The sequence below is a fragment of the Gopherus evgoodei genome, unplaced genomic scaffold, assembly GCF_007399415.2.
Source record: "Gopherus evgoodei ecotype Sinaloan lineage unplaced genomic scaffold, rGopEvg1_v1.p scaffold_31_arrow_ctg1, whole genome shotgun sequence".
NCBI classification, from domain to species: Eukaryota; Metazoa; Chordata; order Testudines; family Testudinidae; genus Gopherus; species Gopherus evgoodei.
Genome location: NW_022059983.1, coordinates 6,586,370 through 6,709,094, shown reverse-complemented (window position 1 = coordinate 6,709,094; position 122,725 = coordinate 6,586,370). Strand labels below are relative to the sequence as shown.

Sequence of the window (122,725 nt, the reverse complement as noted above, 5' to 3'; positions counted from 1 at the left end):
TCTGGGTAATGGGCCAACTGGCCAGCGAGGGTCTGAGGGCCTGGGTGTGGCTGAGAATAAATTTCCCTTTGCAGAGCTGAGATAGAACCCAGGAGTCCTGGCTCCCAGCCCTCAGTTCTACCCCAAACACCAGGCTCTCTCTCTGAACAGTCGATCAGTCTAGCCTGGTCTCCCCCACATGATCTCAGACACCTTCGCAGCCTGCCCAGTTGTTGAGCTTTTCAACCAGCAGTGAAATGCAGCCTGCTCTGGGGTTGGGCACAGCAGCTGTTTAACAGCGAAGGGCAATGTTGCCCTGCCGTGTTCAGTCCCCATATCTTACACCGTGAGTTCGTTGGGCAGAGACTGGCTCTCATGCCGGGTTTGGGGAGCCCCCAGGGTATTTTCAATGCTACCCCCAATTACAATGTGACAGTGTGGCCCAGTGGCTAAAGCACAGCAGTGGGACACAGAGCCCTGGGTCCTGCTCCTAGATCTGTCATGGACCCACCACACAACAGCAGGCCAGTCACTGCTCCTTTCTGTGCCTCAGTTTTCTCTCCCACCTATTGGCTATTTTAATTGTAATTTCTTTGGGGCAGGGACTGTCTCTGGCTGTGTCAGGGCAGCATCTGGCACAACAGGACCCTGATCTCAGTTGGGGCCCCTCCCATAAGAAACTGTCACCGATTAATTTCCTTTCAGCCATTTAGAGATGTGAAGAATCCATGGGGATTAGTCCTGCTTTGAACAGGGGGTTGGACTAGGTACCTCCTGAGGTCCCTCCCAACCCTGATTATGATTCTTCCCAACTCTGGTTTTTTGCCCCAAAACAAGGGAAAGTGGCTTTTACCTGCCCTGGGCCTGGGTTAGCAGCTGGGACTCTGGTCTGATCCCACTGCTGACACTAACGGGAGAGCAGGGAGGTTGGGGGCAGGTAATGAGGAATCAGGTTCATCTGTGGCAATAAGTCCAGGCGCCGTGAGTGGCTGGTGGCTCAGGGGAGGAAAGGGAACCGTGACAGTTTGTTCCTGCCTTTAAAGGCAACGTACTTCCTGGTTTGGTAGCAATGAGGTCTAGTGGTTACAGTGACCAAGAATCAGGACTTCTGGTTTTTATCCCCAGCTGGGGGAGGGGCATGGGATCTAGCGATTAGAGCAGGGGGCTGAGAGTCAGAACTCGGGGGTTCTGGCTCCACGCACCATTTTTCCTGTGGGAACCTGTCACTTTCTTGTCTGGCTGCAGCAGAGACACTTCCCCTTTCTTTGGAAATTGTGAAAGCTCAGCCCCAGCGCTGGTTACATGGGGTATGTGTGTGGTGGTGCCCCTTCCTTTTAACCCCATCCAGCCCCAGAGACTCCCCAGCCACGGGCCTTGTGGGCCTGCTGGGTCAGAGTTCGAAGGACCAAGATCCCTGTGCTCTGAGAGACCTTGGGGAAGGGATGAGGCTTGGTCCTGTTCTAGCACTGGCCAGCTGGGATCTCAAAGCATCTGATGAGCCGCTCAGCCCTCGGAGCGAGAGGAGGGTCCCCATCCCCCAAGGACAAAGGGGCATAACCAAGAATAGAACCCAGGAGTCCTGACTCCCAGCCCCACTGCTGCAACCCACCAGACCCCACTTCTCTCCCGTAGCTGGGGATAGAACCCAGGAGTCCTGACTCCCACCCACTGTGATGGGTTCCCTGGGGTGCAACGTGGAACTGGGGTACTGCTGAGCCCTCTGGCTTCCCAACCTGGGCTCCCTCTCACACTGTGATGCTGTAACAAGCTACAAACCTCGGGGTTCTGCCCCACCCATCCCAGGAAAGAAGCAGTGGAGAGGTCCTCCAAGCAAGCTAGAGAGGCTGCAGGGGAAGCAGCCAATCAGGGCCCAGGAGGGCCATATAAAAGAAGCTGCAGCCCAGAGCAGTAGTTAGTTTCTGTATCGAGCAGAGAAGAACGGGCTGCAGGCCTGGCTGCCTGGAAGAGCAGCAGGACTACGGGCAGCCAAGTCTGCTGGCAGGGACCAGGGGAGCGAGAGGCACAGGAGTGGTGGGGGAGGATCTGACTCTGGGACGTGTTGTCCAAGCACACAAGCTTGAGGCCGATAGTTTCCTTGGACTGGTTTTGAGCAGGGGACACTGTGATTACTGACTTCAATGGAATTGTAAAAACATCGGGAGATTGGACAAGCCGGGTGGAGTTCACTGACTCGCAGGATAGATGGAGCGTCGATTTGCATTCGGAACAGTCAATTAAAAGATACAGGAATATACCCGGGGACTTGGTCTAGAGCCCCAAGTATCAGTAAATGCATCTACCATGTACGGGCACGTGAGGACGCCTCCCAGACAACAGCACCGGCTTCTCCTTCACTCTTCCGCATCCGACATTACCCCAAGGAGGGAGTGTCCCACTGTAGAACCAGGAATGTTCCTACACCCCCCTGCAGAGTGTATGGTAGAGCAGGGGGCAGCAACGTATGGCACGCATGCCAAAGGCAGCACGCAAAATGATTTTCAGTGGCACTCACGCTGCCCGGATCCTGGCCACCAGTCCCGGGGGCTCAGCTGCCATCCTGGGGTCCTACTGCTGGCCCTCTGCCACCCGGCGTCCCATCCACCTGCCCCGCTCAGCCCACTGCTGAACCCGGGCCCCGGCCACCAGTCCCGGGGGCTCTGCTGCCATCCTGGGGTCCTACTGCTGGCCCCCTGCCACCCAGGGTCCCATCCATCTGTCCCGCTCAGCCCACTGCTGAACCCGGGCCCCGGCCACCAGTCCCAGGGACTCTGCTGCCATCCTGGCATCCTACTGCCGGCCTCCTGCCAGCCGGGGTCCCATCCGCCAGCCCCCCTCAGCCCGCTGCTGGTCAGACAGTTTCAAGCACTGCTAGAAGAGATGGACAGTGCTTATAATGACATCCCACTTCACAACAACATTCGGTGGCTACGTCATGGCAAGGTTTTGGTGCACTTTGTGAACTGCTTTGATGCAATCAAGGCCTTTTTGTCAGAAAAAGGACAAAACTACCAAGAACTGGATGATGACAAATGGCTGTATAAGCTCATGTTTCTAACTGACATCACCGCTCACCTAAACGAACTCAACCTCCATCTCCAGGGTGCAGGGCAAATGGTTCTGGATCTTTATGAAGCCTGGAAGGAATTCGTTGTAAAACAAGCAGTGTTTTCTTGGGATATTCAAACTTTGACTTTCTGCTACTTCCAACACATAAAAGAGCTATTGACACATTGCTCTGTCAGTGTCGATGAGACTGGAATGTACATGCAAGAACTGGAATCCGAATTTTCTGACAGATGTCAAGATTTCAGATTTCATTAGAAAAGAAAGCCTTGGACCAAATCGCTGGGAAAGTTCAACGAAAGTGACTTGGATTTGTGTGTATTTCAGTGGCTGGGTGTTGAAGATTTTGAAATGCAGCTGATTCAGTTAAAAAGCTCAGAATTGCGGGCATCAAAGTTGGAGCTCTGCGGAGTGCACTTAAAGCTACCGAGAGAGATTCTGGGGCCTCTCTTCTGACGTGCTGGACGTCCCTGCCAGTGAAATGTAACTGTTTGAAGAAAATTGCGTTTGCAATGCTCTCAGCATTTGCATCCACATACCTGTGTGAACAGGTATTTTCACACATGAAATTGGTCCTTCTTGGAGCCGGTTAACAACTGATCACTCAGAAGCCGGTGTGCAGCTTAAAGTATCCAAATACTTGCCAGACATTGGAAAACTCAGCAAGGAAAAGCAAGGGCGCGGGTCACACTAAACTGATAAGATCTGCATTTTAATTTAATGTTAAATGAAGCTTCTTAAACATTTTAAAAACCTTATTTACTTTACATCCACCAATAGTTTAGTTCTATATTATAGACTTCTAGAAAGAGACCTCTGCGCGTGGCGTGTGGAAAGAGACCTCTGGCGCGCCCTCTGCGCGTTTCGTCTTGCCTGTTGTCTGCTCCGCTGCTTTGGGAACCGCACTGCTTCCCGCTTGGCGGTGTCCGCTTCAGGACACTGCCCTCTGGCAGTGCCACTACTCCAGTCTCACCCCCTTCTGGGGAGGGCGGTTAACAGCAGTTGTTCAGCTTGCCCCTGCCTCAGTGGCCAACTGCCCCACCACCCATGTCCATATGGAACTCTGCAGATACTGAAAATCTTAATTTAAAGATAAACACCATTGTGACTGGAATAGGCCAAACAGTTAAAACAGGGGAGGTATTAGCACTTTATTACTGGAGCAGCATGCGATCACTATTGATAATATGCATTTGATTGCTCAAGGGTTTATCCACCTGAATACCACTGTTCTGTCCCTCGTCAACAGCATGCAAAATCCTGATGTTTCTTTGGCAGTTGCTTGCACAGCCTGTGGCAGTGGTTCCCAAACTTTAACAACCTGTGAACCCCTTTCACTAAAATCTCAGGTCTTGTGAACTCCCTCGTAAAAATGAATATTTTCAGGGATTTTCTCCTTTACCTGCGTATAAATTATAAGAGCCGTGATCTTGGAAATATAAAATTTGTTTTTGTGACATTTATTATTAATTATTATTTATCATTACAGTATTTTATTACATTATGAAAATGGCAACACTCTTCCAAGATCTCACTTTCGTAGCTTGTATCACGTTGAAGCAGCCTGTTATAAGACAAGGCTCCTATGGTTCATCAAGGAGTATCAGATGTCAAACAGCAGGAAGATATTTAAGAAGCCAACTCAAAGAGTTCCTCCTACACAAGCATTCAGGTCTTGAGCAGTCCAGGCAAACAACGCACGTTACAACAAAGCTTAACCTTGTTCTTCATAATAATTTTAAAAATAACACTAGCTGCGTATTTAATTTTAAACAGCAAAAAATATCAACCTTCAAGACTCCTTACAAGTGGAAAGGGAGGTGAAGTCTCCTCAGTGTGGTAGACATGCTGGCTTTGATCTGCTTAGCTCTCGGAAGCCCAGGGGCTCCGGGCTGCTGGCCCCGTGCTGCCCAGGGTCCCTAGAGACAGCTCTGTCCGCCATTAGGGAATTTTTCCCTGAGAACCCCCATAACATTTCACGAACCTCCAGGGGTTCACGAACCCCAGTTTGGGAACCATTGGCCTATGGCAATAGTGTAATCAAAATAGTACAGCAAAGTTTGTGGCACTTGCAACTTCAGAATTGGCCATGGATATTAAACCCCGCAGCCATCTTAAAACCAATATAGCAACGAGGCATAAACCACACTGCACCTGTCTTTCTACAATGTGCTAAATTTGATTGGGTTCCAAGATTGGAGCAGGAGGACGGCAAAAGTGTCTCTCTCATGCTGGCAGTGAGAGAGACAGTATTGCCGTCCTCCTGCTGGCAGTCCCTGGATGGTTGCAGGAGCCAGTTAAGGTACATTACGCAAATAGCATGGGGACGCTTGTAAACAAGGCGTACGTCCAGCATTACCCCACCGAGCGCCTCGTAACTGAAACGGGCTCGGAAATTAGTCAAGCTTGTTGAGTAAAACATAATGGCTGGTGGCTGTGTGAGTGCTACGCCACAATTGATATTAACGCCACCAGCAGAGGCTGGGTCTGACTGGTACAAAAGGACCTGGTTAATGAGGCAGGACGAATTCAGGACGTGATCTGTGCTACAGGTTAGCATCAGTTTTCCATCGCTGGCCACGGTTGCCCTACGAGTGATGCTGGATTTTGCGTACCTGTTACCAGCATCATCCAAATAGGAGCCCAGGCCTTCTGGCCAACACGCAAAGGCAGCGCGATCACTGAAACGATCCTCCCACGGGAATGCTTACAAGACTTATTGATTGAACCGTTTCCCTCCGTGGAACACTTGCAGTTGGACATCCAGGATTTGATGGCGAGAACCAAAGAATCCCTAATCCAACAGCGAGTGAATGAAATCGGAAGTACAAAGGGACGTGGGAACACCCTGGTGAGCAATTCCCGAGGATGTGACTCTACATCCGGTGCTCCGAACCCTTGGTGTGATCCCAGTGGGTATGCAGGCCCTACGAGTGGTTGTTCTCGGGTGCATGTGCTGTCACATGCTACGTCAAACCGGACAAGCCAAGCTACAGCGCGGAGTGAAGAGGGGATGGAAATGCCGATCAGCGCTGCTGTGGCAATGAATAATCATTTTAAGGAGGGAGGTGTTAAAGCACATGGTTAAGCCCCTTCACAGGTCACATGTAGTAATCAGTTCTCATCCCCATAGTAATCAGACCATATATCCACTTGTTCAGATATTCATCTTGCAATGTCGTTTAGAGATCCGCTTTGTCTCAACGAAGCCCCGAGCGGGAGGTAACAAATGCTGGTGAAGGCCGTCTCATGCCGTTCTGTAAAGTTAATAATACGCAGGCACCTCACTCAAGGTCCCAGGCCCACCCTAAGGGACTAAAAGCACTGGAAAATAAAATCTGTCTCCCAGCCGGACGAGGGAATATGCCGACGAAGGGACTGATGAGGCATGAGTGTCTGGACGGTAAAATACGGTAACTACATAACAGTGTTTAGCCCACTGGGTTGTCTTCGGTCCAGCATTGTGCTTTTCTGGGATGATGGGTGAACATCCTCCCCATAAAAAGACAAAACGTGGGGGGATGTGGTAAGATGAGACCCTGAGCCATAAACCCTTGTACCAGAGGCCCGGTCTGAGGCCTGAACTGAAGCAATGGTCGAGCTTTGCTAACACAGCAAAGTGAAGCTGCGAGCCAGAGGCAGGCCCGGCTCCCAGGAGCTGGCAAGAGGAAGGCTGATGTTGCAATACACGTACCTGACAGATACTAATCACCAGTAAGCAAAACATGTGCCAGGATGGTCCCGGAACCCCCTGGCAGCGCCTTCCACACAGATAACAAGGAACAGGCTGATCTATTTTAACAACAGGGTCCAAAGGATCACTGCTCCGCCCTCACTCCCACCCCATTCCACCCCCTTCCCCCAAGTCCCCACCCCTTCTCCGCCTCCTCCCCCGAGCACGCAGTGTCCCCACTCCTCCTCCTCCCTCTGGGAAAGTCCTAAGCACCGCCAAACAGCTGATAGGCGGGGGGGGGGGAGTACTGAGATGGAAGGGGAGGAGCGGAAATATGGCGCTCTGGGGGGGGAGGAGGCGAGGTGGGGGGAGCGTGGCTGTTGATGGGTGCCGAGCACCCACTTATTTTTCCCCAGAGCACCCATGGAGTCGGCTCCTGTGCTCTAAGGAACCAGTTCCTGACCCAGCTGGGGCTGCAAGAGAGGCTGGGAGCAGCCGGCTGTCCCGGAGTCCCATGTCCCCACCCAACAGGGGGTCTCCACTGGGTTCCCCGTCAGTGGATCTGAGACGGATGGAAGTGGAGCTGAGATCGAAGGAGGCGGAGGCCCATGAGAGACAGGGCAGGCACGAAGCAGAACAGCAGGCGAGACAGAGGCAGCAGGAACTGGTGATGGCTGAGCTGAGAGGCAGAGGGACCTGCTCAGGGGCGAGTGGTGATGGACCCCAGGGTGCCAATTCCGCAGGGAACCTCGACCCCAAATTGCTGCCCTAGGTTAAGGGCGGGGGAGAGATAGATGTTCGTCTCGCGGCCTTTGGGAAGACTGGCAATTGGAACCAGGCTGGCCCTGCGGAAAGGCTCTGGTGTCTAGCCCCCTTCCTGGGTCCCGAGGCCATAGAGCTGTTTAGCCAGATGGGTGGGGTGGTAGATGGGCTCCCACTCCTGGCCCTGGCCTACATGGCTGTGTGGAGTCTCCTGGCTCAGGCCCCTCGGACCCCCAGTGGGAGCGCAAGGTGGGGTCAATGAGGGGACATGCCTGGGGTGGCGAGACCCTGGGATAGAGAGAACTGTTGTCAGGCCCCGGCTGGTGCAGCCACAGATGCTGAGGGGCTGTGGGACCTGGGTGAAGGTCCTTGGGGTGAAGCCCCTGGCCCTGCCTCTGGCCCGGATCCCTGTGCAGACGTGAGAGGGGTCGGGCTGGCTGGTCGTTGGGATTCTCCAGGATATCGGCTGTGAGGTCCTGGGGGCGAGGGGTGGGGTGGACTGTGTCTCTTTGGGAAAGGATCCAGGCCCTGCTCCTGTAACAGCCGAGGATTCGAATTTGAACCCAGGGCACCAACTGGCTGAGACTGAAGTGGTCAGTGAAAATGCAAACGACCTGGCTGACGGGGGGAGGCGCTGCAGGGCTCAGGACACTGCCTGTCTGTAACTGCAGCTAGTCCACCCATGTGGGGCTCCGGGAGAGCCAGAGGGCCCTGCACCCCAACTCTGCAGTCAGACGTGACTCTAGGCCAGCGTAGAGCAGGAGGTTCTTAGCCAACAGGATCACGGCGTAGGGCAGAACTCAGGCTCCGGTAAGGAACGAAGGCCCCCGGCCGGTTCACGGTCACACGGAGCACAGTAAGAGTTCCCTTCCCTGCAGAGAGTCGGTGCCCCCGGCAATGGGCCGGCTCAGTCCGGGGGGGCTCTCCACTGCCCCAGCCAGGCGGGGTGACTCTTCGGGGGGGCTCTCCACTGCCCCAGCCAGGCGGGGTGACTCTTCGGGGGGGCTCTCCACTGCCCCAGCCAGGCGGCGGTGACTCTTCGGGGGGGCTCTCCACTGCCCCAGCCAGGCGGGGTGACTCTTCGGGGGGCACGTCTGTGCACAGGTGCCAGGTGTGGCGGTGCGAGCCCCCTGCCCGTCTTGCACCGCGCTGCGGGGAGGCGGGGCTCCGACAGCACAGACCGGGGGGGCTGCACGGGACCCCCCAGCACAGACCGGCAGGGCTGCACGGGACCCCCCAGCACAGACCGGGGGGGCTGCACGGGACCCCCCCCCCCCGCTCAAAGCAGCAGGACCAACCCCCAGACTTGTACCCCCCTGGCCCCCCCCAAGATCGAACTCACAACCCCGGGTTCAGCGGGCCACTGAGCTACCCCGCCCCCTGCACCACGTCATCCGCCCTGACCCGACTTCACCTCTGCGCCACCAGGGGGAGACACAGAGGCGAGAGGGGATACCAGGGAAAGACGCATGCGCACTAGCTGGAGCCGCAGGCGTCAGCTGGGGCGCATGCGCCGCGATGGAGCGGAGCCCGGGCGAAAGAGGCGCGAAGGAAGCACGCACGCGCGCCGCGTCTCGGGCTGGATCGGGCGCTGCGCACGCGCACAATCGCTCGCCGGGCAACGGCGCCTGCGCAGAGCGTCTCGGAGGACCGAGCGAGCATAGAGTGGGCGGCGCAGAGCGGTTCCACTTCCGGGGGCGCCAGAGTTTTGTTTCCGGGCGCAGGCAGCGGTGGCGCCCGGCGGCGGAGCGCGGGGATGCCGGAGATCGGGATCCGCCATGTGGTGTCCGCGAGCAGCGCTGACCCGGTGAGGGGCAGACCATTCCTGGGGGGGACTGGCGGGAGAGACCATTCCTGGGGGGGCTGGGACAAACCATTCCTGGGGGGGACGGGCTGGAGAGACCATTCCTGGGGGGGAAGGGCGGGAGACACCATTCCTGGGGGGGCTGGGACAAACCATTCCTGGGGGGACTGGCGGGAGAGACCATTCCCGGGGGGGGGGGCTGGGAGAGACCATTCCCGGGGGGGACGGGCGGGAGAGACCATTCCTGGGGGGGGCTGGGACAAACCATTCCTGGGGGGACGGGCGGGAGAGACCATTCCCGGGGGGCTGGGACAAACCATTCCTGGGGGGACTGGCGGGAGAGACCATTCCGGGGGGGCTGGGAGAGACCATTCCCGGGGGGGACGGGCAGGAGAGCCCATTCCGGGGGGACTGGGACAAACCATTCCCGGGGGGGGACGGGCTGGAGACACTATTCCCGGGGGGGGCTGGGAGAGACCATTCCCGGGGGGGGCGGGCGGGAGAGACCATTCCTGGGGGGACTGGGACAAACCATTCCCGGGGGGGACGGGCTGGAGACACTATTCCGGGGGGGGGCTGGGAGAGACCATTCGGGGCGGCTGTGGGCGGGCGGGAGAGACCATTCCCCATGGGGGTGCGGAAGAGCTGACTGGGGGAGACCATTCCCTGCGGGGGGGACGGGAGAGCCCATCCCGGGGGTGACGCTCTCTCCCCCCCCCCCAGACTCACTGCGCCGAGAACCTGCTCAAGGCCGACACCTACCGGAAGTGGAAGGCGGCGCAGGCGGGCGAGAAGCAGCTGTCGGTCATCCTGCAGGTGAGACCCCCCGACCCCGGGGGGCAGGACTCCTGGGGTCTGTCCCGGGGGGGGCACGGGGGAGCCCGGACTCCTGGGGTCTGTCCCGGGGGGGTAAGGGGGAGCCCGGACTCCTGGGGTCTGTCCCGGGGGGGTAAGGGGGAGCCCGGACTCCTGGGGTCTGTCCCGGGGGGGTAAGGGGGAGCCCGGACTCCTGGGGTCTCTCCGTGGGAGGGGGGGTAAGGGGGAGCCAGGACTCCTGGGTTCTCTCCGTGGGAGGGGGGGTAAGGGGGAGCCCGGACTCCTGGGGTCTCTCCGTGGGAGGGGGGTTAAGGAGGAGCCCGGACTCCTGGGGTCTCTCCGTGGGAGGGGGAGTAAGGGGGAGCCCAGACTCCTAGGGTCTCTCCGTGGGAGGGGGGTTAAGGGGGAGCCCGGACTCCTGGGGTCTGTCCCGGGGGGGGTAAGGGGGAGCCCGGACTCCTGGGGTCTCTCCGTGGGAGGGGGGGTAAGGGGGAGCCCGGACTCCTGGGGTCTCTCCGTGGGAGGGGGGGGTAAGGGGGAGCCCGGACTCCTAGGGTCTCTCCATGGGAGGGGGTTTAAGGAGGAGCCCGGACTCCTGGGGTCTGTCCCAGGGGGGTAAGGGGGAGCCCGGACTCCTGGGGTCTCTCTGTGGGAGGGGGAGCTCGGACTCCTGGGGTCTCTCTGTGGGAGGGGGGGTAAGGGGGAGCCCGGACTCCGGAGTTCTCTCCTTGGCTTTGGGAGGGGAGGGGGGCGTAGTGGTTAGAGCGGGAGGGGGAAGGGGGAAGCCTGGACTCCTGGGTTCCCGGAGTGGGTGGGAAGTGGACCCTGGGTGGGCGCCACATCTCCAACCCCTGACTCTCCCCCCTTGGTCCCGCGGCAGTTCGAGAAGGAGGAGCGGATCCACAGCATCGACGTGGGCAACGAGGGCTCGGCCTTTGTGGAGGTGCTGGCCGGCAGCTCCGCCTCGCCCAGCGAGCAGGACTACGAGGTGAGGGGGAGGAAGCTGCACGTGCCGGGCTTTGGGGAGCTGCCAGGTCTAAGGTCGGGGGCAGAGGGATGGACCTGGTTCAGTGAATCGTGTGGGGTGGGGCCCAGTTGAGCAACCCCAGGGGGCTTAATCTCTTAGGACTGAGGCAGCGACAGGATTTGGGGTTGGGGGGATGTCAGGGGTTTACGGAGGCTTCTCTAAGCCCAGTTGGTCCCCTCCCAAGGTGCTGCTGGTCACCTCATCCTTCATGTCGCCCTCGGAGAGCAAGGCTGGTACCAACCTCAACCGGGTCCGGATGTTTGGCCCGGACAAGCTGGTGAAAGCAGCAGCCGAGAAGAAATGGGACCGGGTGAAAATTGTCTGCACCCAGCCCTACACCAAGGTGGGACCCCTCCCGACCCTGGGACCCTGCTCCGCAGTACAGCCTGGTCGGGGGACCCCGGCATACTGGCCGGGCAGGGTGGAAGGGATTACACGTGGAGGAGTGCAAGTGGGCAGTCCAGAATAGCAGGGAGTGCGTGATCCGCTGTCAGGGCCCCCTGCTCAAGCCGGGCGGGTGTGACGTTCCCCGGGATACAGTCTGGACTGGGGAATAGCTGTGTCCCCTTGGTTCTCTTTGACGTTGCTTTGCCTGCAGTCCTGGCCGACTCTCACAGCCCACAGCTTGTAAAGTCGCCCCGAGCTGAGCGACAGGAGTGTTCTCCTAGCCGCTCGTGAGTTACACACATACGGCACCCGCAAATCCTTAGTCCCGGCCTTGTCGCTCAGAAATGTGTGTCTCGTACTGCTCAGCACCCTCCTGGCCAGCACGGGCTCCTAGAAATCCCAGCAAAGGAAATGGAGTGTGCACCTGCCGAGGGGAGGTTCCCAAACACTTCCGTCCAAACACACTGCTTTGGGCTGAACAGTCAGAGAAATTTGTTAACATAATAGAAGATAAACACGGAAGTGAATACCTAATTTACCCAGCTAAGTGACATTAAAAGCAAAAGCTGGATTTCCTGTCAGCCTGGGACCACCCCCACCCACCCCTTTGGTTCAGTGTCCTTCCATATAAAACTGGTGAACATGGGGTGCAGAGTGTCACAGTGGGGGGAGAGTGGAGGGGGGGAGGGGCTTGGAGCCAGGACTCCTGGGTTCTCTCCCCAGCACTGCCAATGGGTCACTTTCTTTCTGGCTGATCTCCCCATAGACCCTGGCATATGGGCTGTCCTTTGTGAAGTTCCATTCGCCGCCCGAAAACAACGAAACCCAGTCAAAATCTGCCTCCCCGGTGAGTAACAGCTTCGCCGGGACCCCTCAATCCTGACCCTCAGCCCCTGCTAACCCAGCCACGGACTCCCTCCTCCCCTCCCCCAGTTCTGCCAGTGCCCCTCAATCCTGACCCATAGTCCCTGTTAGCCCAGCCATGGGCTCCCCTTTTCCCCGCCTCAGCTCTGCTGGTGCCCCTCACTCCTGACCCTCAACCCCCTGCTAGCCCAGCCACGGGCTCCCCCCTCCCCCAAGCTCTGCCGGTGCCCCTCACTCCTGAACCGCAGCCCCAGCTAGCCCAGCCCTGTGCATCTCTCTCCATACAGAAGGTGACCAAGCTGGGCCACTTTAAGGTGAAGGACGAGGACAGCAGTTCTGCCTCAATGAGGCCCGGGGCCCTGTTCTTCAGCCGAGCTAGCAAACCACTTCTCACACCGCCCAGAGGTACCACGAACCCCGGAGAGGTGGGGGTGGAGGGGGAGGGAGTGTTGTCTATTGGGTTAGAATGGGATGGGGGCTGGGAGCCCGCACTCCTGGGTTCTCTACCCGGCTCTGGGAGGGCAGTGGGGGCTGGTGGTTAGAGTGGGGGGGGGCTGGGTGCCAGGGCTCCTGGGTTCTCTGCCTGGTCTGGGAGGGGAGTGGGGGCTGGTGGTTACCCAGAGATGCTGGTTTCCAGGGGCTGTCCCCTGCCAGTTAGCTCTGGCTCCACATGCTTTGGCTGCGACGTCTCTTGTCTGCTCTCCCGTGCAGCCCCGCAGACGGAGGAATCGTCCCCCAGTTACGCTGTGGCCACCCTCCAGGCCAGCACACCCAGCGCCTCCTCCCCCTCTGTTGCAGAGAAACCCTCCGCCAGGACCTCCCCCAGCCACGCCGCAACCTCCCCCAAGGTACAGTCCTCGGCCGGGCGCGGCTGCTCCCTCGCAGGGGCGGGGGGCTGCTGGAACCCGGGGGCCAGTTCCAGTGGTAAATCCCCATCTGTCTATTCACCCTGGGAATAAGGCCCCAGTGCTCACCAGGGAGGGGAATGAGCCACTGCGACACGTCCCCGAGGGGCACGGGGGATTCTCCGTCCTAGGCAGTTTCTCAGTCGAGACGGGGGGTTCCTTAGTAAGATCGGCCCTAGGAGTGATTCGGGAGCCAGTCTGTGGCCTGGGCTCTCAGGAGCAGGCTGACGGGCACAGCTGGCCCTGCTGGCCTGGGAATGTCGTTGTCTATATGAACCCTGGTATCCGGGCCGGATCCCTTCAGTGGGGACTGCATTTGGGTACCCACAATCCGCTGCGTTGCAGGTTTGCTTGGGTACGGGGTTCTCCTTCACTTTTTATCTTAAAGCAACCGCACCTCAACCCCCGGTGAAGGATCCCTATGTAAATAGGCACCAGGCCCCACCCCAGAGGTGGCTGCATCTTAGCACCCAGTGAGGGATCCCGGATAAACAGCCCCCCCCCCAGAGGTGGTTGCATTCAGGAATCCAGTGCAGATCATACCAGATATTTACCTTTCATTTCTGACCCACTTTTCTTCCCGCTCAGGATCCAGCTCCCACCAAGAGGAAGTTTGAGTTCAGCAAGGAGAACTCATCCCCCCTCTCTGCTCAGAAACCTGACGCCGAGGCCCCTCACCCCACGCAGCCAGCCCCCAAGAAGCCCAAAGGTGAGAGGGGACTCCTGGGTTCTCTCCCTGGCGCTGTGCATCTTACACAGTGTGACCGATCGAGGTCTGCTGCTACTATGGAGAGGGTTAGGGGGGTACAGTGTAGGGAGGGGAGGATGGATCTGTCACTTATTCGGCAGGGCATTCCAGTTGGCTTAGGTGTCCCATTAGGCGGGTATTATTGCTACCCCCTCGTTGTCCTCCCCTAGCCCCAGAGCCGCCCCCCCGCAAGCCGCCAGTTCCCAAGAAGCAGCCGAAGGAGCCATCGCCGGAGGGGGCGGGGGAGGATTTTCATCGCCTCCTGCAGGGAACGGTCTTCGTGCTGAGCGGCTTCCAGAACCCCTTCCGCTCCGAGCTGCGGGACAAGGCGCTGGAGATGGGCGCCAAGTACCGGCCCGACTGGACCCCCGACAGCACCCACCTCATGTAGGTACCGCTGGCTCCCTGCCCCTGCCTGGCCGGTATCCCCTGGCTAGCCCGACTGGACTCCCGACAGCACCCGCCTCATGTAGGTACCGCTGGCTCCCTGCCCCTGCCTGGCCGGTACCCCCTGGCTAGCCCGACTGGACTCCCGACAGCACCCGCCTCATGTAGGTACCGCTGGCTCCCTGCCCCTGCCCGGCCGGTACCCCCTGGCCAGCCCGACTAGACCCCCAACAGCACTTGCCTCATGTAGATACTGTCAGCTCCCCACCCCCGCCCGGCCGGTACCCCCGGCCAGCCCGACTGGACCCCCGACAACACCCGCCTCATGTGGGTACCACCGGCTCCCCGCCCGGCCGGTACCCCCCGGCCAGCCCGACTGGACCCCCGACAGCACCTGCCTCGTGGGTACCGCTAGCTTCCCGCCCCCACCTGGTCGGTGCAGCCCGACTGGACCCCTGAGAGCACCCACCTCAGGTAGGTATCGCCGGCTCACCGCCCCTGCCCGGCCAGCCCGACTGGACCCCCGACAACACCCACCTCACATTGGTACCACTGGCTCCCCGCCCACGTCTGGCCAGTGCCCCCAGTCAGCCCGACTGGACCCCCGACAGCGCCTGCTTCACGTAGGTACCTCTGGCTACCTCTCCCCTTCCGTCTGGCACCGCCTGACCAGCCCGACTGGACCCCCAACAACACCCACCCTAATGTGGGCCCCAACCTTCTGCCATGCAGCCGGTACTGTCCAGCCTGATTAACCCTGCCTAGTCCTGACCCAGTGCATCCTGGGAAACCCGGGGCGCAGTCAGACACCAGGAGCAGAGCATCATGGGTGGACCTTCCCAACTGTGTGCTGTGCAAGGAACCCAGGAGTCCTGGCTCCCAGCCCTCCCCCACCCCCGTCTAACTATTAGACCCCACTCCACTCCCAGAGCTGGGGAAAGAACCCAGGAGTCCTCATGCCTTGGTCTATGCCTCCTGCCTCCAAACGGCTGTGTGTGGGGGGTGCTCGGTCCCTTACCCCTGCCCCTCTCTGATCTCCCTTCTGCTTCCCTCCCCCCAGCTGTGCCTTCGCCAACACGCCCAAGTACAGCCAGGTGAAGGGGCGCGGGGGCACCATCGTGCGCAAGGAGTGGGTGCTGGACTGCCACCGGGCCCGGCGGCGCCTGCCCTGCAAACGGTGAGGCTGGGGGCACCCCATGGCCAGTGGGGCTGTGAGGGGCCATCCAGGAGCTATCAGCAATGGCTGAGGCTCAGGGTTATATGCTATCAGGGGTCAGATGGGGAGCTAGACCGGTGCTGGGGGTCACTCATGGGGGCAATCAGTGATGGCTGGATCCCAGGGGCTCAGTCCTGGTGGGGGAGACTGCCTGGGGATGAGGGGGTTCCTGGGGGTTCACTTGGTTTGGGGGTAACCGAGTGGTGTACCCTGGCAGATACCTAATGGGCGGGCCGCCCGCCTCAGGCAGCGAGGAAGAAGAGGAGAGTGAGGAGGAGTCGCCCGCCCGGCCCTGCAAGACCCCCTCCCCCCGACAGGTAGGGGGCGTCAGGTGGGCCAGGGCCTGGCTCTGGGAGGGGAGTGGGGTGGGGCTGGGAGCCAGGACTCCTGGGTTCTGTCCTAGCTCTGGGAGAGGAGTGGGGTCCAGTGGTTAGAGCAGGGGGGGCTGGGAGCCAGGACTCCTGGGTTCTGTCCTAGCTCTGGGAGGGGAGTGGGGTCCAGTGGTTAGAGCAGGGGGGGCTGGGAGCCAGGACTCCTGGGTTCTCTCCCCAGCTCTGGGGGTGGGGTGGGATCTAGCTCCCCAAGCCCCTGCCCCCTGTGACACCTCCTCGCGCAGACACCCCCCTCCCTTGGACCTTTCTCTTGCAGAGAGCCGGGCTGCCCAGCTCCAACCACCAGGGCAAGGCGCCTGCCAGGGCCCAGCCGCCTCAGGGTGAGTCCTCGGGGGAGGAGACAGAGCCCGGCACCTCCTGGGCCCACGCCGGCAACTCACAGGCCGGGGAGGAGAGCTCCCTGGCCTCCACAGACAGCGGAGAGCCCGCAGGTAAGGAGAGAACCCAGGAGTCCTGGCTCCCTGCCCTGGGAGGTATCCCCCAGTGCTGTGGGGTGGCTGGGACTGATTTCCCGTCCTGTTCTCCAGGGGCGAGAGACAGTGGGGAGGGCGACTCCGGCGACACGGACGACGAGCTGAGGAGGTGGGTACAGCAGAGCGTGGCCACCTGTGAGTTGGGGGCCATGGGGGCTGATCTAGTGAGGGGGTGGGGACAGGAGGGATGGAAAAAGGGCCCTAGGGGGGAGATCGCCCCCCCCCTGCTCATTCTGGGGAGGGACTCCTGGGTTCTCTCTCTAGCTCAGGGGAGTGGGGTGTAGTGGTTAGAGCAGGGGGGCTGGGAGCCAGCACTCCTGGGTTCTATCACTGGCTTGGGGAGGGGTGAAGTGGGGCAGAGGAGGGGGAGCTGACCCATGCTCCCTGATGCAGGGTGGAGGAGGAGCACCGCAAGAAGCAGCAAGCAGGTCGGGAGGCGACGCCGGACCCCGACGATGACCCCTACGGCGGCTCCACGGAGGAGAACACGGATGTGGAAGAGGAGCCGGATCAGCCCATCCCGGAGCTGCCTGGTATGTGGGGTGGGACATGGGGACTCTGGCTTCCGTCCAGCCCCATGGTGGGAACCGGCTTTCTCTGGGGGCGAGGAGTGGGGCCCGGGGCCCATCTCCTCTGGTGGGTGTGAGTCTGAGTTGAACACATGGAGATTTTAACACCCTGCAGCAGTGAGTCCCATGGGTGAACACGGCACAAATCTGACAGGGAGACGCCCACACGGCTTTGTAGCGTCCAGCTCCTTACGTTAACCCCTTTTCTCCTCTCCAGATTTCTTTGTGGGCAAACGCTTTTTCCTGTATGGAGATTTCCCGTCCCAGGAACGACGCCTCCTGAATCGCTACATCACGGCGTTCAACGGGTGAGGGGCCGGCCACAGGGGCCTCAGGCCGTCAGGGCAGCTGGTCCCTCCACCCAGATGCGAACCCAGGAGTCCGGGTGAAATTCCATAGGGTGTGGGTTTAGCTCCCGAAGTCCCCTTCGTAGTTATGAAATTACCCTCACTGCTGTCCTAAGCGTGATCTGTTGCTAGGAGGTGGTTAAACAGCCTCCGTGCTGTGTCCCACCCCAGAGACAGCTGCATCTCTGTGCCAGACACATGGCTGTGTTCAGCGAGCAATTCTTTCATAACCAATGGAAGTATGGGCTGGGGTCGGGAGTGAGGGGTGCGGTCAGAGCTGGGGGGGCTGCGGGTTGGGAGTGGGGGGGTGGGCAGAGCTCAAGGGGGCTGCGGGTCAGGAGTGGGGGGCGGGCGGAGCTGAGGGTCAGGAGTGAGAGGCGCAGGCAGAGCTGGGGGGGCTGCAGGTCGGGAGTGAGGGGTGCGGTCAGAGCTGGGGGGGCTGCGGGTTGGGAGTGAGGGGGGTGGGCAGAGCTCGAGGGGGCTGCGGGTCAGGAGTGGGGGCGGGCGGAGCTGAGGGTCAGGAGTGAGAGGCGCAGGCAGAGCTGGGGGGGCTGGGGGTTGGGAGTGGGGGGGTGGGCAGAGCTCGAGGGGGCTGCGGGTCAGGAGTGGGGGGCAGGCAGAGCTGAGGGTCAGGAGTGAGAGGCGCAGGCAGAGCTGGGGGGGCTGCAGGTCGGGAGTGAGGGGGGCTGGGGGTCGGGAATGAGGGGTTTTCACTCCCATTCTGCTCCCAGGGAGGTGGAGGGCTACATGAACGAGCGGGTGAACTACGTCATCACGGCCCAGGAGTGGGATGACACCTTCGAGGAGGTGAGAGGGGCCCCCCCTGCTCTTCGCCTGCCCCCCAGCACCGAATAGCGCCCCCAGTGGGTGAGGTACACGGGTCCTCCCCTGGAGCAGGCAGGGGGCTGGCTGGCTCCGAGGGGACAGGGAGCCTTTAACCTGTTTATGGCAGTTGGCTGTTTAATGCAGGGTGTAGACTAGAGTCTTTGGAGCCAGGACTCCTGGGCTCTGTCCCTGACTGGGAGGGGAGTGGGGTCTAATGGTCGGGGGGTGGGGAGCAGAGTGGGGAGCTAGGGGCTCAGAGCAGGGGGGCTGGGAGCCAGGACTGCTGGGTTCTGTCCCTGACTGGGAGGAGAGTGGGGGCTGGTGGGTGAGAGCAAGGGGGCTGGGAGCCAGGACTCCTGGGTTCTCTCCCCAGCTCTGGGAGGGGAGTGGGGGCTAGGAGCTCAGAGCGGGGGGGCTGGGAGCCAGGACTCCTGGGTTCTCTCCCCAGCTCTGGGAGGGGAGTGGGGGCTAGAGGCTCGGAGCGGGGGGGGCTGGTCCAACACTCCTGCTGCTCTGCTCTCACGGCCCTGCCTTCACCCCGCGCAGGCCCTGAATGACAACGCCAGCCTCTCCTTCGTCCGCCCTCGCTGGATCTACACCTGCGGCGAGCGCCAGCGGCTCATCCCGCACCAGCCGTACGTGGTGGTGCCGCGAGCGTAGGGTGGCGCTCGGGGAGCCCGCTGGCGCAGGGTGGTGTGGACTCGGGGGGGCTGGGCACTCTCCTGTGTACAGACGCCACGCCGGGCGGGGGTGGTTTTCACTGTTCTTGGTCCCTGCCTCAGCCTCCTGTTTGCAGCAATGGCAATGGCAGGGCCCCCCCCGAATGTATCCACCTCCCCCGGCCAGACTCCCTGTTCCCCTCAAAATACCCCCTCATCTCCAAGGCACTCTCCGCCCCCGCCTCCACCCCCTTTTCCGCCAGCGCTGTCATTTCCACCCCTCGGGTTAAGCCTGAATTGATCGTGTGCGCGGACGCCCCTACAGGGATTTGAACCCGGCTTCTTGCTGCTCACCTGCCATATGCTCACATCCCTTCGAACCGGTGTCCGCAGCCATGTGGGCTCCCCGCCCGTCCCCTTCACCCGTGTGAGTTCCCTTTTCAGTTAAATCCATGTGGCTTCAGCTGGCCAGAATCTGTGCCTGGGGGTGGGGAACCCGAGGGGCTGGGTTAGATGCTAAACTCCAGAGAATTTACCAACCCAAAGGAAATGCAGGAAACCTTCCCTCCCTGCCTTACTGCCCTGATCCCAGGGCATCTGGGGGCTCCCCTGGGATTGGTGCAGCTGGGGGCTGCCCTGGGATCGATGTGGCTGGGGGCTGCCCTGGGATCGGTGCGGCCGGGGGCTGCTTCGCACCGTGAATTTCCACCGAGCCGTGGAGGAGTGAGTTCAGGTCTTAGCATTTGCTCTGGCAAGGAAATCAGGCTGGTGAGTTTCCTTCCCTCTCTCCCTGGTCAGTTTCAGGCTGGTGGGAGGGGCCGCAGGTGGGTGTGTCTGGTCAGTTTCACTCCCGCTCCCTGGTCAGTTTCCCAGTTGCTGTGGGTCTGTCTGGATGGTTTCCCCTCCCTCCCTTTCTCTTGCCCCAGAGCCTGGGGCACTGTTCATATTTGGGGGGCACGGCGGGGGGAAGCTCTTTTATACAGAATTTTCTTCGAGCAAAATAAACTGTTTTTCAGGAGAAGCTTGGTTTAAAAACCCACTTTAGTGGGGGTGGGTCTGGTCTCCCTGCGCCCCTGGCCTGGGCCCCACATGGAATTCAGGCTACAAGTCCTGGGCCCCCTACCTCACGCCGCAGCTGAGGCGTGGCCCTGGGGCACGCTAGGGGCCCTGCTCTGCCCCCCAGGTTTCTTTGAAAGGAGACCTGCTGCGGCTCAGCCCCCCAGCTCTGTGCCCCCATGAACCCACCTCCCCCAGAGCTGCTTGGGAAAGGTTAGTGTCCCTGCTGCCATGAAAGCTGAACACTCCACCCCTCACTGTATTGAAACTCATGCACGCTCCATCCCCTCGGCTGCCCCATTTCTGCATGACCCCCATCTCCAGCTGTGGAGCCATAACTCCTCCGTCCCCCTCTGAGCTCTAGCGAGGGGTGTGGGGGGGGTCTCCGCATGTTCAGATCTGGCCTGGGCAGGGGAATCCAGCCGAGTGCCCTATGGTGCTTTCCTGACTCAGCCCAGCCATGGGGAGAAGAGATGTGTATGGGGGTCCTGAGCCAGAGCCCAGCTCAGCTGCTCCCCACACCACCTGGGGGTCTGGGGGGGGGGGTGGGGCTGTCCTTTGCTGCAGGGACAGTGTCTCTCTTTCCTAACTAAACCCGTTAACAAGCCCAGGTGTGGCCCCCGAGTGGCAGAAATGACGCAGTGGGGCTGAGAGAGACCGAGAGGTGGGTCCAGGGACAGAGGCAGGAGGGGAACTGGAAGAGCTTGGGGAAGGGAGCCCAGGGCTGGGATAACGGGGCTGTGGGTCGGACCTTGATGAAGGGCTGTGGAGCTGGAGTCAGGAACCTCGAGGAGGGGTTCTGGAGAAGTTTGTGCTTTGGGGAGTTCAAGACTCCCTGAGTGGTGGTGTGTGTATTTGGGGGGCAGGAGGGTCAGCCCCTCCAACAGAGGACAGATGGACAGAGAGTTATTACTGATTTTTAGATTTAGATTGCCAGGGTACCATTTGTACTAAGAAAACGAGTGAATTCCTCCTCCCCCCCCCCCCGTCCTCATGGGGTGTATGTGGGGAGGGTTCCACACACAATACACTGGAAGAAGCTTCTATAAATGGGTCAACCCTGGCTGCCCCCTGGCGGGGGGGGGGTCCCTCAGAACAAAGGGCACCTGAACTTTGCATCCCCAGCCCCACGGGGATGGAAATCTAGGCATGGGGGCTGGTGGGGGCTGATGCTTAGGTGGTGAGCGCTGGAGGGCCAGGAGTGTCTCCGTGTTCGGTGTTTGTGCAGCGCCTGGCGCGGTGGGGTCCTCAGTCCTACCCTGATACACTTAATAAGGTCCAGTCATGGACTGGGGTGAGCGCAATGGGGTCCTGGACTGGGGCCATAGAAATAAGAGGTGAGAAGTGCTGCCCAGGACTCCTTGGTCCCGCATCCCCCCACAAATCTGCTGCTTTCACCACAAGATGGGGGGGGGGGATACACCTTGATCCAAAGAAGCGTCCAGGTCTGGGATTGGGGCGCTGGCCCGAGGGTGTGGAATTGGCTGGCTCGGGGGGGGGGAGGGGGAACGGGGCCTTTCCCTTCTAGCGGTGCCAGCTCCCCTACAGCACCAGGGTTTGGGCTGGATCACAGCCCTGTCCCAGTGATTTATCCCCCTCAAGGGGGATTTATTTTTTACTCTGTTGTTTAGTATTTTCTCTCAATTCTTTTAGCAAATTAGTTAAATTTCACCTACAACATTTTTAAAATTAAAATCTGGGTAAAGTTATTTTTGTTACTTAACTTTTTTTTGTAACCTGCTACAGAAATTTCCCAGTTCACAATTTATCTTTATTTTTTTTATTTCTTTTCCGTCACATTCTTTCATCTGATTGATTTTACTGAGCAACTATCGTTTTGTACCCAACGCATTGTCACCTGCTTATAATAATTGGTAACTGATCACTGATAATCTATCATCCAAGATCTGTTGAGAATATATAGCGATAATTAATGGTTAATTTATAATTAGGCTTGACAATTTGAGTTTTATAATTTTTGACATCTCAGTTTTTTATTTAAAGCATTTTACAGTTTTCTCCTGATTTGAACGTTCACTGCTGCGAGAGGTTACGGGGCAGTCACGCAACAGGGCGGCTCGGACAATAATTATTTGATTTCAAAAAGTGAAAGCTTTCTGCCCGTTAAAACGCACCTGGTCGACGTGGACAAAGCAAATACCTTGAACTCCAGCTCCGCTCTGTTCCCCAGCAGTGCTGGTCTCACGTCGCCCGTCTGGACATTTCGATGCTCATTGACAGAAAGATTTTTCTATCGATTTGCATGGGTGAAATTGACTTGTATCGATGTTTACTGATCAAAACTGACCCAAGGCTAGGTGTAATGTGTCACCGTTCGTTAAACGTGCAATCTGGGCTTTACAACAATATTAATAATTAACACAACTAATCAGTCATTTATCATGTCTCTGGCAAAGTCTTACAGCCAGTGGCGGCCAGGCTGGCGCCAGGCCCTGCAGCAGGAAAATGGGGAACTCAGCAGGGATCTTAGCAGCAGAGCAGGAAAGGGGCAGAGTACGTAAGGAAAAGTGAGGCGTGATCTGCGGGAGGAGGCTGGTTCGCACAGTGACAAGTCGGAACTAGGAGTCGGTAATCGGGTCTGCAGCGTGTAGAGCTCCCAATGCTGGGGATGGAGGACGCGACGGGCAGATTGTGCAGAGAATGGGAATAAACCCATTCAACTGGGGAAACAAGGCCGAACCGTGCTCGGAACGACCGACTTAGGGGAAGGGTGAAGCTGGCACCAATTCTAGAACCGCGGAGGGGATCCAGCTTGGGCGGTTTGGCCAGGTGGGAAGAAGATGGGTTCGTGTTAGGCACGGCAGGTGAAAGCTGGGTTGGAAGAGACCCAGCACTAGCTGGGGTCGGGTGAACAGCAATGTCTCTGAGGAACTGTTCCAAGACAGACGGGAACGGAGACCAGCCAGCCCCGGAGAGATGGGCCTAAGGCGTGGAGAATCGAGCCTGTCTCATCTGTCATAGAAAGTGTGGTGGTTTAACACAGTGTGAGTACAACGAACTACCGAGAATTACTAAGGATTCAGTCTACTTTAGTCAGGGAATCGGTGACTTCCAGCCACCGCCATGACTTCAGCCTGCCGTGGTCAGAAGCTGCGGGGTACCCGCTGCCCGTGGGGACAGGGAGCTGTGGGACCTCCACCGCCTCTGGCAGCCCCTGCAGCTCCGGCTGCTGTGGGGAAACCCCTGGGCTGCCAGCAGCAGGGTTCCCCCACAACCCCAGTGCCGCTGCCCTGCCTCAGGCGGTGTGGGGCCCCACCGATCCCCATTTCATCCAGGATATTGTTAGTAAAAGTCAGGGCCAGGTCACGGGCAAAAAAGAAAAATTCACAGAAGCCAGGACCTGGCCCTGACTTTTACTAACAGTGTCTGTGACAAACACTTTGCCTTACTAATAACGTACGGTTTAGAACAAAGGATTTTAATATGTAACGTATAGTCCCTAATTTATAATGACTAACTTCTCATTTATAATATAGTGTTCATACATAGTCCCTAATTTATACTAAATAATTACTAATTTATCATTTATGATATGAAGTGTTATAAATGATAAATAATAGTTGAGTTACAATTATTTAATTATAAAAATTTCTATTGTTTATCATATATAATATACAGTATTTAATTTATAATAAATTACTAATGTATTTGAATCATATTATAATCTCTCCTTTAAAATATATCATTGATAAGTATTATATTGTTGGTTAAGATATTATAAGTTAGAGATTGTATAACAATAAACACAAACCCCAACTGAGATCAGGGCCCCTTCACGCCGGGCGCTGCATAGACCCTGACTGAGATTGGGGCCTCATGGCGCCGGGCGCTGCCCAGATCCCAACTGAGATCGGGGCCCCGTCGTGCCGGGCGCTGCACAGACCCACAGTGATACCTGGGCCCTGCAGTGAATTATGGCGTTTGATGATTATCAATGGTCACCTGTTCCCCCGGGTCCGCCTGGTGCTGGGGCTCGGGCTTCTCGCTGGTGTCACTTTGCTATCACGCACCTGTGACCCAGCCTGTCCTGCATCTCACCGGCAGCAGCTGGAATTTCATCCTCTGGGCAGGATTTGGGTGGGCCCAGCAAGCGGGAATCCAGTCTCGGGGGCCGGATTCAGGCCAAGATCGGGGTGAGCAAAACCGGGCTGAGATTTACACAGGGGAAAGGCCCCGGTGTGAATGAGATGGGGAACGTCCACAGAGCTAAGGCCAGTTCCCGCCCACTGGCGCTCTGGCCCCATTGATACCCTGCCCAAAATACAAATGACCTTTGTGTTACACTCGGCCATCGTCCCTCTGGGACCAGCCCCCACGCTTCTATACCTCCAGCCATCCCCCTATAACCCATACCCTGTGCTCACCTGTCCCCATTTCCCACCCACCTGTTTCCCAACCCCCCGCTCACCTGTCTCCATTTCCCGCTCACCTGTTCCCCCTCCCCCGTCCCTGGCCTGCCCCAGATGCTGGTCTCTGCCCTTCTCCAGCTGGTCCCTGGGCCTTGCCTCAACCCCCCCCCCCGGCCCAGGGTGATGGGCGCAGCACAGGCAGCTGCAGGGTGCGGGGCAGTGTCAGGGCTGTGCATGGGGCCAGAGTCCTTCAGGGGGACCCAGCTAGAGACCCCCCCTGGGTGCCTGGGGGAGCCCCCATCCCCACAGAACTCCCATAGATCCAGCCCCACGTACTGACCCCATATACCAGGGACCCTGATCTCGGTTGGGGTCTGGGCAGCGCCTGGCGCGACGGGGCCCTGATCTTGGTTGGGGTCTGGGCAGCACCTGGCGTGGTGGGAGCCTTGTTCTCATTCACTGTCTTGATCAGCACCTTTAGGTGCTATTGTCAAACACCTAATAGCTGCCCCTCCCAATTCAGGACCCTACCTTCGCTCTTCAACAGCATGGCCTGGCCAATGGAATATTTGCTGCTTCCTTCTGGAGACCTGGTACCTGAATTTTCTCTCACCCAGAGAGGCTGGAAAAGAAAACTGAGGCAGACAGGAGGAGAGGGAGAGAAACCAGCCCACTGCCCGGAGATGGGAGGTATTAACCCGACATATGTAGATGGGCAGCTTTCTCCGTGGGGATCCCAATCTAAAGGGCGCAGGACTGGCAGGCCAAGAGCCCTGGCTTTGGTTGGTTTGGGATGTGCAGAGGGGAGAAGGGAAAATCCCATGTCTGAGGCTTTCAGGGCAGAGCTGGTGGGAGAAGTGGGATAAGCTGAGGGGCATTGAATCACCCACCCCTGTAACAAAGTCTTTTGCATTTAATTTCCCCAGGGTTTTCTGTTTGTCAGCCTGGGCGTGCAGGCTCCCAGCGCCACAAGGTGGCTGAGCCCTGTTTCATAAGAGGGGAGGTTCACACTCAGATGAGGCCCGTGTGCCCCCTAGGGCTCCTGGGTTCTATTTCCAGCAGCAGAAGGGGAGGGTGGCCTGTGAGTAGTTGCCAAGGAGTCAGGACATCCGGGTTCCATTCCTGCTTCTGGGACTTGATTCCCAGCCCCCCGCTGGCTCTAACCATTAGAGCCCACTCCCCTCCTGGTGCCAGGGAGAGAACCCAGGAGTCCTGGCACCCAGCCCCCCCTGCTCTAACCACACGACCCCACTCCCTTCCCAAAGCCAGGGAGAGAACCCAGGAGTCCTGGCTCCCTGCTCTAACCACTAGACTCCACTCCCCTCCTGGTGCCAGGGAGAGAACCCAGGAGTCCTGGCTCCCAGCTCCCCCTGCTCTAACCACTCGACCCCACTCCTTTCCCAGAGCCGGGGAGAGAACCCAGGAGTCCTGGCTCCCAGCTCTAACCACTAGACTCCCCTCCCCTCCTCTCCTGGTGCCAGGGAGAGAACCCAGGAGTCCTGGCTCCTAGCCCCTCCCACCCCCCTAGTTCCCACTCCCCAGGGAACAGGGGGCGGACGCAGCAGAATCCACCAAGAAGGGAGGGGGAAGAGGGAGGAACCGTCGCCGGACGCGGCCGAATCAACCTAGCCGCTGGGAGGGGCCAGGAGCGGAGAGCGAGCGCTGGGGCTGTACCAAGTGCTCTCACGGGGGAGCGCCGGGACTCCCCTTCGCGCGCCCAGTTGGTTTCTCTCAGCAGCTCGGGCTGATATCTATGGCGAGGTGTGAGGAACAAAATTCATCGTGGCAACGCGCTGTGGCTGTTCTTTCTATGCGTCCTCCCCCCCCCGCAGCTCTCCGCAGCAGGCTGTTCCAGGCTGGGCCTACCCTCCCAGGCACACGGGGTCTCTGGGTTGTTTATTGCAGAGTATCTAGACACCCTGGTTTGTTTACTGTAGGGTCTCTCGTGTGCACTGGGACTACAGACATTAGTGTATTGTTGGGTCTCTCCAGAGTTCTGAGGCTACACACCCGTTTGTTTATTGTAGGGTCTCTGGGAGAGCTTGGACTGCATAGCCCAGGGTTATTGCTGTCGGGTTGCTCATGAGCTCTGCACGCCTGTGCATGCTGTTCCTTACAGGGTCTGCCCTGAGTCCTGGCACTGCACACGCTGGCTTATTATTGTAGGACGCTGGCTTATTATTGTAGGGTCTCCTTGAGCTCAGTGGCTTTGGTTCTACATTTTATTTTGATTTCTGTAGAAAAAAAATCATTGATGGAGCAGATAAATACAGAAAACATCCTGTGGCAAGGGGAGGAGAGAAGGGTTAACTCCCTGCACCCCTGCTCAAACCCATTAGATCCTGCTCCCCTCCCAGAACCAGGGAGAGAACCCAGGAGTCCTGCCCCCCCCGCCCCCGCTCTAACGCACTAGAGCTACCCAGCCACTCAACAAACCACTTAGCTGCTTCCTGAAAAGCAAAAAACCGCAGGATTGGAAACGGGAGCAATTAGGTGAAATCCTAGGGATCAGGCTGAGGCTGGAGGCGCCTAGTTGGCCAGTGACCAGGGCTTCCTTAGTAAGATGGGGGGACTCCATTGGGGGGAGGGGGTCCCTGAGAGGGCAGGGGAGTGATAATTCTGCCTGCAGCGACTATGACCACCCAAAACGGCTGAAAGGAGGGCAGAGATCAGCGCTGCCGTAACTACACTGTGAGGGCAAAGGAGGGGGATTGGGAGCCAGGACTCCTGGGTTCTCTCCCTGGCTCTGGGAGGGGAGGATGGTCTAGTGGTTAGAACAGATGTAGCTTGGAGCCAGGACTCCTTGGCTCTGTTCCTTTCCCTCCCCCTCTCCATCATGGCATCAGCTGTGATTGGTAAATCTCTCCCTCCCAGATATAATCACCCCCGACAGCCCAGCAGGAGTTACCATCTCTTCACACCCAGCGGCTCCCCAGCCCTGCACCGAGGCCTGTTATTGGCACGGCACATTCCCAGCCTGCTCTCGGGGGCCTAAAATCATACCCGACCCCCCCCCCCCCCGGAGCCCACACAGGCCGGGTAACCACGGTACAGCCAGGAGGGAATGATAGCCCAGGACCCCACAGACAATGGGACTGCTCAGGATCATAGAATTATAGAATATCAGGGTTGGACGGGACCTCAGGAGGTTCTAGTCCAACCCCCAACTAAATCATCCCAGCCAGGGCTTTGTCAAGCGGGGCCTTAAAAACCTCTAAGGAAGGAGATTCCACCTCCTCCCTAGGGAACCCATTCCAGTGCTTCACCACCCTCCTAGTGAAATAGTGTTTCCTAATATCCAACCTAGACCTCCCCCATTGCAACTTGAGACCATTGCTCCTTGTTCTGTCATCTGCCACCACTGAGAACAGCCGAGCTCCATCCTCTCTGGAACCCCCTTCAGGTAGTTGAAAGCAGCTATCAAATCCCCCCTCATTCTTCTCTTCTGCAGACTAAACAATCCCAGTTCCCTCAGCCTCTCCTCATAAGTCATGTGCTCCAGTATATGCTCATCTCTAGAGAACCCAGGAGTCCTGGCTCCCAGCCCCCCCCTCACTCTGACCACTAGACCCCACTCCCCTCCCAGAGCTGGGGAGAGAACCCAGGAGTCCTGGCCTCCCAGCCCTGCCACACCCCTTTAACTACTGGAGCTCACACCCGTACTTTGACCCAGGGGCCGGGCTAGGAGTCCTGACTTGTGCCCTGGCAACGAAATTCATATGGCCAAGACTATAATCAGTCACATCACTTCTTCCCACCCACCCCATCTTTAACCCCTTGTATCCACATCCCGGGCGCTGAGCTGCTCCCTGCGTTTCTAACCAGGGCCGGCTTTAGGAAGTGCAGGGCCTAATTCCAACAGTTTCGACGGGGCCCCGGCAGGAATGACTATTAAAAAAAAATAATAATGTAAAAAACCACATGGGGCTTGTACTCACCCGGCGGTGCTCCGAGTCTTGGGCAGCACTTCAGTGGCGGGTCCTTCACTCAATCCAGGTGTGTTCGGTGGCACTGAGGGACCTGCCACCAAAGACCCAGAGCAAGCGAAGGACCCACTGCCAAAGTGCCGCCAAAAACCCAGAGCGCTGCCAGGTGAGTAAAAATTAAAAAGATGCCTTTAGCCAGGGAAGAGATTCTTACTGGGTGCGGGGCCCTCTTAGCCGCGGGGCCCGATTCGGGGGAATTGGTGGAATTAGCCTAAAGCCGGCCCTGTTTCTAACCTTCTCCCAGCTGGGCTGCCCGGCGGGGGCGCCCATCCCGAGGAAAGGGCTGGCAGATGAAGGGTTAATCTCAGCTGCTTCTTTGGCAAAGGGCAGAAACCAGCCTGACAAGAATCTTCAAGGAGAGTCAAAGTCCCCTGGTCCTTGTGGACTGCGCCCGCCCTGCTCTAACCACTAGATATCACTCCCTTCCCAGAGCCAGGGAGAAAACCCAGGAGTCCTGGATCCCAGCCCCTACTCCCCTCCCAGAGCCAGGGAGAGAACCCAGGAGTCCTGGCTCCAACACCCCCCCCCCCGCCCTCTTTCCAGTAGGCGATGCGGCCTCCCCTGTATCTGGTATTTGTAGGGTTAATAAGATGAACAGGAAATGAAAGTACCAGCCCAGGAGCTGTCCTGCAGAATGGACCAATCAGGATAGGATGTGTTTGGGGGATTGCGACCTTCATTTGCATATTTAAAGGGGACTTGATCTGTAGCTGTGGGCCCAGTGTTAGATTCTCTTCTATGTGTTTGCTGATGTCCTTGGAAGACCCTACAATAACAAAGCAGTGCAACTAACAGTTGCAGGGGGTAAGTCTTTACTGCGTGGGAGTGTGTGCATCCAAAGAGGCTGGCCTGTGAGTGCTTGTCTCTTGTTCTCAGTGCACCTGGGCTATGCCAGGGTGCCTGTAGCCCAGAGTGGCTGTGTGTGTAAGTGTAACCCTGTGGGCATTGTGAGACAGAGAGGGGGACTCCAGGTATGTGTGTAGCCCAGTGTGTGTTGAATTGTATCTCTATCTGTGTGCGTGTGCATGTGCCAGGTCTGCTGTGTGTATAATTGTATTCCAGGGAGTGTGTGCGTCTGTGAGAGGACTTGTGTGTGTATCTGGAACCCTGCGTGTAATTATATCGCTGTGTGTACATGTGTGGCACGCCATATCTCTATGCACGTGTCTCTCTGTGTGGGTGTTACCCTTCCCTAGTGTGTGTATCTGTTTGTGTTACCCTTCTCTAGTGTGTGTGTATTTGTGTGTTACCCTTCCCTAGTATCAGAGGGGGAGCCGTGTTAGTCTGGATCTGTAAAAGCAGCAAAGAATCCTGTGGCACCTTATAGACTAACAGACGTTTTGGAGCATGAGCTTTCGTGGGTGGGCACATGCATCTGATGAAGTGGGTATTCACCCACGAAAGCTCATGCTCCAAAACGTCTGTTAGTCTATAAGGTGCCACAGGATTCTTTGCTGCCTTCCCTAGTGTGTATTTGTGTGTATCTGTTTGTGTTACCCTTCCCTAGTGTGTGTCTATTTGTGTGTATCTATTTGTGTTAATCTTCCCTAGTGTGTGTGTATCTGTTTGTTACCCTTCCCTAGTGTGTGTATCTGTTGTGTTACCCTTCCCTAGTGTGTGTGTATTTGTGTGTATCTGTTTGTGTTAATCTTCCCTAGTGTGTGTGTATCTGTTTGTTACCCTTCCCTAGTGTGTGTGTATTTGTGTGTATCTGTTTGTGTTAATCTTCCCTAGTGTGTGTGTATCTGTTTGTTACCCTTCCCTAGTGTGTGTTTATTTGTGTGTATCTGTTTGTGTTACCCTTCCCGTGTGTGTTGTGTCTGTGTGGGTGTTACCCTTCTCTAGTATGTCAGAGGCATCTCCATGTCCCCGGACCAAGCTCCCCACCCCGCGGCCAATGTGCAGCTGTCCCTTTAAGGGCTCCAGGCTCCCTGTCGCCGCCCCCTCCCGACCTCCCCAGCCTCTGGCATTTAAAGGGCCCGTCCCCGCAGCTGGCACCCACCGCCCCGGCAATGTGGCTGTCCCGGTTCTGCTCTGCAGGGGCCGCTGCCCGGCGGGCACTGGCCCCAGCCCTGTCCCTGAGACCCTACTGCACCCGCCGCGCCCAGCGCCAGGGGCTGCTCTTCCGGCAGGTGAGCCCGGCGGGCCTGGGGCTCCGAGCCAGGACGCCTGGGTTCTCTCCCCGGCTCCGGGGGGAGTGGGGTCTGGTGGTCAGAGCAGAGGGGACCGGGACCCAGGACTCCTGGGTTCTCTCCCCGGCTCTGGGAGGGGAGTGGGGGCTGGGAGCCAGGACGCCTGGGTTCTCTCCCCGGTTCCGGGGGGAGTGGGGGCTGGAGCCAGGACGCCTGGGTTCTCTCCCCGGCTCTGGGAGGGGAGTGAGGTCTGGTGGTTAGAGCAGGTGGGGCTGGAGCCAGGACTCCTGGGTTCCCTCCCCGGTTCCGGGGGGAGTGGGGTCTGGTGGTCAGAGCAGAGGGGACCGGGACCCAGGACTCCTGGGTTCTCTCCCTGGCTCTGGGAGGGGAGTGGGGTCTGGTGGTTAGAGCAGGGGGGGCGGGGCTGGAGCCAGGACTCCTGGGTTCGCTCCGCAGAAGGACGTGCTCTGGCAGTCAGGAAAGCTCAGCCCACCTTATTGCTGGTCTGATCTGATCCGATCCGCGGTGCTGTAACTTCCCCGCCCTGCCTGCACGGCTCCTGGCTTCCTGTCCCGCTCCCAGGGCAGCGGATCTGCTGGTTTCCCATCCCTTTCCTGGGCAAAGGGCCAGGCAGGCAGCAGGCCAGTCACCTGGCTGCCTTGGCATCGAGCCCTCGAACAGCAGCCCCTGGCAGGGAGCCTGGAGCTGGGAATGGCGGAGGGGCAGGAGGGATAGCACCAGAACCATGGGTAGAACCCAGGAGTCCTGGCTCTGTCCCGCCTGCCGGCGCTCTAACCACTAGACCCCACTCCCCTGCCGGTGCTAACTGCACCTCCCCTCCACAGCTCTTTGAGCCCGTGAGCTGCACCTACACCTACCTGCTCGCGGACCTGAAGACCAAGGAGGCGGTTCTGATCGACCCGGTTCTGGAGACAGCCAAGCGGGACGCGGAGCTGGTGAAGGAGCTGGGCCTCAGCTTACTGTATGCAGGTGAGAGCAGCTCCCCGGGGGTTGGGATGGGGACTCTCTCGTTGTGGAAGGGAATGGGGTCAGGGCCTGTCCTCTCTAGGGGGTGCTGGCTCAGACCCAGCCCCAGGGCAGGGACTGGCTGGCTCAGGGGGTGGAGAACGGGGAATGGGGCCTTTCCTTTCTAGGGGGCACTGGCCCTAATCCAGCCCCAGGGCAGGGACCGGCTGGCTCGGTGGGGGGATGGGTCGGGTTCCCGTCTGTAAATCCCTGGTTCTGCTCCGCACAGCCAACACCCACTGCCACGCTGACCACGTCACGGGCACCGGGCTGCTGAAGAAGATGCTGCCAGGCTGCCGCAGCGTGATCTCCCAGGACAGCGGGGCCTTGGCCGACATCCTCATCCGCGAGGGCCACGCCCTGGAATTCGGGGCCTTCGTATGTCACCTGGGCACTGCGGCTGGGAGCCCGGACTCCTGGGGTCTCTCCATGGCTCTGGGAGGGGAGTGGGGGCTAGTGGTTAGAAAGGGGGTGGCTGGGAGCCCGGACTCCTGGGGTCTCTCCATGGCTCTGGGAGGGGAGTGGGGGCTAGTGGTTAGAAAGGGGGTGGCTGGGAGCCCGGACTCCTGGGTTCTCTCCTTGGTGCTGGGAGGGGAGTGAGGTCTAGTGGGTTAGAGCGGGGGCGGGGAGGCGGGGGGGCTGGGAGCCCAAACTCCTGGGTTCTCTCCCTGGCGCTGAGAGGGCAGGATGGGTCTAGTGGTTAGAGTATGTGTGTGGAGGGAGGAAGGATTGGGGGCTCAGACTCCTGGGTTCTCTCTCCAGCTCTGGGAGGGGAGTGGGGCCTAGTGGTTAGAATGGGGGGGCTGGGAGCCAGGACTCCTGGGTCCCATGGAGGGTCATGTCACTGGCTCCCCTGTCTGCAGGCCCTGGAAGCCCGCTCCACCCCCGGACACACGGACGGCTGCCTGACCTACGTGCTCAGTGACAGGACCATGGCCTTCACCGGGGACGCCCTGCTGATCCGGGGCTGCGGCCGCACCGACTTCCAGCAGGGTGAGGGCGAGCTGACGGGATGGGTGGGGGGAATGCATTACTGGTGGGGAGGGGTTTCTAGGAGAGGTAGTGAATGGTTACCGTGGGGACAGGAAGGTGCATCCCTTGGTATGACTGTGGCTGCCATGGTGATGGTGACAACCACTGGGCATGACCTGAAGTGCCATGGTGAGGGGTATGTGTGTGTTATCTGTAGGACATGATTGGTGGTTGCCATGGGGATGGTGGGAGCATCTCTGGGTTCACCTCCTAGTCACCATAGCCCTGGGGAACATGGCTTCTGGTTGCCAAGCTGATGGCAGTGGGTGCTGGGGCGATGATAGGGCTGCCATGCCAGGGAGTTTTGGCCAGGCAGTGCTGTGGGGGTGGTGGGGGTGCCCTGCCAGGGGGTTCAGCCAGAGGGTGTTGGGGGTGCTGTGCCAGGGGCTTCAGAGAAGGGGCACTGGGGGGATGGGCAGGTGCTGTGCTGGGGGGTATGGCAAGAGGGAACTGGGGCTCCCATGGGGCACTGGGGGGGATGTTGGGGAGCCATGCCAGGGTATTGGCTGTGACCCCACCCCCACCCTGTGGTAACCAGGACACACTTCTCTCCACGCCCCCAGGCTCCCCGGAGACCCTGTACCGCTCCGTGCACGAGAAAATCTTCACACTCCCTGGAGACTGTCTGATCTACCCCGCCCACGACTACACGGGTGAGTCCGAGCGCGGCACTAGGGGGTGCTGTGCTGCGGGGGGTGGGGCTCAGTAGGGGCAGGCAGGGCTGGCCCCGATGCCCCAGTCCGGCACTAGGGGGCGCTGTGCTCCAGGGAGCCGGGTGGGGGCTCCCCCTGCTGGTGCTGTATCTCACCCGCCCCCTGGCGCCCCCTGCAGGCCAGACGGTGTCCACTGTGGAGGAAGAGAGGACCCTGAACCCCCGACTGACCCAGAGCCGCGAGGCCTTTGTCCAGCTGATGAACAGTTTGAACCTTCCTGAACCCCAGCAAATTGGTGAGACTGGGAGCCAGGACACCTGGGTTCTCTTCTGGGGGTGAGAGGGGAGTGGGGGTCTAGTGGTTAGAGTGGGGTAGGTTCTATCCCAGCTGAGAGCCAGTGGGGGGTATGGACGAGGCCAGGGCCTCTATCACTGTCTAACATGTCTGTGTTGTGTTTTTTGTTTGTTGTTTTTTTTTTCATCCTCTGCAGATTTTGCCGTCCCAGCAAACCTCAAGTGTGGGATACAGGATGCAGCAACTTAGCCCCGCCCTCTTTCTCCAATGCCACGCCCCTTGTATTAAGCCCCACCCATCTCATCATAGGCCATACCCTCTCGTTGACCCTCATGATGATGGAAGGTCCTTTGGCCTGGGGCTGGCTGTCCCTGACTCTCACTCGGGTCCCTGCCCTTAAGCAAAATCTAGGGGCTCCCTCTTTGGGGTCCTGAGGGGGGGGGGGAGGCGCATTCCTTAAGTGGGCAGAGGGTTAGTGATCTTTAACCATGGAAGCTTCCCTTCCCCTGCTGCAACGTCCCCACCAATTCCTCTAACACCACCGGTTGGGCATTAGGGAGTTTGCACCTTCCTCTGCATTTTCTGTGGGGTGGGAGGATCCCCCTAGCCTCCATGGGGGAGCAAAGCCCCCCCATTCCCTGAGCCTGATGTGCAGACAGTGGGGAACCCCGGCAGCCGGTGTTGGGGTCTGAGAGAGGCCCCAGGCCCCCATAGTCTCTATTTGAATGACAGGGTGCCCGGGTGGCCCCTGCTTGGTTCTGTTAGGCCCTGCTTCCAACCCACTCTGCAGGGCTCCCTCTGCTTGCTGTTTGCACTAGCTGGACTGTCTCTGCTCCGTGGGGTGTCGGCACCTCCGGGCCGGGAGTGGGGCTCCCCCACTCTGGACTGGGAGTGGGGGCTCCTGTCTGTGACTGTGGCTCAGTCTTGAGGGGGACAGGAGGGGGTTGGAAATGAGCCACTGCTGAGATAATAAAGTTGTGTTGGACGCACTGGACTTGAGTTTGCTTCACTAGGCAGAAGGCCGGGTGCGATGGGCCCATGGAACCACCGTGTTACTGCAGTTACCCACCCGAGGGTGCTGTCCCCTCCCTTTTCCCAGCCTGGTCCCTGGATTTGCTCTTTCCCCATATACCCCAGGGGCCCCAGTCCCCCTTGCTTCCCGCCCCAGGAACAGCAGCAGGAGCCTGCACATGGTCTTGGCAAGAGAGGAGGCAGAGGTGGTTTCCATCCCTTTCCCCCACTCCCGAGATCTGAACTCGCCCCCTGCCCTTCCTCTCATCATGATAGGTTTTTCCTTTTCCCTTCCTTCCTTTCCAGGGAGGGGTAAGCCCTGGCCACAGCCCCCACATCTTAAAAAAGGGAACCCCCACCACCCCTTGATCTGTTCCCACCCACCCTGACCCCTGCAAACAGGTCCAGCCAGCTGGACACCACCCCAGAGCCAGGCGCAATGCTGGTAGGTCTTTGACCCAGTGGGAGTGGGAAAGGTCTTTCTGCCTGGTGAACTCCATGGGCCTGGGATAGAGCCATCCCCAGACACCCCCTCCAAGAAGTGGGGGGCTGCCCTTGTAAGGCTGCAGCCCTGGCAGAAAGGAATTGTGGGAGATGTAGTCCCCAGGGTTGATGGGTGTTGTAAGCTGGCAGCGAGGCATGCTGGGAAGGGACCAGTGCTATAAAAGGGCTCCCTTCTTGGCTACCAAGAGGAGGGTCTGGGTGAGTAAATAAGGGAGGTTGGACACCTTAGCCAGCCAGCAGCTGTGAGATGCTCCTGGGGGCAATTGTGCACCACTGCACATGTGTAGAATTTGGGTCCCCCCCCGATTTTTTTTGTTTCCCTGCAGAATACAAGATTCTGCTGGGGAAAGAATGTGAGGGGCCATGTACACTTCCCTGGCAGCAGGCATGCTGGGAGCAGCTGGGGGGATGTAAATTACCACCCCCAACCTCTGTGCAGCCAGGGGCCTGCGCTCCCCACTGGGAGGCATCCCCCATGTGCGCCTCTTGTCCATGTCACTGTGCCTGACCTGCAGAGGCGTGGGGCTGACCCAAGCAGCTGTGGAGAAGCCATGGGGGGTGGGTTGGCCAAGGGGGCCATTTCAGGAGAGTGGGGGGCACCTATTCCCCCCTCCCAAGTTTCATGCTGCGCAGGCAGGTCCTCTTCTCCAGGAGCAGGGTTCTCCGGCTCCCTGTGCTAGGGACGTGGGGGTGGGCCAGGCAAGTAAGGGGTCAGTTGGGGTGTAAGGGGGAAGCAGAGGGCCCCCAGTGGAGTGGGGGAGGAGAGGTTCCCCAGTGGTAGAGTGGGGGTTGTTGGAGCCTGGGGGGGAGCAGTGGGATGGGGAAGGGAGAGATGAGGGCACAGGGCTGTACCCTGGGGGGGGGCAGCCGAGGGGGAATGGTCCAGGGGACAAGGATCCTGATGAGGGAGGGGAAGCTGAGGAAGGGTCTGCAGGCGAGGAGTAGTTACATGGGTCCTGGGGTGTATTTGCCCACTGAGAACCAGGGACCCCCCTCATCTCCGCCTGGGAAAGAACTGGGACAGACCCCACTGTGCTAATGTGTTCTCTCTGCCTCCTCCCCCAGGCTCGTGCTTCTGGGTAACCTACCTCATGAGCCTGCAGCAAGGATCCACGTGGGCGCAGGGGGTTCTGTCCCTCTCTGCTCCTGGGACATCGTCTGTGTCGTGACAGACAGACTCGCTGACAGGGCTTTTGCAATAAATTACCAGAATAGCTGAAAGTGAGGGGCTGACGTGGCATTATTCTGACACGGTGCATAGTGGGTTACAATGTTGTGTGTAGAACTTTTCGGGTTTTTTGCACAGAATCCCTCCCTCCCCCGAGTAGGGAGCCTGGCACCCAAGCTGCTCTGGCAGCATTTTCTGCGGTTGCTTCCAGGACTGGATCTCAGAGCAATTAACACAGGTGAGTTAGTGGACCCTGACAAACCTTTCCATCCCTGGGGAAACTGAGTCAGGCGCCTCAACCCTATTATACAGTGAGGGAAACTGAGACAGAAAGAGGGGAAAGCTGTGCAGGACAGCTGGGGATAGAACCAAGTAGCCCTGGGTCCTAGAGCCCACTTGGTCTAACCACTAGAGTCCTTTCCCCTCCCCAAACCAGGATAGAATGCAGGAGTCCAGGCTCCCAGATGCCCCTGCTCTAACCATTAGACACCACTCCCCTCCCAGAGCTGGGAGAGAACCCAGGAGTCCTGGCTCCCAGATGCCCCTGCTCTGACCCACCAGACCCCACTCCCCTCCCAGAGCCGGGGAGAGAACCCAGGAGTTCTGGCTCCTGGGCCCCCCTGCTCTCACCCAATTGACCTGTGAAATCCAGGATGTGGCCAATTCTCCAGTTCCCACCCCCCTGCCCCATGTTTATAGCAGGCCCACAGGTGTGTTGGGCTGAGGGTATGTGATGTCAGCCAAGGTGGGTGGGGGGAACGTGGCAGAACCCCATATCCCATGGAAGGACACTGAGCAGGGGTCAGCACCACCTACCAAGGAAGGGGATGGGGCTCTTTGGGTGCAGGGTGGCTGACCTAGTGAAATGGGCTTTAAACAATGTTCAGTGCCCAGGGGTGACGCCTCACTACAGAGACTGGGCGAAGGGTTGGAATCTGAGGTGCATGTGGGCAGAGGAGACACTAGAGGGCAAATCTAGTGAACGTGCAAGATGCCTGTGTGCTAATGCACGGCGAATGGGGAATAAACAGGAAGGGCTGGAGATCCCAGTGAATGACCCCGATTACGACAGGAGATGCATCACAGTGACTTGACAGGTTAAGTCCCGTGACTGCAATATCGGTGCAGAAGGGCACAGTTTACTCAGGCAGGCAGGGATAGCCAAGGTGTCTGCACCTGCTCTGAGCCTGAGATGGGAATAGGAGACGGCCTTTTTGAAAGTCTCCGGGTAGGGATAAAGGGGGTAAAACCTGGCGGGGGGAGCGCGGGGGGGTGCCATGGAAGGGTTGGCTCTAGACCTGCTAACCAGGAAGAAGAGATGAATGAGGCTTTTCTTAAACAACTCACAAAATCATGCAAAGCCCAGGACGTGGTGGTGCCGGGGGATTTCAACCACCCAGAGATCAGTTGGGAAAATAACACAGCCAGGCACAGATCTTGGAATACACTGGAGACAGCTTTGGTGAAAGCCGCGAGGCGGCGGGGCGGTTCTGGATTTGGTTCTGACCCGAAGGGAGGAACTGGTTGAGAACGTGAAGGTGGAAGGCAGCTTGGGCGAAAGGGATCAGGAAATGAGAGCTCATGCTGCAGAGGAAACAGCAGAGATCAGCCAACGGATGGGACAGGCCCGTTACTCAGTGAGGAGGGAAAGCCAGTAACAAAAAACGAAGCGACTGCCCTTTTGGTGTCACCAGTCGACTACCACAGTGAACGTCAGCAGACATGGGGCAGGAGCTGAGGCTACAATAGGAAAAGAGCGAGTTAAGAAGTACTTAGCTAAGTTCCATGTCTTCAAGTCGGCAGGGCCTGACAAAATCTGTCCTTGGGTACGTAAGGAACCGGTTGAAGAGACCTCTGAGCCACTAGCGATTCTCTGTGAGAACTCCTGGAGGACTGACGGAGAGATCCCAGAGGACTGGAAAAGGGCAAATATTTTACCTCGCTATGAAAAGGGGAATAAACACAACCCAGCGAATTACAAACAAGTCAGCTTCACTTTCATACCCAGAAAGATAACGGAGCAAATAATCACACAACCCATTTGTGTGCACCTAGACAATACGAAGGTGATAAGTAACACTCAGCACGGATTTGTCAGGAACAAATCATGTCAAGCCAACCTCAGATCCTTCTTTGACAGGGTAACAAGCCTGGTGGATGTGGCAGAAGCGGTAGACGTGGTATATCTTGACTTGAGTAAGGCTTTTGATGCAGTCTCACATGACCTTCTCATAAACAAACCAGAGAAATCCAACATAGACAAACCTGCTCTAAGCTGGGTGCACAACTGGTTGGAAAACCGCTCCCAGAGAGTAATCAGTGGGTCGCAGTCAAGTTGGAAAGACCCCTCGAGTGGGGTCCTGGAGGGATCTGTCCTGGGTCTGGTTCTGTTCAGTGATTTGGATAATGGCCTGGAGAACACACTTATAAAGTCTGAGGACAACACCAAGCTGGGAGGGGTTGCAAGCTGTCACGGACTCCCAGGCCCTGGGTTCTCTCGGCTTCGTACAGCCCCTGGGATGAACTCCCCAGTGTGACAGCCCTTCTTGGGGGTCACGATCTCTCATGGGGGTTAAGCCCTGAGCTCCAGCACCTCCTGAAACCACACCTCTCTGAGCCCCCAGCCTTCTGGCTCTGCTGTGGGCCCCCCAGGAGTCCCCTTGCTCTGGGCCCCCACCCCCGGGGGAGCAACACCCCTGATCTCTAGCTGCAGTGACTCCGCCAGCATCACACAGGAGGTTTATTGAACGTCTGGACCCAGCCCAGGCAGTTCTCAGGGCCCTCGGGCTTGGCCAGTCTCAGCCCCGGCCAGCTGGGTCTGTCCCCATCCTCATGGGTCCGGCTGCTCCTTGTCCCCTGCCCAGACCCCTCCTTCCAGCCAAGTCCCCTAAATCCCCTCCCCCACCAGCCCCTCCTCTGCCCTTGGTCTTCAGTCCCAGGTGAACAGGCCACCAGGGCCCTTCTCTTCTGTCCTTTGTTCGCCCTGGCTGGTCAGGTCCCCCGACTCCCTCTCTCCTCAGCCCATTGTCCCCCCACTGGCCATAACCCGCTGGCTTCCAATTTCCAGGCTGGTGTTTGGGGTCCCGTCTGCTAGACAAGGTCACACCTGGTCCCCTGCAACCACAAACCCCCTCCCACCCCCTTGTTACATATGCAGCACGCAGGGAAACTGAGGCACACACAGTGTTCATGCAAAACACTAAGAAAATCCCCCATTTTGTCACACTAGTGCGTTGGAGGACAGGATTAAGATTCAAAATGATCTGGACAAACTGGAGAAATGGTCTGAAATAAATAAGATGAAATTCAATCAGGACAAATGCCAAGTGCTTCACTTCGGAAGGAACAATCAGTTGCACACACAGAATGGGAAGTGGCTGCCTAGGAAGGAGAACTGCGGGAAGGGATCTGGGGGTCAGACTGGATCACAAGCGAAATGTGAGTCACCAGTGCCATGATGTGACAAAACCAGAGGCCGTTCTTCTGGGATGTCTCATCAGGAGTGTTGTAAGCAAGACACGAGAAGTGATTCTTCAGCTCTGAGCCGCGCTGATACGGCCTCAGCTGGAGTCTTGCGTCCAGTTCTGGGCATCGCATGCGAGGAAAAATGTGGGCAAATCAGAGAGAGTCCAGGGGAGAGCAACAAAAACGATGAACGGTCTAGAAAATGTGGCCTTCGAGGGCAGATTGAAATCAGTCGAGAGAAGAGAAGACGGAGGCAGGGGGACGACATAATGATCTTTAAGTACATAAAAGGTTAAGAGGAGGGTGACAGATTGTTCTTGTGCACTGAGGACAGGACAAGGAGCAATGGGCTTAAACTGCAGCAAGGGAGGTTTACGCTGGGCATTAGGAAAATCTTCGTACCTGTCAGGGTGGTTAAGCACCGGGGTAAATTGCCCAGGGAGGTTGTGGAATCTCCATCCCTGAAGGTTTTGAAGAACAGGTGGGACAATCCCTGCCGGTGCAGGGGACTGGGCTGGATGGCTGAGCGAGGTCCCTTCCAGGCTGACATGTCTTCGAGTGTCTGATTTCGCACCCCCCGACCTAGCCAGTCGCCCACCTGGTGGGGAATCGGAGTCGGCACCCTCGAGAGAAGGACCCTGTGCCCAGGAGGACAGGTGCCCGGAGTGGGTGGCAGGGGTGGCTTGGGGGCCGGGGGGGGTGTTGTTTGTGGCTCTGTGTGGATCCCCCACCCTGCTGCGTGTCTCCCTGAACATCCAACTCCATTGAAATTAACTAGGGTGACCAGATGTCCCAATTTTATAGGGACAGTCCTGATTTTGGGGTCTTTTTCTTATATAGGCTCCTATTACCCCCCACCCCCATCTCGATTTTTCACACTTGCTGTTTGGTCACCCTAAAATTAACTGTCCCATCCCCAGGGGGTTGGAGCCAACCCACTGGCTTGGAATGATCAGCCTGCTGCAAGGCAGGGAAACTGAGACTCAAAGAGGGGGAAGGACCTGCCGGAACTGGAGATAGAACCCAGGAATCCTGGCTCCGCCCCTCCCTTTCCCCTTCCCCTTCCCCTTCCCCTTCCCTTCCCAGAGCCAGGGAGAGAACCCAGGAGTCCGGGCTCCCCCATCCCCAACCCATTAGCTCTCCCCAGCCACTCTGCAAAGAGCTCAGCTGCTTCCTGAAAAGAAAAAAACACAGATTTGGAAGCAGGGCAGCCTAGAGATCTGGCCGAGGCCAGAGGGTGCCCCTCGCCAGCCAGTGACCAGGGCTTCCTTAGCGAGACAGGGAGACTCTGTTGGGGGGGCAGGGGTCCCCAAGAGGGCAGGTGAGAGAATCCTGCCTGCCACGACTGTCACCGTCCCAAACGGCTGAAAGGGCCGAGTTCAGTGCTACTACACTGCGAGGGAAAAGGAGGGGAGTTAGACTGGTTGGGAGCCAGGATGCCTGGGTTCACTTTCTGGCTCTGGGAGGAGAGAGGGGTCAGAGCAGGGGTCTGGGAGCCAGGACTCCTGGGTTCTCTAGAGATGAGCAAATACTGTGCAGTCCTGTTGTCTGTGGATCCCCGGGGGCCAGTCCCTGGGGCGTGACGTGATCATTCCCTCCTGGCTGCACCAGGGTTACCTGGTCTGTGTGGACTTGGAGGGGGGTGATTTTGGGCCCCCAGGAGCAGGCTGGGAACGTGCTGTGGCAATAACAGGCCTGAGTGCAGGGCTGGGGAGACGGAGCTGCTGGGTGTGAAGAGACGGTAACTCCTGCTAGGCTGTCGGGGGTGGTTATATCTGGGAGGGAGAGATTTACCAACACAATTGATGCCATGATGGAGAGGGGGAGGGAAAGGAACAGAGCCAAGGAGTCCTGGCTCCAAGCTACATCTGTTCTAACCACTAGACATCACTCCCCTCACAGAGCCAGGGAGAGAAGCCAGGAGTCCTGGCTCCCAGCCCCACCCCACAGCTCCAACCACTTTAAGATCTGTAACCTGCCCTGTCCTCCCTGCCCGCCCGGCCCCACCATCTGGCATTTAAAGACCCCCCCCCCGCGAGCCTGGCACCAGCGCATCACCCAAGGCTCCAGCCACCAGCCTGCCCTGGCCATGACCCTGAGACCGCACTGCACCTGCCGTGGCCAGGGCCAGGAGCTGCTCTTCTGACAGGTGAGCTCCAGGCATGGGGTCTGGGAGCCAGGACTCCTGGGTTCTCTCCCCAGCTCTGAGAAGGGAGTGGGGTCTTTGGGTTAGAGCGAGGGGGTGGGAGCCAGGACTCCTGGGTTCTCTCCCTGGCTCTGGGAGGGGAGTGAGGGCTGATGGTTAGAGTAGGGGGGCTGGGAGCCAGGACTCCTGCATTTTCTTCCCATCTCTGGGCGGGGAGTGGGGTCTATGGGTTAGAGTGGGGTGGGCTGGGATCCAGGACTCCTGGGTTCTATTCCAAGCTCTGAGAGGGGAACAGAATCTAGTGGTTAGAGCAGGGTGGCTGAGAGCCAGGACTCCTGGGTTCTAGCCCCTGCTCTGGGAGGAGAGTGGGGTCTGGTGGTGGAAAATGGGAGCCTGGACTCCTGGGTTTTCTCTGTGGGGCTTTGAGAGGGGAGTGGGGTCTAGTGATGAGAGCAGGACTCCTGGGTTCTCTAGAGATGAGCGAATACTGTGCAGTCCTGTTGCCTGTGGATCCCCGGGGGTGTGATGTGAACATTCCCTCGTGGCTGCGCTGTGGTTACCCGGCCTGTGTGGGCTCAGGGGGGTTGGAGGGGGAGGGGGATGATTTCGGACCCCCCAGAGCAGGCTGGGAACGTGCCGTGGCAATAACAGGCCTGAGTGCAGGGCTGGGGAGAAGGAGCTGCTGGGTGTGAAGAGACGGTAACTCCTGCTGGGCTGTCGGGGGTGGTTATATCTGGGAGGGAGAGATTTACCAACCAAAACTGATGCCATGATGGAGACGGGGAGGGAAAGGAACTGAGCCAAGGAGTCCTGGATCCCAGCCTCCTGCTCTAACCACCAGACCCCACTCCCCTCCGAGAGCCAGGGAGAGAACCCAGGAGTCCTGGCTCCCAGCCCCCCTGCTCTAACCATCAGCCCCCACTCCCTTCCCAGAGTCAGGGAGAGAACCCAGGAGTCCTGGCTCCCAGCCCCCTGCTCTAACCACTAGACCTCACTTAACTCCAAGAACTGGGGATAGAACCCAGGAGTCCTGGCTCTGTCCTTCCTGCCGGCGCTCTAACCACTAGACCCCACTCCCCTGCCGGTGCTAACTGCACCTCCCCTCCACAGCTCTTTGAGCCCGTGAGCTGCACCTACATCTACCTGCTCGCGGAGCTGAAGACCAAGGAGGCAGTTCTGATCGACCCAGTTCTGGAGACGGCCAAGCGGGACGCGGAGCTGGTGAAAGAGCTGGGCCTCAACTTACTGTATGCAGGTGAGAGCAGCTCCCAGGGGGTTGGGATGGGGACTTTCTCGTTGTGGAAGGGAATGGGGTCAGGGCCTGTTCTCTCTAGGGGGTTGTCATAAACAGATAGCTAAGGGTTAATGTCTCTTTCACCTGGAAAGAAGTAACCTGAAACACCTGACCAGAGGACCAATCAGGAAACAAGACTTTTTAAAATCTGGGTGGAGGGAAGTTTGTGTCTGAGTTCTTTGTCTTCTGCCTGCCTCTCTCTCGGCTATGAGAGGATTTCTGTCTCCTGCTTTCTAATCTTCTGTTTCCAAGTTGTGAGTACAGAGATCATAAAACAATAGGGGTTATTGCTTTTTTTTTTTTTTGTATTTACATGATATAGTTGCTGGAATGTTTTGAATTGTATTCTTTTTGGATAAGGCTGTTTATTCATATTTCTTTTAAGCAAATAACCCTGTATTTGTCACCTTAATACAGAGAGACCATTTTTATGTATTTTTATTTCATTTTACATAAAGCTTTCTTTTAAGACCTGTTGGAGTTTTCTTTAGTGGGGACTCCAGGGAATTAAGTCTGTGCTCACCAGGGAATTGGTGGGAGGAAGAAGTCAGGGGGAAATCTGTGTGTGTTAGATTTACTAGCCTGACTTTGCATACCCTCTGGGTGAAGAGGGAAGTACTTCTGTTTTCAGGACTGGAAATAGAGAGGGTGGAATCCCTCTGTTTAGATTCACGGAGTTTGCTTCTGTGTATCTCTCCAGGAACACCTGGAGGGGGGAAGAGAAAAGGTTTATTTCCCTTTGTTGTAAGACTCAAGGGATTTGGGTCTTGGGGTTCCCAGGGAAGGTTTTTGGGGGGACCAGAGTGCCCCAAAACACTCTAATTTTTTGGGTGGTGGCAGCTTTACCAGGTCCAAGCTGGTAACTAAGCTTGGAGATTTTCATGCTAACCCCCATATTTTGGACGCTAAGGTCCAAATCTGGGAATAGGTTATGACAGGGGTGCTGGCTCAGACCCAGCCCCAGGGCAGGGACTGGCTGACTCAGGGGGTGGAGAACGGGGAATGGGGCCTTTCCTTTCTAGGGGGCACTGGCCCTAATCCAGCCCCAGGGCAGGGACCGGCTGGCTCAGGGGGTGGGGAACGGGGCCTTTCGTCTCTAGGGAGCACTGGCCCCAATCCCAGGGCAGGGACCAGCTGGCTCAGGGGGTGGAGAACGGGGAATGGGGCCTTTCCTTTCTAGGGGGCACTGGCCCTAATCCAGCCAGGGCAGGGACCGGCTGGCTCGGTGGGGGGGATGGGTCGGGTTCCCGTCTGTAAATCCCTGGTTCTGCTCCGCACAGCCAACACCCACTGCCACGCTGACCACGTCACGGGCACCGGGCTGCTGAAGAAGATGCTGCCAGGCTGCCGCAGCGTGATCTCCCAGGACAGCGGGGCCTTGGCCGACATCCTCATCCGCGAGGGCCACGCCCTGGAATTCGGGGCCTTCGTATGTCACCTGGGCACTGCGGCTGGGAGCCCGGACTCCTGGGGTCTCTCCATGGCTCTGGGAGGGGAGTGGGGGCTAGTGGTTAGAAAGGGGGTGGCTGGGAGCCCGGACTCCTGGGGTCTCTCCTTGGTGCTGGGAGGGGAGTGGGGGCTAGTGGTTAGAAAGGGGGTGGCTGGGAGCCCGGACTCCTGGGTTCTCTCCTTGGTGCTGGGAGGGGAGTGAGGTCTAGTGGGTTAGAGCGGGGGTGGGCGGGGGGGCTGGGAGCCCAAACTCCTGGGTTCTCTCCCTGGCGCTGAGAGGGCAGGATGGGTCTAGTGGTTAGAGTATGTGTGTGGAGGGAGGGAAGGATTGGGAGCTCAGCCTCCTGGGTTCTCTCTCCAGCTCTGGGAGGGGAGTAGGGCCTAGTGGTTAGAATGGGGGGGCTGGGAGCCAGGACTCCTGGGTCCCATGGAGGGTCATGTCACTGGCTCCCCTGTCTGCAGGCCCTGGAAGCCCGCTCCACCCCCGGACACACGGACGGCTGCCTGACCTACGTGCTCAGTGACAGGACCATGGCCTTCACCGGGGACGCCCTGCTGATCCGGGGCTGCGGCCGCACCGACTTCCAGCAGGGTGAGGGCGAGCTGGGGGGGCCAGGGGGGTTTCTTGGAAGGCTGGTGCATGGTTACCATGGGGACAAGAGGATACCTCCCTGGGATATGATGGTGGCCGCCATGACGATGGGGGACATCTCCAGGTGGTGCCCAGCAGTTGCCATAGCGATGAGGAACATGGCTGCTGGTTGCCAAGGGGATGACAGGGTGTGTCTCTGGGGTTCAGCCAGTGGGTGCTGTGGGGGTGGTGGGGGTTCCCTGCCAGGGGGTTCAGCCAGAGGGCATTGGGGGTGCTGTGCTGGGGGCTTCAGAGAAGGGGCACTGGAGGGATGGGCAGGTGCTGTGCTGGGAGGTATGGCAAGAGGGAACTGGGGTTCCCATGGGGCACTGGAGGGGATGTTGGGGAGCCATGCCAGGCGATGGGCTGTGACCCCCCCCCCGTGGTAACCAGGACCCACTTCTCTCCACGCCCCCAGGCTCCCCGGAGACCCTGTACCGCTCCGTGCACGAGAAAATCTTCACGCTCCCGGAGACTGTCTGATCTACCCCGCCCACGACTACACGGGTGAGTCCGAGCGCGGCGCTAGGGGGCGCTGTGCTGCGGGGGGTGGGGCTCAGTAGGGGCAGGCAGGGCTGGCCCCGATGCCCCAGTCCGGCACTAGGGGGCGCTGTGCTCCAGGGAGCCGGGTGGGGGCTCCCCCTGCTGGTGCTGTATCTCACCCACCCCCTGGCGCCCCCTGCAGGCCAGACGGTGTCCACTGTGGAGGAAGAGAGGACCCTGAACCCCCGACTGACCCAGAGCCGCGAGGCCTTTGTCCAACTGATGAACAACTTGAATCTGCCTCAGCCCAAGAAAACTGGTGAGGCTGGTAGCCCGGATGCCTGGGTTCTCTCCCGGGGCTGGAAGGGAGGAGGGTTGGTGGGTTCGAGCAGCGAGGGGCTGGGAGCCAGGATGCCTGAGTTCTCTCCCAGGGAGGGTGGTGGGGTCTGGTGGGTTAGAGGAGGGGGTGGGGAGCCAGGACTCCTGGGTTCTCTCCCAGGGTAGGGAGAGAGGAGGGTTGGTGGGTTAGAGCAGCGGGGGGCTGGGAGCCAGGACGCCTGGGTTCTGTTCCCAGCTGTGGGCCGTGGATGGCGTAGAGGAGGCCAGGACCCCTATCGCGTCTGTCTAACGCTTGTCTCTTCTTCTGTCCTTTGCAGATATCGCTGTCCCGGCAAACCTGAAGTGCGGGATCCAGGATGTGGAGACTTAGCCCCACCCTCTTTACTCCAAGGCCACACCCCTCACAACAAGCCCCTCCCACCTCCACATAGGCCATGGCCTTTCATTGCCCCTTACTAGGATGGAAGGTCCTTTGGCCTCGGGGGAGGCTGTCCCTGACTCTCACTCCGGCCCCACCTGTAAGTGAAAGCTGGGAGCTGCCTCCTCTGGGTCCTCAGTGGGACTGTGCATCCATTAATGGGGGCAGGTTCCCTTCCCCCTTCACCAGCCCCCCCATTCCTCTGATACCCCCAGTCTGGCATTAGTCTGCATTGTCTGTCATGTGGGGGTGTCCTGCTGGCCTCCTCTGGGAAGCAAAGACACCACCCCCTTCCCTGAGCTTGGAGTGCGGATAGCAGGGGACCCCAATGCAGACCTGAGAGACCCCCCTCATTCCCAGTGTTTGAATAGCGGGGTGCCCTGTGGGAGCCCCACTTGGTTTGGTTAGGTCCTTCCCCCACCCTGCAGCTGAATGCAGGGGAGGGACCCCTACTCCCAGGGGCTCTGGGTTAGTGCTGTTTGCACTAGCTGGACTTTCCCCATCTCTGCCCCATGGTCTCTGGCAATCCTGGCCCTGGACTTCCTGCTCCATGGGGGTCGAGGGGAGGGGAAGGGGGCCCTGACCCTCAGCGGGGTTTGGAAACAAGCAGCTGCTGCCTCCGCCAAGAGAATAAAATTCTGTTGGACCCATTTGGACTTGACTTTGCTTTGCGAGGCGGGATGCCAGGGTGGACGGGCCCGAGTGGCTCGGGCAGGGCAGGATGCCGGGGTGGACGGGCCCGAGTGGCTCGGGCAGGGCAGGAAGTCGGAGTGGACGGGCCCGTGTGGCTTGGGCAGGGCGGGATGCCGGGGTGGACGGGCCTGAGTGGCTCGGGCAGGGTGGGATGCCGGGGTGGACAGGCCCGTGTGGCTCGGGCAGGGCGGGAAGCCGGGGTGGACGGGCCCGTGTGGCTCGGGCAGGGCGGGAAGCCGGGGTGGACGGGCCCGTGTGGCTCGGGCAGGGCGGGTAGCCGGGGTGGACGGGCCCGTGTGGCTCGGGCAGGGCGGGTAGCCGGGGTGAACGGGCCTGAGTGGCTCGGGCAGGGCGGGATGCCGGGGTGGACGGGCCCGTGTGGCTCGGGCAGGGCGGGATGCCGGGGTGGACGGGCCCGTGTGGCTCGGGCAGGGCGGGTAGCCGGGGTGGACAGGCCTGAGTGGCTAGGGCAGAGCGGTATACTGGGTGAGTGGGCTCTTGGTGCTGAAGTTTTGGGGCAGGACCCCAGGCTGGCTGGGCCCATGGGGCCACCCTGTTACTGCAGTTTCCCACCAGGGGGCGCTGCTCCCTCACTCTTGTCCCTGCCTGTTCTCCGGCTTTGCAGCTGGGGGGTTGGGGGTGCTCTCGTCCCCCATGCCCTCAGGCCCCCTCGATTCCCCCCTAGGAACAGCCACAGGAGCCTACACGTGGCCCTGGCCCAAAGAACAGTGAGAGGGAAGGAAAATTGGCTTCCGTCCCTCCCCGCACCCCACAGAGCCAAACTGGTCCCCCATCTTTCCTTCATCCAGTCCTGCTAGTTCTTCCCTTCCCTTTTCTCCAGGGAGGGGTGAGCCACAGCATCCTCCCACCCTGCTTAAAAAAGGGACTCCCACCCCTCGGCCTCTCCCCACCCACCCTGACCACTGCAAACAGGCCCAGCCAGCTGCACACCACCCCAGAGCCAGGTGCAATGCTGGTGGGGCTCTGTCCTAACTGCGGGGGGGGGGGGAATCTTTCTCCCTGTGATAGAGCCATCCCCAGACACCCCCTCCAATAAGGGGTGCTGCCCTTTTAGGGCTGCAGCCCTGGAAGAAAGGAATTGTGGGAGCTATAGTCCCTGGGGTTGTGGGCTGGGCAGTGAGGCATGCTGGGAAGGGGACAGGGCTATAAAAGAAATCACTCTGGTCCCTGCTAAGGGGGAGGGTTGATGTCGAGATTGAGGGAGTTTTTTGGGTGGCCCTGCTTGCTCTGTGGGGTTCCTCAGGCAGCCAGGGGATAAGAACTTAGCACAAGTGACCCCAGGTATCAGAGGGGGAGCCGTGTTAGTCTGGATCTGTAAAAGCAGCGAAGAATCCTGTGGCACCTTATAGACTAACAGACGTTTTGGAGCATGAGCTTGACATGCATCTGAGGAAGTGGGTATTCACCCACGAAAGCTCATGCTCCAAAACGTCTGTTAGTCTATAAGGTGCCACAGGATTCTTTGCTGCTTTTAGTGACCCCAATGGCTCTGGCTGGGGGGGGAGACAGCTGATTGCAGGACTCTCTGCTGGTGTTTTCAGCCCTGGATCTCAAAGCAATTAATGGGGGTTAATTAGCTGAGCCTTGTAAACTCTTTTGCCCTGGTGAGTGGAGTCAGGATTCTCATTCCTGTTATACAGTGAGGGAAACTGAAACACAGAGGTGGGAAATCTGTGCAGAACAGCTGTTCCCAGCCCCCCTGCTTAAACCCACTCCTCTCCCGGAGATAAAGAGAGAACTCAGGAGTCCTGGCATCCAGCCTGCTGCTGGCCTAGGTTTACTGTTCCCACATGAACGCTAGACTCCCACAGGCCGTTGATGGGTTTGAACAAGCCCCTGGTGCACCCCATGTGGACCTGTCAGCTGGGGGAGGGGGAAGACAGAAATCTGGGACCAATTAACCCTTCAATTGCTGCCTGCTCTGCTCCCCTGTGCTGACCTCCAAGGAGCAGCTCTCCTTATCAGGGCCTGTGAACTTTGCACCCAGCTCTGGGGTGTGTTGAGGCCATTAGGTCCAGTCCCTCTTCTACAAACTGCCTGAGGGCCTTGGGCCCCACTGGTGACAGAGTGGCTGGGGGATGTATGGAGAGAAGGGATAGCCCTGAACAAGGTGGGCGGGCTGGCTGGCTCCCTGGGGGTAGAGAGAGAGGGGTCATGGGCCTTTCAAATTAGCCTTATTTTTGTTTTTTTAAAACTGTTTCTGGTTTTCAAACCCAACCTGCTGCAGCGCCCTGCCTGGCTCTCATGGGAACGAAGTTCCCAAGGGAAACTCCCGCCAGGTAAATTTGGGTGTCAGCTGGCAGGACTCAGCCTGTCTTGATCTGCCAGGCCTGAGGGAGACAAACTGGTTTCTCTCACGGATGTCGGACTCCTCCCTGGGAGCCTTGTCCCAGAGTCAAGGATGAAGCCCAGGAGTCCGGGTGCTGAGCCCCCTCTGCTCTAACCACTAGCCCCAACTCCCCTCCCAGAACTGGGGATAGAACCCAGAAGTCCTGACTCCCAGTGCCCCCTCTGCTCTAACCACTAGCCCCCACTCCCCTCCCAGAATTGGGGATAGAACCCAGGAGTCCTGGCTCTCAGACCCCCTGCTCTAACCACCAGCCCCCACTCCCCTCCCTGAGCTGGGGAGAGAACCCAGGAGTCCTGGCTCCCAGCAAGCTCTGAAATCCCTGGTGTAGCAGATTGCCCAGCTCCCATGCTGATACAGGCCAGAGGGTTGGGGTTGTATAATCCCTTACGTTGTGTGAAACCAGGCAAGGCCTGGGGAGGGAGAGCCCATGTTCTGTCCCATGCCCCCCAGAGCCAGTCAGACCCCCACCATGGGGCCCTATGGCAGCCACAGCCCCCTAGAGGGGAAAGGCCCCTGAGCCAGCAGAGAAGGCCCCTGGAGAAAGGCACCCACAGGGCCAGGTGCACATACTGAGGTGCAGGGGAGGAGCGGGAAGGGTGGGGTTCTTTGTGGATCCTCCCAACCCCTGCCAGCTGTCTCATCCACTTTGCTGGTAACTAACTCCTGCCCAGAAGACAGGGGCCCAGCAGGGGAGGAGTCACCTCCCTGCTTCTAGGCAGGGAAACTGAGGCACAGATCCGTGTAAGAACCTGCCCATACTGTGCCCTGGCTCCCAGCCCCCTCTGCTCTAACCCACCAGCCGCCACTCCCCGCCCAGAGCCAGGGAGAGAACCCAGGAGTCCTGGCTCCCAGCCCCCCTGCTCTAACCACCAGCCGCCACTCCACTCCCAGAGCCAGGGAGAGAACCCAGGAGTCCTGGCTCCCAGCCCCCTGCTCTAACCACTAGACCCTACTCCCCTCTCAGAGCTGAGAAGAGAACCCAGGCGTCCTGGCTCCCAGCCTCCTCTGCTCTAACCACTAGCCCCCACTCCCCGCCCAGAGCCAGGGAGACGGATCTGAGTTCTTGGCCCGGGGCGGTTACACAAGGGCAGAAAGTCCCAGCCCAGACCTCGTGCAGGGCTCAGGCTCTCGGTTTAACTGCTCAACTTCCCCTGATTTGTGACCCACACCCGGCCTGCCTGGGAAGAGGGGCTGGGAGCCCGGACTCCTGGGTTCTCTCCCCGGCTCTGGGAGGGGAGTGGGGTCTAGTGGTTAGAGCAGGAGGGGCTGGGAGCCAGGACTCCTGGGTTCTCTCCCCGGCTCTGGGAGGGGAGTGGGGGCTGGTGGTTAGAGCAGGAGGGGCTGGGAGCAGGACTCCTGGGTTCTTTCCCAGCTCTGGGAGGGGAGTGGGGGCTGCTGGTTAGAGCAGGGGGGCTGGGAGCCAGGACTCCTGGGTTCTGTCCCTGGCTCTGAGAGGGGAGTTGGGGCTGGTGGTTAGAGCAGGGGGGCTGGGAGCCAGGACTCCTGGGTTCTTTCCCGGCTCTGGGAGGGGAGTGGGGGCTGGTGGGTTAGAGCAGGGGGGCTGGGAGCCAGGACTCCTGGGTTCTGTCCCTGGCTCTGAGAGGGGAGTTGGGGCTGGTGGTTAGAGCAGGGGGGCTGGGAGCCAGGACTCCTGGGTTCTTTCCCGGCTCTGGGAGGGGACTGGGGTCTAGTGGTTAGAGCAGGGGGGGGCTGGGAGCCAGGACTCCTGGGTTCTCTCCCCGGCTCTGGAAGGGGAGTGGGGGCTGGGAGCCAGGACTCCTGGGTTCTCTCCCCGGCTCTGGAAGGGGAGTGGGGGGTTGGTTCTTAGAGCAGGGGGGCTGGGAGCCAGGACGCCTGGGTTCTCGGGCTGTGACTGGCCCTGACGTGCCCTCCCCTCCCGGGCGCTGATGTCACAGGTGTTGTGTTTCCAACCTCCGGCTGGAAAACGAGTTTGAGCAGCCGCTGCCCCCCAGCCGGGACCAGAGCCGGACGCGCGGGCAGGGTTCCCCGGGGCGGCTGGTGAGCGGGGCTGGGGCGGGGGTCCCGGAGCGCAGCGGCCGTCACCTGGCCATGGGGGGCGGGCGGGGGGAGAGAAAGAGAAACAGAAAGAGGCGGGCGGGGAAGTTGGGAGGAGGGTTGGCTCGTGACCTTCCCCCCATGGCTCGCCTGACCCTGCTTCTCTTCCCCAGTTCCCACAGCAACTCCCGGACACCTGGGTCCTCCTGCGTCCTTGGAGCAGAGGGAGGAGATCGTTCCCCCCCCGCACAGATTGAGGGGTGAGTGGTGCCGGGCCCGGGGCTGTGGCCCTCATTATGGGGGGGTTCGTGAAGGGAGAGCCCCTTGATTAATTGCTGGGCTGAAAGAATGGGGGGCCCTGGAGCCAGGACTCCTGGGTTCTCTCCCGGGATCCGGAAGCGGATTGGGGTCTAGTGGTTAGAGTGCGAGGGTGGAGCGGGGGCGCGGCTGGGAGCCAGGACTCTTGAGTTATCTCCCCGGCTCTGGGAGGGGTGTGGGGTCCAGTGGATAGAGCAGAGTGGGTGGGAGCCAAGACTTGTTTCTAGGAAACAGAAAAAATGATCCCCTGGGGGCGAGGGACTGTGAGAACAGATCAATCAATCAATATTGAAGTGCTTTGAGATCCTCAGACAGACTGGCTGGAGCATCCTCCTACCCCCCGACATGAATCTGAAATACAAACATCCCCGGGGTCTGTCCCCCCCCCCGGCCACGTGGGGCCAGGATCGTCCCAACCCACTATCAGCAGTTTGCCTCCGCCCAAGGAAAATTCTGACTCCCTTTGCTCTTCCCAGCACCTGGCCTGGCAGTGCCAGCCCCTGGCACTGGTTTAGGTGGGGACAATCTGGCGCCAGAGATAAAGCGGAAGGTGCCAAGGCTGGGGTGAACCAGGGTCAAGGTGATTTTTCCCTGCTAAAGAGTCTGTCCAATGCACACAGCATGGAGATGCGGCCAGCTCTGGGGTGGGGCACAGGAGCTGGTTATACAGGGACCCCTCGCACAGCCCTGAGATGTGGCCACTTTTGGGGAGAAACATGGCATCTGGTGAATAGCCCTGCAACGGGTTTTGGGACAGGAAGCGAAGGAGAATTTCGGTGTCCTGTTTGACAGCAGAGGGAATAATTTTGGAGCGTAGTGGTTGCTAATTTGGAGCTGCTGGGTAAGTGACTTCTTTATTAACAGCCCCCACACTCCGCCCCAGAGGTGGCTGCATCCCAAGGTTGGCAAGGGGCTGAGAGCCCTGTGGGGGTCCATGAGGAAGTGGGGAGAGCTGGCAGGTGGGGGGCTGCAGGTGGAGATTGATCATTTTCTTTTGTCCTGTTGGAGCAAACAAATCCCTCTTCTCAACTGCCCAGTAGAAAATTCCCCTCCCTCTTCCGGGCTTGGCCCACCCTTGGGACTCCCCCAGGCTGGTCATCTCTTCCCTGGGCCCCCGCCCCAGAGATCCAGGGAGGTGCCACCTCTGGGGCAGGAATGGCGCATTGAGGATGGGGCCACCTGCCTGGTGCAGGGTGGCCCCCACCCATGGGGACAATTCGGCCTTTTATCAGCAGGGCTGTTCCAAGTGCCAGAGGTTCGCTTTCGGGCTGAGTTCAGCTTCGTCACAGGGGTGTTTCTGCCCCAGGGACAGGACTTGGGGAAATGATAAAGGACCTCTGTGAAGGACACTCTCTGAGAAATCCAGTGGCAGGGAGTCCCTGGGTTTAACGCTAATAATGGGGGCTGTTTATGCAGGGATCCTTCATCCAGCGCTGAGATGTGGCCACCTCTGGAGTGGGGTGTGGGGCTATTGATACAGGGACCCCTCACCCAGCGCTGAGATGTGGCAACCTCAGGCTTGGGGTGTGGGGCTATTGATAGAGGGACCCCTGACCCGGCGCTGAGATGCGGCCATCTCTGGAGTGGGGTGTGGGGGCTGGTTATATGGGGAGATTTAGGGAACCAGAAAGGAGTGACTTGAGCTGAGGCACCGGGGCCAGTGCAAAGCCCCCCCACCCGGCCCCTGCAGCCCAGAGCCCCCTAGCGCCTCCTCTCCCTTGTGATTGCAGGTCTCTGGCCATGGTTCTCCAGGAGAATGAGCCCCTGGTGGGGCTGAGCCAGACCTCGCGATGCCCTGTCTTGGCCCCCGCAGGGCAGGACAGGTGGAGGGGGCCGTTTCCAGCCCAGGGCCCCGGGGTGGCCCAGGCCCAGCTGGTGGGCAAGGCCGACTGTCTCTCCTCCAGCTCCAGGGGTGCCACGAGCGACAGCCCTGAGGAGGACGAGGCCAGCAGCACGGAGAGTGCCCAGAACGGGGTGAGTGGCGTGGGGCCTGTCCCCGCGAGGCCCCAGGGCGGAAACCCGCTGGCTCAGGGGAGCAGGGAATGGCCCATGGGGTCTGTCCCCTGGAGGGGGCGCCGGTTCCCATCCAGCCCCAGGGCAGGGGACTGGCTGGCTCAGGGGGGCAGGGAATGGCCCATGGGGTCTGTCCCCTGGAGGGGGCGCCGGTTCCCATCCGGCCCCAGGGTGGGGGACTGGCTGGCTCAGGGGGGCAGGGAATGGCCCATGGGGTCTGTCCCCTGGAGGGGGCGCCGGTTCCCATCCGGCCCCAGGGCAGGGGACTGGCTGGCTCAGGGGGGCAGGGAATGGCCCATGGGGTCTGTCCCCTCAAGGGGGCACCGGTTCCCATCCGGCCCCAGGGCAGGGGACTGGCTGGCTCAGGGGTGCAGGGAATGGCCCATGGGGTCTGTCCCCTCGAGTGGGCGCTGGCTCCCATCCGGCCCCAGGGCAGGGGACTGCCTGGCTCAGGGGGGCAGGGAATGGGGCAGGGGTCTATCCCCTGGAGGGGGCGCCGGTTCCCATCCGGCCCCAGGGCAAGGGACTGGCTGGCTCAGGGGGGCAGGGAATGGGCCATGGGGTCTTTCCCCTGGAGGGGGTGCCGGTTCCCATCCGGCCCCAGGGCAGGGGACTGGCTAGCTCAGGGGGGCAGGGAATGGGCCATGGGGTCTATCCCCTGGAGGGGGTGCCGGTTCCCATCCGGCCCCAGGGCAGGGGACTGGCTGGCTCAGGGGGGCAGGGAATGGCCCATGGGGTCTGTCCCCTGGAGGAGGCGCCGGTTCCCATCCGGCCCCAGGGTGGGGGACTGGCTGGCTCAGGGGGGCAGGGAATGGGCCATGGGGTCTGTCCCCTGGAGGAGGCGCCGGTTCCCATCCGGCCCCAGGGCAGGGGACTGGCTGGCTCAGGGGGGCAGGGAATGGCCCATGGGGTCTATCCCCTGGAGTGGGCGCCGGTTCCCATCCGGCCCCAGGGCAGGGGACTGGCTGGCTCAGGGGGGCAGGGAATGGGCAGGGGTCTATCCCCTGGTGGGGGCGCCGGTTCCCATCCGGCCCCAGGGCAAGGGACTGCCTGGCTCAGGGGGGCAGGGAATGGGGCAGGGGTCTATCCCCTGGAGGGGGCGCCGGTTCCCATCCGGCCCCAGGGCAGGGGCCTGGCTGGCTCAGCGGGGCAGGGAATGGCCCATGGGGTCTATCCCCTGGAGAGGGCGCCGGTTCCCATCCGGCCCCAGGGCAGGTGACTGGCTGGCTCAGCGGGGCAGGGAATGGCCCATGGGGTCTATCCCCTGGAGAGGGCGCCGGTTCCCATCCGGCCCCAGGGCAGGGGACTAGCTGGCTCAGGGCGGAGAAAGGGGTCCCCTTGTCGACAGGGCTGGTTCACTCCCGCTCTCCCCTGCCCAGGACGAGAGCCCCCAGGCAGGCGCAGAGGGGTCCCGGCTGCGGGGGGAGCAGGACGAGGCGCTGGGCCGGGTAGCGGAGTTGGAGAGTCACATCAAGGAGCTGCAGCACCAGCAGAAGGAGATGAACATTGAGGTGCATCCGTCCCCAGGCTCCCCTCCCTGAGTCACGGGGATGTCTGGGGGGTGGGGGTGGGGGCCGCTCCCAGCTGCCAGCACCTGGCAAACCTGTCTCACCGGGGCACCGCGCCCAGCCAGGTGGGGAGGGGCTGGGTGGGTCCCAGCTACAATCACAGCAGAAGCAGCTGGGTTTGGGGAGAGGGAAAACACTGAGCTGCACAGACAGGACGCCTGGGTTCTCTCCAGCTTTAGGAGGGGAGTGGGGTCTTGTGGGTCAGAGCGGGAGGGGCTGGAAGCCAGGACGCCTGGGTTCCATTCCTGGCCGTGGGAGAGGAGTGGGGTCTGGTGGGCTATCGTGGGCAGGAGCTGCCCGTTGTCGGCTCTGTGCCGTGGGCCCCGATCCCTGTGGTGCCGGGTCTAACCCCCCCTGCTCCTGGCAGATGAAGCTGGAGGGGGCGCTGCTGGAGGGGGAGCTGGCGGCCGAGTGGCGGGAGGTTCAACGTGAGGAACAGCTGGTCCTGCAGCTGCAGAGGAGGTTCGCGGAGATGGTGCACCGGTGCCACACCGAGAAAGAGAAGGTCAGGCCCCTGCCCAGCCTCAATGTCTCCCAGCGGCCTTTGCGGGGCTCCTCTTTCCCCAGAATCCTTTGTGCTCCCTCCTCATTGCCCGCTTTTCCCCAGAATCCTTTGTGTTCTCTCCCTCCTTGGCCCATTTCCCCCAGAACCCTTTGCTACTCTCCCTGTTGCCCACTGGATCCCAGAGTCCTTTGCTCCCATCCAGACGTGCCCACCTCTCCCAGCACCCTTTGCTGTGGGTTGGCCCTGTCCCCAGCATTCTTTGCTTCCTCTCCCCCCAGGCTGGCCCCATTCCCCAGCCTGTCGGGGATGGTGTCTGGCCAGGGGAGTCTGTCCGTGGAACCCAGGTGTCCTGGCTCCTGACCCTGCCCCTCTCCGGCAGGAGAAGGCTCGGCTGGGAAAGGAGCGGCGCAAGGTGGAGGAGCTCCAGAGGCAACATGCCGAGTCCCAGACCCACCTGGAGACCCAGCCCGAGAGCATGCGGGAGCGGATGCAGAGCCAGCTGCAGCAGGTAGGGGCCGGGGACAGCCCAGCAGGTCCTGCGCCCTGTGTAGCGCTGGGCTGGCTGATACGGCCCAGAGGAGGAGACCCCGGGGTGGCCCATGTACACTGGTATGGCCCAGAGGACACGTAGAGGGGAATAAGGTCTGTGGCTCTGGACACACACAGGGGTGGGCCGGGTTCTTGGAGGGGTCAGCAAACCTGCCCAAGGGGGATCCAGTGAATATGGTGCACTTAGATTTCCAGAAAGCCTTTGACAGGGTCGTCCCCCCCCCCAAAGGCCCTTAAGCAAAGGGAGCTGTGTGGGATAAGAGGGAAGGTAAAAGATAGGAAACAAAGGGGAGGAATTAATGGCCAGTTTTCACAGGGGAGAGGGGTAAATAGTGGTGTCCCCCCAAGGTCTGTACTGGGCCCAGTGCTGTTCAGCATAGTCATAAAAAATCTGGAAAAAGGGGTAAACAGGGAGGTGGCAAAATGTGCAGATGATACAAAATGACTCGAGAGTGAAGTCCCAGCAGACTGCGAAGAGCTACCAAGGGATCTCACAAAACTAGGTGACTGGGCGACAAAATGGCAGATGAAATTCAGTGTTGATAAATGCAAAGTAATGCACATTGGAAACCACAATCCCGACTCTACATATAAAATGATGGGGTCTGAATTAGCTGTTACCCCTCCAGAAAGATCTGGGAGTCACTGTGGATGGTTCTCTGAAAACGTCCACTCCATGGGCAGCGCAGTCAAAAAAGTGACCAGGATGTTGGGAATCATTAGGAAAGGGAGAGATAATGTGACAGAAAATAGTATCTTGCCTCTGTATCAAACCATGGCACACCCACACCTTGACCACTGCCTGCAGGTGTGCTCGCCCCAGCTCAAAAAAGGTCTGTTAGAATTGGAAAATGTGCAGAGAAGAGCAACAAAAATGATTTGGGGGATGGAACAGCTGCGATATGAGGAGAGAGTAATAAAACGGACAGTTCAGCTTAGAAAAGAGACGACTAAGGGGGGATATGATAGAGGGCTAGAAAATCATGACGGGTGTGGAGATAGTGAATAAGGAAGTGTTATTTGCTCCTTCTCGTAACACAAGAACCAGGCATCACCCAATGAAATTAACAGGCAGCAGGTTTAAAACAAACAAAAGGAAATGTTTCTTCACACAACACACAGTCTACCCTGTGGAACTCCTTGCCAGGGGATGTCGTGAAACCCAAAACTATAACTGGGTTAAAAAAAGAATGAAATAAGTACCTGGTGATAGGTCCATCAGTGGCTATTGGTCAGGGCCATGACCCCCTGCTCTGGATGTCCCTAAACCTCCGACTGTCAGGATCTGGGAGTGGATGACGGGATGGATCACTCGATAACTGCCCTCTGGAGCACCGGGCATCGGCCCCTGTTGGGAGACAGGGCACTGGGCTAGAAGGACCATTGGGCTGGCCCAGTATGGCCGTTCTTATATATAGCCCAGATGTACCAGCCTCCCCCCTCCTCCCCCATAACCCACTAGACCCCCCTCCCCTTCCAGAGCTAGGATAGAACCCAGGAGTCCTGACGACGTCTCCCTCCCTGCAGACGTCGGAGATGCTGGAGGGGGCGCTGAGGAGCTACGAGGACCTGGAGTTCCAGCAGCTGGAGCGTGAGAGCCGCTTGGAGGAGGAGAAGGAGGCGGCCTGCCAGGCCTTGGCCCACCAGATAGCCCAGGTCCAGGAGAGCCTCAAGAAGAGAAAGGTGAGTGGGGCCCATCCTCAGGGATCCGCTCCAGGTCTTACCCTCCTCCTGTGACTCCATTCCATGGGTACGGGACCTAGTTCCATGTCAAACCTGCGACTCCATTCCAGGGGCATTGGGATCTGGCTCCAGGTTGTGACCGGAGAGTCCTGTTCCAGGTCTTCCGGCAACCGAGTGCGATCCAGAGGGGGAGGGGACCCAGAGACAGGGATCCAGGTCTTACCTTCCTCCAGGACAGTGACACCCGGAATCCATTCCAGGGGGTGCCAGGATCCGGGTCCTGAGCAGCGAGTCCGTTCCAGAGGGACGGGGGATCCTGCTCCAGGTCTTGGCTACACCCACAGCCCATTCCAGGGGGGCAGGATGATCCAGCACCGGGTCTTACCCTTCTCCTGGATGGCACCTGTGGGGCGGGGGGATTGGGTGCCAGGTCTTACCCACCTCCTGGGTGGGGGGCTGTCCCCACAGTTCAATACGGGGCCCCCCAGGGGTGGGGTTCCCCCTGGTTAGGGACACCTGGGTTCTTGGGGTGAGGGGATGTCCCCTCCCCTGCAGGACTCTCACCCTCCCCCGTTCCCCCCCAGAGGAAGGTGCGCAGGCTGGAGGCCCAGGTGTGCTCGGCGCAGGAGCACATGGCGGGCGAGTGCCGCAGGCTGGTGCAGGAGAAGGGAGAGGCCGTCCAGAGCCTCAACTTGGTGAGGAACCTGCCCCCCCGGAGAGAACCCAGGAGTCCTGGTTCCCAGCCCCCATCTAACCCCATTCTCCCCAACCTGGGAGAGAACCCAGGAGTCCTGGCTCCCAGCCCCCATCTAACCCCATTCTCCCCAACCTGGGAGAGAACCCAGGAGTCCTGGCTCCCAGCCCCCATCTAACCCCATTCTCCCAAACCTGGGAGAGAACCCAGGAGTCCTGGCTCCCAGCCCCCATCTAACCCCATTCTCCCAAACCTGGGAGAGAATCCAGGAGTCCTGGCTCCCAGCCTCCATCTAACACCATTCTCCCAAACCTGGGAGAGAACCCAGGAGTCCTGGCTCCCAGCCCCCATCTAACCCCATTCTCCCAAACCTGGGAGAGAATCCAGGAGTCCTGGCTCCCAGGCTCCATCTAACCCCATTCTCCCAAACCTGGGAGAGAACCCAGGAGTCCTGGCTCCCAACCTCCATCTAACCCCATTCTCCCCAACCTGGGAGAGAACCCAGGAGTCCTGGCTCCCAGCCCCCATCTAACCCCATTCTCCCCAACCTGGGAGAGAACCCAGGAGTCCTGGCTCCCAGCCTCCATCTAACCCCATTCTCCCAAACCTGGGAGAGAACCCAGGAGTCCTGGCTCCCAGCCTCCATCTAACCCCATTCTCCCAAACCTGGGAGAGAACCCAGGAGTCCTGGCTCCCAGCCTCCATCTAACCCCATTCTCCCAAACCTGGGAGAGAACCCAGGAGTCCTGGCTCCCAGCCTCTTACTCTTACCATGGGTCCCCACTGCCCTCCCAGAGTGGGGAGAGGAGGTCACCGGGCCGGCTGGGCCCATGGGTCTAAGTAGGGGGCAGGACAGGACCCTATGAGGTGGAGCAGGGGGCGGGACAGGACCCAGTGGGCAGAGTGGGGGGTGAGGCAGGACCCAGTCGGTGAGAGCAGGGGGCGGGACAGGACCCAGTGGGCAGAGTGGGGGGGCGAGGCAAGACCCAGTCGGTGAGAGCAGGGGGCGGGACAGGACCCAGTGGGGCAAAGGGCGGGGCGGGGCAGGACCCAGTGGGTGAGAAAGGGGGACAGTGCAGGACCTCGTGGATCTGAGTGGGGGGCGGGGCAGGACCCCACGAGGTGACCCCTGCCCCGGCCTGTGTCCCCAGGAGAGACGTCGGCTGGAGGAGCTGGGCAAAGCCTGTGAGGACCAGAGCGGAGATGACTCGCCCGTCAGTAACCAGGAGCTCACCAAGGTAACCCTCACCTGTGCCCCCTCACCTGCAGGAGTCCCCCCGGCACACCCATCCTGTGCCCCCACCTACCTGTCTCCCACCTGCCAGGGTCCCACACATCCTGTGCCCCCATTTCACCCTTCCCCACTCACTGGGGTCCCCCCCAGCCTCCCCACCGTGTCACCCACCTCTCCCTCCCCCACCGGCGCTGGAGTCCTCCTACCCCCGGCCCTGCCTGCTCCAGTTCAGATCAAAGCTTCTCTGCTGTGTCCCAAGGCTGTGACCACCCCCTTGCCTTCCCCACCGCCCTGGATGCCTGGGACCCTCCAGCTGTGGGCCGGGAGCCCCTGGTTAAGACACAGGTTTCCCTGGTGTCCCGGAGACCCAGGCCAGCAGCGACTCCCAGGCAGCGTGACACAGACGGGAGCCCGGTGTAGCACAGAGCTTGGGAGCGCAGGGAGAAGGGACCTGCAGCAGAGTCCATGGTGGGGGCCCGGAGCCTGGGACTCCCCCCTGTGAGTCCCAGGCAGGACCCTGACCCGGTTCCAGTTGCCTGGCCCCAGACCTGCCTGTTCCCCTCCTTGTTCCTCTGTCTCTGACTCGGGCCAGCACCGACACTACCAGCTGATTCTGGTGGGGGGGCCTGGCCATCAGGCGCCAAGGTACAGTGTCCAGCCAGTTCTCTGTCCCAGGCAGCCAGGCATCATCACACCTGCCCTCGTTCACACACTCTCCTCCCACCACCAGATACTTGAGTAACACACAGGGGAAACTGAGGCACACAGAGTCTTCAGAGAAGACAGGCAGAACATTCCCACTTCCTCACACCTGGGCAGGTGGGGTCATGTTGCCACCTGCTGGTGAGTTCCAGGCATTGCAGACAGGTGGCTCCAAGGAGACCTGGGAGCCAGGACTCCTGGGTTCTCTCCTTGGATCTGGGGAGGGGGGAATGGAGCCTAGTGGTCAAAGCATGGGAGCTGGGAGCCAGGACACCTGGACTCTTTTGCTGGTTCTGGGAGGGGAGTGGGGGCTAGTGGTTAGAGCAGGGAGGGCTGGGAGCCCCACCCCTGCCATGTCTGTGTGTCTGTCCGTACGTCGATGTCTCCGTATCTCTGCAGCTCATGTTCACCCAAAAGACGGATCGGAAGGTCGTGGTGCTGGGCTGCGACCAGCGCGACCCGGCCTGCGTGTTCTCCGTCCGCAGCTCTGTCCAGGTGTGTGTGTCCATCTGTCTGTGCCTGTCCCCCGCCGTCTCTGCTCTGGCTGTCTGTGCTCGCCTGTGTCTGTGCCCCTTCCTGTCCCCCACCTCGACGGCTAGAAGGGGGCAGAGCCCAGGGCTCGGGGTGGGGGGCAGAGCCCAGGGGGTGAGCAGTGTCAGGGTACCTGGGGTGGGGGTGGGGTGAACCCCGCTCGTCGACCCCCTTGCTTTCTGTCTCCAGAGTTCCTTCGGACTGCAGAGATCGAGGAGCCTGCCCCGAAGACGGGGGGACCGGCCGCCCCCCCGCCCCACTCAGCGCCCCCTCTCGCTCGAAGCCAACGGTAGGAGGGAGGGGACAGGAAGGATCTCTGTGTGTGTGTGGGGGGGGTATATTTAGGGGGGCTCCTAGGAGATCTCCCAGGGCACGGTGTGGGGCCAGGTGGGACCAGTGTGGGGAGGGTTGCGGGGGTGGTTCTCTGTGCCTACGAGGTGCTGATCCCCCCCCCCATCTCTGTCTCTCTCGGGGCTAGACTCAGATGTCCTGGCGTTGCAGCTTTCGGCCGGGGGCGACCGGCGCTGCGTGCCACTCAGACATCTCAACGCCCCCTTGCACCCGCTGGGGGGCCCATACAGGTGAGATTTCCCCAATGGTCCCCCTCCCTCCTCCTTCGCCCCCCATCGTCCCCTTCATGCCCCCGATAGCCCCCATCCCGCCCTCTTCTCCCCCTCTCAGGCACCCCCCACTTTACACTGCCCTGTCCTTGGGTCTCCCAGACACAGGCCCCTCCAAACTGGGTCACTCCAGGCTCCTCACGCCCCAGCGACTCAATGTCCCGCTCCCTCCACAGCAGCGTGAGCTCCTGTGTCACCAAACTGGCCGAAATGGAGCGGATGGTGCGGGAGGCCATGGCAGAGAGAGAGCGGCTGCTGCAGGCGCGGGTAAGAACCCAGGAGTCCTGGCCCACCTCCCGCCGACCCCCAGCTCTGACTCACCAGAGCCAGGGAGCGAACCCAGGAGTCCTGGCTCCCAGCCCCGTCTCTGAGCCAGGGAGCGAACCCAGGAGTCCTGGCTCCCAGCCCCGTCTCTGAGCCAGGGAGAGAACCCAGGAGTCCTGGCTCCCAGCCCTCCCCGGCTCTAACCACAGGACCCCACGTCCCCCCAGGTGTCTGTCCCATGGTCTCCAGGCTGGGAATAGGGAAGTTAGGGTTTCGCTGCATCAGCTGCTGCCTTCCTCTCCCTGCCCCCCTGCACCAGACACCAAAGTGGGGGACACAGACTGGCTGGGGGTGGGGCCAGAGAGAGGACCCGGGGGGGGCAGGATAGAGGTGGGGGAAGGGGCTTGCTATGAAGGGGGGGTTGAGGTGGAGGTGGGGGCGAGGCCAGGATGATGGGGGGGTAGGGGTGGAGCAGGATGGTGAGGGAGGGAAGCTGTCTCTGGGGCTCCCCTGGAAGCCAGGGGTGGGGGCTGGGAGTCACTAGATTGGGGTTTTTTGGGGGTGGAGGGGCCAGGTCCCCCCTGTGGTGGCCGCTCGGCCCTGACCCCCACATCTATTCCCGCAGGAGGTGAAACGAGTGGCCCAGGGGGAGACACAACACACAGAGCTGCTACCCCCTGCCCAGGTGAGACCCCGCATGCTGAATTGGGGCCGGGATTCCCGGTGTCCCCCCCCCCCCCAATTTACCCCCCGTCTTGCCCATGCAGGACCGGAGCCTGGGGCCGGCGCGGGAGCCCCCTGCCACCGCCCCCCTGGACCTGCGTGCCCACCTGGAGGCTTCGGGGCACAGCCTGGAGACCTGCCCCGAGGTGCGGGTGACGGGCAGGGCCTGCCGCGGCTTCCTGGTGAAGATGGGCGGGCGCATCAAAACCTGGAAGAAACGTTGGTTCTGCTTCGACCGCCAGCGGCGTCTGCTGGCCTACTACGTGGGTGAGCGAGAGTCCCCCCCAGACACTGCCCCATGGGGCCCCCAGGTACCCCCTGCCCCAGGCCCCGGGTAGCTCCCTCCCCCAGCGTCCCCATCCTCTGGTCACCCGCCCCCCCGGCATCCACCTGAGTGACGCCTGCTGGCCTGCTACATGGGTGAGCGAGAGTCCCCCCCAGACACTGCCCCATGGGGCCCCCAGGTACCTCCTGCCCCGGGCAGCTCCCTCCCCCAGCGTCCCCATCCTCTGGTCACCCGCCCCCCCGGCATCCACCTGAGTGACGCCTGCTACGTGGGTGAGCGACAGTCCCCCCCAGACACCTCCCCCCATGGGGCCCCCGGGTACAACCTGCCCTAGGCCCTGGGCACCTCCCTCCCCCAGTGTCCCCATCCTCTGGTTACCCGCCCCCCTGGCATCCACCTGAGTGATACCTGCTGGCCTGCTACGTGAGTGAGCGAGAGTTCCCCCCAGACACCCCGCTATGGGGCCCCTGGGTACCCCCTGCCCCGGGCACCTTCCTCCCCCAGCGTCCCCGTCCTCTGGTCACCCGCCCCCCCAGAACCCACCCCAGTGACGCCTGCTGGCCTACTACGTGGGTGAGCGAGAGTACCCCCCAGACACCCCCCCCATGGGGCCCCCGGGTACAACCTGCCCTAGGCCCCGGGCACCTCCCTCCCCCAGTGTCCCCATCCTCTGGTTACCCGCCCCCCTGGCATCTACCTGAGTGATGCCTGCTACGTGGGTGAGCGAGAGTTCCCCCTAGACACCCCGCTATGGGGCCCCTGGGTACCCCCTGCCCCGGGCACCTTCCTCCCCCAGCGTCCCCGTCCTCTGGTCACCCGCCCCCCCTGAACCCACCCCAGTGACGCCTGCTGGCCTACTACGTGGGTGAGCGAGAGTACCCCCCAGACACCCCGCTATGGGGCCCCTGGATACCCTCTGCCCCGGGCACCTTCCTCCCCCAGCGTCCCCGTCCTCTGGTCACCCGCCCCCCCGAACCCACCCCAGTGACGCCTGCTGGCCTACTACGTGGGTGAGCGAGAGTACCCCCCAGACACCCACCACCCCATGGGGCCCCTGGGAGCCCCAGGCCCGGGTACCTCCCTCCGGTCACCCGCCCCCCAGCACTCACCCCAGTGACGCCTGCTGGCCTACTCTGCGAGTGAGACCCAGTGCCTCCTGATTCCCCCTGGATACCCCCAGGCACCCCCTGCCCCACAGCACCCCCAGGTACCCTCCTCCCTCAGCAGTCCCCTCCTCTGGTCACCCACCCCCAGTGATGGCTGCTTGCCTACTCCGTGAGTGATCCCCCTGGGCGCCCCCTTCTCTGCTACCCGCCACTGGGGAGTCAGTGCCCCCGGCATCCCCTTGTATCCCTGCCCCCTCCCAGCCCCCCTGACCCCCCCTCCTAATCGCTGCTCCTTCCCGTTGCAGACAAAGAGGAGGCGAAGCTCAAGGGCGTCATCTACTTCCAGGCCATCGAGGAGGTTTATTATGATCACCTGCGCAGCGCCTTCAAGGTACGCCACCGCTCCCCCCATGCCGGGACCCACGGTGTGTCGCCCCACAGCGTGCCCCCCCCCACGCCAGCACCCATGGTGTCATCCCATCCCCCAGTGCCCCCTCCAAACCCCGCAGCACCCCCCGCCACAGTGCCAGGACCCACAGTGTCCCCCGCAACACTCCTCCCCCGACAGTGCCAGGACCCACGGTGTCTCCCCCGCAGTGCCCCCCCACCATGCCAGCACTCATGGTGTCATCCCATCCCCAAGTGCCCCCTCCAAACCCCACAGCACCCCCCGCCACAGTGCCAGGACCCACGCTGTCCCCTGCAGAACCCCTCCCCCCACAGTGCCAGGACCCATGGCATCATCCCGCCCCACAGTGTCCCCAACCAGAACCCACCCCCAGCTCCAGGACCCACGGCGTCCTCCCACCGCCCAGCACAGGGACCCATTGGATACCCCCAGTGCTGGGACCCACAGTATCCCCCCCCCAGTCTCCCAGCATGGGGACCCACAATTTCTACCCCAACCTTCCAGACCCCCCGGCGCTGGGACCCAGGGGGTCCCAGCCACCCCCCCCCGGCTGACCCTTTCCTTCCCCCGCAGAGCCCCAACCCCAAACTGACCTTCTGTGTCAAGACTTACGACCGGCTCTTCTGCCTGGTGGCGCCCAGCGCTGAGGCCATGCGCATCTGGATGGACGCCATCGTCACGGCTGCCGAGGAGAACACCCGCTACTGAGCCGGGCCCCCGGAGCCCCCCAGGGACCACCAAAGACATTGCCCACCTGGTGGGCGTGGCCAGCTGGGCCATTGGCTCCGCCCCTGGGCGGGGCTTGAGGGCAGGGCAGCCAATGGGGGGTGCACTTGGTTTTTGATGGTGTGAAGCCGTGCTGGCCCCGCCCCTTTTGACCTCGGCCATGGCGGGGAGCAACGAGGCGCAGGCGTTTGCCTCCAATCAGAGCACGGCTGTTCTAAAACACAGACGCTCCTGGAAGTGGGACCAATGGGAGGCAAGTGGCTTTGAATCCTGACCAATGGGAGGAGGCTCGCTGCGAATTCTGGCCAATCAGAGGAGGCCTAGTTTGAAGGCCGGGCAATTGGATGCGTGTTCACCTGGGACCTGCACCAATTGGTGCAGAGAAGGGTTGAGGCCTGGCCAACAGGAAAAGACTTGTTCAGAATTGCAGCAATAGGAGGAGACCTGCCTTAATGCTAACCAATGTGGGTGGGGTGGGGAACACCTGGTTGGGATTCCCACCAATTGCATGCAGCCTGGCTTTGAAACCTAGCCAATTACCCAAAAGACTCGGCTGGAATTTGCACCAGCGGGAGGAGATATGGACTGAACTGACCAATGGTGGCTTGGACTTCCCATTGGCTGTCTGAAATCTTGACCAATGGGAGCAGGCTTCAGGGATGCACCAATCAGAGGAGACCAGGATCGAACTGGTCAATGGCGGCTTGGACTTCCCATTGGCTGTCTGAAATCTTGACCAATGGGAGCAGGCTTCAAGGATGCACCAATCGGAGGAGACCAGGATTGAACTGGCCAATGGTGGCCGTGGCTGGAGGACGCCGTGGCCAAGTCTCGACCAATGGGGAGTGTGGAGTCTCTTTGATAGGGCAGCAAAGAATCTGTTGCCTGTATGGCCTGTCCCAGTGTGCTTTGTGCCATGTGGCCAAGGCCAAGGGTGGCAGTAGGGGGAGCCCCCTCCCCCCTGGATCTCATCTGTTACCCCCCCCATGTCTGTTGTGGGCCCCAGGATCGCTGCCCCCTGCTGACGCCAACTATTTATTACAGAAATTCGTCCGACCCACGGGCTATGTGTCTCTGGTTTTATTGCAACCAGAGCCCCTCGCTCCAGACCCACAGCCCCCTGGGCTCCCCCTCCCCAAGCTCTGCCAGTGCCCCTCGCTCCAGACCCGCAGCCCCTTGGGCTCCCCCCTGCAGCTCTGCTGCTGTCCCAGGTGTATCACAAAGCAGCAGGTGATAGACTGGGAGGTGTGTGGCTGGCAGCTGTGACCCACAGACTGTGGTGTCTCAGGCACACAAGGGTTGGTGGGGCCTCCCAGACCTGGGGAGCAAGCTCAGGACTTCTGGCTCCCAGCCCCCCCTGCTCTAACCACTAGACACCACTCCCCTCCCAGACTAGGGGAGTGAACCCAGGAGTCCTGGCTCTGAGCCTCCCTGCCCCCACTCTAACCACAACCTCTCCTGTGCCGATAGCACTGAGTCACAAGGAGCCCTTTGCCTCTGGCTGAGCCAGGCCTGCGCTGGGGGGTGCCAGGCTCCCTCCCCCGCATCGGGGCTGGGTTCACGTGCAGCGAACAGGCCAGAGACGTTCAAGGAGAAGCCGTTGTTTTAATGGGACGATCCATGGTATGAGTTTGTGAGGACTCAGACCAAACTGCCTTGGAACAACCCGGCCCCCTGGCTGGATTCCCTAAGGGAATCAGAAGCACATTGGTGGGGCAGGTGGGATGGATGGGTGTTCACGGGGTGGATCTGTGTGTGTGTGGGGGGAGCATTTGGGGGGTGGGAAGGTAGGGTGGGACTCTTCGCTGCTACCCAAGCTGCTGTCTGTTCTGCAGACCCACAGACAAGTCTCTCTAGCACATTGGCGGGGCTGGTGGGATACCTCGTGGCTGGGCGTGGGAGGGGCTGTGTGTGCATGCGGGGGGCTGTGTGTGTTGGGGGTGGGCAGAGGCTGTGTTTGTGGAGCTCTTCCCCTGAGTGCTTTGGGGGTGGATGGAGGAGTCTGGTTCTAGGACAGCTGCACTCATGTTGGTGAGGGTAATGGGATGGAGAGAGGCTGGAGTTGGGGGACGCGGGGTGTGTGTGTGTGTGTGTGTGTGTGTGTGTGTGTGTGTCTCTTTGCCGCTGTCCCCGCTCTGGGGACGTCTGCAGGTCTCAGGTCAGGAAGAAGCACATTGGTGTTTGCAGTGGGATGGCTGAGGGTTCCTTTGGCATCTGTCTCTGTACTGCTCTCTTCGCCACTGCCGTCCGTGCCAGGGCACCCACCTCTCGCAGTCCCTGCCTCCCTCGGCCTCACAGGCCCCGCTTCCTCGGGGTCTCTCAAGCCAGGTTGGGGGACACCGAGCTCTGGGCCAGCCCGTCAATGGAGGAAGCTGCCTCCTTCCTGCGGCCGTGGGACCTGGCTGAGTAGGCAGTGTCCTCCAGCAGGGCCCGGCGGAAGGCCCCGGCCAAGCTGGTCCGTCCCAGCGCCCGGCGGAACTCCAGCCCCATGAAGAAGTAAAGGACGGGGTTGGCGCAGCTGTTGAGATAGGCCAGGGAGGACGCGAGCGGCAGCCCCACGGCCATGGCCTGGCCCTTGACGCCTGCCAGCTTGAGGAGGAGGAAGAGGTGGTAGGGGGCCCAGCAGAGGAAGAAGGTCACCACAATGGCCGCCATGACCTTGAAGGGCTTCCTGGAGCGGACGGTGGCCGGGCGCCGCCTCAGCACGGCCGCTAAGGCCCCATAGCAGGCCAGGATGATGGCGAAGGGGGCCAGGAAGCCGCAGAGCAGCCGGAGCAGATAGAGCGTCAGCTTGGGCCCTTCTCCCAGCGTCAAGGAGCACTTGAGGCTGTTGGTTCTCCCCTCCGGCACCAGGCTGCGGTACAGGTAGAAGGGCAGGCTGGCCGCGGCGGCCGCCCCCCATGCCCCGGCAGCGGCCGCCCACGCCAGGCGGGGGCCCCGGCGGTTCTTGGACCACACTGGAAAGGCCACGGCTGCCAGGCGGTCCAGGCTGACGGCCGCCAAGAGGAAGACACTGCAAAACATGTTAAGGTACTTGATGAAGCTGGTGGCCTGGCAGAGGAAGGCACCGAAGGGCCAGTGCCCGCGGTAGAAGGCGTTCTTCACCAGCGGCACCACCCGGCTGACCGAGAAGATGAAGTCGGCCACTGCCAGGTTGAGGAACCAGATGCAGTTGACGGAGCGGCCGGCCCGGCGAGCCGTGAGCCAGATCACCAGCCCGTTGCCCAGCGAGCCCCCCACACAGACCACGCTGTAGAAGACGACCTGGACTAGGTCCATGACTGCATTCAGGTCAGGCTTGGCCTTGGCAGGAGAAGGACCAGGGCTGGTGAGCCAGAGACCGGAGGAGACATTGGCCTCCATGACAGGACCTGAGACAGAGAGAGAGATTGAGAGTGGGGGGAGGCCTTTCCCCCGGCCGGTGCCCCTGAAAGGGGAGAGGCCCCATGCCCCATTCCCTGCCCCCCGAGTCAGCCAGTCCCCCACCCTAGAGCCCGATTGGGGCTAGTGCCCCCTAGTGGGGAAAGGTCCCATGTCCCATTCCCTGCCCCACTGAGCCAGCCAGTCCCTGCTCTGGGGCCAGCGGCCCCTAGCCAGGGAAGGGTTCACATCAACCCTCTCTTGAGGTGGGGCCAGGTTATTTGCATGGCCAGGCTGACCCGCGTCTTCCCCACCTCCCATTGTCCGCCTCTGGGCTCCCAGCCAAGGGCACCAAGAGCGATGGAGCTATTAGTGGTGCGGGGGGACGATCGCCCCCCTGGCAGCCCGGGGGTACGTCTGTCTCCTTGCCAAGTGTCCCGAGCTGTGCGTGGACAGAGGGCATCATGGCAACGTCCACACCTGGCTTTTATCACTGCCCTCCACCCCCCGCCGGCTGGCATGGTGCCTCTCAACCAGGAAAAGGGGAAGTAACCCTGTGCAGGGCTTCTAGGATGCCTGGGTTCTCTCCCTGGCTCTGTGAGGGGAGGGGGAGCCCCACACAGCCCCTGGCTCCCCCTGCCGCCTGGCCTGGGTCAGTCTGACCCTGATGGGGCAGCCTTTGTCCAGCTGCAGGGCAAATACACACACACGCGCACGGAGCTAGGGTGTTATAATGCACATGCCATGTCACAACCGACACACAACACGTGCACACACACACACAGAAAAACACACTGATTGTTATCACACACACAATGTCACAATTGACAGAGAACATGTGCGTGCACACACAGAAAAACAGTGATTGTTATAACACAATGTCACAACCGACACACGTGTGCACACACACAGAGAAAAACAGTGATTATCACACACACAATGTCACAACCAACACGTGCGCGCACACAGAAAAACAGCAATTGTTATAACAGACACACAGCATCACAACCGACGTGCACACACACAAAAACACAATTGTTATCACACGTCACAATCGACACACATACACACACAGAGAAAAACACAGCGATTGTTATAAGACACACAATGTCACAACCAACACACCTGTGTACACACACACACAGAAAAACAGAGCGATTGTTATAACACACAAAAAGTCACAACTGACAAACATCGTGTGCACACAAACACAGCTAGAGTGTTATGCACACACAGTCACAATCAACACAACGCATGCACACAACACACATGGAGTGATTGTTATAACACACAGGCACAGCTGACACACAACGCGTGCACACACAACACATGGAGCGATTGTTATAACACACAGTCACAACTGAAACATTGTGCGCACACAGAACTAGAATGTTATAACACACAGTAACAATTGACACACACAGAGCTAGAGTGTTATGCACACATAGTCACAATCAACACAACGCATGCACACAACACACGCGGAGCGATTGTTATAATGCACAGACAGTCACAGCTGACACACAATACGTTCACACAGACACACACGGAGCGATTGTTATAACACACACACACACACACACACAAAATCACAACTGACACACAAGGTGAGCACCCCCCATGCACAGAGATTGAAAATTACAGCCCCCAGCCCGACCCTGCCCATGTTCCCAGTCCAGCCATGACAGGGGCTGTGTGGGGCCCAGGCTGGCGTGGCCGCCTGCCCCGTTACCTGCGGAGGCAGCGCCCGCCGGCCCCGTCTGCTTGTCGCTGGCTCTGAGTTTATTTTCCAGGAACCCAGCGGCCGCCAGACGGTCACCCGTCCCCACCCCCCACCCGTGGTTGGGCCCAGCCAGAGCGGACGTGCTGGGGGCGTGATGTGCGAAAAAGGAGAACTGGGCTGGGGAGGGGGGGACACTGCCTGTTGCTGCCAGCTTGGGGGCTATGGGGTCAGGGCAAGGCCGGCAGCAGAGAACCCAGGTGTCCGGGAGGAGCAGGTGGAGACACAGGGCAGGGCTTGCTTAGGAGTCAAGTGTGACCAACTGGGGAGGGGGAGGATTCCCAGAATGCACTGCTGCAGAGCGGCCAAGTGAGGTGTCAGGCAGCTCCCAGCATGCACGGCTGCCCCATGGCCAAGGGCGGCAGCGTTCCCAGCATGCACTGCTCCCCTTGGCATGGCAAGGCCTTAGGGCACTGGGCTGGTCTTGCCTGGTGGGCGTCTCGTCAAGGAGCCCAGCTGCCCCTCACCCACCTCTGCCCTGGGTTCTCGCTTCCTCCCCAGCTGGTGGGACAGGAAGCCGGGTTCTTTTATCCCCCGGTGAAAACTTCCCCGGGGCAGGGGCCTCGGTTCCCCTTTTCACATCTGAAACCAGAGGTGTCTTCTTCCTGCCACCTGCGAGCCAGGCTGGAGCGGAGCCCAGCCCGCCATGCCCGGGGAAAGAGACCCTCAGCTCCGTTTGCCCACCCTTGGAGGGGAGCAGGGCTAGCCCCTCGCTCTGGGCCCCCACCCCCAGGGGGAGCAAGGCCCCCCAAGCTCTATCCAGTGACTCCCCACCAGCGTCACAGAGGAGGTTTATTGACTGTCTGCACCCAGCCCAGGCAGGTCTCAGGGCCCTTGGGACTGGCCAGTCTCAGCCCCGGCCAGCTGGGTCTGTGCCTATCCCCATGGGTCCGGCTGCACCTTGTCCCCTGCCCAGCCCCCTCTTTCCAGCCGAGCCCCCTAAATCCCCTCCCCCACCAGCCCCTCCTCCACCCTCAGTCCCAGGTAAACAGGTCACCTGGGCCCCTCTCTTCCATCCCTTTTCCCCTCTGGTCAGGTCCCCGGGCCCCTCTCTCCTCAGCCCATTGTCCCCCCACTGGCTAGAACTGGCTGGCTCCCAAGGTTGGGGGCATCCTGGTTACCAGTCACTGGGTCTCCCATCTCCAGGCCATTGTCTGGGTCCCAACTCCTCGGCAAGTCCCCTGCAACAACACGCCCCCTCTCCCTTTACACACACAGCACACAGGGAAACTGAGGCACACACAGGGAAACTGGGGCGCACACAGTGCTCCTGCAAGAGTCTCAGAAAATCCCCCACTTCATCACAAACACACACACACACAATGTCACAGCTGAAACGCAACGTGTCAGCACACACACAAAGCTAGAGTTTTCTACCGCACACAATCACAACTGACACACAGCGTGTGCACCCCTGCCCCCACGCACAGAGATTGAATATTACATACTCTCCAGCCCGCCCCTCCCCGTGTTCCCAGTCCAGCCATGACAGGGGCTGTGTGGGGCCCAGGGTGGCGTGGCCGCCTGCCCCGTTATCTGGGAAGGCAGCACCCGACGGCCCCGTCCGCTTGTCTCTGAGTTTATTTTCCAGGAACCCAGCAGCTGCCAGAGTGGCACCGCTCCCTGGATTTGGCCCCCAGCCGGAGCAGGATGTGTGAGGATGCACCAAAAAGGAGAACTGGAGGGGTGTGTGTGTGCGGGGGGGGGCACTGCCTGTTGCTGCCAGCATGGGGCCGGTGGTGGGGCGTCAGGGCAGGAGCTGTGGGGTCAGGAAAGGGCTGGCAGTGGGGAACCCCGGTGTCCGGGAGGAGCAGGTGGAGTCAGTGGTGAGCTGCAGCCAGTTCCCACCGATTCCCAAGAACTGGTTGTTAAATTTAGAAGCAGGTGTAGAACCGGCTGTTAAAGGGGCGGGCGGGTGGACAAACTCCGGTCCGCAGGCCACATCCAGCCCGCAGGACATCCCGTCCGGCCCACCTGAGCTCTCAGCTGGGGAGGCTCCCCTGGCTCCTCTTCCGCTTCCCCCCCCTCGCAGAGCCGCAGCGCGCGGGGCTGCTGGAGTCAGCGCTCTGGGCAGCGCGGCAGCTCCTGCCTCTTTAGCAGCAAGGTGGGGGGGGTCGCGAGCTCCAGTGGCCACGCGGGGTCCAGCACGCTGCCCAGAGCAGGCCGGGGCTGGGAGAGGGGTTGGATAAGGGGCAGGGGGCGGATGTTCGGGGGGGGCAGTCAGCGGATGGGGTACGGGGGGGTTGGGTAGGCGTGGGAGTTCCGGGGGTCTGTAGGGGTAATGGTGGAAGGGGCTGGGGCAGTCAGGGGACAGGGAGTGGGGCGAGTTGGGTAGGGGATGGGGTCCTGGGGGGCAGTTAGGGTGGAGGAGGTGGTCAGGGGACAAGAAGCAGGGAGGGTTGATGGGTTGCGGGTTCTGAGGGGGGCAGTCAGCGGCAGGACGTGGGTGGGGAACCGGTTGTTAAGATTTTGGCAGCTCATCACTGGGTGGAGACAGAGGGCAGGGCTGGTGGCGGAGAACCCAGGTGTCCGGGTGGAGACCCAGGGCAGGGCCGGCAGCGGAGAATCCAGGTGTCCAGGCAGAGCGGGTGCAGACACAAGGCAGGGCTGGCAGCGGAGAACCCAGGTGTCCGGGTGGAGCAGGTGGAGACCCAGGGCAGGGCCGGCAGCGGAGAACCCAGGAGTCCTGGTGGAGCAGGTGGAGACCCAGGGCAGGGCCGGCAGCGGAGAACCAAGGGGTCTGGGCAGAGCAGGTGCAGACACAAGGCAGGGCCGGCAACGGAGAACCCAGGGGTCCGGGCGGAGCAGGTGGAGACCCAGGGCAGGGCCGGCAGCGGAGAGCCCAGGTGTCCGGGCGGAGTGGGTGGAGACACGGGGCAGGGCCGGCAGCGGAGAACCTAGGGGTCCGGGCAGAGCAGGTGCAGACACAAGGCAGGGCCGGCAGCGGAGAACCCAGGTGTCCGGGCGGAGCGGGTGCAGACACAGGGCGGGGCCGGCAGCGGAGAACCCAGGGGTCTGGGCAGAGTGGGTGGAGACATGGGGGGGCCGGCAGCGGAGAACCCAGGTGTCCGGGCAGAGCGGGTGCAGACACAGGGCGGGGCCGGCAGCAGAGAACCCAGGGGTCCGGGCAGAGCGGGTGCAGACACAGGGCGGGGCCGGCAGCAGAGAACCCAGGGGTCCGGGCGGAGCGGGTGCAGACACAGGGCGGGGCCGGCAGGGGAGAACCCAGGGGTCCGGGCAGAGTGGGTGGAGACATGGGGGGGCCGGCAGCGGAGAACCCAGGGGTCCGGGTGGAGACACAGGGCGGGGCAGGCAGCGGAGAACCCAGGTGTCCGGGCGGAGCGGGTGCAGACACAGGGCAGGGCTCGCTTGGGAGCCAGGTGTGACCAGTTGGGGAGGGGGAGTGTTCCCAGCATGCACTGCTCCCCTTTGCATGGCAAAGCCTTAGGGCGCTGGGCTGGGCTTGGCTGGGGTGTCTGCTCTGCCTCAGTTTCTGGGGGGTGATCGACACCCACTCTGCCCCCACTGCATCCCTTCCCCCAACCTCCACCCCACCTCTTCCCCCAACCCCTCACCCCATCTCTTTCCACCCCCTCCGCCTTCACTGCAACCCTTCCCCCAACCCCCCACCCCACCTCTTCCCACCTCCCTCTGCCCCCACTGCACCCTCTCCCCACCTCTTCCCCCAACCCCCCACCCCACCTCTTCCCACCTCCCTCCGCCCCCACTGCACCCTCTCCCCACCTCCTCCCCCAACCCCCCCTCCCCACCTCTTCCCACCCCTGCTCTGCCCCAGGCCCCGCCCTCACTGCACCCCTTCCCCCAAACCTCTCCCCACCTCTTCCCACCCCCACTCCACCCCCCTCTGCACCCCTTCTCCCAAGCCGCGGTGGGCAGGAGGTGCTGGGAGTGAGGGGGAGGAGCTGATCTGTGGGGATGCCGGTGGGTCCTGAGCACCCACTGTATTTTTTCCACGGGTGGTCTGCCATCCCTTGCCCACTTCTGCCCTGAGCTTTTGCTTCCTCCCCGATGGGTGGGATGAGAAGCCGGGTTGCTTCATCTTCTGGTGAAAAACTCCCCTGGCCCCAGAGCAGGGGCCTCGGCTTCCCCTTTCCAGCTCTGAAACCAAAGATATCTTCTTCCTCCCCATGCGAGCCAGCTCACCCCATCTGCTATGCCCGGCTAGAGACCTCTGGCTCCCTTTGCCAGCTCTAGGAGGGGAGTGGGGGCTGGTGGTTAGAGCAGGGTGGGCTGGCAGCCAGGACTCCTGGGTTCTATTCCCAGCTCTGAGAGGGGAACGGGGTCTAGTGGTTACAGCAGGGTGGCTGGGAGCCAGGACTCTTGGGTTCTCTCCCCAGGTCTGAGAGGGGAGTCGGGGCTGCTGGTTAGAGCGGGGTGGCTGGGAGCCAGGACTCCTGGTTCTCTCCCCGGCTCTGAGAGGAGAGTGGGGGCTGGTGGTTAGAGCAGGGGGGCTGGGAGCCAGGATTCCTGGGTTCTGTCCCTGGCTCTGAGAGGGGAGTGGGGGCTGGTGGTTAGAGCAGGGGGGCTGGGAGCCAGGATTCCTGGGTTCTGTCCCTGGCTCTGAGAGGGGAACGGGGTCTAGTGGTTACAGCAGGGTGGCTGGGAGCCAGGACTCCTGGGTTCTCTCCCCAGCTCTGAGAGGGGAGTTGGGGCTGGTGGTTAGAGTGGGGTGGCTGGCAGCCAGGACTCCTGAGTTCTATTCCCAGCTCTGAGAGGGGAACGGGGTCTAGTGGTTACAGCAGGGTGGCTGGGAGCCAGGACTCTTGGGTTCTCTCCCCAGCTCTGAGAGGGGAGTTGGGGCTGCTGGTTAGAGCGGGGTGGCTGGGAGCCAGGACTCCTGGTTCTCTCCCCGGCTCTGAGAGGAGAGTGGGGGCTGGTGGTTAGAGCAGGGGGGCTGGGAGCCAGGATTCCTGGGTTCTGTCCCTGGCTCTGAGAGGGGAGTTGGGGCTGGTGGTTAGAGCAGGGGGGCTGGGAGCCAGGACTCCTGGGTTCTCTCCCTGGCTCTGCGAGGGGAGTTGGGGCTGCTGGTTAGAGCAGGGGGGCTGGGAGCCAGGATTCCTGGGTTCTGTCCCTGGCTCTGAGAGGGGAATGGGGGCTGGTGGTTAGAGCAGAGTGGCTGGGAGCCAGGACTCCTGGGTTCTCTCCCTGGCTCTGAGAGGGGAGTGGGGGCTGGTGGTTAGAGCGGGGTGGCTGGGAGCTGGGACTCCTGGGTTCTATCCCCAGCTGTCTCACTGATTCACCATGTGATGGTGGACGAGTCTCACCTGTTCTTTTCTTAGATGGCCACTGGGAATGCCAGAGCCACAGCCCCGCCCACTAAAAGGCATGGCACCGCCCATGGGAGGGGCTTACCAAGCCCTGCCCACTAAGTGGCATGACTCCGCCCAGAGGTGGGGCTTGCAGAGCTCTACCCCACTGGCTGTGCCATCCAGGTGCCACCCCCCAAGTGCTAAATTCCCATTTGCTGCCTTTGGTCTTTCATAGGAACCCAAGCTGCTCTGGCAGCTTTATTCGCATTTTGGGGGGAAAGGCTCTTGCCGAGAGGGCGGAAGAATCGAAAGCTCGGGGAGAGGGCGGGGAAGTCCTGGCGTGTAACACAGAGCATGACTTTCAGGATGCTTATTGGAGGGACTCTTTTTGCTGGCTTTCGTCTGCGTGGGATAGGATACAAAGGAGATAGGGAGACGCTCTCTGCTTGTTGGGTGGACTACTTCTTTTGAGTGAAAGAAGACGTAATAAAAAGGGGGCGTAATAAGGCACAGCCCTTGTATTTAAAGGGCACCACTTCCCCATGTGTGTTTCAGGGACTATATTTTGTGGTGGAAGGCCACAAAACAGAGTGCAAGAAGGTGACGGAGTGTAGTCCTGAATATGATGGAGCTTGATTTTCAGATTTTTAAGGGGCTATTTTACCTTTTATTATTTGGCGGAAGGACACACACACGTTATGGAGGAACGTCACAGGGCTTCTGTATGAAAAGGGCAGGGCTGCCCAGAGGATTTTGGGGGCCTGGGGTCTTTGGCGGTGGGGCCCCCGCAATGAGTCTTCGGGGCACTTTGATGGCAGGTCCCAGAATGGAAGGGCCCACTGCAGCCGAATTACTGCCGAAGACCTGGCTGCATTTTTTTGGCAGATGGACACACGATCAGAATATACTGAAAGTAGATCTGGCTCTGTATAAAAAGGGTCCAGTTTTGAGACCTGTGTTTTGGAGGACTACTTTTGTAGTGGAAGGATGCTCAGTAGCTGTCCTGTGAAAGTAGAGCCGGCTCCTGTGTAAAGTAAGCTGGATTCCCAGAATTCTTTTTTTTTTTGGATGGACTATATTAACTGGTGGAAGGATACACCAACCAGTGGGGTGGTCGATGTAACAAAAGTAGATCTGAGCTTTCTGTATAAAAAGAACCTGGTTTTAGGATTCACTCTGTCCCGGTCTGAAAACCAGGCCCCAAAATGGTGGCCAGGTGGTGGTATCCATGGCAACCATCATGGCCACAGCCTTGTAACAGCCCTGCCCACCCTGCGGGGTGGCGGCCAGGGGTATCACTGAGTTCCTGCAGCATGGGAAAGGAGTGTGGCCTGTTATTGCTCCGGTGTGGCCAATGACGGCAAGAGTTCCCAGCATGCTCCTTTGCGGTGTGACCCATAAGCTCCCAGCATGCACTGCTCCAGCATGGCCCATGGGTTCCCAGCATGCAGTGCTCCTGCATGGCCTATGCTGATGACGACAGCTCCCCACATGCACTGCTTCAGCGCGGCTCATGGGCTCCCAGCGTGCACTGCTCTGGTGAGGCTCTGGGGTCCCAGCATGCCATGCTCCAGTGTGGTCCATAGGCTCCCAGCGTGCACTGCTCCAGCTCAGCCCAGAGAGATGACGACAGCTCCCAGCATGCATTGCTCCGCCATGTCCCATGGTCTCCCCGCATGCACTGCTCCAGCATGAGTCTGGGCTCCCAGCATGCACTGCTCGGTGCCATCCCACAGCTGCCCCCACTCCCCTCGCATGGGATCCTGGCCCCTTCCCCTGCCCCATCACGGCTGCATCATCCGCAGCTCAGAGGAAGTGGTGGAGCCCCGCGAGCGGTTGCGCCGGTGTCCGCTGCCTGAGCCCAGTGAGTCCTCGGCCATGGCAGCCTCCAGCCAGCGGGCGCGGCTGCTACCCCGCAACCCCTCCTGGAAGCGGCGGCCCAGGAAGGCGTAGAGCAGGGGGTTGAGGAAGCAGCTCAGACAGGTGAGGCTGAAGGCCAGGGAGGAGCCCACCTTGATGGCTGCACTTTTGCCTGCCCAGCCGTGCAGGAAGTTGAAGATGTGGTAGGGCAGCCAGCAGAGGAAGAAACTCAACACCACAGCAGCCACCACCTTGGCCGTACGGTTGGGCCGGCGGCCCCGGTGCCCAGCCCGCAGCATCACGACCACGTGGCAGGCTGTGATGACCAGCAGCGGTGCCAGGAAGCCGGCCACAAACCGCACCACGATCAGGGCCTGCTGCCGTGCCACCCTTGTCGCCACATCCCCGAAATTGTTGATGCAAAAGCAGCGCTTGCCCCGGCAGTTCACCTGCCGGAAGACCAGGTAGGGGGCTGAGAAAGCCCCGGCCAGCACCCAGGCCACGCCGGCTGCCCCCCAGGCCCAGCGCGGCGTGCGGAACTGCTGGGCCCAGACAGGCCGGGCAACCAGCAGGCAGCGATCGGTCGAGATGAGTGTCAGCTGGAAGACGCTGGCGAACATGCTGAGGAAGAGGAGGGCGCCAACGGCTTTGCAGAGGAAGTTGCCAAAGGCCCAGTGATGGCCCATGGCGGTCTTGGCAGCGTAGAAGGGCAGCAGCAGGGAGTAGAGCAGATCGGCCAGCGCCAGGCTCAGGAACCAGATCGAGTTGACCGTCCGGCGCATGCGTAAGCTGGTGACCCAGACCACCAGGCCATTGCCTACCATGCCCAGCAGGGAGGAGACCACGAAGATGGCCACCGAGAGCTGGTCAAGGATGTTGGAGGTGGGCACGGTGCTGTTGTTGGCCATGGGTGAGGTGGCATTGCTGGAAAGCTGGGAAGAAGTGACCGCTTTAGCACGTGGCCTGGCCGGTGGTCTCACTCCCAACTAGGATTGCCAGGCATCTGGTTTTCTCCCTGCCTGCCTCGGCGCCGCACGGCTCCTGGAAGGAACCTCCGTATCCGGCTCCTAGGCACAGGGGCTGCCAGGGAGACTCCGCGTGCTGCTCCCGCCCTGAGCACCGGCTCTGCAGCTCCCATGGGCCGGGGGCAGTGCCTGCGGGAGTGGGCAGTGTGCACTGCACAGAGCTGCCTGGCTGCCCCTGCACCTAGGAGCCGGACATGGTGGCTTCTTCCAGGAGCAGCGCAGAGCCAGGACAGGCACCGAGCCTGGCTTAGCCTGGCTGTGCTGCCAGCTTGGATCTGCCTGAGGTAAGAGCCGCCCAGCTGGAACCTGCACCCCAAACTCCTGCCCCAGGTCGGAACTCCCTCCTGCACCATAACTCTCTCCTGGAACCTGCACCGCCTCCTGCACCCCACCCCCAGCCCTGACCCCCCTTCGTACCCTGCACCTCCTCCCTCTGCCCCAGCCCTGAGCCCCTTTCTGCACCCAAATGCCCTCCCAGAGCCTGCACCCCCACCCTCCCTGCACCCCATCTTCCTGCCCCAGCCCTGAGTCCCCTCTTGGAGCCCACACCCAAACTCCCTCTTGGAACCTGTACCCCCTCCAGCACCCAAACTCCCTCCCAGGGCCTGCACTCCTTCCCACATCCCCTCCCGCACCCCAACCCCAGCCCGGAGCCCCAGCCCGCTTCCTGCACCTGCTCCCTCTGCCCCAGCCCGGAGCCCCCTCCTGAGCCTCAAACCCCTCATCCCTCACCCCGCCCAAGAGCCCACACCCCCAGCTGGAGCCCACAGCACAACCCCCTGCCCCAGCCCAGTGAAAGTGAGGGAGGGTGGGGGAGAGCGAGTGACAGAGGGAGGGGGGAGGGAGTGCGGGAGTCGAGGCCTTGGGAAGGGGTGGGGCAGGGGACAGGGCTAGTGTGTTCGGTGTTGTGCAGTTACAAAGTTGGCAACCCTACTCCCGACCTGCAGCCCCTGCTGTCTCCCCACACCTCTGCCAGTGTCACCCCACTCTCAACCTTCAGCCCCTCCGATCCCAACCCCTCTCCTCATCCAGCTATGTGGGTGCCACTCACTCCTGACCCACAGCCCCTGCTCTTCTGCCCCCCCAGACAGCTCCGGGACCTCTTGTCTCAGCAGATTTCTGTTCCCTGGTGCTAACCTCGTGTTCTCCAGAGTGCTGCCCTCCCCCACAGCCTGCTGTGCCACACACAGCCAGCCCCCCTGGGGTGGGGGGGGGGACCAACCCCCGGTTTGTGCTACAGGGCCCTGTCCTTTGGAGAGTAACGCAGCCCCTCCTGAGCCGCGGCTACGGGGGTCTCCCAACTCTTCCTCCTGCCCAGCTTCAGTAGCATCGACCCCAACTTGTACTAGAGGAAACTGAGGTGAAAGAACTTTCTGGAGGTCACACAGAGAGTCAGCGACAGAGCCGGGGAGAGAACCCAGGAGTCCTGAGTCCTAGCCCACCTCGCTCTAATCACTAGACCTGACTCCTCTCCCAGAGCCGGGGAGAGAACCCAGGAGTCCTGAGTCCTAGCCCACCTCGCTCTAATCACTAGACCTGACTCCTCTCCCAGAGCCGGGGAGAGAACCCAGGAGTCCTGAGTCCTAGCCCACCTCGCTCTAATCACTAGACCTGACTCCTCTCCCAGAGCCGGGGAGAGAACCCAGGAGTCCTAAGTCCTAGCCCACCTCGCTCTAATCACTAGACCTGACTCCTCTCCCAGAGCCGGGGAGAGAACCCAGGAGTCCTGAGTCCTAGCCCACCTCGCTCTAATCACCAGACCTGACTCCTCTCCCAGAGCCGGGGAGAGAACCCAGGCGTCCTGGCTCCTAGTCCCCCCAGCTTTAACCACTATCTCCAACTCGTCTTCCAGTGCTGGGGAAGAACCCAGGAGTCCTGGATCCCAACCCTGCTCCAATCACCAGTCCCCACTCTCCTCCCAGAGCCAGGGAGAGAACCCAGGAGTCCTGGCTCATCCGCCATACCCTGTTATACAGTAGCCCTCTTGCTCCATTCACCCCCTGAGCCAGTTGGGCTGGTCTCTAGCTCTCCTGTGGGTATTTGCCTGATTTCAGTCTTTCCCAGTTCCCCGGCCAGCAGGGACCTGTGGCCGTCTAGCCTGACCCCCCGATAGCCCAGGCCAGAGGCCACCCCGCAAACCATCCCTGGAGCCACTGTTTTAGGAAAATTCCCAGTCTGAACTGAAAATCTGCCGGGGATGGAGGATCCCCCACGGCCCTGGTGCTTGGTCCCAATGCTTAATTCCCCCCCACCCCGGTAAAAACTGACCAGCCCTGATCAACTCTCTGCTCCCTGTGTAGGGACGGACAGGCGGAGATCATGGCACCCCGGAGCATGTCCTGGGCTCAGCACAATAGCTGGAGCTCCAGGCATTGCTCTCTCTGCAGCAGGGCTTCGAACCCTCGGGGCTCTGCTCTGACCCCACCCCGACTGACTCGGTGCTCCAGAGCCAGACCCAGACCCAGGGCTCGGCAGTGTCACCCCCGGGTCAGCTCCAAAGGGAAAATCCCCTCCCTGCTCCTCCTTGAGATCCCAGGACGGTGTTAGCCCCAGTCCAGCCAACTCTCTGCCATCGCCCCAGATCTGTTCCAGAGTTGCTGCCCCCAGGGGAGAGCCCCTGGCTGATGTTTGCAGTTCCTCGCCACAGGCGGGGACGTGCGGATGTGTTAAAACGCCCGGCGTTTCCCCACGCGCTCTGGGTCCTTGCCCCGGTCCTCTCAGGATTTCCTGATTTCTGGGCCCTCTGCTGAAGTTAGCTGGGAGGGTTTGATATTCCCATCCCGGACACTGATCCCAGTTGTAACTAGTGCAGGACACGACCCAGTTCCCGTGGGACCCCATTGGAGACCCCAGCCCACTTGAGGATGAGTCCCTGGTTACAGGTGAACTCCAATGCCCCTCACGCTTCCCCTGACCCACAGGCTGGCTTGGGGGCCTGATGCCTCTGGACATGCCCAGTGCTGGGGCAGCAGCCTGCTGAGAGGGACCCAGGAGTCTCTAGCACACCCCTACTCCAGTGTTAGAAAGGTGGGGCTGGAACTGAGGACTCCTGGGTTCTCTCCCTGGCTCTGGGAAGGGAGTGGGGTCTAGTGGTTAGAGGGGGAAGGCTGGGAGCCAGGTCTCCTAGGTTCTATCCTTGGCTCTGGGAGGGGAGTGAGGTCTAGTGGTTAGAGGGGGAAGGCTGGGAGCCAGGTCTCCTAGGTTCTCCCCTGGTTCTGAGAGGGAAGTGGGACTCTGGGTTCTATTCGTAGGCTGGACAGTGGGGCAGGTCTCTGGGTTCTCTGTCTGGGCTGCTGGGAGGGATGGGGACATGGGCTCCCCCCATCTCTGGTGCTGGTAGAGGGCTGTCCCTGCTGCATGGCCAGCTCCCTGCAATCTCTGTCAAATGAAGGCTTGGACTTACCTGCTCCCAGGCTCTGGTGGGGAAGGGGGACGCCATGGCCCGGGAGCTGTGGTTGGAGATAGACCAGAGTTTGTTCCTCTCAGCGCTGTCTGCACTCCCGGGGCTGGGTCTCTGCAGGCTGCGCGGAAGGTAGAAAGTTGAGTAAAGCCAGGGCACTGGCAGGAAGCGATTAGATGCGCCCCTTCTAAGGGGGAGTGTGGTCCCCGCCCCAGAAGAGCAGGGCTGAGAGCAGATCATCTCAGGTGTGGAGGACAGGGGCAGTCCTAGGCTGGTGTCTCCTGAAGGGGGCTGGGTTGGGGCAGGGGTTGGGGGGCTGGATATCCTGGGTCTCCTACAGCCTCCGCAGGTGTAGAGGTCTCTGACGGATGAGGAACCAGGATACTGGGGGAAAAGGAGAGGACCATGCGCCTCTAGGTGCTGGTGCACAGGATGGATAACAGCTACACTAGTGCTGCTGGCAAATGGAGCTGCTCCCCATAATTGATAATGGCTATATTGGTGCCGCTGATTTTGGGGCAGAGATGGTCTCCTGCAATGCATCTGTGCAGCGCCTGGTGCAGTGGGGCCCCGATCCTGAGAAGGGGCCTGACTGCAACACAAGTCCCTCCTGACGGCGATGGCTGGGCCTGGTAGTGCCCTGTGGCCTTGGCCTGGATTTTCCTTGACGAAGCTTCGTAATTGCGTCGTTGTGTCTCTTCTGGCATCATGTAATGCCAGGGACTTGTGGCCGAGGTGCCTGGGACTCAGGACTCCTGGGTTCTGTTCCCGGCTCTGCTGCAGGCTCCCTGTGAGAAACCAGCCACGTTACTTCCATCCCTCCCGCCTCGGTTTCCCCATCTGTGCAAGCAGCTCACAATGTATATTTCACAGTAAGGTGTCACCTAGAGATCTGGTCTGAGCTCAATGCCCTGTTGTGCCAGGTGCTGCAGAGACAGTCCCCACCCAGAGAGTGCCCAATCTAAATAGGCAAAGGCTGGAAGGGGAAACTGAGGCAGCAAGAGGGGAAGAGATTTGGCCAAGGTCACGCAATAGGTTGGTGGTAGAGGTAGGGAGAGAACCCAGGAGTCTTGGCTCCCAGGCTCCCCTGTTCTAACCACTAGACCCTACTCCTCTCCCAGAGCCAGGGAGAGAGCCCAGGAGTCCTGGCTCCCAGCCCTATGTCCTTACTAGATCACATTGCTTGTCTAGCTAAATTTCACATCAGCCCTTTCTTATGCACAACGCCAGGCCTGAGCACCCCTCCGACGCCAACACAGGAATCCAACCTGCGGCTGCCATCTACACCAGCTGTAGCAACAATGATTCTCCTGGCCTAGGCTGATGAGATGGGCATCGGCCTCTGAGCTGCTAGCAGGGCGTTAACCCTTCAGGTGCTGCAGGGAGGCCGGGTTGCAGCAGCCTCAGCAGCAAATTGTTCTTGTGCAAGAAGATAATTATCTGACCGTGCTCTCATGCGTCTCGAGCTGGGGTTTTGATTTCAACACCGTGTTTCCTGTTTTTCAGGAGTCCCCCTCTGCTGGAGGGCATCCAGGAGCTGACACCCCCACCCCGAGATCAAGGGCTGGGGGTCTGTCAGGGGCAAACACTGATGGGGAACAAAATCGAGGCCAGACCCCAGCTGGAGGTCAATCGGCCTTAGCTCCAGTGGAGTCAATGGGGCCAGACCTCAAGCTGGGATCATAGAATCATAGAATATCAGGGTTGGAAGGGACCTCAGGAGGTATCTAGCCCAACGCCCTGCTCAAAGCAGGACCAACCCCAACTAAATTATCCCAGCCAGGGCTTTGTCAAGCCGGGCCTTAAAAACCTCTAAGGATGGAGGTTCCACCCAGTTCCCTCAGCCCCTCCTCATAAGTCATGTGCTCCAGCCCCTTAATCATTTTTGTTGCCCTCCACTGGGTTCTTTCCAATTTTTCCACATCCTTCTTGTAGTGTGAGGCCCAAAACTGGACACAGTACTCCAGATGAGGCCTCACCAATGTCAAATAGAGGGGAATGATCACATCCCTCGATCTGCTGGCAATGCCCCTACTTATACAGCCCAAAATGCCATTAGCCTTATTGCCAACAAGGGCACACTCTCAACTGATATCCAGCTTCTCATCCACTCTAACCCCCAGGTCCTTTCCTGCAGAACTGCTGCCTAGCCACTCGGTCCCTAGTCTGTAGCAGTGAATGGGATTCTTCCGTCCTAAGTGCAGGACTCTGCACTTGTCCTTGTTGAACCTCATCAGGTTTTTTTTGGCCCAATCCTCTAATTTGTCTAGGTCCCTCTGTATCCTATCCCTGCCCTCCAGTGTATCACTTCCCAGTTTAGTGTCATCTGCAAATTTGCTGAGGGTGCAATTCATCCCATCAGCCAGATCGTTGATGAAGATGTCAATTGGCTGGACCTCCACTGGAGTCAATGGGGCCAGATCCCCAGCTGGGGTCAGTGGGCTGTAACAGCACTGAATTTACATCAGTTGGGGATCTGGCCAGATAGACTTTAAATCTGTATGTAGAGGTGGAGCCCAGGGCTCAGCTAGCAGGGGCCTGTGGGTCAGGACTGCGGGGCACCGACAGAGCTGGGGTGTGAGGGGAGCCAGTGCTCTAGGCACACACTGAAGCCCTGCTGCCCTGGCCTAGGACAGACTCAGTTGCAAAAAGCTCCCTGGAGACGGGGGCCTGAAATCTGTCTATCAGTTCTTATCTCGTGCCTCGATCAGAGCAGAAACCTCACGGCTGCTCCGGAGAAACTGCCTCTGATACTCTGCGAGGCGGGAGCTTTCTCAGTTGCTCAAGGTGATTGGGAGATACCGAGCTGAAGAGTCGATGAAGCAGATCATGCTGATAGCTACGGCTTCCTCTCTGAGGCCTTTGCTGGGGTATCAGGGCGCTGGGTGTGACCCACCTGCTCAGGACTGGTGGCACTGACGTGCATGATGCTGCTAATTTCATCTTGTGGGCCGGTGTTCGCAGAGCTCCTGCCTTGCGGCCCGGTGAGCACCTGTACCCGGTGTGCGGGCGACACAGCCCAGAGGTGGGGCAAATGGGGCCAGGTAGGGCGACGGAGACCCTCTCTAGGGGCCTGAATGCCAGAGAAATTGATCTTTTGGGGCAGTGGCTAGAATCCTGGTCTACCCATCACCGTGGCCTCTGGGGACCTCGCAGTTTTTAACACATTGATCCTAGCCACCCTCCCTGCCCCCCATTGTAGAACTGATAAATGAAATTGTTTTTAATTGTTCACTTTATTAATGTAACTTCTGTTCACCATTTATTATACTTGCCTACATTGTAACTTCTGTTCACTGTTTGCCATTCACTACACTTGTCTATATTGTAACATCTGTTCATGGTTTGCCATATTGTAATTCAAACCCCATTTTAAAACGCTCACCCCATTTTGTAAAAGCTTCCTCCAACCTTCATTTTTGCAAACCCTGCTGTAATCTTATTAGTTTAGTTTAGCTGTGTGACTGAGGTATGTATGGATGTTGGAATCAACCTCCAGCCCCAGCCTGTCCTGATGAAATAAAGTTCAAACCCCACCGGCTGAAGATGCAGACAAGAGCCCTAACAAAGTAAGCAGTGTCCACCCTAAAAAGAAAAGGGGCAATAGAAGGAAGATCAAAGCCAGGTCCCAGGCTGAAAGTCAGGCCTGCAATTGACTGGTGATCAATCACCAAACCCAGAGGCAGCGTGACACACAGCAAGACCTATAGACTCTGGATTCAGACTAAAGCCTACAGAAAGGATGGGTGAGATGGGAGACTTTGGAGGGTAACATTCTGCTGCCAACATGGAAGGGGATCCGTGCATACCCAACAGAGACCCAGCTTGTCCTTGTGCCCGGCTTTCCCCCGCAGTTAGCCGCCACAAGCTACGAACTCAAGCTGCAAAATAGTCCTATGCAGCATCTGATGGGTGTGTGTGGGGGTATTAGATATAATGTGTGTGTATAAGGACTAAGATATTAATTATTGGTCATAAATCAGATTGTTGTAATAAATGTGGCATCTTTGTCTTATCCCCTGAAAAGATCCTGTGTAGTTTTGTCTGTACAACACCGTGGGGGTATCTCTAAATTGGTGGTGGGGAAACTGATGCACGGAGCTCCTCTTGCCCGAGGGACTGCATAGTGAGGGTTGGAACCCAGGTGTGCTGGGTTCCAGGCTGCCCCAGTCAGGATTTGGGCCCCGATTCAAGCTGCATCGGGGGTTCATTAGGGGATGATCCGAAGGGACCATTCCAGCCTAGGAACTATTGAAGGACTTGTAGTAAAGGGTTTGGGTTGGGACCCCAGACAGTAGGATTCAATTCCTAACCATTACATTGAGTTGCTGGGCGTCCTTGCTTCAGGGCCTCTCTGTGCCTCAGTTTCCCATCTGTAAAGTTGGGCGTAATCATCCTTCCCTGTGTAGTATGTGCTTCAGGACAGGGAGTGTGTCTGGCCTGACTGGGGCTCCAAGCCCGGTCCAGGGGAGTTCGTGCAGTGCCCAGCGTGGTGGGGGCCCAGATCAGAAGTGATGCCCCCTAGAGGGGAAAGTCCCCATGTCTCGTTGCCCACCCAGCTGGGGATCTGGCCCTACTGATGCTAAAAGAAACATTTTCCTTAAATAGAGCAGGATGGGGACGTTAAGGCAGCCACTGACAAAAAATCAGACCCCCAAAGAAACAGAGCTAGACCCCTTTAAACACAGCTACAATCCTTTTATTAATGAGCCTTTAAACCCTTCCCTGGGAATTCCCGGCCCCCTTCCCATGGCGAGAGTTGAATCTCTGAAACTATTTACATTGGGAAGGGCAGCTGCAGCCGCGCCAGCTTGGAGAATGATTCAGGGATGCCTCACCTGCAGGCTCCAGGGCATGTGCTGAGCTGAGAGGTCAGGAAGGGGAATATTGCACAGTGAGGGGGTGTAATTGGGCCAGAGGTTTTAGGTAGCAGGGACACCAGGGTGGATGGGCCCATGGGTCTGATCTGGGTGGGCGGGCAGGGAGAAGATGGGATATTGGGTTGGATGGGCCTGCGGGGCTGATCTGGGATAGTCCCTATTGCCCCAGTGGGGCCATGAGGAACTCATTGACCCCTCTGCTCTCTTAGCACTGTCCCCTCCTTCTCTGAGCTATGCCACCTGGGCTGGTGGAGGGATGGGAAGCTGTGCTGGGACCCCCATTATTGGGGCTAAATACCCAGTGGGCGAGATGGTGGGTGGAGGGGGGGGGTGCCCAAGCCCACCAAGCCATAAGGATGAGCCCCCTCAATGCTCTTTCCTTCCCATTGTTGTGCCCTGGCCACTGCGTCTATGGCCTATGTGCTGGTGGCCAGCTTGTTGTGTCATCTTCCACAACCAACCTCGTGTGTGTGTGTGTGTGGGGGGGGGGCTTAGACTGTGGGTCCTAATGCTGAGGCCCAGAAAGCTGTTAGAAGCCTGAGTTGCCTTTGGCATCATGGCAATAGGACCCACCACCCTGTTGGCCAGAGACAAAATGGCTGACCCAGACTAATGGCAAGATGGCTGCTGCACGTAGTCCTGTATTTGCTTTGGAGCAGCCCTGGGACTTTTCCCCGGGGAACGAAGACCAAGCAGTGGCCACCTTCCCTAGAAAGATGTCAACTATGTGTTGCATAAAGAAACAAGATGGCTGCCCAGTGTTGGTGGATAACACGAAAGCTCGTGGCAAAATATGCGCCTGGGTGAGGTGAAGAAGGGACGGGATCCGCTCAAGCGAACAGAAAATGGCGGCCGTCACAGCCCTCCCAAGACTGGGGTCAAACTAGGCCAAGTAGAAATAAGATGGCCGCTGCGCACAGGCTGAAGAGAAGCCTGAATTTGCTGCGCTGCTATAAGAATGTGGCCTGCACTATGGGAAGGCAACATGTGGGAATTTGTTCTAGAGGGCAGGGTAGTATGGCTCTTCCTCCTCCATGTTGTTTCCCCCCCACTTAAAAAACAAGCTGGCCACTGCAAGTAGGCAAAACTAGGCCACATGCAACCACGATGGCTGCCTTGTGCAGGCTGAAGGAAGCCTGGATTTGGGGTGGTGCCACGAGAAGGGCTCCCTGATGGTAAAAAAACACTGTGGAGACTTTGCGTGAAGGGGGCAACCACAAAAGATGCCCTAGAGGGACATCAAGCCACACCGCTTCCAGACCAAGATGGCTGCTGTGGGGAGCCTGAAGGGAAGGCCAGGTGTTGTGAGGACGGGGCTCTGACGCACAGAGATGCAACCTGCAAACTTAGCCCCGCTTGGCGGCGCAACAGGGCCGAGCTGGCCTGACATCAAGAGTGCTGCTCGACTAAGGAGATGGCTGCCGTGCACAGGCCGAAGCCAGGCTGGAGTTGAAGAAGTCAGGGGGAGGCTGGCCAACGGAGCGGGGATGGGGGCGATAGGGGGGTGAATGGGTGGGGGGCATTTCGTGCCATTTCCCCTCCCTGGTGCCCTCTTCACAGGAGCAAGGTGGACCCGAGCAAGACCAGCCAGGCTGAGGCGCTCAGCCCCGCCGCACCCCCCTTCCCGCCGCTTGGCAGCTTGACGCCTGGGTTGTTCCGCCGCTCGCCCGCCGTGGTGACGTGGCGGTCGTCCCGGATGAGGTCTTCGTGGTTCTCGTGGTCCTCATGGTCCCGGTGGTCCGGTGGCAGGGGCGTGGCAGCAGTGGCAGTGGCAGTGACTGTGGTGGCGGCAGCGACCATGGCGGTGACCGTGGCAGTGGCTGTGGCATTAGCTGTGGCGTTGGCGCCCGTGGTGTTGGCCCCGGGGCCGGGCATGACCTCCAGCGGGGGGATGTTGGGGGCGAAGAAGGTCTTGTTGGCCAGGTCCCTGTTGCAGAGGCGGCCAGAGCAGCAGGAGCCCACCAGGTTGACGGCTGCGCTGCCCCTCGCCTCCTTGGTGCAGTCCTTGTTCTGCACGCAGCCCTTGATGGGGCGGCTCAGGGAGAAGTTGCCTGGGGGAGACGGGACGGGGGAGAGTCAGGGGAGGACCTTGGCACTGGGGGTGCTGTGCTGCAGGGAGCGGGGTGGAGGCCCTCTCCTGGCCGTTGGTGCTGGCCCCAATGCACCACTAGGGGGTGCTGTGCTATAGGGAGTTGGGGGCACCTCCCCTGGCTGTCAGTGCTGGCCCCAATGCACCACTAGGGGGTGCTGTGCTCAGTGCTGGGTTTACAGTGGCGCCTGTGGCTCCATGGAGCCGGCCCATGCTCGAAAGGGGCCCTGGCCTGCTCCGCTTGCACTGTGCCCCGAGACCCCGCTGGCTCCCCCTACCCACCCCCTGCTCTTCTCTGCCCCCTGGTCCCACCCCCTGCTCCTCTCTGCTCCCGGCCCCACCCGCTGCTCCTCTCTGCCCCCTGGCCGGACCCCAGGGCACCTCCGGGCAGTCTCTGCTTCCCACCACCTGTGGACCCCACCTGGCTCCCCAGAGCTGAGCCGCCTGGGACTGGTGCAGAAGCTCGGCCAGTCTCAAGCCCAGGGGGGTGGGAGGGATGGGACACAGGGTGGGGGGCTTGGCTGGGCCCCTCCAGGCAGGTGGGTCCTGAGGGAACCCAGTGGGGCAGGTTCTGGCCTGGCTGATCACACCACTCCTGAGGGGCCAGAGCGATTCCCGGCCCCAGGACCAGCCCTGCTGCGCTGCCGGCTCAGCCCGGCAGACACAGTCCCCTCCCAGCAGGGCCGGTGAGTGCGGCCGGGAGGCAGGGGGTGGAGAGTGGGTCTCTGGGGCTGCTGGGCTGTGGTGGGCGGGGGAGGATCTGTGTGTGTTGGGGCAGTAGGGAGTGGGGGGTGCTGGGCAGTCGTGGTGGGGCTGGGGGTGCAGGGCAGGGGTGGTGTGCAGGGTGCTGTACATTTGTGGGGGGGGTAGTGGGCATAGTGGGTCCGGGGGGCTCTGGCCAGAGGGAATTGGGGGGTGTCCCGGTGGTGGTGGGGGGCTGTATGGCACAGCATGGACCCGCCCCGAACGGGCAGGCTGGCAGCACAGGGCTGAGGGGGCCAGTGTGCATCAGGCAGCTGCTGGTCTGTAACTAGTGCCCTGGGCTGGGTGGATCGGGGCCAACCCTGCCAGGCCTCATTGCCCCTGGCTGGCCTCTCGCTCTGGGGACCGACATCCCCACACCAAGCTCTATTGCCCCATGGGGGTCCACAGATAGGTGTGGTGCCAGTTCCACAAAAGGTTAATCCGGCCCTGGCTGTGCTGTAGGGAGTGTGTGGGGGAAATGGGGTGCCCTCGCCTGGCTGTGCTGTAGGGGGGGAATGGGGTGCCCTCGCCTGGCTGTTGATGCTGGCCCTGATGCACCACTAGGGGGTGCTGTGCTGTAGGGCGCGGGGGACCATCCCCTGGCAGTCAGGGCTGGCCCCATGCACCACAAGGGGGCGCTGTGCTATGGGCCTGGGGCAGGGGGCCCTCCCCTGTCAGTCAGGGCTGCCCCACGCACCACAGGGGGGCGCTGTGCTATGGGCCTGGGGCAGGGGGCCCTCCCCTGTCAGTCAGCGCTGCCCCACGCACCACAGGGGGGCGCTGTGCTGCAGCAGAGGCTGCCTGTCCAGGCATGGGGGGATGCAAAGCCAGAGCACAATTTGCAAAGATCTGCCAGGCCCTTGGCCCCCATCGGGGCGTGAACCCCGGTGTCCCGGCCAGCCTGCTGCCATAGTGATTGCACCCGGCTCCCCTGAGCCGCCCTGGCTTCCCGCCCGAACTGGCTCCCTGCGGTGGCCAAACAGCTGCCGCGCCTCTCCCCAGAGGGGGCTGCCTCCGAGTGTCCCGCCCGGGCCTCACCGACTCTCATGGTGACGTTGCCGTGGAAGCAGCCCTGGTACCCGTCGTAGCACTTCACCACCCTGGCGTTGTCGGGGGAGCAGGCCTCGTTGCCTTGGCAGCTGTAGCACTCCAGCCCGTTGGGCACCCGGGCGCTCTCGTTCCCTGGCCACCGGACAAAGAGGGGGCAGTTAGAGAGGAGGAGGTGGGGGTCGGCCCCTCCCTATACTCCCCCCCCGGTGGGGCACTTACCCATCGGCTGCAGCGCCATGGCCTGGATGTCCAGCCGGGAGTTGCAGCGGCTGCTGTTGCAGTTGTGCACCTGGGAGAAGGCGAAGATGCCGTGCAGGTCCACGCCCTTGTCGTTGGTGCCCGGTCTGCCCAGGCCACAGCCCTTCTCGCCCACCAGGAACTGCCCATGGCCTGGGGAGACAGCCGGGGGGTGAGCGAGCCGGCAGAGAACCCAGGCGTCCTGGTTCCCAGCTTCCCCCCTGCCCCACAGCACTAACTCCCCTCCCAGACCTGGAGACAGAACCCAGCCCCCCTGCTCTAACCCATTACATCCTACGTCCCACCCAGAGCTGGGGAGAGAACCCAGATGTCCTGGCTCCCAGCCCCCCTTGCTCTAACCACTAGATTCCCCTCCCCTCCGAGTCAGGGAGAGAACCCAGGCATCCTGGCTCCCAGCTTTCCCCCTTCCCTGCAGCCCTAACTCCCCTCCCAGAACTGGAGACGGAATCCAGTCCCCCTGCTCTAACCCACTAGATCCTATGTGATGTCCCTCCCAGAGCTGGGGAGAGAACCCAGGAGTCCTGGCTCCCAGCCCCTCCCGCTCTAACCACCAGCCCCCACTCCGCTCCCAGAGCCAGGGAGAGAACCCAGTGTCCTGGCTCCCAGCTTCCCCCTCCCAGACCTGGAGACAGAACCCAGCCACCCCCCACTCTAACCACTAGACACCACTCCCCTTCCAGAGCTGGCTTCCAGTCCTCGCCCCGAGGGTTCACTCACTCCATTTCACGGCTGCCACGGTTTCCATGCACAGTTGGGTGTTGTCAGGACACAAGATCGTCTTCATCTTCTCCGGGCTGCAGCCGCCGTCGCCGCGCTCCACACAGCTGTGGCACTCCAGGGCCGTGGCTCCTTCATGGGGGGGGGGAGGAATCTCCGTGAAACCCGGCATGGCTGGCAGGCCCGTGGGGGGACCTCCCTGGGTCTGTCCCCGGCGGTGGGGGGACTCCTAATCTCTCAAAGGCGGGTGACGTTTGTGCATTTCCCCAGGTAATTTTGCACGGCTGTTTACACGGCTCTCTCTCCTCTTTGCACGGATTCTCACCTGCTTTTGTGTGCAGATTTGCACCCTTCCCTCACCACTTTTGCACTTTTCCATGTGAAATTGCACGTTTCCCTGTGTAATTCCATCTGTACAATGTTCACCTTTCCCTTGTAATGTTGCATGTCAAATGACACGGAGACGCGACAATCGACATGGGACCACGTGAAAGTGAATATGCAAATTTGCAAGGAAAGGTGAAAATTAGCATGTCAAATTACACGGAAATATGACAATTGACATGTTATTTTTCACCTTTCCCTTGCCACTTTGCCTGTTAATTTTTATGTTGTCCCATGTCATTTTGCATGTCTATTTGCATGTCATCTTACATGCCAATTTTCACCTTTCCCACATAACTTGGCATGTCAATTTGGACCTTTTCCTGGGTACCACGTATCCCTGTAATTTTACGTCAATTGTCCCCTTTCCTCTCCTCGTGGATTGTTCCCCAAACTCCTGCTTCATAAACATGCAAGTGGGTGTGTTCGCATCTAATGCCCCTGCACATCTTCAGAGACATTCAGTAGCATGTGTCCTCTCCCCTTTTGCATCAGTTTGAACGCACTAGAAGTGTGCTCCCTTTCCCACCTCTCTGGACTCCACCACCCCCGGCTCTGTAAATTCACACGGCGGGTGGCCCACCTCCCCACCCTCGTTGCATTATTTCAAGTGTACATTTGCAGAGATTTGCAGCCTTTTCCCTCCTCTTTGCACCATTTTCTCCAGGCATTCCCACGGACACTTGCACGGGGGAGGTCTCCTTTGCACCATTTGTCTGGGAACTTGCACTTGCATTTGCACTTCTGTTTTGCACCGTTTCTCACGAACACTTGCACGGGCAACTGACCTCCCTCTTCACCCCCCTCTGCCGGTGGGTGGCTGTGTCAGCTCCAGGATGGGGATGACCCCACCCCGGGGTGAGGCTGGCGTCCCTGGGAGAAGTCCTCCCATTTGGCACTATGCCCCAGACCCATCCCAGGTGGAGCGACCTGTCCCAGCATGCACAGCACCTCTGCCCCCTGCCCCAATCCCGTGGCCCTAACATGGGGAATGGAGTCAGTACCCTGCCCCCAGAACTGTGGTGAGCTGGGGGGTCCCCTCTCCAGGAGATCCTAGCGGGGAAAGGCCCTGTGCCCCATTCCTTGCCCCCCTGAGCCAGCCAGCCTACCACTCTGGGACTGGATGGGAACCGACGCCCCCTAGAGCAGAAAGCCCCCTGCCCCATTCCCCACCAGCCAGCCCCCCTGCCTGGGGCTGGATTTTAACGCCATCACTCATTCTCTCTAAGGAGCCAGGTTTCTCTGCCAGATGCAGCTGAGATGAAAACACTCCATCAATCTGCCCCGGGCCCGATCGACCCCTCCAACCTGGACGGGAGGGACCGGTGCCCCAGCCCAGCCCCCGGGTGTGATCCCCGGTCCCGTACCTTGGAGGAGCAGTGTGGCCACCAGCAGGAGAAGGGCACTGGCTCTCGGGGGGCAGGGGGCTCCCATGGCTGCGTCTGCCTGGACCAAGGGGGTTCTCTCGGCTCCCGGCAGCTTCCACGCGACTCCAGCTGCCAGCGCCAAGCTAAGATGATAAATAAGAGGAGGCAGATGGGGCGGGATGTCCCCGCCTCCCCCCTGCACGTCCCACCCTCCCTGGCTTTGGTGTGGAGCCCCAGGCCGGCAATTATTCACGTTGCCTCCCCAGCGCCAAGCCCCGGCGCGTCGGTACCAGGGCGGTGGCTCTCCCAGGAACCAGCCCGGCTGGTCGGGGGAGCGGGCAACGCCTTGGCAGGGGCTTCGATGCTGCAGGCTCAGCGCAGCGGGGAGCGCCCGGAGAGGCCTTGGGGTGGATTGGGGCTGGGGAGGCCCCCAGCAATGGCAAGGGATGAGTGCCCCCAACCAACTCCCCATGACACGGTGCCCTGTGCCCAGTATCACTGCCCGAGGGCACTGAAGTCAGTGCTGACTCAGCGCCTGGCCCCTGGCATGAGCTGGCACCGAGGGCCCAGCCTCAGCCCTGGCCCGGAGGAGTCACGAAACACGCAGCCAACATGGGTGCTCATATGTGTGGCAACCAGCCCCCTAGACAGCAGGTCTAGTGGTTAGAGCAGGGGGGCTGGGAGCCAGGACTCCTGGGTTCTCTTTCCAGCTCTGGAAGGGGAGTGGAGTCTGGTGGTTAGAGCGGGGGGCTGGGTTCTGATTCTAGGTCTGGGAAGGGGAAGTTAGGAGCCAGGACACCTGGGTTCTCTTCCTGGCTCTGGGAGGGGAGGGGAATCTAGTGGTTAGAGCAAGGGGGCTGGGAGCCAGGACTCCTGGGTTCAGTTCCAGCTCAAGGAGGGGAGCAGGGTCTGGTGGTAAGAGCAGGCTGGGCGGGTTGGCAGCCAGGACTCCTGGGTTCTCTCCCCAGCTCTGGGAGGGGAGTGGGGTCTAGTGGTTAGAGCAGGGGGCTGCGAGCCAGGAGTCCTGGGTTCTCTCTCCAGCTCTGGGAAGGAAGAGGTTTCGATAGGTGTGTGGGCAGGGCTGCCCAGAGGATTCAGGGGACCTGGGGTCTTCGGCGATGGGGGGTCCCCACTTCGGCAGTAATTCAGCAGTGGGGGGTGCTTCCACTCCGGGACCCACCACTGAAGTGCCCCGAAGACCTGGCACTTCGGTGGCAGGTCCTGCTTCTGTGGTAATTTGGCAGCGGGGGGTCCTTCCGCCCCAGAGTGGAAGGACCCCCCGCCGCTGAGTTGCTGCTGAAGACCTGGAGCAGAAGAAGCTCCAGAGGCCTGGGCCCCATGAGAGTTTTCCGGGGCCCCCAGAGCGAGTGAAGGACCCTGCTCCAGGGGCCCCAAAAAACTCTCGTGGGGGCTCCTGTGGGGCCCAGGGCAGATTGCCCCACTTGTCCCCCCCTTTTGGCGGTCCTGTGTGCAGGAGGGGTGCTGTGTGTGTGTTGTTGGGTAGCTCTGCCCACCCTGCAGTGCAGCCCCCACCCAGGACCCCGATCCTAGCCGGGGTGGACCCCGAGGCTGCTCAGGCCCAGCAAGGAGGTAGCTGGGGGAGGGGAGGAACAGGCCCGACATCCAGGAAATTGGGGTGCAGCTGGGAACAGACCCCCGAGTCCAGACACGCAGCTGCCCCTCCCTTGTCTCACCTGCTCCAGGGCGAATCCTTCCCTTCCCCAGAGCCGGTACCAGGCAGCGCCTGAGTCATTGGGGCCAGGGTGTGGGGAGCACAGGGCCCCCCTTGTCCCAGGCCCAGGAAACAGAGACACACCCAGGGAAAGACTCAGAGGGAGAGGGTGGGACAGGAGGCCCTTCCCCTCGAGGGGGTACCAGCCCCATCTGGCTCCAGGGCAGAGACAGCACCGTGAATCTACAGCACTCCAAGGATCTGTCCTTGGGGGACTGGGATCGAGTTGGTTGTTGGGGGGCTGGGAGCCAGGACTCCTGGGTTCTCCCCCTGACTCGGGGGGGAGGGGAGTGGAGTCTAGTGGTTAGCGCAGGGAGGTTGGGGGGCAGGACTCCTGGGTTCTGTCCCCGGCTCTGAGAGGGGAGTGGGGTCTGGTGCTTGGGGGGGGGGTGGCTGGGAGCCAGGACTCCTGGGTTCTCTCCCCAGCTCTGGGAGGGGAACAGGGTCTAGTGGTTAGAGCGGGGGTGGCTGGGAGCCAGGACTCCTGGGTTCTCTCCCCGGCTCTGGGAGGGGAGTGGGGGCTGGTGGTTAGAGCAGGGTGGCTGGGAGCCAGGGCTCCTGGGTTCTCTCCCCAGCTCTGGGAGGGGAGTGGGGCCTGGTGGTTAGAGCAGGGGGTGTTGGGAGCCAGGACTCCTGGGTTCTATTCCACTGTCTGCCTCGAGTGCGCTTTGCATTATGTGCAGAGAGCTGGTTTCTACCACGGCACTCAGCCGGGTTCCCCAGGGGCTGGACGTGCCCCATTGGGATTGCAGTGGGTGGCTTTCCCCCAGTCGCTGGCACCAGATGGCAGGGCCGACCTTATGGGTGGGCACTGGTGGTGACTGCTGCTCGGGGAGCCTGGGCAGGAAACGGGCACCTGGGCTCACTTCGCCTGCTGGCCCTACCTGGAGGACGAGCTCTTCCTAATAAAAACATAAGAACAGTCAGACTGGGTCAGCCCGAAGGTCCATCCAGCCTGGTTTCCTGTCTGCCGACAGTGGCCAATGCCAGGTGCCCCGGAGGGAATGAACAGAACAGGGAATCATCAAGTGATCCAGCTGTCGCCCATTCCCAGCTTCTGGCAAACAGAGGCTAGGGACACCATCCCTGCCCATCCTGGCTAATAGCCACCGATGGACCTATCCTCCATGAACTTATCGTGTTCATTTTGAACCCTGTTATAGTCTTGGCCTTCACAACATCCTCTAGCAGGGAGTTCCACGGGTTAACCGTGTGTTGTATGAAGAAATACTGCCCTTTCTTTGTTTTGTTCTTGTGTTATAACAAGGAGTAAACACCACTTCCGTATCTACTTTCTCCACACCTGTCAGGATTTTATAGCCCTCTCTCATATTCCCCATTAGCCGTCTCTTTTCCAAGCTGAAAAGTCCCAGTCTTAAGAATCTCTTCTCATATGGAGGCCGTTCCATACCCCAAATCATTTTTGCTGCCCTTTTCTGAACCTTTTCCAATTCCAATCGATCTTTTTTGAGATGGGGTGACCACATCCCCACCACATCCCCTTCCCGGAGCTCTCCCTGTGGGGTAGGGGTGGGCAGCACCACGGACCAGCCGAGGGGGCTGGCGCCCACTCACACAGCCAAGCATGGGCGACACCGGGCGATCTCTAGCAAGGAAGGGGCCAGTTCCCCTCAGCTGGCCCTGCCTGGAGTGGGCTGGGCTCTCTTGCCAACTTGGCTCCAAGGGTCCCAGAGCATCTGAGACTTAGGGGGGACGTCAGGGTCTCTTGGTGGCTGCTGAGGCCTTGCAAATTCAGTGCAGGCCAAGTCATGTGGTGTGAGCGCCCTCTAAGGGCGAATGGTGGTCAGTACTCTGGGCAGTACCCCAGTTCTATCCCAGCTCTGGGTGGGGAGTGGGGGCTAGTGGTTAGAGCAGGGGGCCTGGGAGCCAGGACTCCTGGGTTCTCTCCCTGGCTCTGGGAGGGGAGTAGGGGCTGGTGGTTAGAGCAGGGGGCCTGGGAGCCAGGACTCCTGGGTTCTCTCCCTGGCTCTGGGAGGGAAATGGAGGCTGGTGGTTAGAGCAGGGGGGCTGGGAGCAGGACTCCTGGGTTCTCTCTCTGGCTCTGGGAAGGGAGTAGGGGTCAGGTGGTTAGAGCGGGGGGCTGGGAGCCAGGACTCCTGGTTCTCTCTCTGGCTCTGGGAAGGGAGTGGGGGCTAGTGGTTAGAGCAGGGGGGCTGGGAGCAGGACTCCTGGGATCTGTCCCTGGCTCTGGGAGGGGAGTAGGGGCTGGTGGTTAGAGCAGGGGGGCGGGGAGCCAGGACTCCTGGGTTCTCTCCCTGGCTCTGGGAGGGGAGTGGGGGCTGGTGGTTAGAGCAGGGGGGCGGGGAGCCAGGACTCCTGGGTTCTCTCCCTGGCTCTGGGAGGGGAGTGGGGGCTGGTGGTTAGAGCAGGGGGGCGGGGAGCCAGGACTCCTGGGTTCTCTCCCTGGCTCTGGGAGGGGAGTGGGGGCTGGTGGTCAGAGCAGGGGGGCTGGGAGCAGGACTCCTGGGTTCTGTCCTGGTTTGCGTGTGGCTGCAAGGCGGTTTCCTGCAGAGGGGAGGCGGGGCGGGGGGAGGACGTAGGGCTCTGGGGCTGTGCCCGGTCTGCTGTCAGGCTGTTTTTGCCAACGCAAGAGCTGCTCTTGGGCAATGTCCTGTCATGTGGCTTCCTTCAGGGAGCAGCCCGGGGGTCTGGAGCTGGGGCGCCGAACACAGAGGAGCCCTTGGAAGCTCGCTGAGCCCCAGCCCAGGTACCCGCTGCTCCCCCCAAGCAGGGAGGGCTGGAGCGGGCCCCATTCTGGGTAGAGGGAGGAGGGTTCAGGGAAGCGCCCGGTGCTGCCCCCTTGCCCCAGGGATGGGCTACAACCGGGTCCTCTGCTGCTCCCAAGGGCCCCTATGGGCTGCAGGCGTCTGGGGGGCGCCCCACGCCTCTTGGCTCGTGGGGCGCCCGTGGGGCTCGGGCTGGGAGCTCGGCTGGGAGAGCCTGGCAGCTCTCAGAGGGGTCTGGATCCTCGAGCCAGACCCCGGCCCCGCGCTGGCTGCACCCGCCTCCGGGGGCCCCCAGGTCTCTGCCCCGCAGCTCCCCACTGCCTCTGCTCAGCTGGCTCCCGGCATCAACTGCGGCCCGCAGGGTCCTAGTGCGCACCCCCACTACAGGCAGGGCAGCCTGACCTCCCCCCCAGACCCTTCCCTTTTCCGGCGGGACCCTCCCCCGCCCGCAGGCACCGCTCCTGCCCCAGGCAGCCCCATCCCCCAGGGAGACTACAGTGAGGGGCAGCAGGAGGGGAGGAGGCACCCACGTGATGGCAGCCCCCCCCCCGGGCGGTTCCTGGACCTGGGAGGGGCCCTAGGAGCACGTGCAGTGACAGTGGTGGGGGTGAGTGTGGTGCAGGGGGTGGAGAAGGGGGTCCCTCCCCCAGACCTCACTGCTGCTGGTGGGGAGAGAGCTGGGGGGAGTCCTCCTCTCTGGCCTGTCTGCACCCCAAACTCCTCTTCCCAGCCCCAGCCCCCCCAGAGCCCAGCCCCCCACACCCCAATCCTCTGCCCTAGCCCTGAGCCCCCCCCACACCCCAAATTCCTCATCCCAGCCCCGCCCCATCCCAGAGCCCAGCCCCACAGCTAGAGCCCTCACCCCCCCACACCCCAATCCTCTGCCCCAGGGGGAACGGGGTCTAGTGGGTTGGAGTGGGGGATGTTTGGGAGCCAGGACTCCTGGGTCCTTGGCTCACCTCACAGAGAGGCCTGATCCCATGTTAACCCTTTTCCTGCAGAACAGTGGGGAGTGTCCAAGAAAATGCAGCCCGGTGATTCCAGGCAGGTCCTGAAGGGGGCGCTGCTCTGCTCCCTGCTCGCAGCTCTGCTGCTCCAAGGTACTGACACGTCCCCACAGAGTCCAGTCCAGCGGGGTCCTGTGCTTACTGGTGGGGGCGGGGGCTGGGAGCCAGGATGCCTGGGTTCTCTCCAAGCTCTGGGAGGGGAGTGGGGGCTAGTGGTTAGAGCAGGGGGTGCTGGGAGCCAGGACTCCTGGGTTCTCTCCAAGCTCTGGGAGGGGAGTGGGGGCTAGTGGTTAGAGCAGGGGGTGCTGGGAGCCAGGACTCCTGGGTTCTCTCCCCGGCTCTGGGAGGGGAGTGGGGGCTGGTCGTTAGAGCAGGGGAGGCTGGGAGCCAGGACTCCTGGGTTCTCTCCAAGCTCTGGGAGGGGAGTGGGGGCTAGTGGTTAGAGCAGGGGGTGCTGGGAGCCAGGACTCCTGGGTTCTCTCCAAGCTCTGGGAGGGGAGTGGGGGCTAGTGGTTAGAGCAGGGGGTGCTGGGAGCCAGGACTCCTGGGTTCTCTCCGAGCTCTGGGAGGGGAGTGGGGGCTGGTGGGTCAGAGGAGGTGGGTCTGGGAGCCAGGACTCCTGGATTCTGTCCAAGCTCTGGCAGGGGAGTGAGGTCTAGTGGTTAGAGCTGGGAGCCAAGACTCCTGGGTTTTCTTCCTCGCTCTGGGAGGGGAGTGGTGTCTAGTGGTTAGAGTGGAGCTGGGGGGGCTTGGAGCCAGGACTCCTGGATTCTGTCCAAGCTCTGGGAGGGGAGTGGTGTCTAGTGGTTAGAGTGGAGCTGGGGGGGCTTGGAGCCAGGACTCCTGGATTCTGTCCCATCCTCTCCTCTCTCCTAGTGGCCATCGGGCTGGAGTGCTACAGCTACAGGGGCGCCTTCACGGGCAGCTTCTCCCTGGACAAGGTGCCCAAGGTTATCTGCGGGCCAGCGCAGAACGTCTGTGCCGAGGGGCTGATCGCCCTGAGCATTGGTAATGCTGCCCAGAAGCTGGGCATCCCAGGACTGTGCCGCTCCCCGAGGGATCATCGGGGCTGAGCCGGGAGCGGGCAGGATACTGGGCTAGATGGAGACATTGTACTGATCTGAGATGGGAGGGATACCGGGCTTGATGTGTCTGTGGGGCTGATCTGGGGGGGGGCAGATATCAGGGTGGCTGGGTCTGTGGGACTGATCCTGGGGGGGTGGGAGAGGGTGGGATATCAGAGTGGCTGGGCCCGTGGGGCTGATCCTGGGGGGAGCGAGAGGGAGCGGGATATCAGGGTTGCCGGGGGGATGAGCTGGGGGGGGATATCAGGGTGGCCGGGGGGATGAGCCGGTGTGAATCTGTGGAACTCCCTGCTGCCCCTTCACTCTCCCGCGGTGGGGTCCCATCTTCCCAGGGGGCCCGCGGATGCTGGTGGTGATGAAGAAGGGCTGCCACACGGCACCATCTCGGGACCTCTCTGGCATCAGCCACGGGCCGTATCTCCCCAACTACTATCACGTCCGCTCCTGCAACGTCAGCCGCTGTAACCACCGGTACCGTGACACTAGCCGCATCCCAGCATTCCCCATAGGTACCAGCCTCATCCTGTGGGGGGCGCCAGATCCCCTCTGGCCCCAGGCAGGGACGGGCTGGCTCAGGGGGTGGGAAATGGGGCAGGGGCCTGCACCCTCTATGGAGCGCCTGGTTTCATCCGGCCCCAGGCATGGACTGGCTTGCTCAGGGGGCACCAGACCCGATCCCACCCACAGCTATTTGGGGTGCTCTGTGTGAACTGATTTTCTGGGTCTCAGCTCAAGTCCTAATGGGTTTCTCCCCCCCACTTCGGGCCCCCACCCCCACCAAGGGCTGTCTGATGAGCTTGGGTTTCTGCATCTCCCTCGTCCCGCCGTCCCCCCCACTCTGTCTAGGTCAGGGGGGCTGGTTCCTCACCCCTTTCCCCTCCCCCCCACAGTGCCCCCAGACAACACCTCCAGCAGCCTCCTGTGCTACACCTGCATTGGGACCACCCCGGAGAGCTGCTCCCTACGCCGTGCCGAGCAGAGCCAGTGCCATGATGACAACCCGCTGTGCTACGAAGGGACAGGCACGGCCACCATCGGTAGGGAGGGCTGGCCTTGGGGATGCCGGGTGGGGGGCAGCCAGGACTCTTGGGTTCCCAGCGCAGTAGGATCAGGGAATGGGGCATGGGCTGCAGGCCAGGGACTGGCTGGCTTGGTGGGGGGAGCTGGAGGGGTCAGGCCCAGAAGTGCAGCTGGAGGGCCCTGTCCGTGGCACTGGGGAGAGGGCTGGCTGGAGCGAGAGGCATCTCAATGGCTGGTTGGGCGTGTCTAGGCCTAGGGAGGGTTGGTGAGGGGGCACCTGGGGGTGGGGTGGGGGGTCTGGCTAGATGGCTGGCTGGGGGATGTCCAGTGGTGAGGGGGAAGGGTGGATGGAGAGGTGTGTGTGGGTGAAGGGACTGGATGGATGGATGGATGGACGGATGGACAGACAGACGGATGGATGGATGGATGGATGGATGGGGGAGTGGATGAATGAATGAATGGACGGATGGATGGATGGGGGAGTGGATGGATGGATGGATGGATGGATGGGTGGACAGACGGATGGACAGACGGATGGATGGATATAGATGCGTACAGGGCTGGCTGGCTGGAGGGCTGTGTACGTGGCCGGCGGGGTGGTGGGGTGCGTCCGGTGAGGGACAGACAGCCAGCCGTCTGACCCTCTCTCTCTGGGGTTCCCAGAGGACTTTGTGGTCCCCATCTATCTCCGCTCCTGCCAGGCACAGGGCTGCGCATCGGTCACGCCGGGAGACCCTTGGCTGAATATCCAGCTCGAGAAAACTTCCTGCTGTGCTCAGCCCCTGTGCAACCACGCGCCGGAGCCGGTGCCCACAGCCAGCCCCCGCCCCTCGCGCACAGCCCCCACCCTGGACCACCCCACCAATGCCAGCCCCTGGCCTGAGCTGTCCCTGCCCGGGCTGCTGCTGGGGGGGCTGGGCCTGATCTGGGATCAGGGCAGGGGATGGAGATGCCCCCTATAGAGGACCCCTCCCAGTTCTGGGTGCACTATAAAGTCTGTCGAGCCAGCCACAGCCTAGTATCCCAGTCCCCTCAGATCCCACCGTGCCCAGCTCCCCCCAGGCACCCCAGAGAATCCCACCCTTTGCCCCCCGCTGCACCGCAGCCCCCATGGAGATGCTGCTCCGGGCTCTTTAATACCTGTCACTCTGTCGCTGTCCCTGCTAGGTGCAGACACGGGGCCCCTGCGTGGCTGGCGACTGCCGCTCCCCCCCCCAAACTCTCCAGCCCGATCGCGCTTCATGTGGGGACTGAGGATTTCTTTGTAAACACGCAGTGGCTGAGCTGGAGACCCCAGAGCTGCCCCATCCGGCCAGGCCGAGGGTATTCAGTGGGAACTGAGGGACGGGGGCCCTGGATCAGCGCCACGGGCCCATCTACCCGGGGTCCCACCTCCTCCTTGCCCCGGGATCGGCTCCACGGGCGCGGTGACGGGTTGTACCCCCCAGGGTGCCGTCTGGGAGCTGTTGGAACTGCTGTGCCCCCTTGATTGTTCGGAGGGGCCGGCTCAGCCCACCTCTCCAGGCCCTGTTATCCCCCAACACGACAGCAGGTGGCGCCACCCACCCAACTGAGTTACCTGAGTGCTTTACCGAAGCCCCCAATCTCCTGCTCCCCCACCTGGCACCCCTGCTGGAGCACAGACCCCGAATGGGCCCGTCTGGCACCGCGCAGGGACCTGGACAGTGCAGGCTCCCCCCTCGGTGTGGGGAAGGGGGGCAAAGAGCCTGCGTTAGCCAAGCGGACACGTCACTCCGAACCCCTCTGGTTCAGATAAACCCTGTGGATTAGCTACAAAAGAGCGAACTGAAGTGATTATAAGTGACCACAAACAGATCACGCAGCAAACAAACCAACCACAACCTGGAGGTGATCCTTGGACTTGTTTATTTCCTCAATAAGCCATCAACAGCGTTTGGCCTGTTTTCTGTTGTACCCGAAAGGCTGCCCGGGGGTGTTCCCACCCTCACGACATGTCTCAGTTCACGCGTGTAGCCAAACTTCGTACCTCTCCGTACACGCAACCTACCAGGAGATTAATGTGCAACAGATTCAGACTTCTAGAATGATAGCTCGCAAAGCAGACGTTGTGCAAGACATATCAGAATTGTATGACAGTGGTGGATGTAGGGGTGCCCGGGTGTCACAAGCCCATCTACCCTGGGATCCTGCCCCCTCCCTGCCCCCCAGATCAGACCCATGGGCCCATCTACCCTGTATCCTGCCCCCTCCCTGCCCCCCAGATCAGACCCATGGGCCCATCTACCCTGTATCCTGCCCCCTCCCTGTTCCCCAGATCAGCCCCATGGCCTATCTGCCCGAGTATCCCGCCTCCTCCCTTCCCCCCAGATCATCCCATGGCCTGACTACCCTGGTATCCCACTCTCTCCCTGCCCCCGGATCAGCCCATGAGCGTCCAGACTCCCTGTCACAGTCTGTGAGTGGACAGTGCCAGCAGTGTGTGTGCGTGTGTGTGTGTGGGGGGGGAGCTAGGTGTTGGAGAGGATGTGGGGCACCCCAGGAAGCAATGCCCCTTCTCTTCAACGGCGATGAGGTTCTGGATGTAGTCTGCAGCAACCACAGAGACCTTGGCATCCCCTAGGAAGAGGTGAGGAGGCTGGTACTAGAGAGAGTCCTGGCTCCTAGCCCCCCTGCTCTAACCACCAGCCCCCACTCCCCTCCCAGAGCCACGGTGAGAACCCAGAAATCCTGGCTCCCAGCTCCCCTGCACTAACCACTAGACCCCACTCCTCTCTCAGATTGGAGGTAGAATCGAGGAGTCCTGGCTCCCAGCAACCTGTCCCGTCTGCCCGCCCGCCCTTGCTCTAACCACTGGCCTCTACTCCCTGCAATGCAGTGCCCCCTGCTGAGCCCTGCCCCCTGCCATCTGAGCCATGACCCAGCCCAGCCCTGCTTAGCATGAGTTGCCAGGGGTGGCTTGCCGGGCAGCCCCCATCCGCCCCCCTAGAGCCTCAATCTCCATCCCAGCTTGCCCAGGGAACCAGGGTGTCAGCATCCCGTTGCTTAGAGAATGTGGGGTGCCAGGCAACCGCTCCTCATCCTTCTTAAAGGGCCAGAGGCCTGGCCGTGGGTGGCACCCTGCAGACGCCCCTGTCTTTGAGTGATTCTCCCCCCATGTCCCCTCTGCTGGGCCCCAGCGGGGGAGGGAATAGCTACAGGAGCAAAGCAGCTAGCTTCTGGGTTGGAAACATAACACTGGGATGTCTCACCTGGCGCTGAGATGCAGCCGCCTCTGGGGTGGGGCAACCGGGGATCAGAGACACATAATGCCGCATGGGGATGGCGCGCCTGGTGCTGAGATGCAGCCACCTCTGGGGCAGAGCTGCTGGTTACCCAGGGACCTCTTGCCTGGCACTGAGATGCGGCCACCTCTGGGGTGGAGCAGCCAGGGGCCAACCGCACAGTGCCAGAGTGTCAATGGCAGGAGGGGAAGGGGGCCCTTTATCCCATCGAGGTGGGGCTCGTGGACATGAAGCGGATTTATGACAGCAGAGCAGAAGGAGGGAGCTGCTGAGGCTGGGGTGTGTCCCAAGTTCCCCTAGGTTTCTGGCTCTTGCAAAGTGCCCAGGAGGGGGCTAGGCACAAGATTATTGGGGTCCAAGGTCTGTTCGTTGGCCCTGGGCCGGGTGGGCCCATCCCTCCTCTCACCACCGGATTGCGCAGGAGAAGCAGAGAGTCGTGGGGCCGCCACGGCTGACGGCTGAGAGCCCCAAGCACCTGCCCTGCTGGGCTCATCCACTGTACAAGGAGGGCACGGGCAAGGGAGAGAACCCAGGAGGCCTGGCTCCCAGCCCCCTGCTGTAACCACTAGCCCCCACTCTCCTCTCAGAGCTGGGCTAGAGCCCAGGAGTCCTGTCTCACAGCCCTGCCCCACCCTAACCCCTAGACCCCACTCCTCTCCCCAAGCCAGGATAGAACCCAGGAGTCCGGGCTCCCAGCTCCCCTTCCTTTTGGGCTTCGTTAACCTGCCCCAGTGCCCTGTATTAGGAGAGCCAATGCCAGGCGACAGGGCGGTGCCAGTTCCCACACCCTGGTTCTGCCATGGGGCATGGTGGCTTGGCCTGTGCTGGGGTCCAGAGGAGGGTCTCGGCTGGGCCAAGGGGTGGCTGCGATGGGGGATCCCGAAGCCCTGCTCTGTGGTCGCAAACTATGTGAGCGACAGGGTAGGACGGCCAGACGGACAAGGAGCGGCTGCTTCCCGCGAATGACCCTCCACCTCTGCTGGCCCCCAGCCGCCTGCTCCCCACCCCTCACCCCCCCGTCCCTCCGGCTGGCTTCTGACACTCAGGCAGGCTGGGGCTGGCCAGAAGCTGCTATGTTGCCAGCATGTGGGAAATCATCCATCTGGGGGGGCTTTCTACACAGGGACCCCTCGCCCGGCGCTGGGATGCAGCTGTCTCTGGGGCAGGGCAGCTGTTTAACGAAGATGCCGTGGCAGAGAGGGGGGTCAGAATAAAATTGTCTAATTTGGAGTCCCACCCAGATGCCTGGGTCCATTTTTCAGTTCTCCTGTACATTTAAAGGGCCCCAGCCTTTTTTCTCACCATACTAATGAACGGGAGGGTGGGGGAGGAACCCCAATTCGCTCCCTCCCGTCTATACTGCTATGGGTTGGGGTGGGGGACCTGAAGTGGGGGTGTAGGCCGAGGGCAAGAGTCTTTAGGGTGCCCCTTAGTGGTGGATCTAAGCGGCACAGGACCGGGGGGTGGGGGCCGGGGGGGCTACAGAACTAAGCGGAACCACCTGACATGTCCCAGGCCAACAGCCTCACGGCTTTGGTACCAGGATTCCTGTCACCCCCCCACCCCGGCCACCAGAAAGTGACCAGCTGGGCAATGCAAGGGTTTGTGAGTAAGAGACTTTATTAAAAACAGGATAGGGGGTGTGTGTGTGTGTGGGGGGGGAAGCGCAGGGCAGGGGGCCCCACAAAGGGTTAATGTGGACTGAAAGCAGCAGCAGCAATTCAGGAAAATGGGGCACGACCCCCCCATCGTTGGGAGCCCTCCCTTTAAATGTGGGGAAACTGAGGCATGTAATGTGGTGGGGAGGGGGAGTGACTTCCTCATAGCTACTAAGAACTGAGGAGAGAACCCAGGAGTCCTGACTCCCAGTCCCCTGCTCCAACCCACTAGACCCCACTCCCCTCCCAGAGCTGGGGATAGAACCCAGGCATCCTGGCCCCCAGCCCCCCATCACAGCCCCAGGCAGGCTATTCCCAGCACCACCAGCAGAGGGCAGAGGTGTAGGCCGGGTGCCTGGGAGCCGTGGGCCCCGGGATTGGGTTGCTTGTGGGCGGGGTGGACGGTGGATTTGGGGTGGCCGATTTTCTTGCCAGGCTCGGTGGGGTGGGAGCGGGGGCGGGTGCTGGGGGGCAGGTCCCCCTTGTAGCGGGGGTTGGGTAGCTCCGTGCTGTTGTAGCCGTTGACGTCTCGGTCCGGATAGTCTGTCTCCGTGCGGTCGTAGGAGCTGGTGACGTCTCGGTCCGGATAGTCTGTCTCCGTGTGGTCGTCTGGGTCACGCGGCTCCGTGGGCTCCGTGCCGTGGCTGCGCCCGGGCTGCTTGTGGTCTTTCCTGGCCGTGGCGTAGGCGAGAGGATTGTCGCTGACGGGAACGGAGGAGATTTTGTGGTGGACGGAGACCTGGGCCAGGGCTCTCTGCCCGTTGCAGTAGCTGCCGGTGCAGCAGGCGCCGGCCTGGCTGAGCTGCAGGGGGCCGACGTGGCGGCTGGGGGGCACGGCGCAGGATGGGGCCTGGCAGCTCCACACGAAGATGGGCACCGCGAGCTTCCCTGGGGGCACAAAGGGGACATGTGTGAGAGGGACGCCAGCCTTCCCAGGGTGCCATGGGGTAGCCGTTGGGTACCATGGGAGAGACGCATCCTGCCAAACTTCCCAGAATGCAATGGGGACAGCCATTGAGAGGTCCATGGCAAAGGGGTGGTTGTCATGGCAACTTTCCCAGAGTGTGGTGGGGTGACCATTGGGTGCCATGAGGGTGTCATGGGGAGTGCAACGGGGCAGCCATTGGGTACCATGGGAGAGAGGCATCGGCCAACCTTCCCAGAATGCAATGGGGCGGGTATGGGGGCGCATAGGGGCCAGAGGCAGCGCCCTGACCCAGGCAGTGCCCCAGACAGCAGTGCCATCCCGGTCACTGGCTGGGGATGTGTGCAATGCAGCCCAAGGACAGCAGGGGGAGCCAGTGTTGCTGGGGTATAAAGCCCAGTGTCACCCCACGTCACCCCACCCACCTGCTGTGAGGGTGCCATTGCCGTGGTAACAGCGGGCGTTGTCACCGTCACACATCACCTGCTCCAGAGTGTGGGGCTGGGGGCTGAGGCTCAGGCCAGCGTAGCACTGGGTGGGGCCGCTGGGGGCCGGAGCTGCAACGAGAAACGGATCAGAACCGGCGCCCCCTAGAGGGGACAGGCCCCTGCCCCATTCCATGCCCCCCCTGAGCCAGCTATTCCCGCAATGGGGCAGATGGGAGCTGGCGCCCCCTACAGGGAACAGACCCCTGCTCCATTGCCCACCCCCCCCGAGCCAGCCATTCCTGCAATGGGGCAGATGGGAGCTGGCGCCCCCTACAGGGAACAGACCCCTGCTCCATTGCCCACCCCCCCCGAGCCAGCCATTCCCGCAATGGGGCAGATGGGAGCTGGCACCCCCTAGAGGGAACAGACCCCTGCCCCATTGCCCACCCCCCCCGAGCCAGCCATTCCTGCAATGGGGCAGATGAGAGCCGGCGCCCCCTAGAGGGAACAGACCCCTGCCCCAGTGGCCACCCCCCCGAGCCAGTCATTCCCGCAATGGGGCAGATGGGAGCCGGCGCCCCCTAGAGGGGACAGACACCTGCCTCATTGCCCACCCCCCTGAGCCAGCCATTCCCGCAATGGGGCAGATGGGAGCCGGCGCCCCCTAGAGGGGACAGACCCCTGCCCCATTGCCCACCCCCCGAGCCAGCCATTCCTGCAATGGGGCCTGATGGGAGCCGGCGCCCCCTACAGGGGACAGGCCCTGTGTCTCATTCCCCATTCCCGTTACCTGTGCCCTGGCTGGGGCTCCCCAGCCCCAGTCCCATGGCATTGCACTGGTCCGACTGGCAGTAGTGGACATCGACTTGGATGTGGAGGAATCTGCTGGGCGCAGCGGGGGGGTCGGTCCCTCCCTTGGGGTGTCCAGCTCTGCACCCCCTTTGGATCAGAGTCACAGACATGCCCCCTGGGGGGAAAGAGCCACGCCAAAGGCAGGTGAAGACAGTAGCAGGGAGTTCCACAGGCCTTGGGGAGGGGCCCATCTCTGGGGAACTCCTGCAATCAGCCCCATGGGCCCACCTATCCCAACATCCTGCTCCCTCCCTGCCCCCCTGCGTTCTGCCTCATGGGCCCATCTACCCCGGTATCTGGCCTCCTTCCTGCCCCCTGGATCAGCCCCATGGGCCTATCTACCCCAGAATCCTGCCCCCTTCCTACCTCCTGACTTCAGCCCCATGATCCCATAAAGCCTGGTGTCTCGCCTCCTCCCTGCCCCCTGGATCAGCCCCCTGGGCCCATCGAGCCCGGTATCTGGCCTCCTTCCTGCCCCCTGGATCAGCCCCCTGGGCCCATCGAGCCCGGTATCTGGCCTCCTTCCTGCCCCCTGGATCAGCCCCCTGGGCCCATCGAGCCCGGTATCTGGCCTCCTTCCTGCCCCCTGGATCAGCCCCCTGGGCCCATCGAGCCCGGTATCTGGCCTCCTTCCTGCCCCCTGGGCCCATCGAGCCCGGTATCTGGCCTCCTTCCTGCCCCCTGGATCAGCCCCCTGGGCCCATCGAGCCCGGTATCTGGCCTCTTTCCTGCCCCCTGGATCAGCCCCCTGGGCCCATCGAGCCCGGTATCTGGCCTCTCTGCACCGCGAGGATGTCACCTGCGCTGAGGGTGATGGCAGCTTCCATGCAGGCGCTGTGGTCCGGGGCGCAGGACTCGGTGCCACTGGGGGTGATGATGCTTTCGAGGCGTTTACCCCCCCGGTCGCGGAGCAGGACGGAGCTGTGGCTGTGACAGCGCAGGGAGACAGTCTCTGCGGGGAGACAGACGTGTGTGTGTGTGTGTGTGTGTGTGTGTGTGTGTGCACTGCCCCCTGCTGGAGGAGCTGAGCCCTGCTCTGTGTGTGTCTGTCCCTGCTTCCCCCTGCTCCACTGCTGGAGGGGACAGGCCCTGCTCTGTGTGTGTGTGTGTGTGTGTGTGTGCGCCCATGCTTCCCCCTGCTGGAGGGGACGGGCCTGCTCTGTGTGTGTGTGTGTGTGTGTGTGTGTGTGTTTGTGTGTGTGCGCCCATGCTTCCCCCTGCTGGAGGGGACGGGCCTGCTCTGTGTGTGTGTGTGTGTGTGTGTGTGTGTGCGCGCGTGCGCCCATGCTTCCCCCTGCTGGAGGAGACAGGCCCTGCTCTGTGTGTGTGTGTGTGTGTGTGTGTGCGTGTGTGCGTGCTGTCCCCTGCTGGAGGGGACAGGCCCTGCTCTGTGTGTGTGTGAGATTGTATTTCTCTGCGGGCTGTGGTGGGTCTGTGCACGTGATAGTTTGTGGGTCCTTCTGTGTGGTAGTGGTTGCGGGAGGTGAGCAGTGGTGTGTGTCTAGAATTCTGCATGTGCACTCACAACAGAAGCGATGCCTGAGCCAGTGAAACAACAATACCGCAGGTTGTTCCCCCTAGGGGCTAGGCAGGGGGGAATCCAGCCCCCTCCTGCTGTATCCACGAGCCCCCCCACTTCCCCTCCCAGAACCAGGGAGAGAACCCAGGAGTCCTGGCTCCCAGCCCCACGCCCAACCACCAGACTCCGCTGCCCTCCCAGGGCCAGGGAGAGAACCCAGGAATCCAGCTCCCAGGCCCCCCTCTCTAACCACCAGACCCCCTTTCCCCCCACCCAGGAGTCCTGGCTCCCAGCCCCCCTGCTCTGACCCACCAGCCCCCACTCCCCTCCCAGGGAGCCCAGGAATCCAGGCTGTTGGTACCTGGGATCAGCAGAGCAGAAGCCAGGATTGTCAGCAGTGCCGCTACCAGCACCCCGTGTTCTGCCCCAGGGCCCCCCATGGCCCCAGAGAGCCCGGCTGCTGGAGAGACGCAAATCCCCTGGGATCTGTGCAGTGCGTCTGAGGGGGTGAGTCTCAGTCACTTATGGGAGTGTGTGTGGGGGGAGCCTCTAATTTATAACCCCTCCTCTCCCCCGCGCTGCTCAGCCGGATTGCACCATGGCCGCTTCTGCAGCTCTGGTGCAATGACCCCATTGGGCAACCGGTACCACCACAGCCCCTGGCTGGAGACGGGGTACCCAGACCCTGGAGGTGGGGGCAGTCAGGGTGCCCCCAAGACACCCCTCCCCCCCATGCTCAATTTGCTCCCCATTCTCCTCACCATCCCAGTCCCCATCCCTCACGCCCGGGGGAAGTCGGGGATTTGGCTCATGATCTGCCCGGGGGGGCTGCCCCCTGCTGGAGCCCTGCTCTGTGTGTGGTGGTTGGCGGGTGGGTTCGATGTCCCCCAGCACCTCGGTGGGCAATGGGCCCAGGGCCGAAAAATCCAGCACCGCGTGTGGGCGCTGGATGGGGGGAATCTGGGCCTGAGGGAAGGGGGACACTGGGGGTGAGACCTACACAGGAATCCCGCCCTCACACACACGGACACACAAATACAGTCACTCAGAACCGCATGCATGGACAGCCTCGCTGAGGCACACACCCAACACAAGTAGGTACAGCCAGCCTGACCGGTGTGCACCGCACACACAATCACACCACAATGGCCCGGGGGGGCCGAGGCGCTAAACCCGGGAGCGCAGCAGCGACCGACACAAACGCCCAAGCGGGTGTCAGAAAACGGCTCGTTTGTGTCCAGACCGAAGCTGCCGCGCACGTGGCACTGGGCCGGCTTCACCCGCTGAGGGGCCGTTTGGCTTCGGCTCGGGCTGGTCTCAGGGAAAACCAGGGACGGGCGAGCTCAGGAGAAACTCTGAACAGGCCAAAAACGCTCCCAGGTGAAATAACGGGGGTTTCTGCTGCTGGCTTTGAGAAAGGCCCTGGGCGCGGAAAACCCGCCGGGCAGAGGGTAACTGGACACAAAACGCTGGGCACATGAATGCAGCCACACGTCACCGACCAGAGCGAGGGGCGTCAGCCAGACACACAGCAGGGGGCTGGGGAGCAGCGACTCCGGAAGAGATTCGGGGCGATGGGGGAGAATCACCCAAACCTGGACCCCCTGCGCGATGCTGGAGCCAGCCGTGCTAACACTGTCCTGGGCTGGAGAAAGGAGGGTCTCGAGGGGGAGCAGGGGGGGAGTTTCCCTCTGGAGCTGACCCGGGGGTGACACTGCTGGGCCCTGGGTCTGGTTCTGGGGCGCGCAGTCAGTCGGGGAGGGGTCAGTCAGGCTAGAACTGGAGGGTTAGGGCTAATATTTGAAGTCAGGGTTCGGATTTACATTTAGGGTCACAGTTCATTGAGGTTTAAGGAACACGTTCAAGGTTAAGGTTAAGAGAAGTGCTCTGGTCAGGGTTAGAGTTTCTCCTGAGGGTTAGGGCTGAGTTTGGGAGTCAGGGAAGGGGATACAGAAGACGTGGTTTTGACCTGCATAAATCCTGCGAGGAGCCCTGCCCTGCTGGGAGAAGGGCGATCCCAGGGCCTCTCTCCCAGCCTCACACAAAGAACCTGAGGTCGCGCTAGGGAGTACGGGCTGTCTCTTCTCAAGAGGGGGAATGTGCCAACGGCGGTCAGAGTGTCCTGTTTAAATCTGTCCTTCTCTCTGCCCAGGCTGACCCCGGAGAGACAATCCGCAGCCTCCTCGGTCGGTGCAGTTACCAGCCAGTCGCCTGAGAACTTTTCCCACCAACACTGGCAACGCCGAGGCTTTGGTTACATCTTCTTGTCACTCAGCAGCTTGGGAAGAGATTTCCTCCCTTTCCATGGGTTGTGGAAGCCGCGGATTATTGTGCCAATGCCCACGATGTGAATGGTCCCTGTAATGCGTCTTCATTCCCAGGAGCCCGCTCCCAGGGGTTGCTGGAGTCGGGGGGTGGGGGGGGGGATGTGAAACAGCCTGGAGACTCTCTCCGCCTCTTCTGCAAAGCCTCAGAGTTCATGGTCACCAGCTACTGGATGGAGTGGGTCCATCAGGCCCCTGGGAAGGGACTGGAGTGGGTCCCCAGTATCCACAGCCCCCATGGGAGCAGCGCACACTAGGGTGATGCAGCCAAAGGGCGATTCAGAAGGCAGGTGCCGGCAAACTCAGGGAGTCGGTAGGTCAGATCCCACGGGCAGCAAGGCTAAGGGACAAAGCAATTGACGTCCGTTGGCAGTTTTTCAGAGACATTATTAAGGGCACAAGAGCAAATTATCCCCCCGCGTAGGGAAGACAGGACGTCTGGCAAGAGACCAGCCTGGCTTAACCAGGAGATCGTCAATGATCTAAAACTCAAAAAAGAGTCCTGCAAAAGGTGGAGAGTCAGTCCAATTACAAAGGATGAATATAAACAAACCACACACGTCTGTAGAGAGAGAATTAGAAAGGCCAAGGCGGAAAACGAGATCAAACTAGCGAGAGACGTGAAGGGTAACAAGAAAACATCCCACAGATGCATTAGAAGCGAGAGGAAGCCCAAGGACAGGGCAGGCCCGCTGCTCAGCGCGGGGGAAAGACAATAACAGAATGATGCATCTGAGGAAGTGGGTATTCACCCACGAAAGCTCATGCTCCAAAACGTCTGTTAGTCTATAAGGTGCCACAGGATTCTTTGCTGCTTTTACAGATCCAGACTAACACGGCTACCCTCTGATAAATAACAGAAAACGTGGACATGGCAGAGGTGCCCAATGACATCTTGGTTTCAGTTTTCACCAAGAAGGTTGGTGGTGATTGGACGTCTAACGGAGCGAATGCCAGTGAAAATGAGGCAGGATCAGAGCCTAAAATAGGGAAAGAACAAGTCAAAAATGACTTAGACAAGTTAGGTGTCTTCAAACCACCAGGGCCTGTGAAATACACCCTGGAACATTCGGAGCTGCCTGAGGAGGTATCTGAGCCATTAGCGATTATCTCTGAGAAGTCCTGGAAGACGGGAGAGATTCCAGAGACTGGAAAAGGGCAAATCTAGGGCTTGTCTATACGACGCCGGCTACTACGAAGTGGGTGCAAAACTGGTGGGAAAACCGTTCCCAGGGAGTCGTTATCGGTGACTCACCGTCATGCTGGAAGGACATAACGAGTGGGGTCCCGCAGGGAGGTTCTGGGTCCGGTTCTGTTCAGTGTCTTCGTCAATGGTTTAGATCAGGGCAGAGAGAGCCCACTGAGAGAGCTTGCAGACAGCACCAAGCTGGGAGGGGTTGCAAGGGCTTTGGAGGACCGGATGAAAAGCCAAAGTGAGCTGGACAAACTGGAGAAATGGTCTGATGTAAATAGGGTGAAATTCAATAAGGACAAATGCCAAGTGCTCCACTTCAGAAGGAACAACCAGTCACACACACACACATGGGAAACGACTGCCTAGGAAGGCGCCTGCGCAAAGGGACCGGGGGGGCTCAGAGTGGATCACAAGCGAAATGTGAGTCGACAGTGTGATGCTGTTGCACAAAAAGTGACCGGCATGCTGGGCTGTATCAGCAGGAGTGTTGTGAGCACGACCCGAGAAGTGATTCTTCCGCTCTGCTCCGGGCTGGTCAGGCCTCAGCTGGATTCTGTGTCCGGTTCTGGGCACCACATGCAATTTAGCCAATTTGAATTTTTAGGATGATTTTAAAACATGAGTTATAGTTAATAACATGGTCGTGAAACATTTTTCAGTGTTTATGATGCTGCCATACGGCCCCTTCGCCCTCACGGTCTCACTCCCCAGATAGTCGAGCACCCCCCAATTTCAATTCCTGGGGAGAACACTGCTCAGAGCGCAGCCCCGGGGAGGATTCGAGGGTTCGAAGCCCTGCCGCAGAGCGAGCGATGCCAGGAGCTGCCGTGACCCCATCTGTCCGTTCCTACGCCGGAGCAGATTTGCTCGGGGCTGGTCAGTTGAGCAGAGAAAGGCGGGACGTGAGCCAGCGGCTGGGGGTTGAAGCTGGATAAATTCACCCTGGGAACTAGGCATTGGTGTTAACCAGGGAGGGGAATGAACCGTGGGGACGAGTCCCCAAGGGGCGTGGGGGATTCTCCATCTGGGCAGGGCTGTGTTTCACACCTCTGCTCTGGCTCCCACAGGGAGCGGGTTGGGGCAGAGATCTGACCAGATGTAACAGGATGTGGTTTTTGTGAGGCAGGCTGGGCTGCAGGACACCTGGGTTCTCATCCCAGCTCTGCTGCTGGCTGTCCGCAGGACTCAAAGCCCGTCACTGCCCTGCTGCAGGGCTCAGTTTTGCCATCTGTGAAATGGGCTGAATGATCCTTTTAGAGTCTGTGTCTGCGCAGAGTCCGATGCCACGGGGCCCTGATCTCAGCTGGGGTCTGAGCAGCGTCCAGTGTGACGGGCCTGGATCTCTGTCGGGGGTCCCTGGGGTGTCTGGCACATGGTCACCCCGCTTTTCATCTACAGCTACCATAGCACGAAGAGGAAACACCACCACACCGAGCTCCACAACACGAGTGACACAAATGCGCAGCAACACGCACAGGCTGAGCATGAAGCCACGCGGCCCCCTCCCTGGCCATATAAAGCCGCACGCACCCCCCCAGCGGCACCCTGGGCTGTTGTTTATTGCTGGGCTGACGGAAGCTTGTTGCTAAACGGCACCTTTCCCAACGAGGGCTGATGCAAGCAGGGAGCCGGAATCGACCCGTCCCTGGGGTGTCTCAACAGCCCCTGTGTCTTGGCAAAGCCCCAGGGGTCCCGTGCGGCCACTTCCCGGCCCCAGCGTGTGCCACTGTCAGGTTCAAAACCACTGACACAAATAAACACCGAGCAGCCCCAAACCAAGAGACCCCTCCCCTGGCCCTGGGATGCAGCCACCTCCGGGGCTGGTTATAGAATCTCAGGGTGGGAAGGGACCTCAGGAGGTATCTAGTCCAACCCCCTGCTCAAAGCAGGGCCAAGCCCCAGACAGATTTTCACCCTAGTTCCCTACATGGCCCCCTCAAGGATTGAGCTCACAATCCTGAGTTTAGCAGACCAATGCTCAAACCGCTGAGCTACCCCTTCTCATATAGTTATACAGGGACCCCTCCCCCGGTGCTGGGATGCAGCTGCCTCTGGGGCAGGGCCTGGGGGTGGGGTTAGACAGGGACCCCCTTGCCCAGCCCTGGGATGCAGCTGCCTCTGGGGTGGGTTGGACAGGGACCCCTCATCTGGTGCTGGGATGCAGCTGTCTCTGGGCCGGGGCCCGGGGGCGGGTTATACAGGGACCCCTCACCGGAGATGCAGCCGCCTGTGGGGTGGGGCACCACGGGGGCTGTTTATACGAAGCAGTCAAGGCAAGGTGGTGGTGGTGGTGGGGAAAGGTTTGGGCGTGGCGTTGGGGGAGGGGCTTTAGGGACATGGGGGAAGGTTGGAGCAGGATGAGTGTGTCAGGAGGGTTGGGGGCAATGTGGGGTGAGGGGCACAGAGACTTGAGGGGGGCGAGAAATGGGCCCGGTGTTAGGGCTGGGGGGGAAGGGAAATGAGGGGGAGTGCTTGCTTTAGGGGACTCAGAGGAGGGGATGGGGCCCAGGCTGGCTCTGGGAGGGAAGTGGAGTCTAGTGGTTAGAGTCGGGGATGGAGGAGCTGGGAGCCAGAACCCCTGGGTTCTCTCCAAGCTCTAGGGGGTCTAGGAAGTGGGGGTAGGTATGGCTGGACACAGAGCAGGGCTCCCCCCGGCAGGGTGGGGCCAGGGGGACAGACACACAGACACTGGGCAGAGAAACAGACACTGTCCCAAATGCCCCCCGCCCTCCGCCTGCGAGGCCCAGCAGATCTCAGCACTACACAGCTGCGTAAACCCACAACCGCACACCCCACACCTCAGCCTATGGCGCCACATGCACAGAGCCACCCCTCCCCCCATTCCCCAGGAAGAGCATCACACACACAGTCACATCACACCTGCTGTGGCAAAAATATACACCAGACACAGCCCCGCAGCAAACACAACCCCTCCAAGCTACACTCAAAGCCCAGAGAAAAACACCCCAAACTCCAACACACACTGTCCCCCCCATCCACCCACACTCCCACCCTCTGCTAAACCCTCACACTGTAACACAACCGAAGCACAACCACACTCCCAACACAACAAAGCCACACACACATACAATGCAACACAAACACAGCCACAAACACCATACAAAGGCAAACACACGCACAATACACAAAATCACACACACACGAGGCTGCCAACATGAGGCACTCAGATACCCAGCACCACAAACGCAAAGCAAGAGAGTCACAACATGCCCCAGGGTGTGTGTGTGTGTGTGTGTGTGGGGCTGTGATTGTGAGGTGGTGGGGTGTCACACAAACACCTCCCCCCCCCACCGCTGGCATGTTCTCGCTTCCCCCACACCCTCTGCCAGCAGCAGCCCAGGGGAATTCAGGTATCCCCAAATCAGTCCATGGGTCACCCCCACTCTGCTCCTGGAGGCAATTCCCCCCGCCCCCCACAGGGACCCACACAGGAACTTCAGGCAGCTCCCCCTGCTGGGCAGAGCGGGAATTACAATAAAATAAAGTTTATTAACGAAACAAACCATAAATAATCAAATAACTATAATAATTAATATAATTAATAAAAACTGGGTTGTGGCCTGTCAGCTGCCAGCAGATGGGTGAGGGGCTGGGGAAGGACCCCCCGGGGGAACCCCAGCGGATGGGTTGAGTGGGACAGGCCTTAGCATAATGGGAAAATAAATTATAGACCTTCAAATCCAAGGAGATATCTGAGGGGAACAGGGAAGTGGAGTGGCCCACACAGTGTGTGGGTGTTGGGTGGAGAACAGATTCAGTGGACTCCCAGCCTCCCCTCCAACTCTAACCACTAGACTCCCCTCCCAGAGCCAGGGAGAGAACCCAGGAGTCCTGGCTCCCAGCCCCTCCTGCTCTGACCCACCAGCCCCCACTCCCCTCCCAGAGCCGGGGAGAGAACCCAGGAGTCCTGGCTCCCAGCCCTCCGCTCTGAGTCGCCTGACGGGGAATTAGGAGCTGCTGGGCAGCAGGATGAGCACAGCCAGGAGGGCAGCGCCGCAGAGCAGGGCTGGTTGGGCCATGAGCCGGTGGCCGGCCCGGCTCCTCCTGGATGGGGGGAGGGCGCCAGCCTGGATCCAGCTGTTGCAGAAGTTGCCATGGCAGCAGTGGGCCTGGACCCCGGCCAGGTGCTTGTAGATGGAGGTGTAGGGGGCATCGCACCAGGCCGGGGTGGCGCAGCCCTTCAGCACAGTGCCCGGGCCCATCAGCTCTGGAGGGGGAGGGCAGGACAGTGAGCTGGAGCCCAGAGCCAGCCCCCAAGGCCCCAGCCACCCCCCATAGTGAGGTGCCCCCTGCCCCTACCCCCATGGCACAGCGCCCCCTGCCGAGCCCCCAGCCCTGCCCCTCCCCCCAACAGAATGGTGGCCCCTGCCGAGCCCCCAGCCCCTCTGCCCCTCCCCCGCCAAGCCCCCAGCCCTGCTTCCCTGCTCACCCCCCCCAACCTGGTGCCCACTGCTGTGCCCCCAGCTGAGCCCCCAGCCCCTGTCCCTTCCCCCCACCGAATGGTGGCCCATGCCCCTCCCCCACAGCACGGCGCCCCCTGCTGGTCCTGCGGCTACTCACCGTGGCTTCCCACAGCCTGCAGGCAGTGGGTCATGGGCCCCTGGCACTGCACCGGGGTGACGTTTTCTGGGGCACAACCATGGCTGGAGTTCCCTTCGCAGGAGTAGCAGGTGACCCCGTTCAGGGGCAGGGGGGATTCCTCATAATCTGGGGGGAAACAGGGTCACAATGGATCACTGGGCAGCCTGAAAAATCAGCTGGTGCCCCTCACTCCCGACCCACAGCCCCCTGCCAACCCAGCCCTTCCCCCCACCTGCTCTGCCGGTGCCCCTCACTCCCAATCCACAGCCCCCTGCTAGTCCAACCCTGGACTCCCTCCCACAGCTCAGCTGGTGCCCCTCACTCCCGACCTGCAGTCCCTGGGTTACCGTGGGCGTCGTTATTGCACAGGCTGGTGTTGCAGCATTGCAGCAGGTAGAAGCTGCCCTGGTTGTGGAAGCCCAGGGGCTCCTGGCACTGAGAGATCTGCCCGCAGCCTTTGATGCGCCGCTCGTCCTGGGGAAACTCTGGGGAGAGAGAGAGTAGGGGGTGACGTGGGGCCTGTCCCCTCTAGGGGGCACTGGCTCTGATCCGGCCCCAGGCAGGGACTGGCTGGCTCACGGGGGTGGGGAATGGGGCAGGGGGTATTTCCCCTCTAGGGGGCAATGGCTCTGATCCGGCCCCAGGCAGGGACTGGCTGGCTCACGGGGGTGGGGAATGGGGCAGGGAGCCTCTCCCCTCTAGGGGGCACCGGCTCTGACCCAGCCCCAGGGTGCGGCCTGGCTGGCTCAGGGGGTCTCCAGCAAAGAGGCGCAGGCCTGTCGGGCACTGGGGCCTGGGCCCCCTATGTGGGGCAGGGAGGGGGTCTTGGGGCGGGTCCCTGCTCACCTTCTGGCATGGAGATGGCTGTGATGTCCACGCACTGCTCCCGGGGGTCCTGGCACCGGATCCCCATCAAGGAGGGGCTGGAGCAGGAGTGGTCGGAGGAGGAGCAGGAGAGGCAATGCAGGCTGGAGGTGGAGAGGAAGGTGCTCAGGGCTGTGGGGGGAAAGAGGTGGGGTGAGCAGGGGACAATGGGACCCCCCAGGGGAGGGGGAACAGACTGGAGGGGAATGACCCCGCTGGCTCTATGGACTGACCGTCTGGCGCCCCCTGGTTGCAGAGGTCGGTAGCGCACTGCTCCTCCGCCAGCGTCACAATCTGCCCGTGGGAGAGGAAGGAGATGGAATTGTTGGGCTTCCCCTCCACGTCGCAGCCCTTCTGGATCCGCTTGGAGACCTCGGAGCCTAAGGCGGGTGGGGGTAGAGGAGATTAGTCAGAGTCATTGGCAGGGCTGGGTCACAGGAGCCCAGGCCTGGGCTAGCAGCAGCTGCGGGTTGGGAGTGATGGGCAACCGCAGAGCTGTGGGGAGCTGAGGGCTGCGGGTCAGGAGTGAGGGGCACTGGCAGAGCTGGGGGGGGCAGGGCTGGTCTGGCAGGGGCTGCGGGTCGGGAGTGAGGGGCGCCGGCAGGGCTGGGGGGGCCAGGCCTGGGCTGGCCGGTCACTGGGGGCACTCACGGGTGCTCATGGTGAGGACAGTCGTGCGACACCGGCCCTGCTGCTCCCCACAGTCCTCCGTCTCCTGGCAGCTCCGGGCCCCGTCACAAGAGTAACATCGCAGGGCGGCCGCTGGGGGAGAGACGCGGAGGAATTGGAACAGAACCAGCGAGTCCCAGCCCCCCCAGAGCCGGGAGAGAACCAGGACCGGCGTTAGGGGTTTTAGCGCCCTAGGCGCACGGCAATTTCGCCGCCCCGTGCGCTGGTCCCGCGGCTCCGGTGGAGCTGCCGCAGTCGTGGCTGTGGAAGGTCCACCGGAGCCGCCTCCCGCCTCCTCCGGCAAAACGGCGCCCACCAATAATCCTGGCACCCTAGGCGATTGCCTAGGCTGCCTAAATGGAAGCACCAGCCCTGGAGAGAACCCAGGAGTCCTGGCTCCCAGCCCTCCTTGCTCTGACCCACCAGCTCCCACTCCCCCCGCTCCTAGAGCCGGGGAGAGAACCCAGGAGTCCTGGCTCCCAGCCCGCCCTGCTCTAACCACCAGCCCCCATTCCCCTCCTAGAGCCGGGGAGAGAACCCAGGAGTCCTGGCTCCCAGCCCCCTCCCCTCCCAGAACTGGGGAGAGAACCCAGGAGTCCTGGCTCCCAGCCCTCCTTGCTCTGACCCACCAGCTCCCACTCCCCCGCTCCCAGAGCCAGGGAGAGAGCCCATGAGTCCTGGCTCCCAGCCCCCCCTGCTCTAACCACCAGCCCCCACTCCCCTCCCAGAGCCAGGGAGAGAACCCAGGAGTCCTGGCTCCCAGCCCCATTGCTCTAACCACCAGCCCCCATTCCCCTCCTAGAGCCGGGGAGAGAACCCAGGAGTCCTGGCTCCCAGCCCCATTGCTCTAACCACCAGCCCCCATTCCCCTCCTAGAGCCGGGGAGAGAACCCAGGAGTCCTGGCTCCCAGCCCCCCCTGCTCTAACCACCAGCCCCCACTCACCTCCTAGAGCCGGGGAGAGAACCCAGGAGTCCTGGCTCCCAGCCCCCCCTGCTCTAACCACCAGCCCCCATTCCCCTCCTAGAGCCGGGGAGAGAACCCAGGAGTCCTGGCTCCCAGCCCCACTGCTCTAACCACCAGCCCACCCCCCAGAGAACTGTAAAAGCTGGCTAACCCCCTTCAAACCCAATATTTCGGTAACAGAATCCAGGAGTCCTGGCTCCCAGTCCCTCCCCCGCTCTAATCACATCCAGCTCCCGGCTGAGGTGAATCAGAGCTTGAAGGGAAGTGAGCGATGGGCTCACGTGTCCCCCCCCCCACCCCGGGGGCCCTGAAGCGGTGGCGAGAAGCTGCTCCCCCAGGGGACTCCAGGCCCGGCCCCTGCCAGAGCCTCCACCTGGCCAGGGAGGTGTCCGACTCCTCCCCCCCCCGCTGGGTCCGTCTCTCCCCTTCTAGGATCTGACTCAAGACTTAGAACCGGGACAAAACCACCGAGCGGCTCCCACCTTCCACACCCACATCCTGACTGCACCGCCCAGCCGGGGGGGAGAACCCAGGAATCCTGGCTCCCAACCCCCCCCGCTCTAACCACTAGCCCCCACTCAGGGCCGGGGAGAGAACCCAGGAGTCCTGGCTCCCAGCCCCGCGCTCTGACCCACCAGCCCCCACTCCCCTCTCAGGGCCAGGGAGAGAACCCAGGAGTCCTGGCTCCTAACTCCCCCACTCTAACCACTAGCCCCCACTCCCCTCTCAGAGCCGGGGAGAGAACCCAGGAGTCCGAGCACCCAACCCCCTATCCGGGCAGGGGAGAGAACCCAGGAGTCCTGGCTCCCAGCCCCGCGCTCTGACCCACCAGCCCCCCAAGCGGGGGGAGAACCGCGGAGTCCAGACTCTCACCCCCCCTACCTTGGCTCAGCAGCGCGCCCAGCAGGACGCAGCCCCACACGGACTCCATCGCCTCGAGGCTCGAACCTGCGGTCCCGGCGCGGTGGCTCCGTCCTGCCTCTGGCCGCTCTGCGCTGCCGGCCCGCGCCGGGGCCGCCTTATGACCCCCCCCCGCCCCCAGCCTGGGACACACCCCACCCCCCAGGGCGGGGCGGGGCTGGGCTGGGCTGCGAGGCCCAGGGGACGAGGGCTCTTAGGGGAGGTGGGGTATCTGGGGGATAAATAGCAGGGGGCTGGGCCTCCCCACGGGGCGGGCTGTGGGGTTACCCGGGGGGGCTCTTCGGAGAGGTGGGTTAGAGGGGGAGTATCTGGGGAACAAACAGCAGGGGGGGCTGAGAGTCACCATGGGGAGGGGCTGTGGGGTTACCCAGAGGGGCTCTTAGGAGAGGTGGGTTAGAGAGGGGGGTATCTGGGGGATAAAGAGAAGGGGGGGCTGGGGTCCCCACGGGGGGCTGTGGGGTTACCCGGGGGGCTCTTCAGAGAGGTGGATTAGAGCAGTAGCATGTCAGGGGTCGGGGGGGATAAACAGCAAGGGGAGACTGGAGGTTGTTCCCTTGGGTGGGCAGCGGGGGAAACAGCTGGGGGAGGCAGCCTGGGGAGGGGCTGGGGGGGTTACCCTGGGGGGTCCCTATCCACAGGGGCTTGGGGGAGGGGAGCTCCTGGAGGGAAGCAGGATATAGGGTTATGGGGGGGTGACCCTGCGTCATGTCACCCCTTGTGGCTAATGCCAGGGGAGGATAACAGCTCTACTACTGCTGCACTGTGGAGCCAAAGGTCCCAGGCTCTCTAGCCCTGCTCCTGTCAGGGGCCAGGGCACAGCAGAAGGAGGATCCCCTCCTCCAGAACATGGCCCTGGCCTAGCTGGGGCACCCCATGGACCTTTATGGGGTGCAGAATCCTGGGGTGATGGGCACCCTGTTACATCACCAGAATATGACTGGTTTGAATTAGGTGACTGGGACCCAGGACGCCTGGGTTCTCTCCCCATTGGCAAGGGAAGTGGGGTCTAGTGTTTGGGGTGGGGAGGGGGTAGAGGAGCCAGGACTCCTGGGTTCTCTCCCCAGCTCTGGGAGGAGAGTGAGGGCTGGTGGTCAGAGCAGGGGGGGCTGGGAGCCGGGACTCCTGGGTTCTCTCCCCAGCTCTGGGAGGGGAGTGGGGGCTGCTGGTTAGAGCAGGGGGGGCTGGGAGCCAGGACTCCTGGGTTCTCTCCCCAGCTCTGGGAGGGCAGTGGGGGCTGGTGGTTAGAGCAGGGGGGGCTGGGAGCCAGGACTCCTGGGTTCTCTCCTCGGCTCTGGGAGGGGAGTGGGGACTTTCTCTGGCCCGTGGTAGCAGGTCAGGCTGGATGTTCACAAGGTACCTTCTGGCCTTGGAGTGTGTGTCAGTGTGTGGGAGGGGTGTGTG

At 60.9% G+C, this 122,725-nt stretch overlaps 10 protein-coding genes across 14 annotated transcripts; 5 read left to right on the top strand and 5 right to left on the bottom strand.

The window, feature by feature from the left end:
- The first annotated feature begins 9,165 nt into the window (after nt 1-9,165).
- Nucleotides 9,166-21,661, top strand: XRCC1 (X-ray repair cross complementing 1). Its single transcript, XM_030543360.1, has 17 exons — nt 9,166-9,284; nt 10,005-10,097; nt 10,978-11,085; nt 11,309-11,467; nt 12,278-12,358; nt 12,663-12,780; nt 13,087-13,223; nt 13,869-13,989; nt 14,199-14,415; nt 15,476-15,592; nt 15,849-15,948; nt 16,280-16,454; nt 16,551-16,605; nt 16,890-17,029; nt 17,283-17,373; nt 18,144-18,219; nt 18,784-21,661. Exons 1-17 carry the CDS (start codon nt 9,234-9,236, stop codon nt 18,895-18,897), a joined length of 1,953 nt encoding a protein of 650 aa, XP_030399220.1. The 5' UTR covers nt 9,166-9,233; the 3' UTR covers nt 18,898-21,661.
- Nucleotides 21,662-24,875: 3,214 nt separating this feature from the next.
- On the top strand, nt 24,876-34,434 carry LOC115640590 (persulfide dioxygenase ETHE1, mitochondrial-like). Of its 3 annotated transcripts, none has more exons than XM_030543468.1 (7): nt 24,876-25,012; nt 31,286-31,430; nt 31,696-31,844; nt 32,330-32,459; nt 33,062-33,151; nt 33,330-33,446; nt 33,642-34,434. In XM_030543468.1, exons 3-7 carry the CDS (start codon nt 31,749-31,751, stop codon nt 33,692-33,694), a joined length of 486 nt encoding a protein of 161 aa, XP_030399328.1. In that variant the 5' UTR covers nt 24,876-25,012; nt 31,286-31,430; nt 31,696-31,748; the 3' UTR covers nt 33,695-34,434. The 3 variants fall into 3 exon arrangements, with proteins under 3 accessions (XP_030399328.1, XP_030399326.1, XP_030399325.1); XM_030543466.1 differs by lacking the exon at nt 24,876-25,012 and adding an exon at nt 29,015-29,112; XM_030543465.1 differs by lacking the exon at nt 24,876-25,012 and adding an exon at nt 30,078-30,440.
- Nucleotides 34,435-40,159: 5,725 nt separating this feature from the next.
- LOC115640574 (persulfide dioxygenase ETHE1, mitochondrial-like) lies at nt 40,160-46,917 on the top strand (the record flags this gene model as incomplete). Its single annotated transcript, XM_030543434.1, is given in 8 exon segments — nt 40,160-40,249; nt 42,850-42,994; nt 44,314-44,462; nt 44,945-45,074; nt 45,532-45,585; nt 45,588-45,620; nt 45,799-45,915; nt 46,253-46,917. Coding segments are annotated over 8 exon segments (771 nt in total), but the record flags the coding sequence as incomplete, so codon positions are not given.
- A 4,402-nt stretch (nt 46,918-51,319) lies between these two features.
- PHLDB3 (pleckstrin homology like domain family B member 3) lies at nt 51,320-66,537 on the top strand. Of its 2 annotated transcripts, XM_030543430.1 has the most exons (17): nt 51,320-51,436; nt 51,607-51,693; nt 53,482-53,725; nt 55,144-55,275; nt 55,700-55,837; nt 56,217-56,345; nt 57,914-58,069; nt 58,654-58,764; nt 59,915-60,001; nt 61,099-61,194; nt 61,420-61,519; nt 61,709-61,811; nt 62,027-62,117; nt 62,740-62,799; nt 62,882-63,104; nt 64,535-64,620; nt 65,212-66,537. In XM_030543430.1, exons 3-17 carry the CDS (start codon nt 53,492-53,494, stop codon nt 65,344-65,346), a joined length of 1,881 nt encoding a protein of 626 aa, XP_030399290.1. In that variant the 5' UTR covers nt 51,320-51,436; nt 51,607-51,693; nt 53,482-53,491; the 3' UTR covers nt 65,347-66,537. The 2 variants fall into 2 exon arrangements, with proteins under 2 accessions (XP_030399290.1, XP_030399291.1); XM_030543431.1 differs by lacking the exon at nt 61,099-61,194.
- Nucleotides 66,538-66,546: 9 nt separating this feature from the next.
- On the bottom strand, nt 66,547-70,728 carry LOC115640573 (C3a anaphylatoxin chemotactic receptor-like). The gene is made up of 2 exons (XM_030543433.1): nt 70,457-70,728; nt 66,547-68,735 (listed from the first exon to the last, which is right to left on the bottom strand). Exon 2 carries the CDS (start codon nt 68,725-68,727, stop codon nt 67,684-67,686), a length of 1,044 nt encoding a protein of 347 aa, XP_030399293.1. The 5' UTR covers nt 68,728-68,735; nt 70,457-70,728; the 3' UTR covers nt 66,547-67,683.
- Nucleotides 70,729-76,576: 5,848 nt separating this feature from the next.
- LOC115640571 (C5a anaphylatoxin chemotactic receptor 1-like) lies at nt 76,577-82,196 on the bottom strand. Its single transcript, XM_030543432.1, has 2 exons — nt 82,063-82,196; nt 76,577-78,566 (listed from the first exon to the last, which is right to left on the bottom strand). The coding sequence occupies exons 1-2, from the start codon at nt 82,096-82,098 to the stop codon at nt 77,559-77,561; spliced, it is 1,044 nt and encodes a 347-aa protein (XP_030399292.1). The 5' UTR covers nt 82,099-82,196; the 3' UTR covers nt 76,577-77,558.
- A 6,297-nt stretch (nt 82,197-88,493) lies between these two features.
- On the bottom strand, nt 88,494-93,615 carry LOC115640625 (ly6/PLAUR domain-containing protein 3-like). The gene is made up of 5 exons (XM_030543522.1): nt 93,549-93,615; nt 91,798-91,929; nt 91,042-91,212; nt 90,811-90,954; nt 88,494-88,990 (listed from the first exon to the last, which is right to left on the bottom strand). The coding sequence occupies exons 1-5, from the start codon at nt 93,613-93,615 to the stop codon at nt 88,494-88,496; spliced, it is 1,011 nt and encodes a 336-aa protein (XP_030399382.1).
- Nucleotides 93,616-97,874: 4,259 nt separating this feature from the next.
- LOC115640558 (ly6/PLAUR domain-containing protein 5-like) lies at nt 97,875-103,125 on the top strand. Of its 2 annotated transcripts, none has more exons than XM_030543415.1 (6): nt 97,875-98,008; nt 99,029-99,127; nt 99,911-100,042; nt 100,452-100,628; nt 101,010-101,156; nt 101,803-103,125. In XM_030543415.1, the coding sequence occupies exons 1-6, from the start codon at nt 97,918-97,920 to the stop codon at nt 102,099-102,101; spliced, it is 945 nt and encodes a 314-aa protein (XP_030399275.1). In that variant the 5' UTR covers nt 97,875-97,917; the 3' UTR covers nt 102,102-103,125. The 2 variants fall into 2 exon arrangements, with proteins under 2 accessions (XP_030399275.1, XP_030399276.1); XM_030543416.1 differs by having other exon boundaries at nt 97,920-98,008; nt 99,034-99,127.
- A 2,874-nt stretch (nt 103,126-105,999) lies between these two features.
- On the bottom strand, nt 106,000-110,319 carry LOC115640557 (ly6/PLAUR domain-containing protein 5-like). Its single transcript, XM_030543414.1, has 5 exons — nt 110,146-110,319; nt 109,065-109,217; nt 108,204-108,380; nt 107,411-107,542; nt 106,000-106,948 (listed from the first exon to the last, which is right to left on the bottom strand). The coding sequence occupies exons 1-5, from the start codon at nt 110,222-110,224 to the stop codon at nt 106,353-106,355; spliced, it is 1,137 nt and encodes a 378-aa protein (XP_030399274.1). The 5' UTR covers nt 110,225-110,319; the 3' UTR covers nt 106,000-106,352.
- Nucleotides 110,320-117,221: 6,902 nt separating this feature from the next.
- On the bottom strand, nt 117,222-121,382 carry PLAUR (plasminogen activator, urokinase receptor). The gene is made up of 7 exons (XM_030543394.1): nt 121,286-121,382; nt 119,421-119,531; nt 119,003-119,149; nt 118,752-118,901; nt 118,253-118,390; nt 117,885-118,031; nt 117,222-117,531 (listed from the first exon to the last, which is right to left on the bottom strand). The coding sequence occupies exons 1-7, from the start codon at nt 121,332-121,334 to the stop codon at nt 117,272-117,274; spliced, it is 1,002 nt and encodes a 333-aa protein (XP_030399254.1). The 5' UTR covers nt 121,335-121,382; the 3' UTR covers nt 117,222-117,271.
- Between the last annotated feature and the right edge of the window lie 1,343 nt (nt 121,383-122,725).

Bases quoted from the DNA above. Each gene is read 5' to 3' on its own strand.
- XRCC1 (XM_030543360.1), top strand. From the start codon at position 9,234: ATGCCGGAGATCGGGATCCGCCATGTGGTGTCCGCGAGCAGCGCTGAC. The intron at 10,098-10,977 runs GTGAGACCCCCC...GTCCCGCGGCAG, and splicing joins AGCTGTCGGTCATCCTGCAG to TTCGAGAAGGAGGAGCGGAT. The intron at 17,030-17,282 runs GTATGTGGGGTG...TCTCCTCTCCAG, and splicing joins GCCCATCCCGGAGCTGCCTG to ATTTCTTTGTGGGCAAACGC.
- LOC115640590 (XM_030543465.1), top strand. From the start codon at position 30,321: ATGTGGCTGTCCCGGTTCTGCTCTGCAGGGGCCGCTGCCCGGCGGGCA. The intron at 30,441-31,285 runs GTGAGCCCGGCG...TCCCCTCCACAG, and splicing joins AGGGGCTGCTCTTCCGGCAG to CTCTTTGAGCCCGTGAGCTG. The intron at 33,152-33,329 runs GTGAGTCCGAGC...CGCCCCCTGCAG, and splicing joins CCCCGCCCACGACTACACGG to GCCAGACGGTGTCCACTGTG.
- PHLDB3 (XM_030543430.1), top strand. From the start codon at position 53,492: ATGGTTCTCCAGGAGAATGAGCCCCTGGTGGGGCTGAGCCAGACCTCG. The intron at 55,838-56,216 runs GTCAGGCCCCTG...CCTCTCCGGCAG, and splicing joins GCCACACCGAGAAAGAGAAG to GAGAAGGCTCGGCTGGGAAA. The intron at 63,105-64,534 runs GTGAGCGAGAGT...TTCCCGTTGCAG, and splicing joins TCTGCTGGCCTACTACGTGG to ACAAAGAGGAGGCGAAGCTC.
- LOC115640573 (XM_030543433.1), bottom strand. From the start codon at position 68,727: ATGGAGGCCAATGTCTCCTCCGGTCTCTGGCTCACCAGCCCTGGTCCT.
- LOC115640571 (XM_030543432.1), bottom strand. From the start codon at position 82,098: ATGGCGTCCCCCTTCCCCACCAGAGCCTGGGAGCAG. The intron at 78,567-82,062 runs GTAAGTCCAAGC...ACTTCTTCCCAG, and splicing joins CCACCAGAGCCTGGGAGCAG to CTTTCCAGCAATGCCACCTC.
- LOC115640625 (XM_030543522.1), bottom strand. From the start codon at position 93,615: ATGGGAGCCCCCTGCCCCCCGAGAGCCAGTGCCCTTCTCCTGCTGGTG. The intron at 91,213-91,797 runs GTGAGTGAACCC...CTGTCTCCCCAG, and splicing joins CGTGGCAGCCGTGAAATGGA to GCCATGGGCAGTTCCTGGTG. The intron at 90,955-91,041 runs GTAAGTGCCCCA...TCCGGTGGCCAG, and splicing joins CATGGCGCTGCAGCCGATGG to GGAACGAGAGCGCCCGGGTG.
- LOC115640558 (XM_030543415.1), top strand. From the start codon at position 97,918: ATGTGGCTTCCTTCAGGGAGCAGCCCGGGGGTCTGGAGCTGGGGCGCC. The intron at 100,629-101,009 runs GTACCAGCCTCA...TCCCCCCCACAG, and splicing joins CATCCCAGCATTCCCCATAG to TGCCCCCAGACAACACCTCC. The intron at 101,157-101,802 runs GTAGGGAGGGCT...TGGGGTTCCCAG, and splicing joins GACAGGCACGGCCACCATCG to AGGACTTTGTGGTCCCCATC.
- LOC115640557 (XM_030543414.1), bottom strand. From the start codon at position 110,224: ATGGGGGGCCCTGGGGCAGAACACGGGGTGCTGGTAGCGGCACTGCTG. The intron at 109,218-110,145 runs GTACCAACAGCC...GTCTCCCCGCAG, and splicing joins TTCTGCTCTGCTGATCCCAG to AGACTGTCTCCCTGCGCTGT. The intron at 107,543-108,203 runs GTAACGGGAATG...TTCTCGTTGCAG, and splicing joins GAGCCCCAGCCAGGGCACAG to CTCCGGCCCCCAGCGGCCCC.
- PLAUR (XM_030543394.1), bottom strand. From the start codon at position 121,334: ATGGAGTCCGTGTGGGGCTGCGTCCTGCTGGGCGCGCTGCTGAGCCAA. The intron at 119,150-119,420 runs GTGAGTGCCCCC...CACCCGCCTTAG, and splicing joins TGTCCTCACCATGAGCACCC to GCTCCGAGGTCTCCAAGCGG. The intron at 117,532-117,884 runs GTGAGTAGCCGC...CTCCCCCTCCAG, and splicing joins GCAGGCTGTGGGAAGCCACG to AGCTGATGGGCCCGGGCACT.